Source organism: Monodon monoceros, unplaced genomic scaffold (genome assembly GCF_005190385.1).
Source record: "Monodon monoceros isolate NGI ecotype Baffin Bay Population unplaced genomic scaffold, NGI_Narwhal_1 Super_Scaffold_15, whole genome shotgun sequence".
In the NCBI taxonomy this organism is placed as follows: domain Eukaryota; kingdom Metazoa; phylum Chordata; class Mammalia; order Artiodactyla; family Monodontidae; genus Monodon; species Monodon monoceros.
In genome coordinates this window covers 50,437,030-50,581,208 of record NW_021703771.1, presented here as the reverse complement: position 1 = coordinate 50,581,208, position 144,179 = coordinate 50,437,030, and the positions used below count along the sequence as shown (strand labels likewise).

At 36.8% G+C, this 144,179-nt stretch overlaps 1 protein-coding gene across 1 annotated transcript; it reads right to left on the bottom strand.

Annotated features, from left to right (window-relative positions):
• Positions 1–35,671: 35,671 nt before the first annotated feature.
• On the bottom strand, positions 35,672–101,588 carry CLVS2 (clavesin 2). The gene is made up of 6 exons (XM_029224146.1): positions 101,296–101,588; positions 99,921–100,850; positions 88,090–88,264; positions 49,589–49,699; positions 43,540–43,760; positions 35,672–36,769 (listed from the first exon to the last, which is right to left on the bottom strand). Exons 2-6 carry the CDS (start codon positions 100,307–100,309, stop codon positions 36,682–36,684), a joined length of 984 nt encoding a protein of 327 aa, XP_029079979.1. The 5' UTR covers positions 100,310–100,850; positions 101,296–101,588; the 3' UTR covers positions 35,672–36,681.
• Positions 101,589–144,179: the final 42,591 nt, after the last annotated feature.

Genomic DNA, 144,179 nt, shown 5'->3' with positions numbered 1-144,179 from the left:
AGTTCAACTACCACTTATATGCATAAATCATTTCCCACTTGGTTCACATGCATCTATAGTTTTAGAAACACATTTACTATGTAAATAAGGTATACCTGTGTTAAGCTCTGAATCTCTTAATTCCAAATCAGCTCTATTTTATGTACTCAGAATCATCCTTCATGGCCTAGCTCTAGTGCAGTACTCCCAAGGGGTAAAAACTGAATTATCCTGACCTTGAGAAAAAAAACCCAGAAATTTGTTTAGCTCTATTTTTCAGCTAGATTTTTTCCTTTCTTTACACTTAAAATTTCACTTAAAAATTACACCAGATAGCCAAGTAACAATTTTAATGACTATGAAGATAATATCTTCTTAGTGATTTATAAAATAATTTCACCAGTTCTATAATAATGCAAATTGGAAAACTGTGGAAGTAATTTACTCTTCTAGGTTTTACCTTCTTCAGACATTAGGAGACATAAGCCCTGATGATATTAATACATTTAGAAGGAAGTTGCTTACCAAATGCATATTGTTAATTTTGTTACATGGTTCAGCTTCATTTGACTATATTTCTCCCCTAAGGATGGTTTTTTGAAATGATGCCTCACAGCTATGAGCAATTCAGATTGTAAAATCTTTAATCACAAAGTAAAAATTTTTACACTTTTGAACCTTTAGAGTACATGTGGTGTATAATCTATCTATTTCAACCCTACTCTTGAATTCATTTGGTGTATTCTTTACTAAAGGTCAGCAATGTAATACTAATTGGGTCAAATTCGCTTAAGCACATTCTCATCTCCTTCTGATGTACAATACAATAAAACAGCTTTCACTGTAGATACAATAAAATTTTTAAAAAATGAAATAAGGACCATAACATTGAATATATATAAATACTAGAATGTTCTTTCCGCTGGGATTCTTCTTGTGGCTTTTTTTTTTCCTTGCTACTGTGGGTTTATCTGATCATTTTAACAAGAACATTCATTATTTTAAAGGAGGACATAGGTTTTCTATTTTATCACCCTTTAATAATGAACTATCACCCTTTAATAATGAACTATAAACTATCTATAATTGTCCACTTACAAATAATGCTTAACTATTCCTGGAAAAAGCATAATACTAAAATCCAGAATTAATTCATTCACCATGAATAATAAGGATTTCCCTTCCTGTTAGCATTTGTGGAATAAAGCACTTAGAAACAAATTCGGTTTCATTTCCTTTTAAAATATTTATTGGTAATAGGGAGAAGCTCCTTTTCCACAGTTTTTATGTGGGAGGCAGAGAAGGGGCTCTGCATACAATATCATTTTACCTCATTCTCCATGTGGCAAAATACCTTTCCTTGCTCTCTGCTCTTCCTGCCAAGGACCCATGTAGTATACTTTTCCATTTCTCTTCCTTTAACCAAAACACATCAGCCTTTGACACACTCACACACACACACATACACATACATATACACATACACATACACATATATATACATACATTAGTCACATTCATATGTCTTCCAGGTATGTAGACTGAAATACATAAGCTTTCTATATAACATGTGAATTTGGTCAAATACATCCACCATGGTAAACATGGAAATTATACAAATGTAGATGGTACTCACATCCATGAGCCATCCCTAAGAAAAGAAATCATCTTGTCATGAGCAGCCTCTGTGCTAAACAATCTATATTTGTTATTCTAGTTAGTCCTCACAACTGTAGTTATGAAAACCCCATTTTATAAATGATGAAATTAAAGATCAGAAATGTTACACCATTTGTCAAGGTTTAAGTAGCCCAGTTGGTGAATCAAAATTTTAACCCAGGTCTACCTTACTGAGAGAGCTCACAATGTTCCCATTTATTAATCCATTCAACAAATATGTATTGATCATATATTATGTGTCATGCACTGTGCTAGGTGCTGAAGTGTGTGAATGAATGAGACAGACAGGATCCAGGACCTCAAACACTTATCACCTAGAGGGATCAAATGTATTAAAAAACAAAAAAACTAGCAGCACAAATAATCACTTAAGACAAAATTTGATAGTGATAGCACAAGGACAAATCCTGCCTGCAAATATATTAATTTGTTCTGCATGGTATTGGCCTGGAGAGTGTTTTTATTATTTGAATTAATTAGTTACATTTAAGATTTTATACTCAGACATACACAGGCATATACACATACACATACAGAAATCTAGATTCCCGGTTTATCTGAAAAAACTCAGGTATGACTCACTGGGCCAGCATTCCTGCAAGACAATCGTTGGTTAGGGCTGAGGAGAGTTTGGTTCTTTAGATGATCATAGGCTCTCTGAAAAATCACATTCTCTACCATTTCCTACTATCACCTTATTCCTTAACAAAAGCTTCCAGGCACTGTAGGTTTATGAGCTATGATCCCTGATTAGATTACAGTTTTGGTAAATGTTAGGATCAGGTAAGATTAACCCAAATGAAATTACATGTCTAAGTGAGGTGAGCAAAATTCTAAGATGACCTCCAAAGCATTACACCTCTTAAGTGTGGGTGGAGCCTGTGAATATGATAGGGTGTTACTCCTTTGATTAGGTTAGGCTACATGGCAAAGGTGAAGGGATCTTGCAGATTAATAAAGTCCCTGATCAGTTCACTTTAGTCAAAAGGGAGCTTTTCTTGAGCTGGCTTCTACTAATCAGGTCAGCACTTTCAGAGCAAGTCCAGAGTTCAGAGACTCAAAGCAGGAGAGCTACACTCCTGCTGGCCTTGAAGAAGCAAACAGCCATGCTTTGGATATAGTCATGTGGAAGGGAATGGTGGGCAACTTCTAGGAACAGAGGGTTTCAGTCTTATGGCCACAAAGAACGGAATTCTGCCAACAACCAGTGAGCATGGAAATGCACCCTGAGCCTTAGATGAAATCATATCCCAGACTTATAACCTCATTGCAACCTTGTGAGAGCCTAAGCAGAACACTCAGCCACTGGGCCCAGACTCCTGACCCTTGGAAACTGTGTGTTGTTTTCAGCTAAACGAGGTAAATTGTTACACAACAATAGAAAACCCACAGATATGTTTTAAGTATACAGGTGAAGAGAGCATTAAGGATGAGAAGCCACAGTTTATGGAAGACACTATGACAGAGAGGAGGGAGGGCAGTGGTAAAGGTGTGTGTACATGCAGGGAGGGTGGACCAGCAGCCGCTGGGGCCCAGAACATTGTCTAGGGCCACATAAATCCTGTTGAGTGGCATAGACAGAGCCTGACCTCAAAATATCATCAATCAAATCTTCAAGGGATTTGACATACATATCCTGAAAAATCTTCAAGGAACTTTGGTGTTTACGGGTAATGATGAGCTGTTGCTTAGACCCCTGGATTATTTAATCAAATAATAACAGCTACCTCAAATTTAGTAGCACATCAGAGCAATGGTAAAGTCAATATGAATTAATAAGAGAAAGCAGTTCAATAAATAATTTCCTGAAGAAGTTATTATCTTTTAGAGTTTTGAGAAAACAAAATCTTACTCCACTTCAAAAATAACAAAACAACTTAGTGTATTATGTTTACTTATTTCACAAATAAGTACTGAATTTTAATTTTATCATATGATCTGGGATGAAGAACAATAGCATTTTTCACATCAGAACATTTGATGAAAAATGGTAAATATATATTCAAGTATTTATGCTTCCTGAAGGCACATTATTTAGTTATACAGTCCCAAAAGTGACTAAACTTATATTTATTTCATAAAATGCCACTAATTGCTTTTCGATTGAGATTCAAGTTCCCAGTCCCCAAACTGATTAAGAGAAAGAAAATCAACTTTTTGATACACATTACCTAGATAAACCCCAAGTAGTATATTAGAAAGTATATATAGATATGAAATGTCATAAAGCAGGGAACCAGGAAACAATACTTGAACCATCTTTACACTCTCCTTTTCTTTTCTCTTTCCAACCAGTTATTTGGTATATGCTACAACCCAGACATTGTGCTAGGTCATGAGAAGAATCAGTAAAGCATGGTCTCTAGCTTTCAGAAGCTCACAGTGTGGTGGATTTATGGCCCAAAGGTCCTGGTTTCTGAATGGTTCATTACAGCTGAACAAATATTAGTTGATTTATTTCAGGGGAAGCTATCCAGCCTTCCTATTCCTGAATTTGGAGAAAAAAATAGATTCTATTCCAAAAGGAATACATTATTCTTTGAATTATTAGTATATATATATACATATCATGTATTTCATGTATTTCTTGTATGTGCACTTGTGCGTGTTTAAATCTGAAACTGCCCAGGAAACCTGCTTTCTTTATGCTCCACCCAAATTTATTGGCTTAGAAACATCCCAGCCTTGGTTATGGAGAAGTACTTTATCATATTTTTACGTTTCTTTGTATAAGAATCAAGTTAAAAGGAAGGAAAGAGACAGAGAGAAAGAGGAAGGAAGGAAAGAAGGAAGGAAGGAAGGAAGGAAAGGAGGGAGGGAGGGAGGAAGAAAGAAAGAAAGGAAGAAAGAAAGACAGTTAAGTAACATGAAAAAAAAGTTGAAATTGTTGTGTAGGTTTTATAAAAAAAATCAAGTTCAATTAATCTATCCATTTCTTCCATTCCATTCTGTTTCGTTAGATTTAGCAAATGTTTGGGGATTTTCTAAGTATCAATGTATGACATTAAGAATATAGAGGTAGGGCACAGTGCCTGGCTACCAAAAGCTTGCAGTTTCATATGGGAAAACGTTAAACAACGTCAATACAATTGAAAAAGTGGTAATATCAAAATATACACAGGATGACATTGAGGTACATAAGGGAAGGTCTAAATCAGATTCAAAACGTACAGGGAAGGCTGCCTGGAGCAGATTATATTTGAGCTGAATCTTGAAGAATAATTAAGAACTATTCAGTTAGAAAAAAGCATTGGAGGAGAGACAACTTTAGTGATTGGCATATTAAAAGGCACAGAAAGAAAGCATAGTGAATTCTAGGTCCTGCAATTCATTATGAAGGACTGAGTGAGGGGTGCATACACAGGAATGCCAAAGGAGGAGACTTGTCTCATGAGCAGCACAATGAGAGGCGTCCCGTGCTGTGAAAGAATCTCAATATTATTATCCTTAAGGCTCAATATTATTATCCTTAAGCCTATAAGAAATGTCAACTCTGATTCTTTGTGTCTAGATTTACTAGCCTCAAGAGGCAAACGACAGGACATGACCTTTCAACGTTCATTTTCATTCCTGGTTATATAAATTACTCTCCCATTTCCATTTTCCCACGTTTAGTCTTCTACTTTGAGAGTACTGCCACGTAATTGCTCTTCTGAGTAAAATATAGCCGTATGAAAAGCAGGTTTTCTCTAAGAAGAAAATGCAAAAGAATTCAATGAAAGGAAGAACAAACAGATTGAGATGATTTATTTGTATCTGAACTCAGATCCTATCTGCTTCTTGTTTAAAAGCCTCTGCTTGCTTTCCACCTTCCAGAGCAGGAAGGGTACCTCCACGGCTCCCCACCTCCCTAACCCCACCCACCATCTGACCCATTTACCCCTGCAAGCTCATTACAGTTTGCTTTTCCTGTCTTGCCTCCACACTGTCCCCACCAAACTTCATTTTATAACCATTCTTGGTGGGTCACTATTGCCCAGCAAGAAATATATCACACACAGGTCCTCTCTTCATGACTTTAACCATACTTTTCCCTGGGCATAGAATGTCTTTCTCCATTAGTCTACCTGGCAAATGATTTTCTCAGGCTTCAAGAGCTGGCACAAACATTACCTCATATCTGCAGCTTTCTGTAATTCTCTTTTAATTCCCAACCCTCTAATCTTATTCAGAAAAAATTGCTTCCTCATCAGTCCTCCCATTGTATGACTCTACCACTTTTCGTGCTGCATGACACTCACTGGTACTTGTGCTTCTGTCTCCCTCACGGATCATAAGGCCCTCAAAGATAAAAACTGTCTCTTATTCATATTCATATCCTAGCAACACCCACTAATTGTTAGATGCCCAATGAGTACCTGCTGAGTTGAACTGAAACGAAAGCTTGTCGCAAACAGTGAGTTCTCTATGCCCGTGGGTTTTATTTATTTTGATAACCTACGGAGAAATCAATCATGCAACAATTTGTAAGAATCACAAAGGGGGCTTCCCTGGTGGCGCAGTGGTTGAGAGTCCGCCTGCTGATGCAGGGGACACGGGTTCGTGCCCCGGTCCGGGAAGATCCCCCGTGCCGCGGAGCGACTGGGACCATGAGCCATGGCCGCTGAGCCTGCGCGTCCGGAGTCTGTGCTCCGCAACGGGAGAGGCCACAACAGTGAGAGGCCCGCGCACTGCAAAAAAAAATAAAAATAAAAAAAAGAAGAATCACAAAGGAAGCCAAAGGAGTTTAGCCCTACAGTAATCTTATTATTTTACAGAAATGAGCAGGAGTGGATATGCAAGTTACCTAGATTGGTTTTGTTGTATGTATTTAGTATTGTGATTTAGTATTGTGTTATTTGATAAAATAACTTTTTAAAAAGGTACTTACAATTAAAGAGCAAATTTTAAAATAATAATAATAATGTAATTGTTATTAAAACCTATTTTTTTATTTAATAAATATTTATTCAATACAGACTTAGCTGAGGCACTGGCCTTGAGCTCTTTAATTTCTCATGGACCAAATCATTTAAATCAGGGCAATAAATTATTTTAAATAACTTGATAGATATCAGCAAAGAACCAATTTTATTATAATGCTACATGCAAAAATTATTTAGAATTATTATATAAAATAAAAATTTTTTTTTAATCAAAACTTAGAATGACATCCTAAACTCCAGGAGAAATAAATACTTTCTTAGAGTGAGATGAAGAAATAAAAATTTCCTATTTTTCAAGGTCAAGGATTATAAACTCTAAAGATTCATATAGAAATGGATAAATCAACATATCCCTCTATGACATTCCTGAAAAATACCTATTTGGACAATGTAAATGAAAATTGAGCCATCATTAAATAATGCCCTGGATAAATCTCAACAAATTTTAATCAAAGCTTGGAGAGAATTCTTTTAAAGCTTTCCAATATTTCCAGGGATGATATAGATATATATTGTTTCCATACCTCAAATGCTATGGAGAACCACTTATTAATTCAGTCTAAATCTTAACATTGGATTCAATTTTCTAGGTATTTTTCCTTGGATATTTTAGGGTTTGGGAGAGAAGGAAGACCTGGATTTTTTTAAATTGCCTAAATTCCTTATTTTAACATATAACATAAATACAACATAATTCAATAACATTTCAATTTTTGAAAAAAGGACTATCTTCCTACCCTTTTCTTCTTAGTTTAATAACACATTAGTTTGACGGAACAAATGTTTAAATACTGACTCACACATCAAAAAAGTAAGTTGTTATAAAATGAAATAAGCATATTTGTAAGAGAGGTCTTAAGAAATTAAATGCTACCAACTCCTCAAAACACTGACCTCTCCAAAGCAGACATCAAGAAGCAATTGCTTTTAGCTATTACAGTCAGCTCTTTGCATCTGCGATTGTGAAACCTGTGGGTTTCACAGAGGGCCAATTGTACTAGCCATAAGGGACTTGAGCATCAGTGGATTTTCGTATCTGTTGGTGGTCCTGGTACCAATCCCCTATGGATATTGAGGGACACATGTACTTGTTTTCAGCAATTCTAACTTGTTAGTAGAAGGTGAAATACTGTTTCTACACTCATAAAGACTAGTTTAGAAATCTGTTTAAATACTACAATGAGATACATTTGAAATAATGACCCTAATTTTCAGTAGAGGAAACTGCTTGTTGCATTTTATGGTATTACTAATTCAGTGGGTAAAAATGAGAAGCTAGACCATTGTGAGTAACGTCGCAAGACCACGAGGCCATGATAGAATGGACTGCTGTCCAGCTGTTCTTGCTATTTCAATGTACTTAGCTTCAGAACCAATACTCATCATGGCATGCTTCATTGATCTAAAAAAAAACCAGACTGCCAGCCATTTCTCCAGCAAAAATAGGTTTATTACCGAATAAGCAAAGAATTGCATTGTGGGGTCTGCAACCATGGTGAGCCACGTGCAAGGGCCCCATGGTGAGGGAAGATGGGAAAAGGAAGTTGGGAGGGCTATAGTAAATGAAGAGTTCATGCTTTTCATTGGCTGAGCTGTTGCCAGGAAAGAAAAAGAGTCTTTCTTCTTCCTTTTGCGTTCTATCTTTTCAGGTGTGAAAGCTCTTCCTTCTAGCCTCCCAACTCTATTTAATTGAAGTTTCTGTTTATTAACTTTTTACAAGTTTGATACCACAAACTAGCCAAAATGCATTCTCATTAGTTAGGCAGCCTCTCTACCCCTGCCTCACTTATTGTTAAATAATTTGACTATCACCTCTGAATAACATCCTATTAAAATAAGGCATATTTGTTTCATATTTATCAGAAACTGTACAAGGCTATACATGCATATATATGTGTGTATATATATATGTACATGCATTTATATAAAATTTGTACATATACAAATAGTATATCCATGAAACAAATATAGGTATATATCTTGTATATGTTCAATATTTATATTTATTCCTTAGATCATTCCTACAGGTTAATTTTTTCCCATTTTAAGATAGGAAGCCTGAACCTGAGAAAAGATAGTGTCTCTGTGTCACTCTCTAAGTAAGTGATGCAACTACATTTCAAACTCAAAACTTATGCTCTAGGTATTAACAACAATATTTCTCCAATTTATGTTCGGTATATAACAAAAATCGTTTCGCACTATGTAAAATTAAATGGATATTTTATCATAGTGCTAAGCCTGTGTTTGCTGAAACCTTCCTCCCATGCTGCTGGAGATCCCAGGAGACAACCACTACAGGTGGTTGTGGTGGACCCCACAGGATGTCTCAAGAAGTATTTGGTCCCAGCCATTTGAAAGCCATGGAGAGTTCTGATCAATCCTTTGGGATGTCCACACAATGCAGAAATTTATCTGAACCCACTTACACTTGCTGCCAACATATAACCCCAAGCTGTCCCCCAGTAAGAATCACTTGACTCTCAGTAAAGCGCCATTGACAGCTGCTGCTGGCATTGTTATCCCCACCGCAGCGGGCAACACTCAGCCACTAGAACCCTGGTCCTACATTGCAATTGCTAGGCCTTGCTTCCAGATTGCAGCTGATTCCATCCGTTCATATCACCTGCCTTAAGGACGCAATCAGAACCAAGGATATGATATCTCTCTTCCCTGTTTATATAGTCACTGCCCAGAGTCCAAGCCTTTCAGATCATTCAATCAGCTCTTCAACTCTTATCCCCACAATGCTGTAAACACATTTTCTCTTGACCCAATGTCTCACTCTAATCTTCTCTCTCAAATCTTCCACAATGACCACTGATATTCCCCTAAATTATCTGTTATTCAAAAATGACCTTAACTGAAACCTAGACGTCCCCAAAAAACACAACTTCCCCTTTATCCTACTCAGGCAAGTTGTTTTTATTTTGTTGTCTGTTTGTTTGTTTTCCCTCCCACACCTCCAATGTTTAAGCATTGGGCTAGGCAGTGGGATTTGTTTCCTCCTGGTTTCCAATAGCTGTATGTGAATCCCCCTATTCTGGAACTTTCAGATTCATATCATCCAGCTTCAGCACTCTCCCCTCCTCCACCCAGCAAGTCCTCCTTGAAGACTTCAGCGCAATCTTCATCTTCACCTTGGCTGCTTTAATTATCCAGGTGAATACAATGGCCACATGGACAAACCATCCAACAATCTTGACTCTGTGTTCTCTGAACTTCCTAATGATCTCCTCCACTTCACCTAAGCCACCTGCCCCCTCAATCATAACTTGAACTCTGCCATCTCAGGAAACTCAACCACTCCCAAAGGACCCATTTCAGATATCCCACTCTGACCACGACATCCTAATCTTCCAGCCACTTGCCGGGTACCTCCCTCCGTCCCCGAAGCAGTTATTCATATAACTCATTGAGATCACCAGTCCATTATCACTATCATTTTTACTATATCTAGCAGACTTTCAGGCTTAAAGTCTTTCCCTACACAGGTTCAATTCTACAGAGATTTATTTCTGTTACCATGTTGCAGATGTAACTAATTTCCCTGTCCTGCCTTTATCATTATAGCCAAACGAGAAAATCACAGCTCTAGATGAAACTATAGAACCTCTCTTAAAAGAGCTTTCTACAGTTTTTTTCTTCACATTCACCTCACTCTGCAGTTTACTCCAATCTGCATTCTGACCCTAACACTCTGAAAAAATTGTTCTTGTAAATGAAATCAATGACACCCAGATAGTTAAGTTACAGGAAAACTTGTTTGATTTTTCAGGCAGATTCAACAAGCCAACCAAAATTTCCTATTCTTGAAACACCTCCTTTTCTTTTTTTCTTTAACAGAACATTTTCCTATTTTTCTTCTTGCTTCTCAGGCAGCCCCTTCTAGTGATACTTGCCAACTACCAGACCTTTAAATACTGGAATTTTGTAGAGCTCAGATCTAAGCTATCTACATATTTGAATTTATCGTCTTTCCTTAAGTGTTTATATTTTCTCCTATTCCTTTAAAATCATGAATATAAATCAGATTTATATTTCTATCACAACTTCTCTTCCAAGCCCTAGACCTATAGCCAAATGCCTAATGATATACCACTTGGATATTTCACAGTTAAATTGTGTATTTATTTAATTAACTTAATGATTTACCTTCAATCTGCCTGAAACTGTTAGATAACAAAAAAGGCAATTAGCTCATGCGTAATCATTTGAATTTCCTGTCACAAATTCTAAAAGTGAAAAACTCCATGAACAAAATATTTTTAACACTCAGTTTATTTCCCTGAACCACCATCAGCCCCTTGTAGTTCTTCAATTTATAACAGCGGTCCCCAAACTTTTTGGCACCAGGCACTGGTTTCATGGAAAACATTTTTTCCACGAAAGGGGTGGGGGTTGGTTCGGGCAGTAATACAAGCGATGGGGAGGGGCAGATGAAGCTTCCCTCGCTCTCCGATCACCTCCTACTGTGCGGCCCAGATCCTAACAGGCTGCGGACCGCTATCAGTCCGCGGCCCAGGGGTTGGGGACCCCTGATGTGTACTGTACTCTCTTCTTCTGAAAAACACTCTGCTTTTTCATTATTTTCAAATGTAACTGAACTCCTTTCAAATGCTCATTACCAGTTTCCCCTTTCAAACAGACTTTGGAAGTTTGTTTACTTGTGAGTACAAGGCTCTTTCTCCTCTGTGAATTATAAAGCAATTCTTTAAAGACTGGGGTGGTAGTGGTGGTGAACTTGGGTTGAACTAACACATAAAAGAGAAGCTGTAAAGTAAACTTGATGTTAATAACTGAGGTGCGGTAGTTTCCTTATGCCTACCTGGTAGCTATGTGTTTCATTTCTTTTTTTTTTTTTTTTTTTTTGCATGTTTCACGGATGAGCTTTTATTAAAATTGTACATAGATCTCATAGTTAATTTTTTTAAAAGAGAACTTCCTTTTTGTCCCCCAGTATCAAAATAGTTATCTTTTTAAAATACCTTGAAAAATGTTAATACAATTATTTTGTTATATATTAAATTCTCTCCTAAAATCTCAGTCATTTCTCTCCCACCTCATTACCCTAGAATCCTGCTTTAGTGTCACTATCACTTTTTTTTTTTTGGCATCCTTAATGCTTTATCCCAGAGAAGCATCAAGAGGAAAAGAAGATTTTCCTGTTAAGTCCGCTATTGCCCCCCCCCAAAAAAAAGTTTAAATAGGAGAAACCAATGACAATATTTGATTTGATACTGAAGATTCTTATTAACGAGCCTTCCTCACAGAGTTATGCTCTATGTTTTGTATTTCTTTCCACATGTAGATCCAGAGTAAACAATGCCAGACAGATTTTGAAATTCTGAGTCTTTCGTCCTTTTTATTTTCTCCCAGGATTGGGAACATATTGGTGACCATATCAATGAGTCAGTGAGCATTTCCAGCATGCCTATTGTCAGTGCGAGACCTGAATATGACACTGGGACTGCGTCACTATGTGAGCTATAAGAAAAGTAAGGCTAAAGACCCACCTCAAACTATGCTGTGTTAAACTGCTAGAGTTCCCTCTTGTCTGTATTTCATCGAAAGGAAAAACTGTGCCCCTAGCACTGATCCATCTCCGATATTATGGAGGCAGGGGCTGAGTGCCTTCTCTCTAGAAGCCTTTCAGTAATGAAGCCCTCCAAGCTGGAAACAGCATCCTGACTGCCTTTCACTTTGGAAAACATGTTTATCAACTCAGAGATGAATCATTGCTGCATTTATGCTAAATCGGCAATCCAGGGCTACATAGTTATTTTCCACAGCCACAGCAGACTTTCTCTTCTATTTCATGTGAATCCCAGCCCACTCCTGCTGAATATAAGGCCTGGCCTCCTTCCAGACTTCCCAAGTCTGATTATGGAGTCCTCCGAGGATAGGTCTGGCCTACGCTACCTTGAGGGTCAACTTCAGCTCCGAGAAAGCCCTGCTGCTCTGTTCTGATTGGTGTTTTATGGCGATGTCAGCCACCCTGAATCATCAGCAGACATGAGTTGGAGAACAAAGTGTCCTGAAATGATGCCGGGCAAAACTGAGTCAGTCTAGAGCTTTGTTGGCCTCTGATTGTTGACAATGTGCAAGAGATCATTCACATTGACTTTTATAATTCCTTAAAAGTAATGTCTGTCCTTGTACGTTGTGGTGGTTAAAGACATAGGTTAATGAATCAGACAGAACTGGATTCAGATCCTAACACTTACTAGCTATGTGTCCTTGGGTAGATTAATTGGTGCCCCTAAATCCCAGTTTACTCATCTGAGAATTTGGGCCAATCTTAGTATCTACCCCATAGGGTGGTTTTAATGATTAAATGGAATCTGGTATATAAAAGGCAGACCATAGAACAAGGTGCAGGATAATGGTTCAATAACTGGGACATATTAATAAGGATATTATATTCATTGTCTGTTTCCATAATAATCCAATGTTCTTTTAGCTGTCACTGCCATCATTCATTTCTTTTTATTTTAGTCATTCTATTGGCTTAACTCTCCTTAGGCTAACCCTTGATATCATATCTTAGCTTGCAGTTCAATACAATCTAATCATCCAAAAGAAATAAAGATAAAAATTTACTCATGTCTGAGAAAAGGCAGTAATTTTTTAATTGCTTTAATGTTACTTTAAAAACTCAAACACTAACTTATTTGAAATTGATTGAACTCAAGGCCTATTTACAACCTGGCTGTGGTATTTGTTTTTGTTTATTTGTCTGTCCTTTTTGTCATTGTGTGTGATTTCTAAAATTATGAATAGACATAAAATTAGGTATTTGGGAACTAAACCATAGAGTATTTACTAGTATGCTGGAGTCCATAGTGCATTGTGTTAGAATTATACAAATACAGTGCAAAACTCAAAGCAAAAAGAGCCCCCATTCATATAATAGCCAAAACAAAATTTATTTTTACATTCAAATGGGGTTTACACTTGAGTTTTCAGCCAGGTTGGCAATCACCTGATGTTTGAATAAGGCCATGGCACACTCTGAGTGATCTCTATCTTAACTAGCCCAATACTACTCACAACTTTGCCGGAGTGGCCATTTGCTGTTCTTTTGGCTCCTTTAGTAAATAGATGAACTAACTTTTCTGCTTCTGGTCTTCTATCTATTTCTGGGCTTCCAATCTCATGTCTTCCCATGCTACAACAGCTGTATTAGTTTGCAAGGGCTACCATGAAAAAATATCATAGGCTGGTTGACTTAACAGAAATGTATCTTCTCAGAGTTCTGGAGGCTGGCAGTCCAAGATCAAGGTGTTGGTAGGTTTGGTTTGTCCCAAGGCACCTCTCCTTGGCTTGCAAAAAAGACTCTTTCTTACCATGTCCTCACATGCTCTTTTCTCTGGCATCCTTTCCTCTTTGATAAGGACACCAGTCTTATTGGATCAGGGCCCGAGGTTATGACTTCATTTATTAACCTTAATTACTTCCTTAAATGTTCTACCTCCAAATAGTGTAATATTGGAGGTTAGGATTCAACATATGAAATTTGGGGGAACACAATTCAGTCCATAACAACAGCCTTGCAGACTAATCATTTGATGAGGCTTGACCTCCCTGACCCTGTTGAGTGGACACTGGAAGAGTGAACATTATTCTACAGGCAGCTTCCAAGAAGTATGATGTTCCCCATAGGTGGGGCCAGGGACTAATGTAATCAAATTTTACAGGGCCTGAAAAACACTGAGACGTATCAGCCATTTAGACAAGTAAACAAAATGGAAGTTTTTCATCAAAATTATTTAATTATCAGACCAATAATTGATTTAGTGAGTAGGATAAAACATTTTGTTTTCTTTTTTATAGTGAAATATTTCAAATATACAGGAAAATTTAATGAATAATAAAATGAATACTCAGGTATTAACCCAAATTAATTAAAACAAATTCTTTTAATATAATTCTTTTGAAAGAAATATTGTTCTTTTAAAAGAAGTATAATATTACAGATACATTTGAAGCCCCTGTCAATCTTTGCTTGATCATAGTGCCTTCTTTCCTTTCCCACAGGTAATTATTTTTTTTCGTTTTTTTTCACCACCACATATGATGTTTTTATACTTTTGCTTCATACAAATAGACTATTGCTTTTCTTATTATTAAATTCCACATAAGTGGCATTGTAATATAGCTATCAATTCCAAATTTCCTTTTATACATTTAGCTCCAGCTATTTTATTTTAACTGTTGTATAATATTCTAGGGTTGACTATATCAAATGTAAATATTCATTTTTCTCTTGATGGATGTTTAAATTGTTTTCAATTTGTTGACTAGTACAAACAACACTGATCGAGGATTTCTGTACCTATCTCACTGTGTGAATGTTCAAAATTTCTCTACCAAAGGTAGGGAAGGAAAAAGTTTTCCTCAATCCCCTTAGGGCTCCTGGAACAGTCTAAAAAGTAAACTGACCAAGACAGATTAACAAGAAAAAAAGCACACAAATTTATTTAATATAAGTTTTATGTGACACGAGAGCCTTCATAAGGAAATGAAGACCCAAAGAAATGGTTAAACCTGAGTATTTTATTCTAGGTGGACAGTGTGGAGAAATATGATAGGTCAGAGTATGAGGGAAGTGTAGTAAAATGGGGAAAACTTAGAAAGGACTGTATTAGGATTTTTCTTGGTGTTCCTTTGTCTTCAGAGATAAGGATGCTCCTTTCCTCTGGGTATAGGTCAGTCACCTCACACATGACGGCTTTTTGACCTGTTCCAGGAGAGAGCAGGGGGAAGATCACAGTGACCTCCCTTATTTTTCTGTTTTCTCAAACTCTTTCAGCTTAAAATAGTCAATATGCTAAGGTGCCATATTTTGGAGTAGCGTGTCCTGAACCCCATCAAGAATATGCCACTAAGAGTGAAGGTATCTCATTTCTCCAACTTTGTGAAACATTGCCCAATTGCCCTCCAAAATGGTGGCACTTATTATAGTTCCCCCAACAACCTCACCAAAATTTGTTATTATAAAATATTTTCAGTTTTTTCAATCTTTGGGTCGGTGATGTTAGCGTCATGTTATTTTAACTCACATTTCCTGCTCTCTGGTGAGCATCTTGTATGTGTTTATTGGCAATTCAGCTTTTTCTCTTAAATCCTTTGCTCATTTTTATATGGCATTATCTACCTTATTGATTTTTAGGAGTTATTTATATATTCTAGATTTAAATTCATTGCAAATAGGTTTTACTAATCTCTCGCTCATCATAAATAAATTTGTTTACAGTTTATAGTTAAATATGTCTATGTTTTGCTGTACAGAGAATTTTAATTTTAATATAATCAAATCTCTCTTTTCCTTTACAGTTTTTGGGAGAGGCGGTTTAGAAATTCTTCCCTATCCTGGCATCAAGATATTCATCTATATTTTATTCTGAAATTTTAAGTTTTATTTTCACATTCAAATTTTTAACACATTGAATGCCAAAAAAATAAAGGTGTTAATCTACTACGATTACTGAATAAATAAATTGGTAGGCATGCTTACTAATTTTATGATCTTTATCTGATAGTTCTAATACCTGAAATTGTAAGCGAATTGATATCTTTTCTACTGTTTATTGTATCTGATGATTCTTGCTCATGGTAAATTTTTTCCTTATGGATTTTCCTTATTAAATTTTGTATTATGAATTATCTTCAAGATTCCTTTGAAGTACTAGGAAATGTGAGTTTGGCTTATGAGTGGTTGTGCTTTTGCTTCTGCCAGGTACTCTTGGGGTACCCATATCTAAGACTACTATTTAAATGTTATTTCTGATTATGGTTTTCTGGACCACTCATATAGAATAAATTGGAACCACAAATCCACATAGTTATGAATTATCAGGGGAAACACTTATTTTTCCCCACCATGGCCCAGACTACTACCTATTAAGTTTCCTTATGAAGGTGGGTTTCCTGATGGAGTAGTTATTCCTTCTATTTTAATGAGAATATAGCCCTTTGGGAGGGGGTTAGCTTAGTGCAGGATCTTATTTCCGATTCACCGCCCTTTCCCTGGACCCAAATCTTCATTAAAATTTTACAACCCCAAGAAAAGTAGAATAGTAGCCTCCTCCACATTCTTCCCACACCTCCATTCCACAAACCCACCACCCAGTATAATTCAAGTATTTCAATACTTTTACTTTCTTATCTTGAGTATTTCCCTTATTTCCTTGCTTGCCCAGCTATGCACTTAAAAGAATTAAAAAATATTGTGATCATTCTAGTTATTTTGTTGCTTATAAATATTGCTATAAATGAATGACCTGCTTTTCTAAGTATTGTATATCAAATAGATTCACTTACTGATTCACTTTAATTGGATAAAGCAAGATTTACAGTCTAAAAAATTAATAAATAACTCTGTTTCATAGTTTCTATTTTTTTTCAGCATTATTATGCATTTATTTTTTATTCAGAAATCACTTGAGAGGTATAGCAAAGTCTTTAAAATTCAGATTAATTTCCCATAAACAACACTGCATCATGAATTATCTATTTTCAGAATTTCAACTTACTGTGACAGGCTGCCAAATTTCTGCTGTCATGTAAATTAAAACAAACAAACAAACAAAAAACCCAACAATTACCCAACTGAGATATTGTGCTACAAAGAAATGTTCCACATCTCCACCACTTGGGAGTGAGAACAGGAACAATTTAAATTTTTCCATTTTATGTCAATAATATTTTATGTCCCATATGGAACATCTTTCTAGGCAGTTTCCCAGCTGATCTACTCCTAATATCACTTATCTAGCTACAGACAGAATCAAATGATTCAGTCTATGTAATTTCTCACTTCTTATTCCAGAGAGACCATCCACGAAAATTTTTAAAAAATCAACCAAAATGTTTCTTATATATCCCATGTCTCTACTTTCATTTCTTTTTCTTTTCAAAATCTCTATTCTCATTTGCTCTTGGGGAACTGGTAGATGCCATATGGTTAATATAATCAACCAAGTAAAGGTTTGTTTCAATTGTTTGTGTTCCCAGAAATCTGTTAAACATCTTTTTTTTTTTTTTTTACTATGTCATCTCAAGGAAAAAGCAACATAACAGGATTAGATAAATGGAATCAGTGTAAGGGATTTTATAAAATTAGAAGAGGACTTCCCTGGCGGTCCAGTGGTTAAGACTCTGTGTTTCCACTGCAGGGGATGTGGGTTTGATCCTTGGTTGGGGAATGAAGGTCCTGGACGCTGCATGGTGAGGCCAAAGAATAAATAAATATAAAATAAAATAAAATAAAAGAGATAAGGATAAGAGTAAGCACTTGATTATGACTTTCTTTTCATTCAACAAACCTATCATGTGAAAGAAGACAGCCAGAGACCCTTCCAGTGTCCCCATTCTCTACTCTATGGAGATCATATGTATCTTAAGTAAACTCACACATTCATGAATAGTGAGTCATCAGAGCATAGGTTTCTCACATTTTTCTTCTTTTATAAAATACTTTTTCTTAAAACCCAATCTTCAAAAAGCTCTAACACATCTAACACATGCCACATTTCTTCTCAGTTATCAGGAACATTGGAAGTCATTTCCTGATTATCATTTCCAAGTAGCTTGAGATAATATGCATACATGTTGAGATAATATACATGAATCTCCTTTATGAGAATGTCCACTCCTATTTTTCACTTAGCTTTGCCTTTGACATAGAAATAGTGACATACGTCCACCAGAACTTTCACACCATTAGTCACTACCTTGAACTAAGAGTATGTCAACTTTGCAGATAGTTCTGTTTTATGAGATCTTCTGTGTCTTCTATCTTCCTTTTACTGACACATTTTGCAAATGTGTCAATGCTGAAGACCACATTGCACTAAATAAACATAATAGAGAGGGTTTTTTTATTACTATAAATGACAAAATCTATTTCAATAGCACTTAAACAATCTAACTGTTTGGATTACACAATACATGTTATATATGACATGACTGATATGCTTCACTTTATAACATATGTTAAGTTACAACATTTTTATTAATGAGAACTCTAAAAAGCAGAATATCCTGATAAAATTAATTTGGGGTAATGTCAAGATATTTTTAAGTAGCAGGCAGTTGTAGTAGAAATAACCTGAGCATTAGATACCCAAGTTTTAAAATCCTGCTTCTTCCATTTATTACTCTGAACTCATCTTCACAAAGTCTTTACTTTCATCAAACTGAAGTATGAGTTAAAATAGCTTCTTTACATTAAAAAAGTACTTGGTACATAATATGTTCTCTCTTCTTCCATGTTTATTAAGAACATTTAAAAAGTAGAATAAGCTATGTATTAAGTAATAAATAAGGTAAAGTAATATAATTCAGTGTCTTTAGTAATTTTAGCAATCAATCAATAATCATTTTACTGTCTGTACTACTGACAATATTGACAGCAAACATAATGACCAATATTATTTCAATATTCATCAATATTTTGAGACTCTTCTTTGTCATAATTTTCAGTTTTGCTTAATAACAATCAACGCACACTGAGAAGCCTTGGTCTCCTTTGGCTTCTAGTTCAGTTTCATGATACTTGCTATTTTCCAATTCCTCATTTGCCTTGGTAAGCTGCATCCTCAATTGACGGGCATGAGTTATTAATGGCAAGAGCACATAAGGATGGATGTAGCAGGAGACATTGGTCAAAGCACCATAGTAGTTTTCTCTCTCTTCAAATGGGGCTCCAAGTTCAGGAAAAGGCTACTACACATATAAATATAAAAGATGAAGAAATCTGGAGCAAAAGAGGCAAATAATGTTTGACTTTCAGTTATAGATGTTTTCCTTAACACTAAGATCAGTTTATAATGATAAAAGGGTCAACCCATTGACAACGTACCAGTTATAAACCTTCAGGTACGTAATAGTAGAGGCCCAAAATACATGAAAGAAAAACTGACAGAATTGAAGGAAGAAATAGACAATTCAACAGTAGTAGTTGGTGTTTTCAAAATTCCATTTTCAATAATGGATAGAATGACTAGACAGAAGATCAACAAGGAAATAGAATACATGTACACTGTAAACCCACTAGACGTACTTGATATCTTCAGAGCAGTTTGTATTTCATAATTTTTTACCTAAATGTAAAAGTTATAGTTTCCATTCTGTAACAATTAACACTAATAGTTAACATTTGCTATTTACCAGGCATTATCCTAAGTGTTTTGCAGGTTTCTTACTCTTTAATAATCACAACAATCCTAATGGTACAAAGAAGATGTAAAAAAAAAAAAAAAAACTGGCCTGATGTCTCACAGCTGGTGAACGACAAACAAGGGTACTATGGTCTAAATTGTATCCCCCCCTGCTCTCTACCCTGCCAAATTCATATACTGAAGCCCTAAACCCCAGTACCTGAGAACGTGATTGCATTTGGAGATAGGGCCTTTAATAAAGAAGTAATTAAATTAAAATGAGGCTGTTAGGGTAGGTTTGAATCCATTCTAACTGGTACTCTGATAAGAAGAAGAAATTTGGACATGGAGAAACACCAGGGGTGCAGGTGCATAGAGGAAAGACCATGTAAGGACACACTGAGAAGGCAGCCACCTCCAAGTCAAGGAGAGAAGCTTCAGAAGAAACCAAACATGCAGACACCTTGATTTTGGACTTGTAGCCTCCGTGAGGGTGAGAAATACATTTCTGCTGGTTAAGCCACCCAGTCTCTGGTATTTTGGTAAGGCAGTTCTAGAAAACTTACATTAAAGACTTAAACTCAGTGTCTGACCTGAGGGGCTACAGTGCCAACCATTATTCTAGGGCATGATGGCAGACATGGTTATTTTTGTTTGTCCCTGATTTTTTAATATGTATGAGTTGTTTTAATCTATCTATGTTATTAATACCCACTTTGAACCTTTTTATCCAGGCAATTGTAGAGAGCTATTTAATAATCTAAAAGTTACTTTAGGTTCTGAGTAAATTGTGATGGATTTCTTGTTGGTCCACAAATGACAAATCTTATAAGAGATCACCTCTGACTCTGGAACACCCATTCTAAAAGGTATAAAACGATTTTACTAAGAAACTATTTTAGAAACAACCTGGAGGTTCTGAACCCTAGAAGAATTAGAGGCAAAAGAATCCCACTAGAGTATTTTGCTTTCCATAACATTGCCTCCTATAATCCAGAGAGGATTTCATCTTTGCTAGGTGATTATTTAAACAGAAGGAATCCATGGGAAATGACAGACTCCTTGTTGAATACTTTCTGTATATACATGACCTCAGAAAATCCTGTCTAAACTTATGGAAAAGTGCATAGGCAGCAGGTAAAGTCTGAGAGATTTTTGCCTAGACCAAAACATAAATTATATGCAAGAGAAGAATAAATGACTAAGCAATTGTGATTCCAAGGAAAGTTACAATTCCAAGGAAAGTTGTCAATTCCAACCAAAATAGAATACCTGACTTAATGTTCATCTACAATGTCTAGACATTTATTCTTAAATCAGTGAGTTTTCAGCCTCTTACACTGATATTTTCTTTTCTTTCTTTTAATGTACAATATTGAAACACATTGCATTGAGGCACATGCCGAGAGTATTGGTGATAAAAAACGCATCACAAAGGGAGTAGCAAAGTTCCTAGAATATATATTTCTTAAAAACTAAATTAGGTTTATTATTCCAGTGCTTTTATTCTGCTGGAGTTAAAAGTTCTTAAAATGGCAATCAATTTGAAAGACTTCTTGTACTATTGATATGTAGGTACTGTGACAATTCCTCCCTTTGTAAAATAAAAAGAAATGCTATATTTTAAAAAATTATTTAAATAATGCTAAACTGACAAGAAAATAAGGGAAATCCTCATATGATAAATACAAGACAGGTGTGAGAATCTGAGGAAGGATTTCAAAGGCTGAAGACGGCCATTGACTTGGGATCTTTTGCCATTCCCGTTTCATCTGAAGTTTTGGCTTGAATAGTTACTGAAAGTATAGGCGATAAAGCAGGGGCCCTGTACGAGGCTGGAACATTTGAAACACACAACAGTAAATGAAGTCAGGGCCATTTAAGACTAAGGTTAGATGCTTGATGGGGACAGGGCAATATTTGATCTCCATCATTCACTGTGTACAAATATCAGTTCCACAGAGGTCAAGGATTAAATGTGAGAGGCAAAAATGCAAAATGTTTTGGAAAAAAAGAGAAAATATATATTTTTTAAAGAAAAAAATGCATAGCCTTCAAAAATTTTAATATTAGAAAATAAGAAAGACTTAATAGTTTAGAACCCAAATTAAGAATTCATGTTTTAAAAAAAGATCCACAAAATTTAACACAAAGAAAAAGGCAAATAAAATATAATACAGTGGAGTTAGTGAAATAAGAAGCAAAAGTACAATACAGTTTCAACTAAACTATTGATATACAAAGGCCTATGGCAATGCTAATAAAGAAGACATATATTAATAATATGAGGAGTAGGAAGGGGAGGTGAATACAAATACAGCATAGGTACTTAAAATAACAGAGATTAATATAAAATTTATGCAAAAAAATTTGAAAAGTTTATTGAAAATGATCAAATTTCTAGAAAAAGAAATACAGGTAGGCATGCCTCGGAGATATTGTGGGTTGGGTTCCAGACCACTGAGGTAAAGTGAATATTGCCATACAGCCAGTCATACAAATTTTCTGCTTTCTCAGTGCATATAAAAGTTATGTTCACACTATACTATAGTCTATGAAGTATGCAATAGCATTATGTCTAAAAAACAATGTATGTACCTTAATTAAAAATATTTTATTGCTAAAAAATGCTAACCATCATCTGAGCCTTCAGTGAGTCACAGTAGTAACATCAAAGATCACTGATCACAGATCACTATAACACATATAATAATAATATGTTTGAAATATTGCAAGAATTACCAAAATGTGACACAGAGATACAAAGTAAGACAATGTTGTTGGAAAAATGCAGCCAATAGACTTGCTCCAGGCACAACTGACACAAACCTTCAATTTGTAAGAAAACCCAATATCTGCAAAGCATAATAAAGAAAAGCACAATAAGAGGAGGTATGCCTGTACAATAGCCTAAACCAGCTCAACGAGAAACTGGAAATTGAATTAGTCCTGAAACCATTGAGGATGTGCTATTAAGGGTATAAATGTTTACATAAGGAAAATACCAGTCCCAGATAACTTTGAGCTTGCCATTCAAAGAAGAGAAAATCCAATCTTGCTCTTTGCGATGTTATATTTTTCAGAGATCTACTCATAAGTGGGAAAACTATAGAGAAAATAAAATTAATCATCAACATAATTTGGGATAGTTATCTTTAAGTGGAATCAGATGGCATCATGTAGAGACGTGAAGGAGGATTTAAAACTATTGGTAATGGTCTATATCTTAAGCCGAGGTATGGATATATGGGTACTCCTTCTGTTATTCCGTATATATTACAAACTTTAGCAATGTCAGAATGGCTTAAGACAATAACAATTTCTTAAGTTTTTATTTGATTTTTCAATAAATAATACATGCACAAAGTTCAATTAAAAAAACATGGAAAGGTGAAAAGTGCAAATTTCCTTCCCACCCTTACTCAATCTACCCAATTTCCAACTCCCCCTAACAGACAACAAATGTTATTAATTCCTTTGTATTTTTCTGCATTTCCTTAATATACAAGCATATATGTATATTTATTTTATTCCCTTCCCCACTTTTTTACATTAACTATAACATATTCTGTACAATATTCTGTACCTTGCTGTTTTTCTGAACAATGTATCTTAGAGATCTCTCTATTTTAGTACATAAAGTGTTTCCTCATTTTTTTTAGGTTTGTATAGTATTCTGGTTTATTTAAGCAGATTATATCAGATCTGTATAGTATCTTTTCTATGGATATAGCATATATTTTAAAACATTTTTTCTTCCAATTTTTTGTTCTTGCAAACAATTATCCTATGAATATCCTTGGAAATACATTTGAATATATCCTATGAAATATTTCTCATGTATGCAAGTATATTTGAAGGATAAATTCCCAAAAGTGGAATGGCTGAGTCAAAGTACACTTCTTTTTGTAGTTTTGATAGATATTGCCAAACTGTCATCCATCATAAAAGCAATGTGAGGAAGAACTTATTTCCCCATAGCCTCCTCAAAAAAGAGTGTGCCCTGAAACTGCTCCACTGAATTTTTATTTCTCTCATTTTGAGCATGGTACAGCATCTTTTCATATTTTTAGAGATGCTATGTTTTCTTTTCTGTGAACCATATGTTTATATCAGCTGCCCATGTTTCTACTGGGTTTTTCTTTTTCTCATCAATTTCTAGAAACCTTTTAATACATGAGAACTTAGCTCTATATCTGTGATATGAGTTGAAAAATGTTCCCAATTTGTCCTTTGTCTTTTGACTTTTAAAGGGCTTGCATTTGAAATTTATCATAATATATAGTATGAAGTATGAAGCTATGATGTTTTTAATTATAATTCTGTTTCCCAAAGAGAAATATATTTAAATTAGATTACTCCCGACTTAGAATACAATAGTATTATAAGTAATATGGGTTTTTTTAAGTGCATTATTTTAAGATAGTTGACTCTGTAACATTATGTTCTCAGTATGGGTCTAATACCATATTTTCACACATTATTTAAAAAAACATAAAAATGCAGTTTAAAAGTCAGATAAAATGATAATGGCCAAGTAACTCCAAAGCCACCATTTTCCAAACTCAACAATAGCAATGCTGAGATAATCTCTGATAAAATCTGATACAGAACCTTTTTACTCCTTTTTAGTGAACTGAATTAAATATTTCTGTACACTTAGATTAACCAATTTATTAAGATCTATAGTTCTCTCCAATTTTTTTCTTAAGATTTGAGAAAATCCAATCTGTGAAAGATATCAGCCCATAAAATTCCTATATATAGCAAATCCTATGAGAAAAGCTCACAATAAGGTACCACAGTAGGGGAAATGCTTGTGGGAAGCTCTCTCCCAAACAGTACCACAGCTCTCCCACGGAACACATAGTTGATTGGCAGCCATCATGATAGAAAAAGTCACCAACCTCCTGGCCTTTGATTTGCCTTTAATCGTTGACAAATGTAGAGACGATAGTCAAGAGTTAAGTTGAGTAGTTGTGCTGAGCTGCTCCCCATCCCATTTTCTTCTTGAAATCAAGGAACACATGCTTCTAAACACAAGATAGTTGGCTTCATTCGGTGACTATTGTTTTCTTAGTCATAGGCCTGATAAAGTTTCATCTTCCTGCAGGACTGGGCTTATGCCACATCTACTGATTGTTAAGATCCTTTCAAAGGCTGGGCATAGTGGATATGTACAGTCTGTTTCTAATTTTAATATCCCTGAATATTGTGCTCTTAGTGTTAGTAGATGTTTACCTAATATAATACTGGAGGAGAATTCCAAGCACAGTAAATGGTATGGGGAAAAAAATGAAATGGGGACATATGCAGGAGAAGAGAGTTTAATAGAAAAGGGTTAGGAGAGCAAGGAAGAAGTTATTAAAAGCAACAAAAGTATCACCAAATTGGTTGAATCTTCATTCTAGTACCAGCATTTCCCTTAATTAGTTGTGTGACTTCTAGCAAGACAGACTTTATAGGTTTCCATTTATATACTAATAAAATGAGCAATTTGGATTACTTAATCTCTGAAGGATCTTCTAGCAGTAGCATCAATTATTCTCAAGGAAAACAAAAAGAGAGGTAGTTTTTGATTGTGGTGAGGAAGGCCATGCCTGAGGGATAATAAGAAAGCTTTTTTTGCTTTTTTCCTTAGGTGTTAACAACTGTCTGTTTGGCAGTCTTCATTAATCAAATATATTGAATAATTACCAAATATCCTCATAATCGTTCCAAGTTAAAAATATGTATGCTACAGATTCTTAGATTTTTTTAAAGTCTTGAATTATATCCATAATTTGTTTTACTATTTTTGAGAAAACTTTGTTAAAACATGTTTATAATATCCATTAAATGACAAAAGAGCAACTGTGGCAAAATAAGGTTTAAAATTCTTTGCGCTAGAAAAACTGCTTTCAAATACCTTTTAGTATGTAAGTTGTATAAAAACCACTATTTGGGCTTCCCTGGTGGCGCAGTGGTTAAGAGTCTGCCTGCCGATGCAGGGGACACGGGCTCGTGACCCGATCCAGGAGGATCCCCCATGCCGCGGAGCGGCTGGGCCCGTGAGCCATGGCCGCTGAGCCTGCGCTCTGCAACGGGAGAGGCCACAACAGTGAGAGGCCCGCGTACCGCAAAAAAAAAAAAAAAAAACCCACTATTTTTTTCTAGAGACTGACTAAAATCTTTAGTATATAATCAATGAAGGAAATAAATTTATAAAGACTTCAGAAACACATCAGCTCACAAAAATAGGTAATACTTTCCTGCTCTCAAAAACAGGATGTTTTATTATGATCATAATAGATTATCTGGGTTTTTTTTCCCATAAATTTAATGAATCAATTGTTGGTGGTCTGAAATATTCCTTTATGAAAGTCAGTATGTGAAAGAAGACTCAATTTTTCTATTAGTTAACTACCATGGCATCTAGCCTGCCCTAATATAGGCACTTTCTTTTAGTGATTTTTCTGTATGAACAGGAATAGAGAAGCCCTATGTTTCCCTAAGATGGAAGTCATTTGCTGTTTTTCTCTCTATTTCATAAGTGAAAATTTTATTTGCTCACGGCTCCTCCTAGATGAGTTATAATCTATATTCATGGTGTCTTGTAGTTTGTCCAAACTTTCTCACAAGTTTCTCTGAGTATTTTATAATATGACTAATTTATAAAAAGCAAAACTTCTAAGTTTCACGTACCAGCAGGAAGTAATCCTTTTAATTCTACCTAAATTAACACCTCTGGATCTACAATGGTCGGAGCTCCCTTTAACTGTGATTCTGATACATAGAATACACCCAAACCTTTTCAGGAAAACCATGGGTTTGTGGTTCTCCCTGTGGATGAGAGAAAATAACAGATTAAATGGAAAGATTAAATTGTGCAGTCTATCAGGGCTCATTTATCTTTCATTCTTTGTCTTCTTTTCTGATGAAAATTGATGTTTTTCACATATAATGAATTAAAGCAGTATGGAATTTATCTTAAAAGGGACAAAACTGGGCAGGAGCTGGCACCTCTGGATGACCCTGAAACGCAGCTTGTAAGATTCATTTTCTGTGAGCATCTGCAGCCCTGGCAACCACTGGCAGTGCTGAGCAGAAATGAAGGAACTGAAGAATCCTGATAGCCATCCCCAAAATAGCAAGGAGAATGATAGATTATATTGTATTTTTCCATGAAAGGTAAGGGGCCAGATTAACAAGAGGATTTATAACAAGATCTAGCTCATGTTTTTGGTACAAGTATTGTCCCATTTCACAGGTGAGGAAACAGAGTGCCAGAGGTCACACAAATTAAACTAATAAGTCTTCATTGTACTTACACTACTACCTGACAGTATATAATTTTTCTTATCTACTTTTTGCATGTCTTCTCCACCAGAATAAGACTTTCATAAAGACAAAGGCTTGGTTTTGTTTACTCCCGTTCCTCTGGAGCTTAGAACAGTACCTGGGACAGATAAAGTGCTCAATTAATGTCTGTTAATGTTAAAAATGAAATAAACTGAAATCATCATCCAGTCCATTCCACTGCTTCAAGGGGAGGACTTTACAGCTGACACTGGTTTGGATCACCATTCTGTCATTCCAGAAGTCACTAAGTTCTTTCCAGTGATTTGCTGTTTATAACAATCTCATCAAATATATTGTATCAAGTCAACAATAAATTCAAAATAACATTACAATATGCCCACAAATGTTTACAGTCCCTTTAAAAATATTTTATACTTCTAAATACTAACACCATTTTCATATGTCTCCATTTTTAATGACAAAGTTACTCATAGCTATTTGACACGATGTCTTCTAAATTTACAGGAATTTAGCTTATGACAAAAAGATTGAAAGGGCATATACGCACATCCACATTTTAGAATCTGAAATTTCATTTAGCGACACTTTATTGAACAGAAATCCATTTGTCCTCAGAAATCAACAGACTTGAATAATCTAGACATTAAATGAAACATGAATACTATGGGTTTAAGGATATAATAAAGTGACCTATTTTGTAAAATTTCTAAGTCCATTAAAAAGTGGATATAATGAATAAATTTATCAAAGAACATATTGTTAGGATTCAATCATAAAAATAATTCATGAAAAAAATTCAGTAAAAGATAACATGAATTACAGTATCTTCCATGTACTGTGCATACTTGAGCTTGAATCCTTTATTTCTGAAGTGATGCTAAACACATTCTTGAAGATTGGCAAAAAATGTTGCCACAGAGGCAAATGGCTTCTACTGTACATACTGTCAAGGATAGAAATACAAGAAAATCCTGCCTTGTTTCTGAGCAAGAGCCATTTAATCTCTTCTCTATAGAAGAAGGTTTTCCAAACTATCCATTAACCCTGATTGCAATATATTTATGTAACTGACAAGAAACATGATCATTGCTGAGTACCAATGTACATACTATACATCACAAAGTCACTAAAGACTGGTTGTCTCCTGAAAACACTTTCAAACATCTATCCTTATTTTTCAAGTTATAGTTCCTTCTTCAGTACCACCTGTCAATCCTTTATTTTCAGTGTGTTCTTAATAGAAGTCCTGGTAGGAAATTATAAAACTGGAGGATTGAATTATTACAATGTAAGGAAAGGCACAAAAGTGTAGTGGGGGAAAAGGAATAGCATGGGTTTAGCAAGAACAAAAGGATAAACTGCAAAGGATAAAAATCAGAAACTTGTCACACCAAGAATCAATATCTAAGATATTCAGTTACTAAAATTATGGGTGTGTCCAAATTGTAAAAAAAATAATATGGGGATAGTTAAGGACAAAAAAAAAATGTGATTGTAAAGTTCAGAAAATGATACCTGCAAGTAAAGTACAGAGAAGGGAGAAAGTTGGAAAGCCAGTTAGACTATATGAGTTTGATCAATTCCTGTCATGTGGTGTCAGGACTATAAGAAAGATGTAAAGATATCAAATATAAAACTCATTTGATATAAGACTTCTGTTAAGAGGGCTCATGGACTAAGTAGTTGTAATATATAGATTTCTAGATCATGGGAAGCTCTTAGAGACACCAAAAAACTTCGTCATTTATAATTGTTTCAGAGAAAGGGTGATCATAATCTCTTTCCTTCTTCCTGCTCTTTTCCCTCTCCTTTCCAGTAAAAGTAAGTATATAGGCATATTCTCTTGATCTGTCTTCCATAGTGGAAGAACTATGGTCTTTTAACTTCCTGCAATTTTTAAAAATTGGAATTAACTAGGATAATCAACAAAGAACAATTTACTATGGTTTTGAGCTCGAAATGACTTTTCATCTGAGGTATCTTGTAGTCTCTCTAGGTATAAATATAAGCCATGAATACATAGACACATCTAATGATCTTAGGGTGACTTCCAAAGATAAAACTCAAACAGTTATGTAAAATTTAGGCCCTGGAGTAGAGACCAGATTTGGGAGAAAAGGGAAGAGAATTCTCGGCTCATGATAAATTCCCACTTTGATGATGTTTTAAAAAAATATTTCTTATTAAGAAAAAAAGGACTCTCCTTAAATGTATACTACTGGTTAATACATAACTTGCTGAAACAACTTAAGATATTCATGCAGTCTTTTTGGATTTGCCACTAAATTCCAGTCACTATTCAAGGCACTGGTAATACAACAGTAAACAAGACAGACACAAATATCTGCCTGTGTGGAGTTCATATTCCATTAGGGGAAAATGCAAAGTGAACAAAATAAATAAGCTTTATGCTGTGTTAGAAGGTGATAAAAGCTATGGAGAAGAAATAGAGCAGAAAAAAAATACGTGAAGAACCACAGGTCCATGTGATTTTAAATAGGGAAATCCAGAGAGTTCTAAGAAGGTGTCATTTAAGCAAAGGTCTGAAGGAGATGAGGGAATAAGCTACGGGGATATCTGGGGGGAAGAGGCAGAAGGAACAGAGAGTAAAAGTTCTGAGGTGGAGGAATGTTTGGCAATTTCCTGGGAGTGCAAGGATGACCGTTTAGCAAGACAATTAAAGAGTAGATGAAAACTTAAGAGATGATCTAAGAAAAGTCAAGGTCAGGGGTGAGAGGGTATAGTGTCTAGAACTTTAGAAGCAAGAAATTACTTAACAATTACATTTGCATCGAACAGGTAAAGATGCCAGCCCAATCAGAAAATATGCTCTTCTTCTATACTGGTGCTTACAAACCTCGTATCAATCCTCCTCAAACATCGTTATAAGGACTGTGGTTTTTACTCTTGCAGAGAGTTTTGAGAAGAATGAAATCATCTGAGCTCACTAACATGTTGTGTTATAAATTGATTCTAGGGGGCAAGGGCAGAAGCAAGGACACTAGTTTTCAGATTATTAAACTATTCCAGGTGGAAAATGAAATCTTGGAGCAAGGTACTGATGATGAAGGTTAGAGAAGTGGTCAGAGTGTGGATACTATACTTTGAAAAGGAGCTAAAAGTATGAGCTAGCAGATTGGATGTGGTTTTGAGATCAAGAGAGGAGGGATAGGATGACTATAAAGTTTTAAGCCCTAGAAACTAGAAGGTTAGGGTTGACTCTTAGTGAGATGGTAAGGTTATAAAGAGGAAACAGGTTCAGGATAGAGAAGTTTGGTTTTGTAAATGTTAAATGTGAGATGTCCGTTAAACATCCAAATAAAATGTTTAGATATATGAATTCAACAGAAAGGATATTACCAGTCTTCCCCACGAATCCCAGGTACAAAGAACATTTAATAATTTTCTAGCAATAAAGTCTTATTATATATGTTTTTAAATTTTTAGGAAGGATTTATAAATCAGGATGCAAATATTTCAGTCCTATGCAACTGAGTGAGTTGTGTTTATATGGGTATAACGTAGCATTTTTTTCTTAAAAGACAACTAAGCATTTACGGTTTCCAACTGATACTTTTATGCTTCCAGTTAGAAAAAAGGGAATAAGAGCATATTTTATTTTTAGAGAAAAGTGATACTTAGAGATAAGGGTTTTGGTGGTGCTGCTGTGTGCAGACAGACTACACACCACAGCCCTGCCCATCATGTCCCCATGGCCTCTGCTCTTGGGCTAAGAATGTTTAACACTTGATATCAGAAAGTCTTGACATTTTGAAATCATTTTCTGTATTTAGAATTAGTAATACAGTTTAATGCACTTTTAAGTGACAAGGAGTGCAGACCATATCTCTGGCTTTTTGTGTATTGTCTGGTTGCCCTTGTTTTATTCCTACTCAGGATGCTTCTGCAGTAGCTGCTAGAAACTTGGGCTCCTCCTAACAGAGCTTTAGAAAGAGGCGGCAATAACGAGACTTGATAACCTCAAAAGCTGTGCACAGGAAAATCATCTGCGTTTGAGCTAAAGAAAGTCATGAAATCAATTATAGAGGATTCTAGTTAGGTGTCTCTTGCCCCTCCATAGATGGTTTTTCATCCACAGGTAAGATAAACGAGGAAAACTCGCAGAAGATACAAATGTGTATTTATTAAGTAAGCATTTTTTTCAAGTCAGAATGAATTTTTTTTAAATTTTACTTAATTATTTTTATAGAATTTAAATCAATGTTTTTTATAATTCAAATTTCTGAATTTAGTTCCTTGTCTAATCCAATAACATTACATGAAAATGTGAAAATGTTAGTTATTTTACTTATTGATCATTCCCATTGCTCCATGCAACTTAAAAGTTAACTTACTTCTTCATTCAAGCTCTCCTTTGAAGTCTTGTCTAGAAGTTATAGACTATTGAAAATGTAATTTTAATGAAATGAATTGTGTTTTTCCCTTTAGCCCCAAACCTACAAGTATCAGAAAATTTCAGGTGTCCTAAGCAAAATAGCTAACTACAATTTCTCTCAAAATAAAGTTACTGTTGCCCATTTTTAGATGACATTTTAGAAATCTCCATTTCACAGATGCAGAGATACATACTACAAAATTCAACATCTACTATATGCAAAATAAAGGCTTTTTTAAAGCAAAAATGTATATTTATTCAAAATTACATTACACCATTTGTAATATTGTATTGGAATAAACAATTCCCTCAAAAGGTCAAAGGTAGTTGAGCCAAATAGTAAACAGTGTGCTCAGTATTCTTATAATTACCTCTTAGACATCTTATTTAATCTGTTTTGAAAACAAACACTACTTAGTTTGGGGAGTTTTATTTATCTTTTACACAAGTATGAAAACTGAAAAACTGAATTAAGAACAAGACAGAGCTTTGAACCTCTGTTATATATAACCAATTATAATGCATTGCAATTTTTTAATATGGTTTAGGGTTTGTTCACTTCTTATCTAGGTCCCTCTCATTCACCACAAGAACTAATTTTGACAGAATAAATGCATTGATATCATTAAGGAAAAAAATATTTGCATGAAATTTGAAACTAAGTCAAATACTGACTGACCAAACACCTTCTGAATTGTAACAATGTCCACTATTTACTATAAAAGTGCATTTATTGTATTTAAGACCTATGCTTATTTATTTTCTAATTTTTTTTATTTCAACAGTATCATTTGCACTCCTTTAAAAAAAATAGCACAACTTGAGTGTCTCAGTCCAGTGCATTGCTATTTCATGTTTTTCTCCTACAGTATAGGGGAATAAATTCCCACGCTTAGCGCAGAATAGGTTCCATAGTATTATGGCCATGTGCCGGGCTAATCTATGGATATTTACTAAATAAAAACTTCAATTCATGAAAAAAATGATATGCTTTAAGCCATTAAAGCGATATAATAATGTTTCAAAGCCAAGCCTCCTTATGTATTTATTATTTTCTCCCTTTCAAATAGTAATAGTGCTAACTAGTTCCAAGAGCATATCGGAAAACATTTTTTTCAACTAAAACAAAACAAAATCCTTTTCACTCCTAAAGATAATTACACACACACTGGATATTTAGCCAATCCTCCACGTTTGTTCCAATATATTTTAGATAATCTGCTGATTCTTACACGATCTAACAACCTCATAAATTTAAAATGTATCACTATTTCTTAGGCTATATAGCTATATAGCACATATAAAATGGAACATTTTCCTATTAGCCGATTGATGCAAAAAATGTAAATACCGTATCTGAAAGTTCACACATCGTGCCAGAGCTCTGCTCCTTTTATTTTGTGCTGAAAGTCATTCTGAAATGTCCTCATAACTGGAGGCAATTTTTCAAGTAATCATTAATAAATACACACCAAATAAGAAGCAAAAGAAATTATTAACCAACCAAACCAGCTAGACGCTTAGATAAAATAACATAAGATTGTACAACCTTTCAGCAGGATTTCTTGATATAACTTCTTTAAAGGACCATAAGCATGTCCATACGCTTTTGGGTTATTTGTAGATGAAAAGGAAGTCTGTTCCTGAAGACACACTGCCATAGCTCTAAAAGTTTCTTTTTGTGAAGAGTAGTAAACATGTTTCTTGATGTTTAAAACAATTCTGCATTATCTTGATGCATCAGAGGGACCTCTGTTCCCTCAGAAATATTACGGAAACTTCAAATGTTTAATTTAACAATGTGACCTAGTTAATATTAAAGAGAACCCAGCTGCTTGGCTTTCTTGCTTATGAATGTATGAATTTTCAGTACTGTAAAGTAAACAAGCATTTTATATGAAAACACTTAAGGAATGTCTCTGCCTACACTTATGCAAACTATTAATGAAATAAAAGTAATCATGCATGCACTTTAAAAACTTGCTTGCAACACTCAATTTAATATTTGTATATTGTTTTAGCACAGTGCCATGTTTGTCAGTAGCATGTTGAAGTTACTGTATTGAACTTACACAATAAAGACAATACTATACGAGAATACTCAAAGCAAGACCTCAAATATCCTTCTTCAAATTATAGCTATATTTCACCCTTATAATATAATAGATGCATGTATTTACTTTTTGGAAGAGAGAACAAATAGAATCCATATTCTAGTATCACTGCTTTATTCCATTTTTAAAGAGGCACTTCTTCATATTTCTTAGAATATATTTTTATGATAATCTCTTCCTTTTAAAATATCAGTCAAAAATGTGTGCAAATATCACGGACAACATAAGGAAGTTACTTATTTTTAAACCAGCTTTGGAAGCAGCTGCCCCTGAAACACTGGAGAAAAGAAATGATACAAGAAATAGAAGGTTAGGCAGGCTAAGTGAGGGAAGTAAATGAATTATGGGCCTATTCCAAATCAAACGTGGTAATTCTTTGATGCCTACAAATTTTAAGTAACAAGATAACTGAAAAAGAAAAGCAAGGCTCTCAAAATAGAGAGGCAAATCATTAGAGCAAACAGTCTAGTGTTCATGTGTATGTGTGAGTGGGGATGTACTATCTCAATGAAATCGAAAGAATATAAGGGTGCTTATTTACTATGTATGTAACAGTAGACATAGCAACATAACACATAAAATCACATGAGGAAAAAGAAAATTCCTGAACAGTGTTAGTTAGCTGGTGCTGAGGGGAAAATTCATAAAGTTGATCAAATGTTCTCTAAGCAGCTTCAGAAACATTACTGGAAATTTTTTTCCAGACTGAAAAGACATAGGCAGACCGAACTAGATACAGCAATTTCAAAACACATCATTGTTGTAATTTGTTCATTCATTTAAAAATATTTTACACAATCCAGCCAACTCTCAATTGCTCATTTGAAAAAGAGCCGTCAAGCAGCAATGCCAATGCAGTTTCCAAATGTGGGGTAGGGAGAGAGTGTGAATGATACTTATAAGTGGGTAGGTATACACATAAAATATGCCTTCCAAGTTATTTTTGTATATGACACTAGCCTATGACAGGGGGAAAAAAAAGCTGGCTATGCTGGTTGACATCTGAAGCTGGTAGAATTCTGAAAATTGGCAATAAATGGTGCATATCAAATGAAACTCATGAAAATGCAAGGTTGACTGGCCTCCTGTACTTACTTCCTTTCCATTTTATTCCAGTGCATCATATTGTCTAACACTTGCTTGTATAGTATATAAAGCCCAATGCTAAAAAATGTATGTCAAGTTGGCAAAAATGTAAGAACAACATTGGTTAGGTTCTTAGATTAAGAGTTGCTGTGGCTTTTTTTCCAATGCATTCCAATCTCTGTAATATTTATGGGTGGAGCAGAGGACCGACAGTCATTATTTTTCTGCATTTGATTGGAGGTCAGCATTTTTAAGGTATCTTGCATTCATATTTTTAATGTATATTTATGTATTTTTACAAATACTAGACAGTCCGTGACACTGCAGAATTGTGTACTGATCTTGATTTTAAGATTCTTAGCTATAGAATTAGAACTTGACTTTTTAAAGCTTTTGACTAAGAAGTATATGAAGGCTGCTACATGCCTTTATTTCTGTTGGTTTCCAAAAGTTCCTTGAGATATTTTTCTTTCAAAAGAATATTTTAACGTTAAATCCTCAGTCTCAAAAATTACCACTCTGAAAAGGTGGTAAAAATCTTGCTTTTTCACACTAGAATTTGAAATTTAAAGTTAAATTTTTAAAATGTGCTATCATTGCAGAATTTTTATGAAGTGAAAACTTTAACATAAGGATTCCAAATCTAGATTTATACTATAATATAGTATCTCAGATGCCCTCAGAAGATTTCATTATCTCTCCTGGATGCAATATGCTCTTAAAATCTTTTCTGAGAAGAAAATGTGTACTTACTGGATCATTAGGAAAATTAACTTGAATTTGGGGAAAACAATACTACTCTCCATCACCTGATACTGCCTACTGCCTTTGTTGATACCTGTTGTTTTTTTGAAGACAAAATATATTGCACTAAAATGGCAGAGTCAAGATTGCATTACAAATTAAATTGAATTCCCTTAAATAAGTTCACTGAAAGTCTGTTTTACTATACCTCATTTTCATTAACTTTAATGGAAGTGGTTTTCCAGAGTTAGCATTGCATACAATAATCTATAACATCTCTAAGACCATTGAATATGTGTGATTTACTTTGTAAGCCTGTCACATTGAGGATTTATTAGAGCTCAGTAAAAATATATACGTGTGTGAGAATATATATATTTTTTCAACCAGTGCACAAGAATTAGAAATTAGCCCCTTATTGGTACTTGGCAACTTTTATGTTCAAAATTAGCTGTCAAATACTATTCATGTATGAGTTCTCTTTCTCTTGATCAAAGAGTTTTGGGGGAAAAAGTTTCTTAAAGTACATCAGACAGGGATAAAATGGGGTCTGGAATAAAGGACACATTGTGAAGACAGCAGTTTAAAAAGAATCCACTCTCTTTCAGAATTCCACATCTTAATTTGGGGAACATATTTTTTCACAAGACTCCAGGAATTACACAACATAGAAGAGTTCAAGTGTTGAGTTTACCAGGTCATTTGCCATTTCTTGTCTCCCAAATGCAAGGCCAGTGATAGTCACCAGGGTACGTTTTCTGTGAACTGAAAATCACTAGACAGTTAATACATTTATCATAATAATTTCCTAGAATCATCTAGTTCCCTGTGCCCATTAAATGTACATTTGAGTACGACAGTTTCAGAGAAAAACAGCGAAACAATCACTATGATAGCTGAAATATGGCTTCATAGGAAACAGGGCTACATTTAATTAGCTTTAATTGCTTATGTGTCTTTTCTGTTCTTGTTATAGTTCATATCACTGGCATAGACTCATAAGCCAATCTTCCAATTTAAGTTACTACCAAAATTTACAAACTTGACGTGAAGAGTACATTGTATTTACAAAGAACTTGGCACTTACAGAATAAATTATTGACCTTTTAAAAAAAATTCAGACCAGGGCACCCATGGTTCAGGCAAACGGGAAAGCCTGATGTCTTATATATTATGCTACATTAACGTGAATAAATAAATTTCCAGCTGGTAATTCCTCCGCAGCGCTGGCCCTGGTGCTGAAAACAAGTACCTTCCATTTCTAATCCATGGGGAGGGTAGAGAAGTTATCAGTCCAGAGAGAGCAAAGGTTGCATGTTTTCTTCCTCATTTTTATCCATGCGTTTTAACACTGTAGGATCCACAACCGATTGGGATCTAGAAATGATAAAGCCAATGTCAGTGCGTTACTGCCAAACAATCACCTTCTGTTCTCTGTCTTTTCTCCTTTATTACTTCTCTCATGGATGCGGATTAACTTTTTCTACAACAAGAGACTTATGAACTGAGAATGCTGCACATTTAAAGAGATACATTTATGGTGATGTTTTGCATCAAAGGAAACAATCCCCTCTGGCCTCTGAATAGAATAATGCACAGCAGAGGATTCTAAATACATAATAATAGGCTTAAGTTCTCTTCTTTACAGTCAAGCAAGAGACTTTTCTTTGAGTCTGAGAATTTCTAGTACAGGACTGATGTATTCCAAGAGATCACCAAATGGGGGAATTATTACAGTGAACTTATTGTTATAAGAAAAGAAGTAGAAATAAAAGGAGCCTTGATTCCTGCCTGAAAGGGCTCTATGAAACGACTTCAACAGGAATGTGCATTTTTAACCATCTTTTTTTATATTTAATGAGAACTTTAGGAAAAAAATCAATATTTCAATATGAGTTTTGTTCAATTTTCCACTAGGGCATCAGAATAAAATCAATCTTACTCTTGAAAACTTTAAGAAAAGTAGAAACCCCTCTTGTTTAGTCAGCAGCACTTTATGATTAGGAAAGGAAATAACGTGAAAACCCCTTGCACATGCCTTTGATAGCAGGTGGGAATTATATCTCAGTTCCTCACTAGGAAACAACATAAAACTGGGAAGGAGGAAAGTCAATGAAAAGTGCTACTGTGGTGGCAGGAAGCTGTCATCTTAATGGCTATGGCATTAAAGAAGCAGCTGCCCTTTTAAATTCTCCTCCATAATGAATTTTTCCCCTGCTGCTGCATTCCAACCATTTGGCTATTGCTGTGGCAATATGCCTCTTCACAGACCTCATTAATTTTCAAAAAGAAAGACTATAAGCTAAAATACAACCACACACGCTAATGAAAAAGAACAGCAATGGAACTAATTATCAAAGCAAAAATAATTACAGAAATAACTGATAAATTGACTCCTTCATTTAAATAAACTTAAATTCATTTCTAAAGAGAGAATGAAAAGGAAGGTGAGAACTTTAAAATAAGGAGGTTTATTTCCTAAGTCACTTTCACTATTTTACCTCAATAATAGGTATTAGATGCATATGTCAGAATGGGGACTGGCTGCAGTTGAATGTGGGGTGTGTGTGTGTGTGTGTGTGTGTGTGTGTGTGTGTGTGTGTATCTGTGTGTGTGCAGGAGAGAGAAAGAGACAGAGAGAGAGAGAAGGAGAAGGAGAAATGATAATTTATCTTAGAAAAAAGTACATGAATAAAATACATTTTAACACAATTGACAATTGCACAAAGCACTTAATAATTAGACTTGCAACATTGTTTTTCTTAGACTCAACTGAAATAATTGGTTTCCCAAGATGAATCCACTCTAAAATATACAGGGGTTCATTTAATGTCCTGCACTAGAGGGTTACTTGACAACGAGTACCCACTAGACTATAAATTCCATGAGCAGGGACTTTATCAGTTTCTCTCCTTGCTGTGAACACAATGCATGTCACAGAGTCTGTTACACAGTAGGATTTCGATGTCTTAACTTTTATCCAATAAATAGTTTCCATACTGAAAGAAGATGGCTATCAAGCATTCAAAGCGAAGAGTGATGAAGATAAAGCAATTTATCCTGTGGAGAAAGAAATTCTTAACAAAAACATTTATTTTAAAATTCTCACAAAGTTAAATATATAAATGTTGAGGCATATCCTAATAATATTCATTAAGTACACACCACAGCTCTTCAGACAGCACAGAGTCTACAATATAATCATTTGCCATAATGTTCTATTAAAACACACATCATACAAATACACATACACATGCACACACATCTTTTAAATCCTTACGTTCCAATAAATATGTTAAAAAAATTTTTAAATAAAAAAAATATTAGAGGATATGGCAATTTTAATAAAATAGTTTAAATTACAGTGCACTATCCAACCTGGGATTAAGTTCCTAGTTTGCTTTTTTAAAAAACAGCTTTATTGGAGTATAATTGCTTTACAATGGTGTGTTAGTTTCTGCTTTATAACAAAGTGAATCAGTTATGCATATACATATGTCCCCATATCTCTTCCCTCTTGTGTCTCCCTCCCTCCCACCCTCCCTATCCCACCCCTCTAGTGTGGTCACAAAGCACCGAGCTGATCTCCCTCTGCTATGTGGCTGCTGCCCACTAGCTAGCTATTTTATGTTTGGTAGTGTATATATGTCCTAGTTTGCTTTTATCATGCACTACAGATGTCAGAATTGTTGGATGATGAACGCTGCTGGCTCAATACGCAGAACTATTCCTCAATAAAACAAGCCAGGCAGAAACAATTTCTGATTAAGCTTTTTTTGATATTTAATTGCCCCAAGTGTACTGTTGTTTTAGTCTAGATTTTCTTTTTGCTCTCTTATACAAAAAAACAGGGTTATTTGTGCAGGATCATAACTGTTAATAAATTGGTCTGTTTCAACTGCAATAGAGGAAGTTACCTAACATTAACTCACAGTACATCTTAGCAGTCTCCAGCCTCTACTGTCTTTCAATGAATAACTTTTTTTCCTCATGAAAACCTATAGTTTAACTTTAATTATCCAGGTATCATTTATTCATTTATTATGTATCTACAATATTGTGCTATACCTTAGTGTTTAAGAGACTAGATTTTAGACAGAAATGGATTCCAATTCCACCTTCTACTATTTATTAGTTCTGTGACCAAGGGAAGGCTATTTAAACTTCCTAAGATTTTGTTCCCTTATCTGTAAAATGGGGAAAATAATACCTACATCATACAGACGTATTGAAGATCAAGTGCAATGATGCATGCATAACCCCCGGCATTAATTCCGGCAGATAGCATATGGTAGTGGTTAAGGAAATAACTTAGAGAATACTATTTCCTGTGTTCCAGCATTAGCATTGTAGCTTTGGAGGTATGTGAAGTGTAGAAGTTTCTTACCTTCTCTGTATCTGGGTCTCCTCATCAATAAGATGGGTATAGTATTACCTTATTAGTTGTTTAGAAAAGCAAAGGAGTTGATGTATACAAAGCATTAGGTAGGGTTTGGCATGTAGTAACAATAGGTGTTGAATATTATTTAATCAAATGGAAGTGCATATTACCATAACAACATTAGTGTTGATGCTCACTGCAACTGTTGTGTGCCAGGCACTACCCTGGGTCCTAGAGGCATAAGGTAAAAGACATTCCCCGAGTTCAAGGAACCCATTCTCTAGTGAAGTTTGTATTCTTTCACATGATTATACTATCTCTCCACAAATTTACACGGAGGAACATAATCTTCTAGCTATACATGTAGCTAAATTCACCCAAAGGAACAGTTATCTACAACTCTTTGGTGAAGGAATGATTTTTCCCCTCTCAATCTAAGAATGATATAAAACTGGAAAAGGAGATGGAGGAAGGGTGGAACCTAGAAACAATTTTCTCCCGTCCTTGATGGGGAACTGCCATCCCCTGCCAGAGAGAAGATAAAAATAAAGTGAAACAACTTTCTTGATCTCATTCTTCAGGAGTTTTCAAATAGAACCATATAAGCTTCATATGATACAAAAGCTACACCAAACAAAGGATGTCTGAAATTCCAATCAGCCCATGTCAGAAGCAAGAAACTCAGGGTTGGGGAGGTCATCGTGCTGTAAGCCAAGTCTTCAGGGGACAAAATGTCCTAATTAATTGGAGAAGAAAATCAGGATCCAAAAAGACTTCAAAATGTGGATCGCCTGAACCAAATCTAACAAGATGATGTCAATTAAAATAATGTGCTTGGAGGAAAAAGCTAAACACAGAAATAAAGAATTATGAGGATAAGGATCTATAAGTAAAGAGACCAGTTTTAAGGGGTTCAGTATGAGTCAGCAATGTGTCTTGGCTGCCTGAACGGCAGCAACAGTGACAGCAACAGCAACTAAAGGAAGCCAATGAGGTCCTCACTGCAAAGCCAGAATTCTGGAACCTCTATGCAAGTAATGATAACGTCAGATGTCACCTCTACAATTCTAAACACTGCACCTAGAAGGGGCCACTGACAGACAGCAGAGGACTCCTTCATTCATTTAACTGGTGCCTGGTGAGCATGGTTTGTGTGCCAGGCTCCACTCCAGGCACTGAGGATTCAGAAGAGAACAGGACAGACAAAGCCACTGAAGTCTCCCTGAAGCTTACACTGCAGGACAGGGGGATAAATAACTAAATAAAATCAATCATTTCACTGACTAATAATGAACTATGAAGAAAATAAAGAAGGTGATTGATAGGAAGTGTCTAGAATGAGTAGGAAGTAGAGCTGATTAAGACCTGATGACTGAGAAAGACCAAAAGACCCTCTTGAGGAGATGACCTTTGATTGGGGCCAGCCATTGGAAGACAGAGGAAAAGAATATTCCAGCCAGAGATGACAAGAATAAAGACCCTTGGATAGGAACAAGCTGGGCAGGCTGAAGGAGAATAAAGAAGGATGTTGTGTCTGAAAGGTAGGGGAGGAGAGAAAAGGTAAATAAACTTAGAGGAGGGAGGTAGGCAGGATCAGATCATGCAGCATATTGTAAGTCTCGATATGGAGTCGATTGTATTCATTGTATAATCAGCAGTCGCTTAGAAATTCAAAGCAGAGAAGTGAAAGGGTCTGATTTACATTTTTAAAATATTATTTTGATTGCCACATGGATAATATAATAAATGGAAGGTAGGGGAGCAGGGTAAAGGTGGAGGCAGAGAGAGCAGGTAGGAAGTTTTGGAGGAAGTGTAGGTGATGGGGATGCAGCTAAGGCTGTAGAGGATATGGAGAGGGGTGTGCTCAGAGGAGGGGACCACATTAGTTAACAAGTCACAGAAGGAGGGGCTAAAGGAAATGAGCATTGCTGGCTGGCAAAGGAAAAGACTAAGGGACACCTATGAGAGCTGTCTCCAAATCCTCCTGTAGCTCAGTTCTACAGTGAGGGCACTCTGTGTCATGCTGTCACAGAAGAGTAGACAAGATTTATATCAACAACATGAAAGACTCTGTACCTCATGGCTTGGAACCTTGTTCCATTACATATAGACCATGTGACTTTGGGGATACGAATATCTGTTTAACAAGGTTGCTGTGAGAATTAAATAAGTGAATGTTACCAAAAAAGGTACCTAGTAAGGGCCTAACTCATGAGAAGTTTATTAAAAATGGTAGATTGTAACAATTATCACTGTTAGAATTTTAATTTTTATCAGCAGGAACCTATTCTTAGGCAATGGCTTTTAACCATTTTTGTCTTAGACAACTTTGAGAATTTGATGAAATATGCCTTCTCTCCAGAAAAAAAATGCACTATATATACATTTATATATCTATATATACATACTTACATTCAAACATATACACACACAGTTTTGAATACAACTTTTATCACTTTACATACCACTTTGAGAGTCCATCAATGAACCCCTTTGGTGAGAAGAGCATGTAACTCAAATTAGGAAGCCTTGTTTTAAGAGGAGGGACTTGAAAAGCCCAAACTTGATTTAAAGATAAGCTTGTCAATTAGTGGAGAAAGTAAAGCTGAAGATGTTCCTGGCCTTTCCGTTCTCTCCAAGGAGTTGTGGAGCAGCCTGGGGAGCAGCCTGGGGAGCAGCCCGCCCCCCAAGAACAGCAGCAGCTGCAGCAGCAAATAAAAGAGGCCAGCCTCAAAGATGCCACTGCATGAGTCAGTGGTGACCAAATGACCCTAAGGCTTTCCTCAGAGAAGGATGCAAGGTAGTGTTTGCAATGACATGGGAGATGCCCTTGTGTCCTCCCTGAATTAGGTGAAGAGAGACTTGTGGGAGCTGTGGTTCCTATATTTCTAGGATAGGAAATGAACCAAGAAATAATATTTGTGATCCAAATGAACCCTGGGCTGGTGTGGCCTGGGGTAGCATAAGAATTAGATGTCTTCATCTAATTGCTACAGAAGGCAAACTCAGAGGCAGTTATGCATTTGTGTGTGTCTGGCAACCCCCTTGCCCTCGATCACCAGTAGATTATGGCTGGACATATGTTTTACCCATATTGGATACCAAACGCCTAGGAAAGTTTTTATTACAGAGCATGTGTTGAATAAATACCCATTGACTGAAAGAAAACAGGCCTAATAACACTATGAGAGTCAAAGCAGGAAATCAGATTCTGACTCAACAATGAATTCTGTAAAGCTTAAAGCTGTAGGGAAAGACAGTGTTTTGCCCCAGGAATGGCTAGACAGAAACTTTTAAACAGAAACTTGGCAGAGATGCTGAAAAAAGAACGTAAGCTTTGAATGTTAGTGTTTGAAGTGTGTGTGTGTGTTCACTCTATGGATCCCTTCCTTCAAATGAAATCTTATACAGAAGTCCAAAAATTTGTTTAGATAGTCAGTCTCACCGCAGTGGAGATGGGCACTGTCCCCACCCCCTACCTGCTTGCTCTAAGGCACTCAACCAGAACCTTAAAGAACAGTTTGAAAAGCCACTGGATTGGCTGACTTCAAAGGGGCCAGCTGGATTGTGAATTTGGAGCAACATTGAGTTGAGGTTACCTTGAATGAATTTATCTTTGACTTGAAACTCCTTAGACATCCAATCATAGAAGCATGAAAGGCTTTAAAATGTCACCAAATATCTACTTCAGAAAAATATAAAATCTGGAGTTGTATCAGGTGTCCCCACCCTGGCCCAGCCCGCTTCCCAGCAACCTCCAGCATACCTCTTCATGGACTTGGGGGAGAGTTCCTTCTCTACCTCCTTCACAGGCATGCTGTAGGAGTCCACATTGTATTCACTGTCGTCATCATACTCGTGGTCTAGCAGTGTTCTTGCCCAGGTTCCCATATCATAAGGGGGGAGCATTCCTCCAAACTCAGAGGGCAAAATCTCAGGATGAATTAGTTGGTGTAGACTGTTCAGGTTGTTACCGTGCAAAAATATCTACAAATGCAAGAAGAGGGTGGGAGAAAACACACAGAGGAGAATAAATATCACCCAGATTTTGGGAACTGGGCGGGTGGCGGGGGGGGGGGGGATGGAAGATTGAGGGTAGGAATGCCAAAGCAAGAGTTTTCCATGTCTGTTAAAATATTTAAGCCCCTCATCTACTCTGAAACAGGAAGGCTGGTTCTGTAATCCTAATACTTCATATAAAAATCCTGAGGGTCAGGGATTTTAGATAGCTTCTAGATCAGATCGTTATTGGTTTAAAGAACTGGAACAAGAAATTTAGTTTCCTGCTTCATAGCTGGGAACATGAGCAGAATCTAATGTGCGCGTTGGTCTGCACATTATCCTGGTGTTAGCTGTACAAAGCTGATGATGTGCATAATGAATGCTGTTAAAAGACTTCTCATAAGGACTCAACAACTGCTGAGCCCATTCAAGTTATTAAACCCAAAAGCTGTCACCAGTATGGCTTTCTCTTTATCTTCGGTAAAAATAAGAATACTGTAACCACTAAATTACTGCTTTATAATACAAAGTATGTGATGTAAATAAAAGTAGATTAGCATCATCACAATGAAGGGTTGACTGAAGTTTCACATCCCAAAGGACCAATGTTCTATAATGTTGCCAGCATCTTCTCTGCTAGAGATTTCCATGGTTATCATTCAAATCAGAAATGGAATGAGTTGAAACTGTAAAGCTGTGTGCATCTGTTAATTATTCTTATCACTGTCTACATAGAGCTTTTTGTCAAACTGGAGAATTATTTAAGCTACATACTCAAGGTTTGTTTCTCCATAAATTGCTACCTCTTTCCTCTTCTTTCATTTCAGTCTCAGGACTTCAGATCAGTCTTCTCTGATAAAGTACTCTTGTCACCTCATATAAACTTATATATTTATTTAAAGATTATAATTTATAAGTGGCTTAGAAATCTCATACTTCAGGTTCAAGATGAACAGGCTAAGAGGTTTATCTTGCTTTCCATACTTTTAGAATCCACGGAAGTAAATATACTGGGAAACAAAGACTAGTCTATATCAAATAAAATGAGAGGAATGGGAGTCACCAGTCAACAAATAATTTCAACAAATTGTGGAAGAGTATAAAAGCACCTGAGATCAGGTCACTGGCCAAAATGATCACAGCAAGTGGCTGGTGGAGTACATAATGTGGGGCTTACAGAGGTGGAAGATACTGTCTGCCCCAAGTTAAATCAGGTTAATTGCAAATTTTACACCTTCCCCTTCCTACTTACAGAGCACAACAGGAAAACACACACACACACACACACACACACTCTGTCTCTCTGTCTCTGTCTCTGTCTCTCTCTCTCTCCTATAATTTTCCTGGGAAAATTAAGTTCTAGCACCTGAAATCCCTACTTTATTAGGTATACAACCTTTATTTCATCAGATGTACTACTTCATGTCAGAAACCTTATCTTTCAAGTCATGCAAGAGTTAGGTAATAAATCCTTAGAAAAGTAAATGTAATTCACACTACTTCTCTTTTCACTAACACTCTGTTCCCTCCTCCCTCAACATCACTTTCAGCTTTGGCCTTGTTTCCTCTTTCCCTGAAAAAATAGGGCAACCAGATGAGACCCACCCACTAGCATCTGTGTCCATATGCTTTGCCTTTGCTCCCAGCACAATGGAAGAATAAACTCTACAAAGGCCAACCCCTCCACCTGTGCACTAGAATTCATTCTCTCTTCCACTCAGTTATATTTCCCAAACAATTCTCTCTTGTCTCTCTCACATCATCAGATTTCCTCCTCTTCTGTATCTTTCCCATCAAAGAACAAACATGCCACCTCTACTCTTCCCTCCCCCCCATACAGATGCATAAAACCTCTCTTGACCTTACCTCCAGTTATTATCCTATTTTTCTCCTTCCTTTCATTGCAAAACTCATCAAAGGAGTCATCTATATTCATTGTCCAAGTACTTTTGTCCCATTTTTCCTGAATCGAATCCAAATAGGCTTTGCCTCCCACCATTGCATGAAAATAGCTCTTGTCAAGATCCTTCTCACTGCTAAATTCAGTGTCCAATAATTCTCTGTCCTTATTTTTCTTAAACTCTCAGCAGCACTGGATATAGTAGATGGCTCTCCTCATTGAAACACTTTCTCCCAGGATCTCTTGGTTTCCTTCTATTTGATAGATGCTTTTTTCAGACTCTTTTGCTGGTTATTCCTCACCTCCCCAGCATCTTAACATCAGAGAGCTCCAGGCTTCAGTTCTCAGATTTATTCTCTTCTCTAACTATACTCACTCCTTGGTGATGTCATTCAGTCTAGTGGCTTTAAGTATTGTCCATACACTGAAAATTTATATTTTGAATCCAGACTTCTCTTTTGAACTCCATATTGTATTTCTACTCCCTATGTCACACCTCCACTTAAATGGTAAATGGGCACCTGGAACTTAACATATCCAAGATTGAACTTATAATTCTCTCCCCCAAATCAACTCCTCCCTATTTTCAATGTCAGTTAATCGTACAAATATGCTTCTAGTTTCTCAGGCCAAAACATTTGACTCATCTTTTACTTCTCTCATAATCTAAGTTGTCAGTAAATTCTTTTGGTACTACCTCCAAAATCTATCCTGAATTCAAACATCTGAACAACTCCACCCTTACAACCCTAACTCAACTCCCATCATCCTTCACACTGTGTTACTGCCTCCTAACTGCCCTCCTGACTTCCACTCTCACCACCAATACTCTATTCTCAACACAGCAACAGAATGACCATGTTAAAACATCCGTCAGGTCACATTAGTCTGCTCATAATCCCCCACTGGCTTCTTCTTTCTCTTAGAGTAAGTCCTATAAGATCCTCTATGAACTCTTTCTGTGAGCACATCTCCTACTACTCACAGCCTGCTGGAATATGCCATGCACACATTTGTCTCATCATTTATTGAAGTTTTACTATATTCTCCCCCGTGTATATTTTTTCTTCCTCCATTTCATGCAAGAAGTCTGGTTCTTTGGGTCTCCTTTGCCTCAGATTACCTTACAATTATACTTAGGCTGAACTTTTAAATTTAAAAAACTTTTACATTTTATTTTCCTAAACCATGCCATTGAAGAGATTATGGTAGCTGACCATAATTATGGTAGAAAGAGGGTAGAATATTTTTAAGAATTAGCAAGGAATAGAATAGCAAGCCCACGATTGAGGAAGAAGTGGAAGTTTGTGACAACTAGCAGGAAAACCTGTTTCCTGTCAGCTCTTGGGGTGTGGCAGGACCACATCCGTAGACCAGCTGAAGAATGCACTAGGGTAGTGGATTGAAACCTCGCCATTGGGTTCTGGCTTCAGTAAAGATGCTGAAGCATCTCCTTCTGCTGGAGCAGAAGGGGACCTTAATTCAAGGAACTAATACTAGCTTGAACAGTGGGCATGTCAAAAGTGGCCAAGATGGATGGGAAGTTAGGCTCTACATGAAAGATTCTAGACACTGGTGAAATTTTGAGAAGAAGGGACCCCTGTCAACCCCTAAGGTTGACATTCCCATCAGCCCAGTGCGTTGGAAACCCAAAGTCTGATTTAATTTAAGAAAATGAAGAGCTAAATGTCTACTGTGAAAGAGGATTCACGACTCTTTCCTAGGTTTCCTTTTACCAGTTTTTCAGAACATAGATTTACAGCATCTGTGTTATAAGTTGTTTGAGTAATACTGTAATGCTGAATCACTTGGGATTCCAGTAAGGAAATATAATAACGTTGCATTGTGCATTGATTATATACTTAAAAATTAAAGGTGTTTCAATCTACAATTATTTTCTCATACAAAAATTTCCAAGTCATATAGTTTTAATTAAAATGGTAAAATTCAAATACCTCAATTCCATCTGGAATAGTGCTAGCAATGCATTCTTGTAGGCATTGTCAAAATCATCAAATTTCATCAAATAACCCCCAAACCTAGAACTTTCCTTGTTTTGTAGACTTGAAACTCTTCAGTCTTTTCAACAGAGCAAAATCATGTCAAAATCATGTCACAACAAGTCACTCCTGCACTCAAAGTCTTTCAAGTGCTTCTCATTTCACTCTGACTGAAAGCCCAGATCTTTACAACAGTGTACAAGACCCTCTATGAGCGGGCACACTATGTTCCTGCCCATCCAGTCCCCTAATATCCTCCCCAGTAGCTTATTTGTCTCCAGCTTTTCTGGCCTCCTTGCTGTTTGTCAAATATTCCAGGCCTGTTTCTACCTAAGGACCATTGCCTTTGCTAGTCCCTCTACCTGGAACAGTCTTCCCAATACATCCACATTTTCAGCTCTACTACCTCCTAGCTGTGATTTAGAGCAAATGGTTTCACCTTCTATGCCTCATTTTCCCATCTATAAAAGGAGGAAAATAACAATGCTTACCCTAAAGCTTTGTTGGAGGGACTAAATGAGTTAACATACCAAGAGTACTTAGAACAGCACGCAGCAAAGCGTGAACACTACAAAAGCATTCATTAGTACAATTTGTGCTAAAAGCCCCAGCAGGTATTTTGGATCACCTGATCAGCCCTTCATAAAACAATGCTGAAAGTGTTTTTTCTGAGGCACATCAATACATTTTTCCAAATTATAAAATGTAAATTAATATGAATCTTGGTGGTAGAAATAATTCCTAATATAAATTATAATTGTTTACAGAATTCTTCCTCCTAAATTGCTAAAACACATTCAACAAATTCATAAACAGAAAACTCTCTGTTCACAAATGTTTGACACCGACACATACTAACAATGATTTCACTTTCACACTCACAGTAAGGCTTCTATGGCACTGAGATACCTGAAGTGCCTTCTCATTCATGAGAAACATGGAAAATTATCTTCCCTATGGATTTAGAAGTAACTATATTTTCCTGTGGAACTAATCATTTGAAAATTGGTCACAGCACAGTGGTAAAAATATCTCTAAATGCAGAGCTATTTGTATTCAAATGTTAACTCTACAACTTTACAGCTGTGTAAATGAATAAGCAAGTTATTTATCCATCCTAAGACTTACTTTCCTCAGCTTTTCAATAGGAGATGATGCTTACTAAGCTTACTTTTCAGAGATGTTTGGAGGATAAAATGAAATAATGTACATTAAAATGCATTTTAAAATATTATCAATAGTGATAAATGTGTTCGGTATTTACAATGTGCCATGCACTGCATTAAATAATTTATATAAATATTCTTATTCTCAGAAAAATGATTATTTTGGAACCTACTTTGAATATCCTCATTGTTGGATAAAACTGAATCTTGGAATTCAAGTAACTTGTAATTTAAAGAGATATTAAAATTTCTACACATTAGTATTCTTTCTGAAATGTGTGATTGATCAAGACAATCACTACAAAATTATATTAGAGATCACAAAATTCACTATATTCAATGTAATACATATTGTGAAATAACTAACACCTATTTATAACATAAAAAATTATAACTTTTGCCTGTATATTACTTGAAATTAAGTGTACCAATAACAATATAGTAACATGGTATAATTTTTTTACTTTTAAACCGAGGCTTTAATGTATAATGAATGTGCTAAAATGTTCTCCCCATTTGTGGAAAAGCAAGAGAGCTAATTTTTAAGTATTTCTTTCACAGATACACTGTTCAGGATTAATCACAAGTTTTTACATTTTGTAAAATATCTTTTATGTTATCTTTTACAGTTATATTCAATACAGAAACACATTTTACCACAGCACATGTTATAAATACAGTATTCATCATAATTTATTGAATGGGGGAGCAGAAAGGAAATAAAAAAACAAAGAAGCAAACAAATACCCTTTTCCGAGTCTTCTCCTTCAGGAAAGGCCGGATCACGGTATACAGGGCATGGATATACCATGGTTGGTTGACAAAATGAATTCCTCCAAATCGTGCTGGGAAACTATCCTAGAGTAACATGGCGGGGAAAAAAAATCAAGACACGCTTTAAAACACTGAGAAGGTTTAGGGAAGGCCATATGGTATACAAATTTGTTATTCCGTACACTTAAATGATTATGTGTATAGCGAAGGAGAAGAAAGAAGGAAGAACCTTAGGAAGAACCTTACTGCAATTAATCATTGTAACTTTCATACAGAAACTGAAGCAATATGTAATAAAGCACATCTTTCTCAAGAATAGGTTGTTGATAGGAATTTCAGCATTTTTAGGAGTGCCACGTTTTAAGCCTGCAAACTGCTAACAGTCATTATAGACCAAGAAATATAAGTAAAAGACTATAGAAATTTGTCAAATAATGAATCTATGTTAGATAAGTGTCTATTAAAATGTATTTAAATTGAAATGTTTTATTAAATTTCAATGTAGTTATCTATAATGTGAGGACGGTCAGATATCAAAACTCACTTTATTCTCTTTATTTTATTACCAACTTTACTTTTACTTTACTCCTTTCCTTATTCCAACTACAAAAAAAGGAAACACGCTTAAGCAAAATAAAAACCTGGATTTATAGTGTAAGAAATTTGCACATGCATTTTGCCAAGTTAAATGAAAGTTAAACCCTCTGAGCTCACTCAACAGGAGGAAAACGGGGCTATCACAAAGCCAGCCTCTCCTTCAGCAAGAACTCAACCATGTAAGGTTTGCATCTGAAGTGATGTAGAGTTGTTTTCCTCCTTTCTGTGACTAAATAGGTGCATTTCAAGTCCACCCCCAAATCTGAAGAGAATCCTTAAGCCAAATAAGTTACAACATTTGACAGAGCTACGGATTCTACATAAATGGACATAGATTTTGCTACTGGTTCACCATTCCACACTGAACTGACTACAAAAGTCTCCTTTAAAAAACTGTACCACTAGAAGTGTCTCTTGAGTGGCATTATAATAATTGGCATACATCTAGATTCTACTGAGAACATAAACAGGAACAAAAGAGAAGAAACTGAAATAATTGTAGATCTATTTTCTTAATTTAAATTTTCTCTCGAACAAGATTCAAAAGATTTAAAAACATGCATGGTGTAACATCATTAAATTATTTTGTTTTTAGGGGACACTTATGAGAATTAGAAATTAATTAGTGATTTTATATATTGATTTTTAGAGTCAACAAACATTTTTTCTGCAACGAAATTTCTATCTTTGAGAATAACACACTACGAAAAAACCACAGTACTTCAAATAATAAATACATTCGTAAGCTGTGTCTTATTTTATGTCAATGTCTTACTTCTTTTATAAATTTGTAGCTTTCATTCATCAAGAGTATTACAAAACAGAAATGAATCAGGTAGAAATGCAGACATAGTGTCTTTTAATTTTTTTATTTTTTCAGCTAAATATGCTTTTATTTTCATATGAAAAAATACATCTGACTTCCACATAGCAGGTTACTTTTTAAAAAATTTTTATTGGAGTATAGTTGCTTTACAATGTTGTGTTAGTTTCTACTGTACACAGGCATAGAGAAAAAACATATGGATACCAAGGGGAAATGGGGGGGGATGAATTGGGACATTGAGGTTGACATACATACACTATTGATACTACGTATAAAATAGATAACAAATGAGAACCTACTGTATAGCACAGGAAACTCTACTCAGTGCTCTGTGGTGACCTACATGGGAAGGAAATCCAGAAAAGAGGGGATATATGAATCATATATGTATATATGATTCATAGTGTCTTTTAAAATTATGACATTTTTATACATAAAATGAAGATAAATAATGTATATATAATAAAGAGAATACTAATATGTGCCCTCCACTCAGCTTAAGAAATAGAATATAATTGGTAACCTTGAAGATCACTGTATTTATATATTCTTTCATTTCTCCCACATTTTAAAATTTCACATTGTATTTCAAATATAAGGATTTCTCTTGCTTATATCAATATTTTATATTTTATTTTATAAATGTTATAAATATATAAATATTATATTTTTATTTTGCATATTTTATATTTTTGCTATATATATATATATATATATATATATATATATATATATATATATCTCCCTTAAAACATACTGTTAAGTTTTTTAAGTACTTAAGCTTTATAAAAATGTCATAGTCAATGTGGTCGGGTAACAGTGTTTTTGCGGTTCGTTGTATTTGAAATTTAAACACGTTGTGCATAGCTATAGTTCATTGTCACTGTTGTATAGCATACCATTGTATGGAACACCACAGTTTATTTTCTTCTGTCCCTGCACATTGTTTTCCAAATTTTCGGTTTGTTTTGCTATCACCAACACAGCTGCTCTGCAGACTTCATTCTCAGAAGTGTCTCTTGTGCATGTTCAGGTGTATGTGCAGGGTATTTATCTAAAAGTGTTAACGTTGAGTCATAGAGTGTATACAGTTCAACTTTACAAAATTGTTAGGAGCAAACTGCACCAATTTATACTCCTCTTTCCCCCAGTAATGCAGGAAAGTTCTGGCTGCTCCACATACTACACTTGGTATTATCCATCTTTCTAACTTCTGCCAATCTAGTGGGTGTAAAATAGATTCTCGTGACACTTTAATTTGTTAGTTGCTTCGTCTATGCTTATTTTAATTCCATCATTAATAACATTGTTTGATAACATAACCATTTTACACAGAGGTGTTTTGTTTCTGGGTCCTTGAGGGCCTGAATTTGTTATCTCTGCTGGTCTTGTTCATGATATCTTGTTTATGGTGGATCATATTTGGCTAATATTAATCCTTGGGAATCCTGAAAGAGCTAGTTTGAGGATGCTTTTCTCCCGACAAGACCTATATTAGCTCCCACTAGGTTCTATCCCTGGATATGGGAGAGGCAGAGAGGTTCCTTAAATGTTTCCTGGGCAGCAGGGATTTCCCCAGCACAACGTTTCCCTAAGGATGCAGCACCTGGAGGAATGCAGGTTCTCACATCCAGTCCCCAACTTGCCCTCAGTGTGTGCAGGCCTCACGTCTTCTCCTGCCCACCGCGCACCCCCAGCAATCATTACTCTCCAAAACTCTAGGTTCCTACAGTCAACATTGGCCTCCAGAACCACTCAAGCTTCCCTTATTCTGTTTCTTTCCAATAGACTCCATGTGTTTGTCTCTGTTGGGACTTGTTTTATGTTCACCAGAGTTCAGTAGAGCACCTAGACATATTTTCATTGTGATTTATTCAATACCTTGGTGCTTCATGGCAGGGAGATCTTTAAGAATTTTTAACCTACAGCACTGCCTAAAGCAGAACTACTTAGTACGCTTTTAAAATATACTCCTGAGTGAGCATTTGATCTCTAGAACAGAACTGAATGAACACCACCTATCAGGTTTTTAAGCCAGAAGTCTTAGCTCAGTGATTTTTAAACTTTGAGAACCACTTGAGGTCATGCCTTCTACTGTGAACAAAGAATATACACATGTAAACACATAACTTACACATGATGCCATGGATTCCTTGGACACATCTTTCAATACAGAATGACTTGGTCAGTACCAAATCACAGTTAAGGCAGTGTGAAAGAGAAAGGAAAGCACTGACTTTGCAATCAAGTAGACCTAGGTTAAAATTCTGACTTAACAGTACCTCTGTGTTAAAAAGGTATCAAAGTATCAAAGTCCAAAGCAAGGACATAATACTTGATTCCTTCCTTTCCTCAGTGTGATATTACTCATTTCCTTTCTCTTTTTCTTCTCCTTGTGGTATTACCATTATACACATGGTACACCTTTTGTAGTTGCCCTGCAGTCCTTGGATATTCTGTTCTGTTTTTTTTTTCCCTTTGTTCTCTTTGCATTTCAGTTTTTGAGGTTTCTATTGATATATCCTCAAGCTCAGAGATTCTTTCCTTAGCTGTGCCCAGTCTACTGAAAAGCCTATCAAAAGCAGTCTTCATTTCTGTCACAGTTTTTGATCGTTAGCATTTCTTTTTGGTTCTTTTTTAGGATTTCCTCCTCTCTGCTTACATTGTCCAGCTGTATTAGCATGCTGTCTAGTTATTCATTAAAGCCCTTAGCATATTAATCATAGTTTAAAATTCCCAGTCTAATAATTCCAATATCCCTGCCATGTCTCATTCAGATGCTTACCCTGTCTCTTCAAATTTTGTTTTCCACCTTTTTTCCGTTATGACTTATAATTTTTTCTTGATAGCCAGGCATGATGTACCAGGTAAAAGGAACTATTGTAAAAGGTCTTCAGTAATAAAATGGTAAGAGGTGGGGGAAGGTAAAGCATTCTATAGTCCAATGGATTAGCTCTTGGGCTTTTAATGATCATGTGCCTATGGACTGTTAACTCACAAGTGTTTCTTGATTTTTTTTCCTCCCCGCTTGGGTGGAGCAGGATGGCTAAAGTACCTGGAGTTGGGTATTTGCCTTTTCCCATGTGGAAGACTAAAGTTGGGAGTTTCCCTCCCCCACAGGTCAGTTAAGCTCTAATAATACCCCAGCAGGTTAGGTTCTGGTTACCTGGTTTCTCCTGAGAGCAAGCCTTGATGAGTAGAGCAGAGTGCTCTGGCATATGTAAAAATGGTCCCTTTTCCCCTCCTCCTGATGCAAACACAAGGAGATTTTTCTCAAATATTTACAGTGAGAACTTGGTCAAGGTCCTGGAGGTAAATCTCACAAAAGTGTGGAAGGCCCCCCCATACCTGCTCCTCTCCCTGGAGCTTTTAACTCTCAGCATTTTATACAATGAGCCTCCAGCAATTCGTCATTAACAATTCAGGCTGTCCTTCCCCAGATTGGTTCCCACGTAGGTTTCTGATCATGACTTTCTGCCCCAATAAGCCAAGACTCCCTGTATTCACCTGTTTCTCTAATCCTGGGGGGTAGGGGATTGCCCTGTGTCCTCACACCACTTTTATAGATCTAAGAATAGTTGTTGATTTTTCAGTCTGTTCAGTTTTTTCCTTGTTAGGACAGTGGTGACTTCCAAGCTGTTTATATTAGGAACTGGAAACCAGAAGTCTGATCCCCTTTATTTCTGATCACACCTCAGGTCTTGCAGTATTTATACCCCTACCTCTGTGTAGCTTCATATTTTCATATTCACCTTCCATATGATGCTAGTGTGATCACAGTAAAATCCGAAACTCACTACCTCCATTCCACTCTTTAGTACAATGTCACTTTCCCCCATCCCCTTCATGTCTGTTCATGTTCACGTGTTGTTTTATCACTTGTTGATTCTGTTCCTTCCCATACGCATCCCTCCCTTTTTGTATCATCTGCTTTTACTAATCCCTTAAGAATTAGCTCAGGCAACATCATTTCCAGGAAGCTCTTTTGATCCTTTTCCTGACTTATCCCACTGCTCTCACATCAAAGCCCATCTCTACCATCACAGTGTCTAAGTCCATCACTGCACTTGCCATGAGATACTAAAATTGTCTCTTTATTTACCTGCCTCCACTACTAAATTGTGAACTCTCTGAGTGCAGAGGTTGTGTGTTCCATATGGTCTGTTGGTGCTGGGCCTGGCATCCATTTCCACCTACTTCATGCCTCACCTAACAGAGCAGGGGATGGAAGGCTAAAACAGGAATCTATGTTAGCTAGGGTTCTGACCAGGTGAGATCTGTCAATGAGATGCACTTGAATAAGATTTAAAGGACTAAAGGGAGGCAGCAGTCACCTTCCTGTGCAATGACAGCTGCTAAGCAAGCTCTAGAAGAGCAATTGTTTACAGTAGTGTCTGCACACCACCTTCCACTTTCTAGTTACCACCTCTGGAAGGTAAAAGTCTGCTGGGACATTAGCAGTAAGAGGGTGAAGACATCAGTTTCTTGACCTCTGAATCACATCTGCAGGGTTGGGACCTCAAAACCAAGAGAGCAGTCACAGTCCTCCGTAATTTTCATTCCTCCTGCTCTTCCAGTGAGGTTTTAAGCACTCACTCACTGCATTTAAATCCATTTTTCCTTGAACTATCCAGAGAGATTTCTGTTTTGCGCACTGAATGCTGATCCAGACTGTGCCTGATTCATCCTTCTACTCGCAGCATTTTGAAAACCTGTGTATGTGAATGTGTGTGTAAGCTAGATGAATATTTATTAAATGAAATACATTCTGATATTTATTATTTAAGTAAACTATTTACATTCTCTGAGCTACAATTTCTTTATCTGCAACATGGGAACAATATTTAACAGGACTGCTAATGGCTCACCATTGGTGCCACTCATTGAGCCCACCTTCTTGGTGCTGAGCTACCATATTAACTCCCACTTTACACACGTGGAAATGACCGCGGTGGTAATTTTATAATATAGTTTATTGGGCAATTGTTTGGCCCTAAATAACACTACATAGTACAAAATAATAATCAAAATATTAAGAATATACAGTATGTTGATCATTGGCTCTGGCCACACTGCTCTTCACTGGAGACAAGGAAATAAGTGCTTTGCAATTAGTGAGAATATAGCCAAAATGGGCTGAAAAGAGTTAATAGAATTTCTACCTTCCAAAAGCTTTTGCCAATTCACCTACTTCCATTCGTTTTTCCTTGAGCAGAACACTTTGTGCTTGAGGTACAGATTGTCTGGCCTGAATTCTTCAGTTAATGGAAACTTGACCCGCCAAAGCTCTAGTGGAACTCGGCATGTCTCCAAGCCTCTGCTGACCACAAACTCAAATAAATATCCTTCTTTGGGAGAAGATGGATTTGGAAGTACTTCCAGCATGTAATATGTGGGCTTTCTTAAGAGTTGACTGCCATGGCAAACAACTGCAAAATGAGCTCAGTCAAAGCAAAGCCTTGATCTTCTCCTCATTGGCATAAAAACACTATGAACACAAGAGACTTTGGCATCATGGGCACCATATAGAGGGGTAAACATATTTATATCTACCAAATATACATAAGAGAATTATTCACATATTTCTAGCAAAAAAAAAATATATGTTTGCCCTAAATATCTAGCTATTCAAGAAAAAAAAATTAGAGAATCTGAACTATTAGCATGTAACTCAAATTTTTAACTGATTTTGATGAAATATAAAAATTGTGTATTAAGATTAACACTACTATGAGTAAATTGTCAGATTTGAGAACATAAATCAATATAGTTTCTGGTGTAATTAAAGGTTGAGGTAATAAATATGAGGAAAATGAACTTTTCTATTATTACATCACAACTCTGGTCTTGTTTCACAAGTAAGACTGTCTAGGACTCCTAAACCAGACTGTCTACGGTTCCTCAACTTCTTCTTAAACTTATCAACTGGGTTTAAGAATTGTCCTCAATGTGAACATAGGCAAAAATTGTAACTCACCCATTCAGAATTAAATCTATTCGGCCTTTTTTAATGTTTGTTTTTCTTTTCCTCTTTTCTTGCACTTTTTGTAGCACTTAGTTTCAACTACTATATGCACTATGGCAAAATGCATTTAGTAATAAATTGTAGCACCAGCACCTAGAAATTACACCTTTAATTCCACAACTCTACCTCTGAAGTTATACTAGGATCAAAAATATTGGACTGTTCTTTTATGAAGCTTTTAGAATAAATATAAAACACGCTTGTTGTAGAAATTTTGAACACAAAATAAAATATAATTTTGTTTTGCGGTACGCGGGCCTCTCATTGTTGTGGCCTCTCCTCTTGTGGAGCACAGGCTCTGGACGCGCAGGCTCAGTGGCCATGGCTCACGGACCTAGCCACTCCATGGCATGTGGGATCTTCCCAGACTGGGGCGCGAACCCGCGTCCCCTGCATCGGCAGGCGGACTCTCAACTACTGCGCCACCAGGGAAGCCCAAAATATGATTTTTAAAAAGTCACTCATAACTTTACCACCTAGAGACAAAAGCAATACTCTAACCATCTTGGGGTATGCCTCCATTTCTTTTCAGTTATGTTTTATATAGATGACATGAAACTCTAACAGTCTGAAATTATGATAATAGTTTTTTTATAATGGCTCATATGTGTGCAACATACACGATATCACTTTCTCTAAAAGTATGAGTAGGTATAGAAAGTAGGTGATTATTGTAGCAGTTGGTACTACTGGTTCCTTAGGTAGGATCAACATTAGCTTCCTTCAGATATGTTCAAACTTCTTAAGATCGGTCTGCTTTGATAGCTAGGGGGAAGCAGCCACATAGCACAGGGAGCTCAGCTCGGTGCTTCGTGTCCACCTAAAGCGGTGGGCTAGGGAGGGTGGGAGGGAAACACAAGAGGGAGGAGATATGGGGATATATGTATACATATAGCCGATTTGCTTTGTTATACAGCAGCAACTAACACAACATTGTAAAGCAATTATACTCCAATAAAGATGTTAAAAAAATAAAAACTTTGAAAAGAAAGCATAAAAAATATGCAATCAAAAGGTGAAGAGAAAAAAGATATAAAAGATGGTGTTCAGTAGTTATTAAGAATATTATGTTATTTGTATAGATTTTATATTTGTGGTATGTGTCAGCTTCTTAAAATGTCTAGTTTATAGTGATTCATTTCATTATGAGTAAAATTTCATCTTGTATCTGAAAAAAAAAAAAAAAAAACGATTGGTCTACTTTGACGTGCTAACCGTAGAATGTTTTGCTAAATATGTATATTGAGGGTATTCTTTCTAGATGGTAAAATAGTATTTTAATCTCATATCCGTCTTTTATTTATTTATTTATTTATTTATTTGCGGTACACGGGCCTCTCACAGTTGCGGCCTCTCCCGTTGCGGAGCACAGGCTCCGGACGCGCAGGCTCAGCGGCCACGGCTCACGGGCCCAGCCGCTCCGCGGCATGTGGGATCCTCCCGGACCGGGGCACGAAACCGTGTCCCCTGCATCGGGAGGCAGACTCCCAACCACTGCGCCACCAGGGAAGTCCTCACATCCGTCTTCTAGAATGTTGTACTAGCTATTTGTCTACATGTTGTACCCATCTTCAGAAGCTTAAGATTCCTGAATGAAATCACGTTTGTTCTAGTTCCAAAGCCCTGCTCCCATTCCCTACCACTAGCACCCTGCGCAGAGTCTGCAACTGAAAAGAATGGAACTATAGTTGTGATCCCATATATTTAGTGCCATCAATAGTGGACAGACAGATCCAGGCAAGTCATTCAACTGCTTTCACAAGGGAAACAAAAATTTTTACCAAAACATTCTAACTAGTGCCTTCTGCCAAACTGCAAGAAGACAGGCAGGGAAGTATTTAATTATCAGCTAATTGGTATGTCTTTTTCTGTGCCTGTCTCATGACTGGTAATAAGCCATATGTAAATGAATGTAAGTGACATTGAAAACAAAGGATCTTGACCCTGGTATGGAGATAAGAGAGTTTACATTGAAATCGTACACATGCAGGAGGATGCTTCATCTCCATCCTCTTAACTTGTAACTGTCCATTAAAACCTCATGCTATCCAGGTAGGCATCAAATAAAGGAACTTAGATGAAAAAAATTGTGTAGAAACAAAATTTCACCAAAAGGAAGTAATTGCTCTGACATGTAGGGAAACAATAATGATTAACATTTTCTACAACCAGTTTGTTTAACATTTAGAGTTTGTCATCAGAGAAAAGAGAAGACAATAAGCGAATGGTTGGAAAATGACTAGTGAATTCCTGTTTCAGGAAACAAGTCAGCCTTCAAAGATATATCACATTGTATTCCAAAATAAGCACTTAGCAAAGCTTTTTGTCTGATGAGCAATCTCTGAAACAAAATGCATGTAAATTACAGACTTAAATTTTTGATTCCTCAGAAAACAGTGTCTTAATTTTAATAAGTGTTTTAAGAAACATGGATTAACTATGATGGATCATTTAAAAGAGTGATGAATAGGATCATTAATTTCCCATTAATAAGTGATATTCTTTTTAGAATTAAAAATTCTTGAGATATGAATACATTTTGAAATGATTTTACCCTTATAAAGGTTAAAATCTTAAATCCAAATACACACTAAAATATAACTTTTTATGTTAAATTTTTAAATTTGAAAATTGATGTTCTTAGATTTGCATTTGCAAACTTTACAGTATCTGTTTGTTTTAAGACCTCTGGCAAAATGTCAGCTATTGTTTAAAGTGTCTATCATGAATACAAGTGTGTCAACATGAATTTCTATTAAGGGTGATCAACAGAATGTGCTCTACCCAAAGGCAAATGCATACCATTTACAACATTTCTATTTTAAAAAATAGCCACTTTCCTTCATCCTATATGCATAGATACTTGGCTAAAGAAGATTTTATGGCACCACGACTCCTAATAACGTCTCTTTTGCCCTGTCACTCTCCTTTTATAAAATTCAGTTCCCATTATAGAGATATGCTAGCTTTGTTCTTTTTCAGTTTTGTCTGAGGGTGTTCTCTGTTTTTGTTTTTGTTTTTAAGTTAATTTGAAATGATGCCCAAGTGCAAGTGCAATGATGTTGCCTGATATTCTCCTTTCTGGGGAACATAAAAGAAAACTTAGAGGGGCTCAATGGAGGGCTCTATCTTCTCAATGCAAATAACTAGGAAAACTGCTATAGGATCCTAAGGTATTAAATTATCATGTCCTTTGAACTGTGAGTGGACATGTGCTGTAGGGAGAGCAGGTCTCACACCAACATTTTGAAGGCAGAGGCGTTTGACTGCATTGCTTCGGTGATTGCTTGGACTGAGAGAGTCTTCCAACTTCCACTCCAGAGGTCTAGGAGGAAACTTCTCTGGGTCACTCAGAACCCAGTGGTGGCCAAGGACTGCTCCAGCTCACAAAGCTACAGGCATAGAGAAAGGGAAGGAGTGATCCTTTCCTCATCCAGTACGGCACATGATTACCATCTGCTCACATGAAAATGAGAATTGTGTAATGTTCTTACTGTTGTCATTTTAACGTAGACCATCATTTCCCAATTTTTAATTTTGTTATAAAAATCTTAAATACAGTATAGTTCGCTTGCCTAAATCTACAAAGAATAACCTCACTTCCTCTCTCACCAGTAAATTATCACTTGTAAATAATGGTTATACACTAATTCCACAGGAAAAAACACAAATGTTATTCCATGTTTTCCTATTCCTGCTATGTTTCGAACACATGTACTGAGGTAATCCATAACACACTTGGCTTCTAGGTTCCAGGGATAAATCCACATACCTATTAGGTAAATGTCTCTGTCAGCAAAAGTATTCCTGTCCCTTCCTCTTAGCCACATAATCAGAATTATTAAATAGACCAGAGGGATTACTATGGAGAGAAGGCCTACGAGAGTACATTATGACTATATGATCAGGGTCTCTGAAATTTGTGGGCTGGAACTGACTAATTGTTCTCAAAATCTCAGGTATATTCTAATTCCAGACAAATCACTGTTTTATTATTGTGTTCTTGTGCCTATAGTTGATCATCTGGTGTTGGTTAACTTTGGTTCAAGTACAACCCTTCCCATCCTGTGAGGAACCCTGGAACACAATGTTGGTACATAACAGTGGATAAATCCCTATACCTAGATAAAACTCTCAAATTACACTGGTGACACAGTGACATCAACTTTGCACATGGAAGGGTATGTCTGAGTCTTGAGTACAGTAAAATACAGACAACTTAAAGTGGGATATTATATAAAATATTCCTCCTCGAAAGAGCACTACCTTGATAAAAAAGTTTCTTAAAGTATAACCAACACTGAAAATTAATTTGTAGCATGTTTAGTCATCACATAACTGAATGAACAAGAAGATTTCTCTTTCATGAGCAAAATAAGTTGGTATTCTCCCCAGCTATTTTTTCTGTCAGAGAAGCTTGAAAACAGATTGAAACAAATCACAGCAACAGAGCCTTGACACGAAGACACAAGACTTACTTAAGTTAGTCTCTGCTGGTGTGTGCCTGGTACATGCGGGAGGTGAGACAGCCAAGAGGACAGGACACAAAGCCATTCTCACACCTCTTCACCCTCCATGATGTACCAATTTCAATCAACTATAACAGCAGGAGAGAACCCAAAGTCAAAACCACCACCTTGGGCTTCCCTGGTGGCGCAGTGGTTGAGAGTCCGCCTGCCGATGCAGGGGACACGGGTTCGTGCCCCGGTCCGGGAAGATCCCACATGCCGTGGAGCGGCTGGGCCCGTGAGCCATGGCCGCTGAGCCTGCGCGTCCGGAGCCTGTGCTCCGCAACGGGAGAGGCCACAACAGTGACAGGCCCGCATACCGCAAAAAAACAAACAAAAAACCACCTTATAAAAACACTAGGTTCTTTTATTAAAACTGAACACAAAGCAAAGGTCACAGTTAATTGTGCCATTTCTAATCAAAATAGAATATATAGTAATTTTCTATGACCTGTACCTTGAGTCTTGTGGCTTCAAACTATGTGTTAGCTGTAGCAAGACAGCCTTACTTTTACCCCCAGCCAGTATATCAATAATGAATTAGGTCTCCCACTTGACTTTTAAACTACTTTAGTAACACACATTCAGAAATGCTAACGTTCTCATATTCAAAATTGCCAAAGGGGAATGAAGCAGCAGAACTTCAGCCAGAGGAATTCAGAAGACCAAATTACAAAAGTAATTAGGCAGAAATCCTTAAGTGAATATTTCAGGACACTCCTGCCTACATCAGGCAGGTGAAACTGGCCAAGATTGTTTGTAATGGTGAAGCTCAGTGCTGCAAGGGTTTGGCAAGACAGGATCTGTCATATTCTGTTAAGGAAATAGAAATTGGTGAAACATTCCTGAAAGAAACCTCAAAGCATATACTTTATTTCTCCTAATACCATTTCTAGAAATAAATTATAAAGAAATTATCATTAATTGGGGCAAAATTTTCTGTACTTGAATGTTTTGTACATATTTTGTAATGAGGAAAACACTGGAAACAATTTAAATTTATTTAACGAAAGAGTGAATAAATGAATAGTGTATTTATAATATATAATACTAAAGAGCCATTGAAATGGCATTTTCAAAGAATTCTTAATAACGGAAAACAATCAAAATATAATATTAGGCAATAAACCAGGAAAAAACTTTATTTTAACAAAGAATATAAAAGAAAAGAATTAGAAATATACATCAAATATTGGCCTGGTTAACTCTGTGTAATAGAATACTAGGTGACTTTTATTTTATTCTTTGTATATTTTATATTTTTCAAATGTTCCAAAATGACCATACACCACACACACACACACACACACACACACACACACACACACTTAGAGAAATATTTTTAAAAAATCAATACGAAGACAACACAGAACTCTAAGCATTGATTAACGCTAACAAATATTTACTGAAAACTGCTCAAGCCTAGGAAACATAAGGGGAATATGAATGAAGCAGAGTCCTTACTTTGAAGGAATTTATATTCTGGTAAAGAGAATAAGTAATGTAATCCAAGGAAAGTTAATGTTCACAAAATGTTATAAGGTTTAAAGGAGAGAAAGGATGACAGATTGAACAGAAGTTGGAATGATGAGGAAAGAACTCCCAAAAGAGGTAGTATTTGGAATAAATCTTAGGGTGTCAATGAGAATCTGGTCGCTGTAGATGAGGCAACAGAGTGAGTGGAAGAGAGCATCTCAGAGAGAAGGAGGAGTGGGACTAGACACGGGGAGACTGGGCCACCTTTAGGATCCAGTTGCCAGGACTGTTTGTCTGGAGTTGAAGGTAAGTGTGAAGAAGTGTTGACAGCATGGCTGTCAGCAAGATGGTTTTGCAGTCCACTGAACCATCCAAGCTGTCTCACAAAAGAGTTCGTGTGTACCTTGCACTAGGTCTCCTTGAGAAGAGTGGCATGTTGCAGTCGTGCTGTGGGAACATTAATCTAGCAGGGTTGTGTAGTTTGTTATGGAAATTTGACATTTTAATATTTATGTTTTAGTGCAACCATTGTAATGTAGAGACATTCTGTCTCAGGTTAAAAATAAAAAACAACTATTTTGTATTAGTATTAGTTTTGTAGTTTTGTTTTTTAATGACCAAGTGATGTGTGACACACACATCCATCCACCAGGTCCACCCGCAGCAGGGATAAGGTGGTGAGGGTAAGGGATGGGACGGGGCTGGAGTAAGACTTGGGAACTAATGGAGATAAGGATGGAATAAGAGTCCTGGGTGTCTCTGGTGCACATTTCTTGGAATATGAAACTGATTTTTATGTTTTCACCTGCCCAATCGTTTGGTGAAGCCTTGCAAAATGTCCTACTTTACTTGATTTCAAGTAGGGAGACAGGGAGGATGGACGCATGAGGTCAAGCCTATTAGCACTATGCAGGTAACAAAGGCGAATGCGAGTCATATTAAGGTGTTAACTATAAAAGGAAAACAAGATACACTCGTTGGAAATATGGTGAAGACAGAAGAGGGAGCCTACAAGAGAATGGCTGAAAGTAGGCTGCTACATTTTAATCTTGGTTAGTTGAGAGACCACTACTTGTACTAGAAACTGAAAGAGGAAAAGGATTATATTTGAGAGGAAGTGTGATCTGTCGAATTTCAAGTGGCAGTAGGCCATGTGGAGATGTCCCCAAGTTTGGATAGCTCAGACTGGAGTAGAGATATAGAAAAGCAGAAACAGAGCAAAAAATGGAGATTCATGAATACACTGAAAAACATTTTAAAAGGCTACAGACACCTGTAAATTTAAAAATGATAATAATACACATTTGTCCCCCTAATTGAAGTTCTTGACCAATATCATGTTGCCAGCATTGGAGAGAAGAGGTCACTGAAGCCAGTGTGATGTTTTCCAATCATTTGCCAGGACATTTTTAGCTCTACCAACTCCTTCCAAGACTATGTGGTGTCCATATGGATTGTGAGGCAGTGGATTATAAAGATAGCTTGAGAGGTTCTAAAGATGTTCAGGCACGTGTCCTTCAAAGAAGCACATATGAAAAACAGCACGGCCGAGGCTCACGGTGTAGGCAGCCCCTCTGCCTGACACTGCTAATGAGGAGCTCCCATTTGGTCTCTGAATGTCTCCTGCAAGGCCAGGGGTAAGGAGGATGATTCCTCAGTTTAGCTAATCTGGGAATATTTACGTTCTCTTACCTGTTAATTTTACAACAGGAAGAAAGCAAGGGTATAGCTTGGGATGGTCACGCCCCCCACCGCCTCCAAAATCTGAAAACTCGTAATGAATGTACCTCTAAAAAAAAGAACTTCTAATTCAATGCTTCAAATATTTTACTGTGCTTTCCTTGTGTTTATTACAAAATCAAAGATACTTATCAATTTTGGTTACTTTGAGAAGATTCTAATTAAAGCTACAGGAAATTCATGTGCGCTGTATAGGATTCTTCTTCCTTTTGCTTTACCTTCTGTGACTTTATTGGCAGTAATGATCATCCAAAGCTATTCCCTGGAAGTTTGCCTTCACATTGCTGCAAACTCCTCCTACAAATAAAGCTCCTTGGGAAGTTGTATTTAACAAGCTGTTGCACCATGGTGCATTTCATCGGAGTGGAGATGTCAAAGATTGGCACTTACTGTCCCCCCATAGCATTCCTATGCACTCAGGGCCTCCTTGAGTGCACAGAACTGGAGAGTTCATATTAGTCTTTGGTCTGCCAATTTGCATGAACAAGATATGGAAGCATCTTTATTTGTCCAAGCATTCATATCAGGGCAACCACACACATCTGTGGTCTTTCTTTCCATAATCTCAGTCATGGTATATATATAAAAAATAAAAAAAAATTCTAGCCCAGCCACACAAAGTTGCAGAAAATCCTCAAGAAAGCACAGATTTCCTGAACAAAGAACTGTTATTTCCAATGATTGCTGTATGCATGGATGTATGTGTTTAAGAAAGTTCCGTAGCTTCAACGTCTTCTTCGCAATTCATGAGTAGAAGAGATTGCATGCCTTGCCCTTCACCTGCCCTTGAAGGGAACACAACAATTCTGAACTAGTGACAAAGCTGGTTTTATCCGTTTTATATAACGTGTAAATCTGACTGGGGCAACGCATGTCATTTAAAAAGTTGAAGTATGTGACATATTTAGGCTGATATTTTGTTCAGTGTAATTTTTAAAAACTCACTCTCTAATCTTTAGAATAGTCCATGGCTCAACCGTGAGTTACAATCTAGGTGGATTCCAGAGATTTTGGAGACAAAACACAGACAGCTACACCTTTTCTCCAACTTCAACACTCTCCCCACCCCATCCATGTAGTTTGTCATTGGATCAGGTTTTGATCATATTCCTTTTTTTCTATCATCTACTTATAATTCCTTTAACATGGGTCTTATCTGTGTTCATGTATGTACATATGTATGTATTTGATGGAAAGCTCCACATGAAGTTCTATGTATTAACTCTAAAAAAATAACCCCCACCTTTAGGTAAAGTCATCAAAAAATTGCTTTACAAGTAAATATTACCAAAGGAGTAGATTTTACTTTAAAAAGTGTTGCTTTTATCTCTCCAATAGTCTCTGCCATATAGATCTGATCAAAGACAAAACAAAACAGGAAAAACTATTCTACTTCTTTCAATGATGCAAAATAAAAATGTTATTCTGAATGTTATTCTATGGTCTTCTTCAAAAGAGGTAATAAAAGTTTATTTCTCATTCAACAAGGATTTATTGTTTTAAGTATGATGCTGGTGGTGAGATCCAGACTCTATAATATTTTCACTTTTTTAACCATTCAGAAGGTACTTATATTTATCTATTTACTCGCTGATTTTTAAATTTTTAATTATAGACTCACAGGAAGCTGCAAAACTGAAAGAGACCCCCTGCACCACTCCCCCTTCCTCGCCCAATGGAATATTTGTACAATCCACAAAGTTTACTCAGATGACATCAGTTTTACAAGTACTCATTTGTGAGTGTGTTTGTATGTATTTCTATGCAATTTGTATCATCTGTGTAGCTCACCACATTCAAGATGCCGAAATGATCTATCACCACAGGGCTCCCTCCTGCTACCCCTCCAGAGTCACACCCAACCTGACCCCAATCCCTCACCTCTGGTAACCATTAATCTGTCTTCCATCTCTATAATTTTGTTATTTTGAGAATTTTATATACAAGTAGAATCATACAGTATATAACCTTTTGAGACTGGCTTTTCTCATTTACATAATGCCCTTGATATACTTCAAAATTGTTGTATGTAGCAATAGTCATTTTTTCCCCTTTTTATTACTAAGTAGTATGCCATGGTATGGATGTACCACCGTTCACTCATTTTAGGACATTTGGGTTGTTTCCAGTTTGGGGCTATTATTAAGAATATTTGTGTGTAGCGTTTTGTGTGAACATAAGTTTTCATTTATCTGTGATAAGTGCTCCAGAGTGAAATTGCTGGGTGATATGGTTGCATATTTAGTTTTATAGAAAACTGCCAATTGATCTTCAGAATTGCTGCAGCATTTTACATTCCCACAAGCAATGTATGAGACATCTGGTTTCTCTGCATCTTTACCATCATTTAGTATTTTCACTGTTTTTAATTTTGTTTTTATTTTAGCTATTCTGGTAGGTATATACTGATATCTCATTGTGGTATTAATTGCATTTCCCTAAAGGCAAAAATGTTGAACATCTTTTCATGTGCTTACTTGTCATCTGTATATCCTCCTCAGTGAAATATTTGTTCATTTACTTTGCTCATTTTATTATTGGAGGTTTTTTTCAAATGTTGACTTTTTAAGAGTTGTTTGTTTCCTAGATAAAAGTTCTTTCTTGGTTATGTGGTTTGCAAATATTTTCTCCTTGCTTGTAGCTTGTCTTTTCATCCTCTAAACAGGGTGTTTCACAGAGTAAATATTTCTTTAATTTTGATGAGGTTCAATTTATTTTTTTTTCTTTTATAGATTGTGCTTTCAACATCAAGTCTAAGAAACCTTTTCCTAGCCTTAGATCCTAAAGATTTTCTTTGATTTTTTAGAAGTTATAGTTTTGTGTCTTACATTTAATTCCATAATCCATTTTGAGTTAATTTTTGCATAAAGTTTGAGGTTTAAGTCGGGATTCATTTTTTTGCCTATGGATGTCCAGTTACTTCCTGCATCATTTGTTGAAAAAGCTATACTTCCTCCACTGAATAGCTCTCACATTTCTGTAAAAAACCAGGGCATATTTGTGTAAGTCTATTTCTAGGTTCTCTATTTTGCTCCATTTTTCTATGTGTTTATCCCTCTACCAGTTCAACGTTCTAATATTTATATCTAATATTACTGTAGCTATATAAATTTGACACAAAAAGAACAAAATCTACTTCTTCTCAAGATGTAAATTAAAACTATTTTCCAAATATATCACTATGTTGTTCTCTGAAACATAAATAAAAGTTGATTTTTAAGGAAACAATTCCATCCCTAGAAAAAGCTGAAAATTTACCTGCCATTTTATACCTTTCAATTTCATGAGCCAAATAATGTTAGTTTGAAATGTTTCTGTTAAAGCAAAAAAAGATTAATATGCCAACATCAAAAAAATAAACCCCAAACCTAAATAAAAAATACGTATCTAAAGGTTGAGAAAAATTACTAGGAAAAAATATACAACTAAGAAAAAATTAATTTTTTTAAAAAACTCTGACATAGATACAGAAACAACAGACAACAAATAAACCTTTGGTGTTTATGATATACAGAACGCCCATAGCCTCTTGGACAAGTCTGTCATTACATGATCTTAATTTTATAACTGAGAAAACTGAGACACAGAAAGTTTAAAATTTAAAGGATTAAAGTTCTAATCAAACTGTTGTTAGTTAAGGTGAGCATGGACTCTACCATAGTTTCAAATCTACTTCTTAGTCCATTCTGCTATAATTTTTTGTCTATTAGTGAGAAAGAGACCAAATTTTGAATATTAGAGTTAAGTATCATACTAAGAAAATATTGCACATACTCCTGTAGCAGTGACACTGCTTCAGTCACTCTACAGCCAACACACACCTTTATCATTTTCTTAGTTTAAGCAAAAAAGAGCTTCACATTTTATTGATGATATATGTATTGAAGGAACATCCATTAAGCCCCACTTTTTGCCATTCCCTTAGTGATGGTGAGTAAGATACCATCTCTTCCACCCATGGATTTTGCCATTTAGTTGAAATAAAAATGTTATATTCTATGTTTTACCAGAGAGCATTTTGGTGGCTTACAATGATACAAAACTTTATTTTAAAGTAAATGAGTAGTTTCTGATTTAAAATGACAGACTGAGCATGTGCATTTGTCTCCCTTACTCCTGAGACTTCATTACAATGATGGGAAAGGAATATTTTTGAGGAAATGAAACCATAAATAGTGAGCAGAGTGGAGAAAAAAACATGATCACATAAATTATTTCAAAGCATTTTTAGAATAGTTGAAGGATTTAAAAGTCTAATGAATAAAACAGAGGCAATACAGACGGGTATGAGAACAAGAAGAAAGAGATTTTAAACAAGAAACAGTAGATTTAAACCAGGAGTTCACTGAAAAACAATACAGAATGATAGTCATGCAGAAAAACTAGAAAGCAATTAGACGAATTAGAAGAGAAAATGACTGGGCTAAAAGAAAAATGATTTTTAAAGTAATAAAAAGAATTTCATGAGTAAATATTATGAAAAGATGACTATAAGATACTGGCAGTGAATCGTGGGAAAAGGTCTTCTACTTTTAGTTATAAGCTCTTTTATTTTTTATGAAGAAGTAAATATCTTGATATAATATTTTTAAATGGAGTTAAGTATAAAAGAAGGAAAAATAAGACCAAGATTCTCAATAATGAGACTAATGCAGTAAGGTATATGTAGTACTAGTTAGTACAGATATATCCCTGAGTGTTTTAGCAGCAGAATTTGAAGTTATAATCCCTGAAAATCTTCTGGAAATAGTCACTTAGAAGTTCGTCAGGTTTGTGAGTAGACATGTGAGCTGGAATTAGAATTGGCATTTGCTTGTGAAAACAAGCAACTTTTAGAGGTGGCCTAATAGAGACACCTAACACAACAGAAATTCACCCTTCCTCTACTCTGTGATAAGCTGAATGATAGATAACCTTTCAGACAGGATTAAGATTCTCCTTAGAAAATGATTTCAACCCCGTCCTAATGCGTAGCAAGCAAAGTAGCAGTTAAGGCCCTAGGATTTACTCCACCTAGCTTGGCAGAGCGAGTTTTAGTCTCAGATATTAATGTGAAGAAGAAAGCATGTGCTGTCATTTGGATCTTCCCACCTTGGTTCCACTCCAACACTACCTGGACAGCAAAGTCCAGTTTGGAGCTATGAAAAAAAGACAAAGGGAAGGAGATCTAAAGAAAATGTTACTGAAGATAGGGCTGACCATTATGCTTAGCTAGTGGGGAGTGAGCAATTCTCTGAGCAGTCATATATGAGTCTGAAGAACATATAGTTTAGGTGGCATAAAGCTTGACTTCAACATGACTCATTCCTGCTTCTCTCTCCCATAGTGCTGAGAACATTAAAACAGAACCTGAGATAAGGTTCTTGGATAACTGGGACTCCACTGGAGATTAAATATTATGCAAAGAATTCAAGAATCCAGTCTCTTATCCGTCTCTTATAATAGCTCCATAAGACCAGAGATGAGATCAAACACCAGAGAGAGATCAAAGATCAGACACAGATAGAATTGAACAAGAAAAGAACAAAATGTACACACTTTTATTAACAGCCTATTTAAAAGACTATTTCAAAGAAATAAGAAAAAAATGACATAAAAGGAGACATTGGGATATTATAAGGCAACAGTGTGATGGTGATAAACTGTAACTTCCTGCCTTTTTCCAGTCGGTATTGCAGAGCTGTGATAGAGCTTTGACTCGGCTCTCTGTGCAGCTCGCTAAAGGCCTGGTGTACAGAGGTTATGAGCATTTCGCTAAGTGAGGATGATGCATCTCCAAGTCCAATAGCCTTCTCCATGTAAGATGATTCATGAGAACTATTCTCACAGTAGTTTTAACAAAAACTGCCTCATCAATCTGTGTTTTAATACACAGGTTCCTTGCTACCTGTGAATTCCATCATCAGACAGTATTTGCTATAAGTACAGTTGATGATATGCTTAAGTGAACCAACAGCATGTTGTAACTGTTACAGTGTTTCCCTCTGTTTAACCCATCCTTTATAACAGGTCCACCAGATTTTCTATTAAAATACACTTTCCCTGTCAAGTTAAAAACTTGACTGATCATCCACAGAAAAAAATTTGAACTCTAGCGTTGCATTCATGACCTTATACTATTGGTATCAATTAACTTTTGCAACCTTATTTCCTACTTTACTTTTTCATGAATGCTAATATACAACTAAATTAATCTACTTGCTAATACCCATCGTGTACATCATGTACATATTCATCTCTGTTTTTTCCCCTAACTGTCCCTCAGCATGTAATGCTTTTAACGATGCATTTCCCTTCTCTCAAAATCCTTCCAGGGCCTTCTATGGCTATCTTTTTTCTTAATCCTTTCCTTAAGTAAAATAAACTGCCCTTTCCTTTCTCCCTCTTTAGTATGTTATTTGCACTTTTACAGAGCATTTGCGATTTTAAGTTAACATCATCTTTGGCTATTTAATAATATACTTTACTAATGGTGGCAAATATTTGCCACACTGATCCAAACACATGTGGAGTAATTATTTTTTTACTTGGGGATAAACTGGAAAAAAAAGTTTTGAATTTAGAAGAAGGAAACTAGAATGATACACTATTTAGAAACTTTGTCATGAGAGAAAGGATGGAGGAAGAGGCCATTGGTATTTGGAGAAGAAAATCATAAAATAAAAAATATCAGATAGCTCCAAATGTTCAAAGGAACAACACTCTATGTTTTTGAAATATTGTTATGTAAAGGGCCAGGTACTAGGTGCAGTAGCATTGATCCCGTCTTCATGAGTTGGTATAAGGACCAATGGGTGCAAGATTCAGAAGCAGATTTTAGCTGAATTTAAGAAAGAGCTTTGTTGCCAAACTCAGAGATGGAAAGGACTGCCTTTTGAGGTGTTGCACTAGCAGGCTCAGATTGTGTATAAACGGAAGCTGCAGAATCATCTCTTAAGACTACCACAGAAGTAATTCTTACATAAGATGGCCTGTGTGACTTCTACATTTCCTTCAAATGCTAAGATTCTAAAGATTCTAGCCACGTCTACGCTAAGCTTTTCATGACAGCATCTGACATAGAATGTGCTCCTGTGTTGTGTACCTGCTGAAATTAATTTAGATCTATATAGAATGGTCAAGATCCCAATACAGAATGACATAAAATGCCAAGAAATAGCATCCTAATTAGATAAGAAAGACCACATTAGTTCGCTCTCTGTTACTTGGTTTTTACTTGGTTTTCCATTCACTTGTACTTAGTATTAGTCTAGAAAGTCAACAGGAAAAAGAAGAATCTAGTCATGAATCTGTAACCCTTAAATACTTAAAATATGTGAATAGTTGTTTATAATTTACCAACATTTGATCCGATTTTAGAAGAAAATTAATTCATTAAAAAGTCTTACAAAACAGAATGCACTTTTTTGTACATTCAATATCATAAATTCAAATTATCATCAGATCTTGAGCAAATGAAAGTATAAATCTTTTCAAGAAAATCTTTTCCACAAAAGGCTTTACCATGAGTAACAACTAATTTAATTTTTTAAGAGCATCTTTTTTTTGAATTTTATTTTATTTATTTTTTATACAGCAGGTTCTTATTAGTTATCCATTTTATACATATTAGTGTATACATGTCAATCCCAGTCTCCCAGTTCATCCCCCCACCCCCCCACCCCTGCCACTTTCCCCCCTTGGTGTCCATACGTTTGTTCTCTACATCTGTGTCTCTATTTCTGCCTTGCAAATCGGATGGCATTCTAATTTGGGTCCCAAACCGCTGCCTCGCCAAAACTTCTGGTTTGTTTCATTTAAGGAAAGCCTGACAAGCTCCGGGTCTATGGAGCATGCCAGAACCCTTACTTCTCGTCTGTTCAAAGAGACCAATGTGAGCAAAGACATGGGCTGGGGGAGAGTGTCTGGTGACTAGATCATGTTTTAGAAAGACAACTGTGATTACCACGTCCATGTTGAGGAGGAACTGGACAGGGTCCAGTTGGAGGCAGGGCCACTGATTTATCTTTGGAGATAACAAAGGTGAGAGGTAACAAAGATTTAAAGGAGGATAGGGAAAAAATGTGAATTGGAAAGGACACAGACAAAAAGTACCCTCCTCTTCTTTTTCATATCACTTGGCCTGAACTAATGCAGACATTCAGCATCTCTGGGCTGGATTGCTATAAAATTGTCTCCTAAATTCCCACTTTTCCAACTTCTTTCTTTAAGATTATCCCACTCCATAGATATTGGTGGGCTGAAGTCATGAACAAATGAATTATATCACATTAGTTTTTCAGTTGGCCATTTTCCATGATTTGTTTTCTCACTTAAAATACTCGTTGATTCTCCAGTCTTCATAAAATACAGTTTAAATTCAAAGTCCATCCCACTTTGACCCCAACCTATCAGATTTCTCCAGTGTATCTTTCTTGCCTACCTTACATCAACTCGTCACATGAGACTGCCTAGACTTATAACATATCCAAAATGCAATGTATGAATTTTCACTCTATACTTAGCTGCACTGTTTCCCTCCCTATGCATCTCTATATACCAAATCATGTCATCCTTGAAGATATGCTCAATCTTTAACTCTTACATAAAACATTTATAGCATTTTAGTCCACGCACCACAACTCCCTCTTCTGAACTATTAAACAATTTCTGTCTGTAACAATTTATTTTGCCATTTATAGAACCAATTTTAATAATATAAGGATATGACTGGTAGGCAGAAATAAGATGTACTGTTTAAAAGCATGATTGTCTTTATAAGGTGTAATTTATGTCCACTTTTTGTCTTTTACTTAATTCCTCGATGGCTATCTTATTCAGATTTGCATAAAAATGTTTTTAAATGGTGCTTATTGATGGCTGTTTAAAAATTCAACTTCCTTCTTTTCTCCTACCAAACACTGGTTAGTTCATATCAGGTATATTAGCATAATATTTTGGTTTATATATCAGCCTGGTAGCTTCATAAAACATGCTTTTTTAAGCTTGTCTGATCTTTAACTCTGAAGCATATTTACATTTCCACTGACTCTGTTTTCCTAGGTCTTGCTGTAAATTTCCTTTGTGGTTCCCAAATGTGACCCATCACAGCTATATGACTTAGCGCTGCATAATTTTCTTAAGATGAGCAGCTGCAGCTGCCTGATTCTATTAATTTTCTCATCAGACTATGTTAATATCACTTTAAAATAGGAGCTAACCTTTTTAACACAGCACATTGTATACTTATTTGTTAAATAATTTGCTTTATTTTCTACTGTATATCATGACTACTTGAAATAAATTTTTTATGAGAAAAATACTATGTTCCCAATGGTAAAATGTGTAAAATGCAGAAAGTAGGAAAAAGAAAATTTCTCCACAGTCCTACCACTCTCATATAGTCACTGCTTACATTCCAATGCATTTTCTTCTCCTCTTTGTTTAACATATTATTAACATAAATGTGATCATATTTTCATACATTCATTTCTATCACACACACTTAAGATTATTAATAATCATTGCCCATATTATCACAAACTCTTTGCAAACATTACTCCTAGCAGTTGAAAGATCATCCATCATAGAAACATCTTGGTGCTGCAGGGTTCTTCCTCACAAGGATCTATATTCTCCTTCAGCTCATGGATTCTGAGTCTGAGAACTATCTCAGGTCAGGAAACTAGGCATAATATTCTAATTTTATATTCGGATAGCTGCCTTCATTCCTTTTCTCTTTTTTCTCGTTTAAGATTTTAAGCAACATTTATTGTCTTCCTATCTTTCTTTCCCATAGGAACACCATGTTTAATAACCATATCCATAGCTCCCTTAGGGCCAGGCCCTTATGATTGCCACTCCAACCTTGCCACTCATTATAATAACTGCACCCAACATACTTCTGGTGTTTAAATGCCATCACCTAGCCAGCAGTATTTCTGAATCCTGTCATCCCCATTGTTCAGGAAACCCTTTCACTGAGTTTCTTTACCATAGTCCTTTTGATTACTAATTCCCCTGCAGCTTTCACATGTCTTAGATGTTGCACTCTCCAGTGTACGTTCTCCCATGAGTATCCTACCCTATTTCACCACTATGAAAGTTTTAAGAATTGCAGGTCTATAACATGCTTTTAGTCCACCCAGAACCAATGATATGATCCTCCTTGCCAGCCAACTGGTGAGTTATTTAGCGGAACTGTTATCTTGCCATTGAGGAAGTCTTCATCTAGTTGAAAACAGTGAGGAGAGATATGTATATTAATCATGTAAATACAAGTCTCTTCATGTATTTCAACAGAAAATATTTGTGATATTCCCAAGAGTGAAAATCCCCAAAGTCTTACATCCTAAGAACAAACCAACGAGTTCCACATGTTATAAATCACAATACTTTTTATTATCACATTTAACCATTATCTTATAACTTGGAAGAACAAATGTAGTGACTATAAACTTCAAAGAGAAAATTACCCACTTAATTTCTTAAAAGATGCATTATTTTCAGAAAAAGGGGGTGGGAGACTTTCTTCCCACCTAATTTTAGTTGGTGAGTTTTGCATGATCTGCCAAGTTAGGTTGATTAATTATATTATATAACCACTGTATTTTGTTCTAAAGACATAATCTTCTTGTTACATAGTTTATTTATATTATCTTCTCCAGCAAGGGGCAGGGAAGAAGTGCATGGTCAGGACTGACTGTAACCAAGTGACTTCTCTGACTAGGTATCATGCCAACCTCTTTCATATATGTTATCTTGTTTAATCATCAAAATAACACCAGGTGGAAGGTATCACTCCCATTTTATATGTGGTAACAATGACCGCGATCAGTTAAGTAGTCTTTCTAAAGTTGAAATCTGGATGTGGCTGAGACAAGACTTAAGCCCAGGAATGCTTGCTTCTAAAGTCTGACCTATTCTAGCACTTGTCAGGGGAGAGACAATTCTGCTTTCAACTATATCCTATATAATTTTTGTCCAAATACCTCTTTATGAAGACAGCATATAATCAAACCATGACTTTCCTAGCAGTTTTCGTGGGTGAAAGAAGACAATCTCTTTCTTCCTTACATGGCCTTATGATGAAACACAAATCACAGTGTCATTTCTCTTACCCTATATCCAACTTAGGAATGTTTTTGTGTTTTTAAAATTAGGACATAAATAACTTATGGGAAGATTCCAAGAATAGAGGAAAGAGAGGCGATAGATCTAATTCCAATGCCGATACATGAGTTTCCAGTAAACAATTCCAAAAAAACAGGAGCTAAATAATAAAGGGAAAGCCTTAAAAGGAAAACCTTGGACGACGTGAAAAATGTAGCCTTTACCCAAACATAGAAAGTATGAGACTCAGGGAAAATGAAGGAAACCTCTACTTCCGTGAGTACTGTGACCTGTTCTAAGAGGTAGAGGGGCTAACTTTAAGGGCAGTGATGACAAGAGAAAACCAGAACTGCAAAGCGGAAAAGACAAACCGCAGCAATGGAATTTCTAGGAGCTCTCCGTGGTGCTGCCTAAGGCTGCACCTTACTTAATCACCTGCACTTAGGCTGATTTCAATTCAGCCTAAGCCTACTTTGATGGTTTCTATGCAGCATTGAGGTCACATTAGCTCTTTTCTGAGTTAAGGCACTTTCCAGACCCAAATATCTATGAAACTAGAAAACAGCCTGTTATGATTTAGAGCAGAGTGCGTTTACCCTCCTTTCACTGACTAAATTATAGCTCTAAGTTTAGCATAGAGTAGTAACCCATTATGATGCTGATTATCTACCCCCTGTTGAGACAGTAGGCCTCAAACACCACTAAATGTAGCTTGTTTACCAGTTCTGTTGTGGCCCATCGTGGTCTTGCGTGGGGTAGAATGTGCTTTTCTTAGCCATCTTAGGAGAGACAATGCTCTGACTGGTAGCATCTTTTGGAGGTTTTCTTTTAAAACCAAGTGATAAAATTGCCTATCTGCCTGAATTTCATCTTACTTGAAAATAAACCTGGTTTTCTAAGCTTTAACGTCTTAGTTCATAATAATTTGCAAATAATTATGGGTATATCTCTTGGAATATTTTTGGGTTTTTGGAAATAAATTTACCCCATATTTAATCCTAGAAAAATATCTCTGGGGATTTAAAGAACATAATAATAAAAGCTATTACTACATAGAAGAATTTCTCCCTTAGATCATTATCTATAGATAAAAATGATGGCTCATGACCTTCATTTCTATCGTCTTGTGGTCCTAAACTAGAAAATGGTTGCTTTGGGCTTCCCTGGTGGCACAGTGGTTGAGAGTCTGCCTGCCGATGCAAGGGACACGGGTTCGTGCCCCGGTCCGGGAAGATCCCACATGCCGCGGAGCGGCTGGGCCCGTGAGCCATGGCCGCTGAGCCTGTGCGTCCGGAGCCTGTGCTCCGCAACGGGAGAGGCCACAACAGTAAGAGTCTCGCGTACCACAAAAAAAAAAAAAAAAAAGAAAGAAAAAGAAAAGAAAATGGTTGCTTTAAGGAGTTAAGAAGCTTCCAAGTCAATAAGGCTGACTGAATAAGCACACTTTCCTCACCTCCTTCCACAAATTTAAATGACAGTAAACGGTACAAACTATAATAAATTTACAACACTGAAAACTAAATAAGGCAAAGTAACTTTATTAAATCAGATATTTGATAAAATTTTAGAAGATGAAAAATACATGTGGTTCTAACTTCCACTTCCAGAAAGACAGAATAATCAAATCATACTTTTCCCTATTCTTCTCATTAAGTATAACTAAAAAACCTGGGCAGTATCCATAAAACAAACATAAGAAGACTATAAATGGTGAAAAGAAAAAGGCAGACCAGCTAGAGACTTTGGGACCCAAAGAATGAAATACTAGCACATTCCCCGGGCTTGATTTTGCCTCAGATACCCCAGATTTATAGCTCAGGAAACTGGCAACTGGAAACAGGCACAGACAAAAAAGCTCTAACTTAAGCTTGCTCTCACTGGCCAAAGGACCAGGAAAGACGCATACTAGCAACACACAAAATTTTTAGGCAATAACTACTCTACTCCAGCCAAGCACTAGAGGAAAAGAAAAAAACAAAAACAGAAACATGTGACCTCACTCCCACCCACACCAGCAAAGGATGAAAGCACCCTCATCAAGCTGTGATGAGGTATCTCAGCTCCCACCAGGGTCATGTAAGAGAAGACTGAGTACGTAGCCAGGACTTTCATCCCTATTATATCGATGTTAATATCCTGGTTGTGAGATTGCACAATATTTTTGCAAGATGTTACCATTGGGGAAAACATATATGAGATCTCTCTGCACTATTTCTTACAACTGCATGTGAATCTACATTAATTTCAAAATAAAAATGAAAAGTTTAATTAAAAAACATGTGATCCAGAAACATTATGATACACAGAGGATTAAGACCACAGATATAATGTCCACGCAATAGTAATACCAGAAAAGGGATCAGAGAAAAATTGAAAGGAAAGAATAACAAAAATGTTTCTGTTTCTATCTGAAGGATTCATTAAGGTGTGGTAGACACAAGAAGATCTGTTCCCAAATGCATGCTTGTAAATGCCAAAGATGGAAAAAAGATCCTAAAATCTTTTACAGGTACCTACAAAGTATCAAAAATTTGTCTGAATCCAGGCTTCTTATCAGAAATAATGGATGCCTAACAACTATAAAATAATGATTTCAAAGTACTTGAGGGAAATTATTTTGAATCTATATATCTAGACAAAACTATTAACCAATGTGAAAAAATAAACACACTTTAGAGAATGCAAGTGTTCTTCAACTTTACCTCCCTCGTACTCCTTCAGGTGGAAAAAAATATATATATATATATGTAAACAAAACAAAAAAGGGAGAAAAGAATTCAAGGACTTGAGGAAAGGAAATCTAAGACACAGCGAATATTAAACAAGAATGAAATTTGAAAGTCTTCTAGAATGACAGCTCTAATACATACCTAATAAACAAGAGGAAAAAGTCATAACAGGAAATAAAGAGCTCCTAGAATACCTTCAAGAGGAAAGTGGATTCCTTATGGTACACAATGTGATTGAAAAGCTAGGTACTGATAGTATAACTTTTACTTTATCAATTTATGTACTAAAATTATATTGACTTTTTGCATGTTTTCACTAGAAGACTAAACAATAAGTAAAGCTTCAACTGGTTTTTAAAGCACTTGATAGATATTGACAGAATGGTGAAAGCTGGTGGACTCTGAGTCCTAAAATTTGACATTGATTCAGTTTTTAAGCCTATGCAACAAGACGCTGCAGTGAAATCCTTTCAGTGTTTCAGCAGCTAGTATTCTTTTTGGGGAGTTTCTCAAGGTAGGTAATCTCGAATTTTTTAAAAAGTCATATTCTCATTTTATGAAAATTAAATCCCCAATTCAGAGGATTTCTAACTTTCAAGGTAAAGCAACAAAAATATCACTATAGCTGTCTTACATGTAGTCTTAAGACGCTAGAAGAATGATTTACTATTTTTCTCCTTTTAAATTCGGGATCTTAGGAGCGCTGAACTGACTGAATCGCAGCTGTGTTACCTTTGTTATGGGGATATAGCTATAGGGACCCACGTACACAGAAATGGCCAGTACCCCTACCTACGCAAAGCTAGTCGGGTACAGAGATTGCAGTAAGTACACAGAATGGATTGTAGGAAAACTGCATTTATTTCTTTGTGCTTAAATGTTGGAATAAAACTTTCTTGAAACACTGTCTAATTATCACCTCTTCCTTTCAGAGAACATAAGCAAACATGCTATAAAGAGCTGATAGAAGAGTCATCATAGGTATTTTAGGGAATCAGCATTGTGAAGGAGAGGACGAGGTGTCCACCATTCCTTTTCTTCCTAGAATCACAGACTACATTTCTTCATCTCCTTTATAGTTATGGGTGTCGACTTGACTGAGTTTTCTAGCCAACAGAATTCAAATTCAAATAAACAATGTACACTGTTTTCAGGTTTGGCCCATAGACATGTATCATATGTGATCTTCCATGCTTTTTCACCTTATAGGGAAATGCAATGAAACTGACCAAAGTGACCCAGGAAACCACACATAGAAAACGGCAGGGCAACAAAGTGGAAGGAACATGGGTTACTGACTCACTAGGAGAAGCACCATACCTTGATCAAAGCACCCTATTTGATTTCACCGTGAGATGGTTGAGCAAATGCACACATTTTCGTTTGTTTGTTACAGCAGCTATCATTACCTTATATAACTACCTCACACTCCCCCACATCTTAAAATTCCAACTGATTGAGGCCTTTCAAAATGCAGTTGACCTCAAGCCATAGAAACACACTATTTTTAATTGTGCATCAAATAGAAGCCCAGGATTAATACAAGGAGGCATTCCTCTTATGAGTTTATTGTGACTTCTCCAATTGCTGATATGAAGAAAATGAAGCCCATTAAAAACAAATCCTCAGAATAGTTAAAATGAAGAATAAAGAGTATTTTAATTTCCAGATCAATCTTAAGAGAATATAACAAGAGTGCTACTCATGGATGGGACAGAAGAATCACTTACCTCCAAGATTCTGGCAATATGGTACCAGAATTTTAAAACTTAAGAAAACAAAAATGACACCTTAATTTGAGATTTCAAAAGATTTTGATTTAGATGTCCAGGAGGGTACATTTATGAAGGTGAAATGACTAAACATTTGAAAGATAAGCATGTCAGTTTTATCAACATCTGTAGGAAAATCTGACAGCACTGGGGTCTTAAACTAATTTTTTCCAGTTTTATCAAGGCATGATTGACAAAAATTGGATATATTTAAGGTATACAGACAGCATGATATTTTGGTATACACATACACTGTAAAATAATTGCCACAATCAGGCAATATCTATCACCTCACATAATTACCTTTTTTTATGTGTGTGTGTGTGTGGTAAAAACGGTTGAGATCTACTCTCTTAGCAAATTTCAAGTATACAACACATTATTATTAACTATAGTCACCATTCTGTCCATTAGGTCTCCAGGATTTATTCATCTTATAACTGAAATGTTGTACACTTTGACCAGCATCTCCCCATTTTCCCAACCTCCCAACCCCTGGTAACCACCATTCTCTTCCTTGTTACTATGAATCTGACTTTGTAGATCCCATGTGTAAGTGAGATCATGCAGTACTTGTCTTTCAGTGCCTGGCTTACTTCACTTAGCATAATGTCCTCAAGGTTCACCGGTATTGTTGCAAACAGCAGGATTCCTTTCTTTTTTAAGGTTGTATCTAAACTAATTTTTTTAAGATAAATGAATGTTCACATTTTGCCATTTTGATTTGAAGAGAGTGAAAAAAATGAAGTTCTACTGGGAGAGAAGAATATATCAAGATGCATTTACATTGATAATAAAAAGAATAAGAGAGAACTTGCAGTTACTCATCTTTTTTGTTCTCCAGTTAAGGACTTGTCTTAACAGAGCCAATAAAATGAAATGTAGAATAGCTCATATGGTTTGTTCAGTTTTTCATTATAGGTGGTTACTTTCTATCCATTTATCATTATCTCAATGACTCAAACAGAAAGATTATTTGCTCCCTTCCCTTTTTTTTTTTGCGGTACGCGGGCCTCTCACTGTTGTGGCCTCTCCCGTTGCGGAGCACAGGCTCCGGACGTGCAGGCTCAGCGGCCATGGCTCACGGGCCCAGCCACTCCGCGGCATGTGGGATCTTCCCGGACCGGGGGCACGAACCCGTGTCCCCTGCATCGGCAGGCGGACTCTCAACCACTGTGCCACCAGGGAAGCCCCTTCCTTCCCTTTTGTTGCTTAAATTATTTGGCTATTAGAAGAAAAATGATAGCTAGTCTCCTTTTCAGTGGTTGAAAGTGTACAGGTATTAAATTTTATGGATAGTTACTGATACTCCTTACTTTAATTCAGTAAGTGTATGTTAAGTAAGTCTAGAGCACTCATCTCTTTATTTTTTTTTCAAGGTTGACAGCTACTTCCTATAACTAGACATTTTAAATGGATTTAGCTGCTAATCAAAAAACAAAACCAGCAATTTTAATGCAAGAAAAAGTAGTGAGATATATGCATATACACATGTATGTAGGTACATGTGTGTGTTATGTTTATGTGTATATATGTACATATATATGCAGAATTAACCTGGCCTGTTAGCAAAGTTTATATAATCCTCAGCCTGCTTGCTGAACTGAATATTATATATAGCTTTTACATGTCTATTGTCAGATTTTAAAAAGACTTCCAACGTCCTACTTCTGGGGACTAAACCTCTCAGCCAAGCCACATTCTCATACCATGAAATCAAGCAACTTTAGGGTTTTCACTCATTTTGTTTTAGGTTAAGAAACGACTGAAAGGAAGCACACTTAGTTCAGACAGCTATGCATGTGATGAACAAAATGTCACTTTTTTTTTTATACACTGTCCTTGTCACTGTTTCTCAACCTGGTTCTGACGGTGCATACAAAATGTGGAAATAAATGCTCCCACTCTCCAGGCTGTCTGAATAAATACAGTTCATGAGTCCGTGTGTTCATTTTCAAAAGGACAGGTATTGTTTCAGACCTCTACCATCAATGCACCATCATGCTGCCTTAAATTTACAAGGCAGCTTGCATGCAAGAGGTTTCTGCTATTGTCAGAAGTATTATAAGCCTGAAAACTATTAGCAGGTTAAAAACCATTGCAAAAAACACTGTTGCAATGCAGAGTCTTTTTGTCTTATTATGAAAGCCTAATTTACTCAATATCTCACTGACTTCCTTTTTAATATTCTCCCATAACTGTCCTACATACACACACACACACACACACACGCACGCACACACACATGTGCAGTTTCAAAGCTAGCAGGAGCTGTGGGTAAGATCGGGAAGACTGAATAAGCTAACGCTAGACTGAAGTTAATGGCACTCCTCACCCGCTAGCCCTGGACAGGGATGTTCCAAGTCATTAGCATAGCCTCTCTTTTTGGCAAGATCCCCTAGGTAGGACTGGGCTTCCAAACAGTCAGAGCCAGAATTTGTAGCTGGCAGCAGTTTCTGCCTTCCACATGAATGACCAGAGCTCTCAGAGCTAGCAGATTGGTGGCTGCTAGTAACACTGGACCCTTGAGTCAAAAGAAACGGCCAGCATTAAGTACTGTGAATTGATTACATATTCTTGATTCTTTCACAAGTCCTATTTATTAAGGGCTCTTACAATATCTGGCACTGATTTAGGTACTTTGTGATGGCCCTACATCTGAGTCTTAGGTAGCAATTCAAAGAGCTATTCAATTCTTTGTTACAGCCAAACCCCTTGTCAGCAAGCAACCTCTTGACTACATTATGTACTTTTCAGCAGATGGAGTTTGGGGATTCCTGTGAAATTGTGAAAGCAACAGCACAGAGACTCAGCAGAACAGAGCTAAGGGGGAATAACAGGTAAATACATCCAAAGGGCAACAAACAACAAAGGTAGGGTCAGGATATGTTTAAAAACATCACAAATAAGAGATTCTGGATTCATAAGAGAGTTTGAATTTTTCACTACCAAAGAGTTTTAAGAATGGTAATATTTTATAAGAAAAATATTAAAATAGAGCAACAGAAACCAAAAAATATTAAAAGCATACTGCTTCATTATAAATTCAGTCTAAGCTGTTCTAGGTATTTCCAAACATTTCATGTTTTAATTGGCTTCCCCGGCAGATATCTTAGAGTCAACAAGTCACATCCACTTAATCTTGTATTGATTTTCTAAGATGCTTCCTGTTACTATGACTACCCTAATCAATTAAATTCTTGTAAGATGCAAGACAATTTTCTCTTTCTCTTTTCCTTCCGGCTAAGAATGAATACTTTATTTCCACAAAATATATCTGATGTTGCCTCTTATCTATCAAGGGCCGCACTGTGTTGGTAAAAAAATCTTTTATGCCTTTCATTTAAAAAAAAATGTTTGAAGATTCTGCAAAGAGAAAGCGTACAGAATTGCCTTGGATTGGTATAATGAGTGGCTTACCAATTTGTGGTTGTGAGGATAAAAGTTCTCTTTGGCTAGCAGAAAAGTGCCTTGCCCTTGCCCTTCATCACAGGGAACTGGGAGGTTGGTAGTCACTCAAAGAGACCACTCACTGGGAAGAAGAAAATGGTTCTGCCACTTGGTGTCCAAAAAAGTGCAAGGTCAGCCATTTGTGACTATTTTAGTACTGTACTATCCCAACAAAGAAATTTCACCTGTACTGAAATGTGAGGATTTTTGGCATGGGGGAGGAAAGTTACTTTAACCTGAGGCTACCCATTTTTTCTTAGGCACAGCCCTGGAAACAAGAGAAACAAGGGGGCATGGGAGGCACAAACTATTGGATGTAAAATAAGCTCAAGGATGTATTGTACAACATGAGGAGTATAGCCAATATTTTGTAATAACTGTAAATGGAAAGTAACCTTTAAAATTGTATCATTTTTTTAATTAACAGGAAACCAGAAAAAACAAGATTCAGGAAAGACATTCGTTCTTTGGAATCAGACAACCTGGACTCAAGCCTTGAGGTCAGCTGAGAAAATTCAGGTAAGCATCTTAAACTCCCTGAAGTTTCATTATCTGTCCTACAAAATGGGATCAATATAAGTACCTCTAGGGTAGTCTGGGTGTTCTCTATATCTAAGCCCTCTCCTATGATCCAAGTCAATTCTTCTACCCAACAGATCTTTCCAAAGAAGAAGAGTGACCAGGTCACTTTCCTGCCCCAAAGGTCCCCATGTCTGGAGTACACAGGTCAAACCACACAGCATGCCTTCCTCCAGCCCATAGGGCCAGGTCTCAGCCTGCCCTTCCCAGATCACCTCTGGTCATTTGTTTCAATTCATTTCTCACTCTAGCCATATTGAAACTGATTTATCACATACTTTCAATGCTTTGTAGCTGTCTGTTCAAGGCACCTCCCCCAAAGTTTCCCTGCCCCAAATGCTCTTCCTGTCCTTATTCCCTTAGCAAACTCTTGCTCCTCCCTCAAGGCCAAAGCTATCTCCACAATCACCACCTTTCCAACTGTGCCTGGAGTTTCTCCCAAGAGAAACAAAGATTAATTTTCACCAGGTAAAAAAAAATCTCATGTTTTGTTTGGCTTCCAACGAGAAAAAAATATATTATTTGGCATCTAACATGAAAATATCTAGATGCTATTTAACCACAAAATAAGTGATTTTTAAAAAATGGAATCTGTCTATCTATAATCTGAGCACTAAAAGCAAAATACGATATTTTTCAGATTCCCAAAGTCAATCATCTTTAAGTCTTCACAGCCTAGGTAGTCACTGAATTGTGAGAAAAACAGCACACATCCAGGAAAATTTGCCACTTGAAAAATGAGCTTACCCACATCAATTACTTTGATCATTAGTATCACCTGCGAGGTGTATTATTTCTAATGTAATACTTTAAAATTGGTATAAATGAACAGACTGACATCCAAACAAGTTAAGTAATTTGCCCAAACAAGTTAAGTAATTTGCCCAAATATTTGATATGTGGCAGGGCTGCCATCCAAACCCAGGTCTGTCTGCCCCTATAGCCTGTTTCCATCCTTCAACAGTGTCTCTCTATTGGCCTTCCACTGTGATCACAGGTGGATCTTACAGCAATGGTCTCTGTGTTTTTATCCAAAGTATAAGGTGCTATCTCTAGCTGGAGCAAAATACCTGAGGAAAAAGGGGATTGGTGTATGCAGGTAGAGAGGTTATACAGTCACCTCTGTATAAAGGAAGAGAGATGGGCCCTCTTCAAAACACAGTTACATCCCTTAATAATACACATCATTAAATGTTTCCTCCTTGGCACTAGACCCACTGGTAGCTTTTCTTACTTTTAGTTTAATTCCCTAGGATATTTTTTTGTTTGCCTAAATAAAAGTAACATATTATAGCAGAATGATAGCATGATACAAATTATCACTGAGTTATTAAAAATATTCTCACCTCTTAATTTCCCTGACTGGGTTAATTGGAAGGGGTTTATTATTGTGGTTTTGGTGGTGGTCTTAGTGATGGCGGTAGTTGTGTTTAACAATCTAAAATTGTGCATATGTGTCTTTACTTCAAACACTTTACAGTTTCACGCTAATCTCAAAAAAAAACAGTTTATTCATGCTCTGCGTGAAACATATCAATACACAATAATATTTCTCACATAGTAAGTACAAAATAAAACAGAGTCTTAATTAGAAAAGTCAGAAAACGTTACTTCAGTATGAAAGTAAATATGAAATCACACATGTCACAATGGAACATTTTTAGCACATCTTATATTCTTATTCAGAATCACCATTGTTTATAGATATCGATATAGACATAGACACAGACATAGACATAGATATAGAGCATTTAAAAATTAATTTGAAGTAGAGAAAAAATAGTTTAAAAGTTAGTAACATGTCAAATTTATTCCCAGGAGGATCTCCCTCCTTTTAAGTGGCTTCCCAATTGGCAACCAGGAGGAATCAACCCTGCTTACTCAGTCTGGGTCCTGGGAGCAAGGAAAGGGGATGGGGACAGTGATGGGGAATAGAGATAAGGCAGTTCAGCAGAGGTCCCTGCAGAGAGGGGGACCATTTCCCTGTCTAACACAAGCACAGAGGTTTAATCTGACTGTAGCTCCTGTTGGGCTGACCCTCAGCACTTAAAAAGTCTTGATCGGAGCCAGGGGTAATGGGGAAGTTACCAAACGTGTCCAAGTGGTCAGTTTTTTCCTCCACCGAGGACTTATCATATTACTATTAAATGACTCCATAAAGTGTGTAAATTAGCAAACAGCAAGATATTGAGTCTATCTTTGAGTTCTTTGTTTTTTTCAATTTTTTGGAAATAATATGAGTTCTCCAGTTCTACATATGCTGAAGGCCTAGACTACCCCTCATGCCAGTTAAATTGGGATCACGATTATAAAAGGCTAGGTTACCATTCTGTGTTATGTAATATGGTTGGTGGTGACCAATTTTCTCTATAAAGTGAGGAACACTTTACACGCTGATGGCAGGAGGGCAGAATTAGGACTGATTCTACATGATACACACATTTCCAAGCACTGTGTTTCCCCATGCCCTCCCAACTCTTATTAACTGTCTCTATGGAGTTAAAAAGAAAGTGTAGTTCAAGATAAGGCAGGAGCAAGGCTGACTCAGCAAGAGCAACTCAGGAAACCTGCATCAGGGAAAACCTATCAGAGAAAAGGATCAGTGTGTCTTATTCACTCCAGGGGCAAAACCCAAACTGTGAATTCAATTTGGTTAAGATGTCCTGCTGCTTGGAGAAGTGACCTTTTTTTAGAGGGCCATCATCCTTCAATTTAGGTGCCTATAGACACAGTCAGAAATTACTGTGAAGCAGAGATCTAGATAATTTTGGTTGTTCTACTTAAAAAAAAAAAAAATCTAGCATCCTGAACTAATGAATGACAACGATAAAATTAGTTATTTTGTGATATTTTCAGTGATAAACGTTATAAAAACTAACTGCTGCAAACTTCTAAAAAGCATGTTGAACATACTGAGAATAAATACTGAATAACCTCACTTAAGAATTAAGTTGCAAATCTTTTTAAGAATTTAAATTTTATTCCCTAAATAGTATATATAAAGTAGCATAAAGCCAAGCAGAGAGCAGAAAAAAGACACCTTAAAACTTAAAAAGAAATCGTCGATATTAGGTTTATAACATGCCACTAAATAATAACTGATTTTCCATTTTATAATTCCCAACCAGTTAAATGTCATTCATTGGAAGATGCACCATTCCTCTGTCAACTCCACATCACGGCCCTTCCACAATTAAAAAAAAAAAAAAAAAAGACAAAAAAAAAAAAACCCAATTAATATCTTAGATACCAAAAAACATTGATTGATTGGCTTTCCAACAGTTGTTGGGCAACTAAATGGAACAATGAAGCAAACATTTAGCTAATTAACAACTATACACAGAAAAGGAAAGAAAAACAAACAAACAAAAGCCTAGATAGCTAATAATTAAAATCCAGAAGATGTTGCTTGTTCTGATTATCAAGCTAAAAATCCCAGATCATCACTGGCACTTATAGACATAGTGAGGGCTTAGTGCCAAGTGTCACAAGCTTCCATTCATTAAAAGGCCCACATCTTCTAGCTTTTCTTCTATGATCCTTTGTCCAGTTAGTGTTTGTGCTTGAAAACTAGTTTTTTAAATGTGCTTTTATTATTCCTTAAGTAAGATCTTCTGTTGTTCTACCACAGATAAGCCAAACATGGGAGACTGAGAAACTGGGTAATTTGTAAATCATTACCTGAAGGCCTTCGATAGCCAAGCGCAGCATGCTTGGTGTAAGTTTAGAGGCTTGCTTGAAGGTGAAGTTACTCCAGTCTATGATCAAAACAAATCCATTCACTTGAAGCTCGGGATCTTCAATCATGGCTTCTAAAGAAAGTAAGATGGCACGCAAAATATCCACCAGTGTGTACCTATCGGCAACAGAAAAGGGCTGCATTAAATCTGACAACCACTTGTGTAGAAGCTATAGAAAGTTGTGAAGCATACTAAAAATTCCCTTTTAAACTACATCAGGAATCTTAAGGAAATGATTTTGTTTAAAAATCCTCTTTTAAGATGAAGTTTACTTTATTCGCTATACTCAGGGGACATAGTAGAATTTAACATGCATTCTACCAAAACAAATTCCAATGCTTTTGAAAATACTACAATTTGTTTCCTTTTCCTTTCCTTCCAGGCCTTGCTATGAGTTTGTAAAATCTCATTTCAACAACCCTAAAACTACGCATGGTACTTTTAAATAGCTCAAAGAATGCTCTCAGTAGTACTGACATTTCATATCTCCACATGTGGAAAATTTGAGAATGAGATTTGAAGGAGTTTCATCAATAAACAACACTATACATAAACAGTTATAATTGAAAGGGTCAACAGATTTTAATTGTACTGAGTTTATATCATAAAGATAAAAGAAAATAAAAGACAAAAAGGAAAGGTGGGATGGACAGAAAGAAAGGGAGATCAATGAAAATAAAAGGGAAAATGTACCTGTCTGTTATTACATAGGCCATCCAAATTTAGGGGTCAAGACTTTATCTTTTTCTACCTTGCAACTTAGAACAGTGCCTGGCACACTGTAAAAACCCCATAAATGTTCTTTACTTTCTTCTAAAATGGAACTAGACTAGAGTGCAAAGACACTAATTGTGCATTAAGACACTGCCTCAACGAAGGCAGCGGAAGTAAGAAGAAAAGAAGCCAAATTTGAGAAGTATTTTAGAGGTAAACTTTTTAAAATTTAATAATTAAATGTGAGGGCTAAGATTGAGGGAAGAGTATAAGATGACACACAGATTCTAGCTTCAGTCTGATTAGATGGTAAAAATCTTTCATCAAAATCAATAGTGCAAAAAGAGGATACAGTTGAGGATGGCTGGAAATGTGGAATTTGGAATAGTATCCGTTGTACTTGAGAAACACGTAGTATACCCAGAAAGATATATCAAGTAAACATCTGAAAAAGTAAATTCCAAATTCAGGAGAGAGCTCAAGATTGAAAATTCCAGAATCAAAAGCACACCAATCCTACGTTCAAGGAAGTGGATGAGGTAATGCAATCTGAGCTGAGAAGAAAATGAGATAATTACTCTAAGAGGGAATCCCAGCATTTCAAGAGGGATTAGTAAATTTATGGAAGATGTTAACAATTTTCCGTTTTTAGCAGCCTGCATTTCAAGTTTACTTTTCTGCTCAGACATTCAGATGGAGTTATCTGGGAAAAGCGAGAGAAAGAAATCCTGACCTCAGGGGAGAGGTGGTGTGGGGAGGGGGGTGGATTAGGAGTGGAAATCATTGGGATTCAGTGGAAGCGATGGGCTCACCAGGAAGATGCATGAGACAGTGAGCACATGTGAGGGAGTAGTTCTATTTTGACTTCTAAAAACATTTGGAGGCGAATGGAGAAAGTGTAGTAGTTCAGAAAGGAAGGAATAATTAACAGTGAAACCTCAGGCAATTTCTCACTTTCTCTGGGCCTCATTTCCTCATCTGTAAAATCAGTAGTTTGGAATAGAATCTCTTTAGGGTCCCAGCATTAATCAAGCAAAGGGCGTGGTGTCAGAAGACTTCAAGACGGAATCTCTTCCTGTCCCTCATTAGCTGTATGGCCCTGGACATGTCAATGATTTATCATTCTGAGGTTTAGTTCCCTTAAATGAGAGTATCTATGATTATCTCACTGCATCTCACTGGCAGTGGCAAGGTGGGAGGAGGGGGTATGGGAAGGGAAGTCAAAGACATGATTCAGGTGAAACCATTTGCACAATGCTAGGTATGTAGCATGTGTTCAGTAAACGTTGGTTGGAATACACACATAGCACGCTTTTCACTGTAATGGTAACCACAGACATAGGCAGGGCATGATCAGAACTAAAGAATATTTGCTTGTAAATTTTACTTAAAAATTAACAATAATCTTTAGATAGCTTATTACTACTGTGAAAGGCAAGGATCAAGAGATTATTTTTAAATCTCTGGAAAGTATACAGGGTATTTATAGGCCTAAGGCTACGGCATCCCAAAATACTACAAAAGCACATGAGATAAATTTTTTTGTAGAGCTCTGTTAGCTGTCTTTAAATCTGTGAAATATGAATGACTGAATACCTTTATCTGTCACTTCATGGCTGGCTCATCTCCTTTTTAAACATAATGGCCTAACACAGTATTGTGACCGAAAGCCTATAAGCCTACACAGACTGGAAAGTTGGAGCAGGAAGGCTTTAGTTCTGGTTAAAATTTAGAGCTACCCCCTCTAAAAAAGTATTCACTTTAATTTCTGAAGTTCATAATAATATCACAGTTAAGAAAATTAAAAATTAGAACAATCCAGTTTAGAACTTCCCCCCATTATGATCATTCTTACATTTCCTATAAGAATGACAAATAGCATTAATACCAAACAGCCTTAAGTAAAAGTGGAATCTGAAATCGGCTTTGGAAGAACGTTGCACTGTATGTATGAAGAATAAACCATGGCACCAGTAGGGCTGAAAACAAGAGGCAATTTGTTTTAAGTAACACATTTTAAGTTTGGTTTTTCCAAAACTGTGTCAAATCAAGAGAGAAACTTATATACATATCATTATTCCAAAGGAAAGGAAATAAGGCAAATCCCAGCATCATCAATAGAGAAAAGCAGGTTTGCAAAGTTTTCAAGGGTAAATCTAACAATGGTTTTTTTAATTTAATATCTTCTTCCAAAAAGAGAATTAAGTGATTTTTATATAAATTATACTAATGTATAAGTTTAATAAAAGAAACATAAAAACATCCTAGCTAACTGAATTCAAAGGGCAGGTCAAAACCACTCTTGAGGGCTTCCCTGGTGGCGCAGTGGTTGGGATTCCACCTGCCGGTGTGGAGGACACGGGTTCGAGCCCTGGTCTGGGAGGATCCCACGTGCCGCGGAGCGGCTGAGCCCGTGCGCCGCAAGTACTGAGCCTGCACTCTAGAGCCCACAAGCCACAACTGCTGAAGCCCGCGCACCTGGAGCCTGTGCTCTGCAGCGGAGAAGCCACCGCAACGAGAAACCCGCGCACTGCAGCGAAAAGTGGCCCCCGCTCGCCGCGGCTAGAGAAAGCCCGCATGCAGCAGCGAAGACCCAAGCCAGCCAAAAATTAATTAATTAATTAATTTTTTTAAAAAAATCGCTTCCCTGGTGGCTCAGTGGTTGAGAGTCCGCCTGCCGATGCAGGGGACGCGGGTTCGTGCCCCGGTCCGGGAAGATCCCACATGCCGCGGAGCGGCTAGGCCCGTGAGCCATGGCCGCTGAGCCTGCGCGTCCGGAGCCTGTTGCTCCGCAACGGGAGAGGCCACAACAGTGAGAGGCCCGCGTACCGCAAAAAACAAACAAACAAAAAAAAAAACCACTCTTGACACTCCAATCCTCTTACTACCATTAGCAGCTCAGCAGGTTATTCCTAAGCAGAACATTATTACATGAGACCTTGCCAAAGTCTGCAAAGTATCTTCCAAAGAAATGGAGCATTTTATGAATTTTCTGTCTTCAGGAATCCTGCTTTCATTATTCTCTTTGAAACTATTTCTGAACTGTTGTATTTTACAAATTAGACGTCACTACAATAAGTATTTCACAAGCTCATGTTTGGGGTTTACACCCCAATTATAGTAGCTCTACCATTGCTATTCTTCCCTTCTATGTTGAAAGAAAGCCATAAACAATAAACTAGCCCATTAATGGAGCTCTTGGCTCCTGACTGTGCTTCCCAAAGCAGCATTAGGTAAAGCCTGAACCTGAAATCAACTTGGAGAGGATGAAATAATGACACCAGTACACCTGGGACTATGTAGACCACTGCTCTTGAAGGAAGTCAAAGCTGCTATAATATGTAAAAAAAAAAAAAAAAAAAAATTCTCCTATTTAGTACCAGTGTGATCAAGAGCAGGGAAGCTTCTTCTCCTGCCTCTGGCCTTACAAGGTTTTGGGGAGCTACCTAGCCTATGCTTCTCTCCTGGGGTTCACAACGTCTTATCCCCTACTAGAGCTTACAATCAGTGCAAAGAGCAACTTAAATCACAAACAGGCCATTTCCTTCCTACTCTCCAGCCCTTTCTTTTAGCCTGACAAGGAAAAACTGGCATCTTGGCATCACACTGAGCAGCACAAGAGCAAGCAGCTTCCCCTCTGTCACTAAATCAATCAGCCATTATTAAATTCTTCATTAAGGCTGCCCCCAACCCTCAGTTTTCATTATGCCACATTTTCTAATGTCTGAAGCACTTTGTGTTAGAAAGGTGCCAGGGGAAGAGACAAAGGAGAAGAATTACTTTTATTAATGCCTCAGAGTATCATTAGTGCTAAAGTCAATGAATTCACCAAGGTATTTTATATTACTGAGTGGTAATAATAATATCTCTATCTGTGTAATCGTTTAAGATTTCCAAAGCAATTTCAAACACATTATCTTAATCTCAAAATAAGCCCAAAGTCTCTGTGCCTGACTTAGTTCCTATTATTTTGGAGATGAGGACACAGATGAGGTCTCAGAGAATTTAGACAGTTTGTCCAAAATCACTATGGGAGTAAAACTGGAAGCCTAGATGAGAAGCTGGGTCTTTCTGACACCCCAGTGCTCTCCACTCCTTATGGTGCCTAGACCTAGAACCGAGTTTGATGAATAGCTGTTCTGCTTTCTCATGTCTCAGTGGCATACTGTGTGTCAGAAGATGGATCAGAAAGTCGATACCAACATGGCGCCAGGCCAGTTACCAGGTTAGCTCCAACCTGGTCCCAGCAAGGGGCTTTGGCGGAAGAAAAGTAACAAGACATTTGTAAAAGTCAGGATGGGAACAGGCTAAGTCTACAAACCTTGGAGGAAATATGAAATCCAAAATAATTAAGTGTCTGGTTTGTATCCCTAGGCACAGATTAGTTGTCTCAGTCTTGCTTTAATTTTACTGCTGTGGAAATGTAGGTGCGTAAGGACAAAAGAATTCTTGTAAATGAAACATCTAGAAGAAAAATGTAATTCTTTGGGGGAAAAAAAGGTTAAAAAGTGTGCACGGGCTGCCGCCAAAATAAAATGAAATGAAATAAAACAAAGTTGTGCTGGAAAAATGCAAACATTGAAAAGGCAACTCTTCCTCAGAGCAGAATAAGTGTCTGCTTAGCTGCTTAATGCAATCTTTGCCTTCCGAATATTTATTCTACCAACTTAAATTTCTGTGCCTAATGGTCTACGTTCTGATGTTTAATCAAGATTTCCTAAAACATAGATGGATTTTTTAATTATCAGAGCTTGCTTTTTATGTAATTATATTTAATTGTCTTTTCCCAGATTTATGTTGGTTAACTACCTGTACACACAAAACAAGTTTGAACAATTCACTTACTAGCTGTGAGGTTATGGGTGGAATAATTGCTCTGTGCCTCAGTTTCCGCATCTGCAAAATGTGGGTATTAACAGAACCTATCTTGTATGTATGTGATAAAGATTTAATAAATTAATGTTTATAAAGTGCTTAGAATAGTGCCTGACACATAGCATATGCTATAAAAGTGTTTCAACATGAATGAATGAATTAAATAATTAATTAAAATGAAAAAATAAAAGGTTGAATTACATTACCCGAGCAGGTGATTTTCTTTCTATACAACACTGAGCAGCCTGCTGCCCCTGCCCTGAACTTCCAGCACTGACAAGCAATACCCTCATTTAGCACTTAATGACCTCTCTGGAGTTATTTAGCTTTTTGTGTTTTTTCTTCCCGGAGAGGTTGTATGTTCCTTGATGGTACAAAGAATGTGTCATGTGTCTTTTTTTGCACCTAGCACCTATTAAATGTCCACGTATGTAGCAAATGCTGGAAAAAAGTATACTTTTTAAAACATTGATTTGAATCAAGTACTATTCTATTCACTCATTTTACTCGATGTTGTAAGGACCCAACCAACATACGGGGACATCTTTTCCCTCATGTCAATAGTGCCACTTACTATGTTAATGAAATGTACGTACCTGCATTCAATGATGTAAAAGAATTCAATCTTTTTCCCAGAATGGAGGAAATATAGTAATTTACTAAGTATAATTTAATAATTTATTAATTGTTGGCTCATGTTTTAAAATATCTTTACACATTTTTTGAGACATCCTTTTAGAGCACTTTAGTAACATCAAATCTGTTGCTTCTTTTCAACTTTGTTTAAAGTTGCATATTTGAAACATGAAAATAGCCTGGTTTGGGCCAGACCCAATCAACATCCTGCTGAAGTTTGGAACTCTTGGTCACTGCTGTTATTTCAGGATTATTTCACTAATTACTGCATAATTACCCTAATTTTTAGAGACTGTCCTATTTTTTTTAAGAGATTTGTCCCAATATTTCGCTAACATTTCTCAGGACAATTTTTTTTCTCTCCCATTTTCCATGGTATGAACCAAGGGCATATTTTGAAGTAAGCTGCAGTTCCCAGAGTATTTGTTTAAAGAGCAGCCCTATAAGGAAGCAATACAGAAGCCCTGCTGGGACAGAAACCCCATGGAACCCACACCTGCATTCCTAGTATTGACCTAATCTCAAAATCAGCCGTAATACAGCATAGCAGTGCCTCTAGGCTTTCGAAGGTAAGGATTCCCGACCCTGCCAGGATATATGACACCAAGAAAAAAAAGTTGAGAAAAATTTAAATATTTTAATAAACAGAGCCAAGAAGACTTGAAAAATCAGTCCAAAAAATTAAGCCTCTTTTTTGGCTTGTTTTTTGTTTTTAAAATTATCAAGTAAGAGTGTTTCTCCCTAATTAACTAGTTAATTGCCCTTGTCTGTTTTACTCTATTTCTAATCATTTTATTTTATTTTATATTTTATTTTATTTTATTTTAGTGCACTTCCACAGAAGAGTAAAGCTTTGTGGCTGAGAATAAAGCAAATATGTATAGTCTATGGCTATTATTTAAAAATTTTAAGCTACCATCATCATAACCTTCTTTCATTTGAAGGTTGGCCACATTATTTTAATAAATGAGAGCATAGTCATAATTAAAACTGAAGCTTCAAGTAGCTGGCCATTTGTATAATATTTTCCTTTGTATGAAAAAGCCACACGATAGGAACGAACAAACTGACAACAGTACATTTTTTAGGCAAATTCCAGGATAAGTTAGAGGATCATAGCATTGTCTCACCAATCAGTCTTTGAGCCGTTTCAGAGTTTCAGTACTATAAGTGATAATCAATATCCATTATGACAAGCCAAACATGGTACAAGACGGTCAGTACTTTCTGAATTGCCACTATATTAGAATCATTTTAACTTGGCTGTATTTAATTGTTTTCTAATGGCTGTTAATCAGATTCCAGATAAATTGTTCGTTTACAATTGGTTGTTTGTGGTACTAAGTATAGAGAAGTCATATATAAGTCTAAGAAGGTAAAATATCACTTGCAGGCTAACTGACAAATTACAGGCCACATATCAGAATACATGTCATCGTTATGTTTCAGGTAACACAGTTTACTCATGAATATTCCCAATAATTACATGACAGTGAATTTCGACTTCTCACATACCTGCTCTCACGCGGTAGGGTCTAGACCACAATCTACTTTCGTTCCAAACTTCCTTTTCTTAAGGTAGTATAATCTATTCTAGCTTCTTGGTACATTATCATCACACTCTGTTGATGAAATCAGGTGAGCAATTTGAAGGTATTTCCTGAGTCCTAAGCAGGGCACTGTCACTCAGGAAAGCAAGATAGCATGTAATATATGGAGGACTACTGCATCACAGTGCTGCAGGGTAACAATCCGTTTGTTTTTAATTTTGTGGAATTTACTTTTGTTTTCAGAAATTATGTTAGACGATTTGAAAAAAAAAAAAGATAAAATTGTGTGAATCTTTGCCAAGGATAGCCTGCTCAATAAACGTAACAAATCATCTGAAACCTGTTCTATGTTTTTTTATAAAAGAACCACAGACCACACTGAAAGTCATTTTGACATTTCAGTATTTCAAATATTTTTTTAGCTGTATTACAAGGTGGGTACACTGTAAATATTATACCTCAGTCTCCTGAAGATTCCATATTTCTTGTAAAGGCTTTGGAAACGGTCAGGTTACTTGCAATAACCTGAAACTGACCTGCACTATACTGCAATAGGAAGAGACACGATTTTATTTATAGTCACCATCTCACACACATTTACTGTTTCCAGTCTCCTGAGAAGCACAGAAAACTGTCCTAAAAATTCAATATAGGAGAAAGTATATATAGATAACTTCCTGCTTAGAATTCTTTTTTAAAAAAATGCATAACTCAATTCAACTCAACAAACATTTACCGAACATTAACTCTAGTTCAGGTGCTGTTATAATAACATGAGGCTTAGTATTTTTTTGTTATACAAAACTCTTTACAAAGTTTTTCAAAATTCACAAAAAATCTTGATATTCCCTTTGGGAAGTTGGAAATAACCTGTTATCCAAATAAAGGGGGACATTTTCTTCTACCTCATTTCTGGAATTTCCCTGTGCAATCCTGGACAATTCCCACCTATTCTTTCTTAAAACAATGCTATTGTGTCTCTTTAGTTATTTATTTTTTTTTGTGGTACGCGGGCCTCTCACCGTTGTGGCCTCTCCCGTTGTGGAGCACAGGCTCCGGACACGCAGACTCAGTGGCCATGGCTCACGGGCCCAGCCGCTCCGCGGCAGGTGGGATCTTCCCGGACCGGGGCACAAACCCATGTCCCCTGCATCGGCAGGCGGACTCTCAACCACTGCACCACCAGGGAAGCCCTATTTTGTCTCTTTTAATAGTGTTTTTTTTGGTTTTGTTTTTGTTTTTTTAGTTGTTGAAAGCCAGGTAATTCACTGAACAGCTCTAGAAGGTGGTTAGAATTATGTTCAGATGTGCAGTCTTCTGCAGGGACCCAGATTGTTTGGACTGGTGGGATCAGAGCAGGAAGGTGAGAACACCTCACTCACAGAACAGGGGAGGGATGAGGAGTAAAAGAATTTGGCACATGGCATATCCAGCTAACAGAGCAATCGTAAGGTAAACACCTAGGGAAGGTGGCAGAGACTTCTGTAGGAGTCAAGTCAGATAAGCCTTGAAAATGTACAGTGGAGGAAGGAAGGGGATTCAGGCCAAAGGCAGGAAAAGAGCTGGTGACACTCTGGGCACTGTCAGAAAGGCAGTTGTCCTGCTGGTTTCCGAGCAGGGTAGAGACAGTTCTTAGGCACATCTCCCAAGGATAAAGGTTTACAGAGGATGCCAAGAGGGGGGACCTGCTTATCCACTAGTCCTTGTATATGTACATGTAGATATGGGATAGGGGGTCACAGGCAGGGAAAAGGAGGGAGGGACTTTTTAAAAAAAATATAGGAGGAGGAAACTCAACTGAATTTTAGTTAAGCTCCAAATAAATTGTATACCTTTTGATCTTGAAGTACTAAAACTTCTTGATCATACCTGTTCATTTCAAACCACAGAAATTGAATTCACAATTATTAGTCTATAGGCCCTGTAAGGTATTTTTACAGGACATGGCTTTTCATTTTTAATGTCACATGTACAAAGTTTTAATATTTAAGATTTTGTGTAGATTTAAAGAAATAGTTCTACATATCAATTAATAAGTCCCCTCCCATTGTAAATTTCCAGGGAGATATATTTTGATTACTAGTAACTTAGCCTTTACATGAAAACATGAGATAGACAACTAAAACATAGTTTCTTTAGTAAGTCCAAAATAATCACCTTTCCACATACGTGAGAACTACAAGTGGCTTTCATCTTAATTAGGTTTATAAATCAATGTCAATATTAGCTCACTTATAGAAATAAATGAAAATAGGTTTGATGTATGTTCATGTCTCCCTAAGGGCAATCTGCTTCCCTAATGATATCTTTAACAGACTTTGAGACATATTTAAATATACAATTTCCATAGCACCCATTTCATGGCAACTCAATAAACTAAGTTCCAGTCTAACTCATGAAATACTAGGTTCTTTCTTGAATAAAATTTTTCTGCTTCGATATACACAATAATTGGTTTGCATAACCCTACAATGTACTTCTTAGATGAAACAAAAACTTTTTAAAGAGAAATTGTGGTCAAAGGATGGCATTTCATGAGCCTTTAAACTTTGCTACCTGATAAAGAGTACAGTAAAATCTCTATAATTAACCAAAATAAGAGACAGAAAGAGAGCTCCATTCCCCTCAATGGCTAACTCTATGAGTTTCTTAGCTTTATGATTCTTCAGGTAGTAGTTTACCTTTATATTTACCTAAAAAATAATTGTAGTTCTCAACGTAGAATTACAGGGAAAAGGAGACCAACTGAAGGGTTAAACGCCTGTTAAAAATATTAATTTGCATTCTAAAATCCCAAGACTCTGAGAAGACTATCTTGAGACCTATAAGATCCATAAGATTTCTCAGTAACTGTAAAAGTCTTTTAAAGTTGCTCCAGAGATGGTTTAAACTAACCAGATGCATCAGAAATCACCATTCACCACACTAAAAATACAACAATGTTTTAACAACAAGCTTCTTATGATTCATAATTCTGGTAACGCTTTTAAGTTCCATGACATTTATTTAACTTCAAACTTAATTGAAACTACCTTACACAAAGGTCTTTTATAATTTCTTATATCTTTCAATCTGAGAAAATAATTCCTCCAACTGAGGAAGTAGAAGAGTCATTGTCTGTTTTTTTTCTATTGTAATGTTGATGAAGTAAGAATATTAGTTCTCCTCCATTAAAAAGCCAGAGAGCTCAGAAAGTCTACCAACTGACAGATCTGAACATTTTTCACTTCCTTCCAAATGATGAAAAATCACATCAGACAGGAAACACATTCTTTAGATTAGTGACAGGTGTAGAACAAGCACACAAGTCAGCCTTTATTTTCAGGGTCGGCAGCATGCTCAGCAACAGAGGGGACAACTCTTCCTTTTTATTGAAGTGACACACATTATTTTATTCCTTCATCTACACATCACCAAGCAGAAAAGTTTCCAAGCAATAAAACTACTTGATCTTGGTTGAATGCCAGGGTAGTCTTAAAAAAATAAAACCGCAGTACTAAAGAGAGAGAGGAGGGGGAAGTGGTGGAGGACGATGATGGTGATGAATCCAGTTTAAGAATTTCTTTAGGAAAAAAAAAAAAAAGAATTTCTTTAGGAGGAAGGAGGGAAAGTTGTCTCCATTCTCATACTCATTTCTCCACAGAACAGTAAACTTATTTAGGAGTTGAAAAAATTAGCAGCTTTATTTAGAAGCTGAATGACTGAGATTATACAGCACAATAATATGGTTCATGAAGCACCTAACACTGCAGTAGAAAACGGGTGCTAGTGAAGTAAGAGTTTCAAAGGTAAAGATAAAAGTCCCACCCCCCTCCCAGGGTGCCCACCAAAAACGCATTTCTTCGTTCCAGTTTCTCTTCCCACCCACCCCACCCACCCACCCCGAGCCAAATAAACAGTAACGTCAAAGCTGTAAAGCTATGACACTACTCAAGATAAATTCTGGAAAATGGGAGAGTAAACGAAGCCCTAATACAAGTTTGGATTTAGGACTTACCTGCTCTGATCCCAGTTGGCAGCGAAAAGGACTAGAATCTTCCTGCCATAGTGGTCCAGATTAGCTAGGCCCCCAGGGAAGCCATCCTTCAGTGCCTGCTTGATGCCCGGATCAGTGGCCTTGAAGCTTTTGAACATGTCCAGGTTCTGCTGCCGGTACTCAAAGTACTGGGCCAGGAGGCGGAAAGCCTCGAAGTGATGAAACTTCCTGGCCCGTAAGAAGCGTAAGATGAAGGCATCATCTGTGCGGAGAAAGCCAATGTCCGGCCTAGTGATGACCATATCCCTCACCTCCTGGATGTCCTGGTGCAGTGTGTCTGGGTTCTCATTGAGCTCCAGGCGGGCTTTCTCCAGGGTCTCAGGAGAGAGACCAGCCTGTAAATGAGTCATTGTTCTGCTTGTTCCTGAGCCCTGCCTTTCTCTTGCTGGCTGTCCCACTGCACCGCTGGCCCTGGTCACTACCACACACCGGCCTCCAGACCTCGCTGCTGCCTGCTTCCTCTTCTTTACAGGAAACGATTTGTCTTGGTGTCCAGTCAAGTACCCTGTTGCTACTGCTTCCCCACACCTTTTCTATGAAGGATATAAACTTCTTTGCCCACCCCCTAAAAACAATGTCCCACTTTAGTTCCCTTGTCCCTTTCCTTTAAAGAGATGTGGACCTCTGGCGGCCCAGCACTCCTCTTCTTGTCCTTTCTCTCTCCTAACAAAACACCCCTAACTGCACCCCGCACAGGTGGTGCTGATCTTGGTGCTGTCCTCTTCTCTTCCGAGATGTAACAGAAACAGCCCCCATGCACATCTCAGCCCCAGCACTGTGATGCTTCTGCGGTCCCTACTGAAGGATGCTCCTGCCAGGGATAACGATGGAAATTCTGATTAATAATAAGGCGGCTCTTCAGCGCGGAGCTCAGGGCGGGGGAGAGAGCGTCTTTGCCAGAAGGAAAAAGAGAGAAAGAAAAAGAGGGGGGAAGGAGCTTATTCCTCCTTCTACTTATTCAAAGATGCTATTTCTAAGACATTTGTGGGATTCCATTTAAAATGACTGTGATCCAGTTAGGCGGAGGCTCTGCAGATAGCGCACCTTCCCTCCTCCCCTCCTGGATGCACCGTGATCTCATAAGGCACCAGAAGGGGTTTTGGTGGCGTTGGCACCAGCGTGGGCTCCCCCCTCAAGCCCACCCCCAACTTCTGCCTTCCTCTAGCCCTTTATTTCAACGGACTTGCTGCGGAGAGGTTGGGGGGAGGGATCTCGCCGGGAAGGTACATTGCAAAGGCAGGGTTGGGGGAGGAGAGGGTGGGAAAAAGGAGTGGAGGATAAAACCTTTTCTATAATACCCCAAAGCGAGAGAGAAGAAAGAGCAGCGGGCTCCTACCAGCAAACCCGGAGGCGGGGACGCTAAGCAAGGCGGCCCTCCCTGGCATCCATCGGCCGCGGCTTCGGAGGCGGCGGCGGCGATAGCAGCATCAGCCCCTCTCGGTGGGTTGGAGCGAGCAGAGAAGAGGGACGGCAGCTGGGACCCGGGCAGAAGACGCTCTGGGGAGCAGCCCTGACCACATCGTCCTCTCCCCGCAGGAGGGGTGGGGGGAGCAGAGTTAGGGCCACCGGTGCCCCAGGTTCTCGCCCGGCCCTGCCATTCTCGCCTTCGGGAGAGGAGAAGGAAGGGAGCGAGAATCGAACGCCTGGATGGAGAAGGCCACGCGGGTAGCCGCCGCCTTTGTGCGCCCGGAGCCGCCGGGACCGTGGGCGCGGCGGGGCGGCGGCTGCGGGGCGCGGGCCTCACCCTGGGCGCTGCCCAGCGGCCGCAGTCGGGCGCGCCCCTCCGGGCTGCTGCTGCTGCGGCGGCGGCGGCTGCGGCTGCCGCTGCTCAAAGAGGACGCGGCTCAGCCTAACTCCTCTCTAATTATCCCAGCACAGATCTCGCTGCGACGTAAGCACTCACTCAGCTCGCGCACGCCCTCGGCTGCTCTCTCCCTGACTCGTTTGGGTAGGATCGCAGTTTCCGTGGCATTCAGATATCCCGAGCCCCAAGTTGAGCCGGCTCCTAGTCCCCACTGCCGGGATGGCCGCTCGGGCGGACATGGCCTGGCCGGGCGGAGCAGCGACGCCTTGCAGCCTCCCCACGCCCCGCTCTCACCCTTTGTGTGCGAGACCCCGGCGCTGCCCGGCGGCGAGGAGCTGTAGCAGATGGTAATTCACAGTGACACACATTTTCTAGTTCCGGTAGGAGGTAATTTTTTGATGTGGAAGGAGTACGGAAACATTGTGTCCTTTCCACATTTTGTTGTTGACAGAAAGGTTGAATTTGGTAAAGAAGACCAGAGTGGTTCCAAAGCATTGTGCTGATGATTCAGTCCCCGGAGGAACTTATATGGATAGAATTTCGACCATAAACTCTGGCTGCTAAATTCCTGTTGAAGAGGATGGAAATGAGCACGGGGTGGGGTGGGGGCGTGGGTGGGACCAGTTCTCAGAGGAAGGAAAAACAGGCGCTCCTTGACTTCCTTCTCATCTCATAATAAAACACACATTTCTGGAGATGCATATGATGGTTCCCTCCGTTTTATACATCTGTACACAAGAATCATCATAAATGAGCAGAAGTCTTTGAGCTTGAGATGACTGTCTACGGGTTTGAGAAAAAGCAATGTTTTCTATTTTCAAAGGACAGCATGTTACTGAGCAAGCATGTCACCAAGAGCAACTTTTGGCTTACAGACCGTCGAATGGGGTCCTGAGTTCAGGTTAACTCAATGCAACAACAAATATTTACTGAGCTCCACTGTGTGTGAGCCATTGTCCTAGATTCTATGGATAGGTGGTCTTGAACATAAAAAAACATTGTCATATTTGATGACTATTAGTACCTTCAGATTACAGGCACACACTTTTTGTTATTGTTCTTAAGGTGATGGTGTTGACAAAGAGAAAGAAGAGGGATGGCAGACCTATACCACTTTATTAATTAAAGTAGTGCCAAGTAATGTAGGAACCAGAATAAGAAAATAAATTATACACACACACGAAGTCATTATCCTCAGGGAATTTACATTTTAAATGGGGGAGGTGGAAAACAAACCATATAGATGTATGTGTATTACATATATATGCACTATATGTATTCAAGGTCCTTCTAGGACTTCATGTGATTATGACTCTCAAAAGCATTCTGAATGCAATATGAACTGTTAAAAATTTTTGGTTCCCATTTCAAAAAAAAAAAAAAAGGAAAAATTCAGTTTAGACCAGTATTCACAGTTTCTAACTGAAGAAAAGGTCTTATATCAACTGTATAAAGAGGTTTTAGCCATCACCAATATGGAGAGACAGTTCTCCCGGGGTCTTGCGCTTCTGCATGTCTTATGAGCAAGGCACTAGCTATCCTTTTTTCGAGACTATCCTTTCAAGGCTGTATGCATAGTGAACAGCCTTGGAAGAGCCTTGGCAGCTGGAGATAGTACCTCCATCTGAACGAAGGGTAGGTTTGCTTAGAGCTTTAGAAGATAGTATCTCTCTCTCTCTCTCTCTTTCCTGAGCAAAGGGCAAGCAGGCTTATTTGGTTTCCTTCAACTCAGAGCTACTCTCCTGTAACGCCACCCACGGTGTATGCAAATATAACCTGACTTCTCTTAGGCTTGTGGGAAATGGGGCTCAGGAAACCAGCCCCAAGTAAGCTGATGCTCAGAGTGCTTTTCTGCATCTGACTCTTTCATCTCTAACTCAGGAGTTGTGCATCCATGAAACTGTGGCCAGCTAACTTGTTAGCTTACAAATAGGGTTAAATCGCAAATCCTTCAAGGTGCTTAAAATGCAGTCGCTTGATTTTGTTCTCTGAGATGGAAATACTAGACTATATCTTTAGAAAGGAGCTTATAAAATAAAATTAAACTTGTTGGTCATTGGTATGGTGTGACCTATATTTAGTGATGATATTTTCATTATATATCAATAATAGAATTGCCTCAAATAAGGTTCATTTTAACATATCAGTATATGATCTAAATAGCTTCTGTTATGCAGTAGCATCGTTGGAGTTGGTCAGTTATATTTACAAACTATTCAGTCCTGCAATGATCCTACTTTTATTCTGTCTCCCTTGTACATTTGAAATCAAATTAAATATGTAAAGCCGTCTAAGAATTAAACAAGGTGTTTATCCAGATGACACCAGAGCATTTGATTCTCATTCAATATTAACTCACTTTGCCAAATTAATACAAAGTAATGTAGAAACTAGAATATGAAAATAAGTTAGTTAAACAAAAAGATTAATTAAATTGTAATCAGAAAATAATTAAATCAAGGACTTCAGCTGTTTTCAAGCAACCTGAAAGGACAATTTGTTTTACTGCGGTATTTAAAAATGGATAGAGTGAGTGATTTATGCTTTAAAGCATTTTATCCCATTTGCTGTTCAATACAGTATACATACGAAAAGGGGCAAAAAACAAGATGTACAGTTCAATGATATATTACAAAACAAACACCTGTGTAAATACCCACCCAGGTAAAGGAACAGAACATTGCAGGTACCCAAAAAAACCCCATCTCCTCCCCTCATAACTACTGGCCTCTCTTCCCAACAAAGAAAGCCATTCTGTCTTCATTTTGAAAGTAATGACTTCCTAGTTTTTCTTTAAAAATTTACAAACTAAGGAGCGATGCACTACAAATTAGTTTTTTGTTCTTTAAGTTAAATAAATGTAATCATTCATATGTAATTATGTGACTGGCCACTTTCATTCAATATTATGTTTGTGTTTCATTCAATAGTATGATTCACCTATCTTGTTGCATGTAGTTAGTTCATCCATAGTCAGTGATGATGCATGGAATTTCATTTTATAAACAACACACTTATCGATTCTCCTGTTGATGATTTTTTGGGTTGTTTTGTACTTGGGGCTCTTAGGACTCATGATGTATAAACATGTTGGTACAAGTCTCTTAGTGCACATGGACATACCTAGGAATGAAATTGCTGGGTCTTGTGGGATATGCATCTTCAAATTCAGTAAACAATGCCAAATTATTTATATCCAAATGATTGCGCTATTTCACCTTCCCCCCAGCAGTGTATGAGGTTTCTCACTGTGCCACGGTTCTCATAAGTTCTTACTAGTGTCTATCATTTTAACTGTATTTTGATTGCATCCATGATCTGATTTTGAACAGGGGAATTGCATGGTGACTTTCAAATGCATTTCTATGATTACTACTGAGGTTAGCTAGTTTTTATATATTTGGCCATTTGTATAACATTTTTTGTGACGTGTCATTTTAAGAATTTTGCCCATTTTTATAGTGGATTGTTTATTATTGTTGGAGTTCTTTATAGATTCGGAATATGAGCTCCTTGTCAGTTACACATGTTGCAACTATCTTCTTCCAGTCTGCAGCTTGCATTTTTACTTTCTTAATAGTGTCTTTTGATTACATAATTAAAAATTTTATTGTAATTTAAATTTTCCCCTATGAATAGTGTTTTTTGTGTCCTGTTCAAGAATATCTTAAACAGGTCACCGAGATATTCTCTCATACTACCTTCTAGAAGTTTTGCTGCTTTTGCCTTTCACATTTAGACCTGCAATCACTTGAGACTGGGTTTAGTGCACAGTGTAAGAAAGGGATCAACCATTGTTTTTTTCCTATATGAATATCCAGTTGACTCAGCACCATTTACTGAGACTGTTTATTGAAAAGACTATCTGTTTTTCCTGCTGAGCAGAAGGGCTACCATTGTCACAAAATAACTGTCCATATATGCATGGATTTTAACTCTATATAAATTATAAGCCCCACAAGACATCATTGTTTTATACAACTAATATTTCTCAGTGGTTCTCAAAGTGTGGGCCCCAGACCAGTAGCATTAGCATCACCTGGGAACTTGTTAGAAATGTAAATTCCCACCCCTGACATACTGAATCAGAAATCCTGGTGAGGGAGCTCAAAATGTCATCTGGCCAGCCTTTCAGGCATTCATAATTTACACTAAAGCTTGACAATTGTTGCTTTATATTTACAGACATATTTATTCTTTTTGTTGTTCTTCATTCCAATGTCATTGTCACAATGATCTCTATTGCGGTAGTTAATAGGCAAGATTCTTTCCTCCAGAGGTTTATCTTGTTTTGTTTTCTCTCTCTCTCTTTTTCTCACATATAGGTAGTACTACAGATAAGAGTATGGCCTTTAATAGCATTGCATAGACTAGGTGTTGCAGATGCGGTTGACAAATTCTCATTTCATCTTAGTGTTGTATTACCAGTGATATCACACCTTCACAGAAACCAGTAATGGGAAATTGATCCAGCTATCCTCCTGATGATACAAATGCTTCCCAGAGACCCCATTTGATACAGTGAGGGAGATTGTACTGCTCTCCCTTCTTTCAGAGAAGTAAATGTACTCAAGGAGGTGATTACATTAAATCTTATTAGCCTGACAGGTTTTATTAAATTTATAATACATATTATATATAACTATTTAAATTATTTCATATCACAGATCTATATTAAATTAATTGTTAGTTATTTTATTTTATTTTGCAAAGTTGCTCTCTACTTTTAAATAAGGCTTTCATAAAGGGATTTGCCTGGATCACTTAATTCTATGTGTCAATAGTTCCAATATAGCTGGGCAGGTGAAACTAGATTAAAATAATCATTAAGGACCACCTCAAGGAAAAACACTCCATAAAAGGTTTAAGAGGGTGTGTGTGTGTGTGAGTGTGTGTGTGTGTGTGAAGGTCTGATTGGATGTATATGAACCTCAGCTATTTTTAATACAATCAGCAGCTGGGCGCTCACTCCCTGGGCAGCAGCTTACTGTAAGCAACATTAACACCCCTAAAATGAGTCCCCCGAATATGAATACTAAAGAGTCTATCAGGGTGAAGATACTTCAATTAAAAAAATGTGGAAAACTACTATTTTGCTGAACTTCCCAGAGTTGTCACTTCTTAAATAAAGGCAGTGTATCCAGGCTTGTCAATGGCAGTGAACGTGCCTGTGACTCAATGTCCTCCTGCTGCTAGTGTCTCGTCAGTGGATAAGAACAAATTCAGTTCTGCTTCATTGCTCTTATTTTGAGGCATGTAATTTCAGTTCTAACATATTTTCATACCAACTGCTCAAACTTGGATTTCTTTCATTTTTGTTCTCCAAAATATTGAGAATGCTGTTATTGCACCGTATCTGTTAATAATCATCTAATAGGACCTGGGTTTGTTCTAATGGAACATAATTAGCTAAACTTCATGAAAGTTTGAAGTAAATTTTATACATTTTATACAACAAGCACATGGAAACCATATGTATGTTTGCCCTGCCTATAGTCCCAGTACTCAGCACACATCAAATGCTCCAAAGGCCCCAAGTGGAAGAAAAGTAAAACTTGTGGAGTTAAAAAAATCCCTACATGTTCCAACTGTAGGCGAATTTTTTGAAGTGGAAATAGTGCACATAATATACAAGTCAAATATTTTAGACTTTTGAAACCAGTTGTCTTTGACATTTGACTGAATGTCATAAAGTGGTTTTCTAGGATTTCTTCTGCAGTCCGGTTAAATCATCCTTTGAAAGTACTTTCCTTAGATTTCCATTGGTTCAATTCCTCTCAGGCTACAGTTACAAACATTCCTGGGACTTTTCCAAACTCTTTATCTTCTGGCTTACTAAAGAGGATTTATATAGTAGAAGAAAGTCTTGAAACTGTCCAGCTGGATACATGTCGATGGCTTATTAAGATGACACTCTTACTGATACAAAGAGTGCTTTAAAATATCATTCTAGTAAGTCATGGACCGATCCTCACATGAAGTTCGAAAAAAAAAATATTTAAAGATGGGAGTGGAGTTTCAGTTCTTTGCAAATTCATTTATTCTTCACTAAATATTTATTGAGAACCAATGTAGACCCTGTGCTAGGCAACTTTCTGCTTCCTTTTTAGCTCACCACTGTAGAATATACTGGAGCTAAATTATCTGAACTATTAGAGGATTATTTTGCAAAAGCGTCATTTTTAGGGTTATATTGCAAAGGTCATTTTTCTAGTTTCAGATGGACACAGGTCTGTAAATTCAAACAGAATCCTTTGGGATAATGACCACTATCGGGGATACTGTGGATTTTCAAATTGGTGCCTTAACCTAAAAAGCATCCTTTTAGCATCTCTTTAGGAGCAGCTAAATTTTTCTCAACCATCCAAAACAGGTTTTCTCAAGCTATTTTAGATATTGTCCCATGAACCAATAAATAAGATAGAACTTTGGGTATTGTGCAATCCCTGGAAAGCTTGCTTATCTAGCATACTGCCACTCAAATAAGTATATTATAAAAGAGGAGTGAGTTATAAGAATACAACCTGGGATCCTTACAAAGTGTGGCTGTTGGCTCCCTGTAATTAAGAGTGACTAGTCTTGGCTTCATCAATTGAAGTGAAGTTTAGCTAGTTTCTGTATCTGAATAATTAGACGTCTTTGATAGTACTTTTGATGACAGTTTTCTCTTTAGCGATGTCAGCAGCTACCTTACTTTCTCTGTCTCTTGTTGACCCAGCTTCTCACAGCTGAATCCAGTGTTAGCTGCTTCTGAAGTTTCTGGTCTCAGCCTCCCAGATCAATCAGAACAAAAGTAAAGTGTCAGCCAGAGTTTCCAAATTCAAATGGCATTAGGGACCCAGCAGCCGGTATCTTAAACTGTGAAGCAGCCTGTGTAAGGCCACAGGGAGTGTTGGTAACTGTGGCAAATTTTGAAAGCATACTCAACGTTCAGACCTTCTGGTTTGTTTCCACACTATGCAAGCCACCAGAACATCTGCTGGGCTGCCAGTTTGCATCCCTTGACATAAGCTAATATTTTCTGCCTAAGCTATTCCTCCGTCATGCTTCAAACCTGAGATTCTGTGGACCATTCACTGCAACTCCCAGACCCTCAAGTTGTGCTGCCCCACTGACCTTCCCTGTGCTTCGGCTTTAGCAGCCAAACTCCCTGGGACATGGTGTGCCGGAAGCTCACTGCCATACATTCCCTAAGTCACAGCACCTCAGAACTCCCTCATATTTGACCCACAGGTGGACCCAGTCCATGGGATTGAACTGCAAAGCATGCCCCAGACACCTCCACGCTGACTAGCCATCTGTTATTCCGCTTTGCTGGTTGCTGTCCTTGTGGCTAGAACATTGCCTTGTATTTGAAACCAAGCATCAGTCCTCAATAAAAAAACTTCTCCAGAAGTTGACCAGGAACTCTCTGACTTCTGAATGTTCTCCCACCAGTCTAAGCACTGGAGGCTGCACCGTGACTGCCTGGACATGCAGCCAGGCGCCAGGACCTAAGGGCATGTCTCTCCGCCAACACTGTGTGGAAAAGATATAGGCCCTTCTGGAGAAGCAGCTGGAGCCCAGCAGCATCTCAGAGAACAGATTTTCTGACTCCATCTTTCTTCTTTATCCAGCCAACATTGTTCCGGAGTCTACCAAAATTACAATTCAAGGCAAAATATACCCTGAATAGGCCAGAATAGGCCTTCTGTTTTCCACTCACTGGATTATGCAAGTTTCTCCTCATATTTCAAGAAACTGATGGGGAGCTTGGTGTTGGCCACCAGATAGAAAACCATCTGTAATACACAGGCCAAGACGTGCTGCCCTGTAAAACTGGGATTTGGCCCAGTCAACCTGCTAGCTGTCCATTTTCATACTACCTGGTTGCAAAGGTTAAAAGACATGTTTACTATAAATACTTCCCCACACCTCAGCAACTTTGCTGCATGTGCCCGTCAAGTTACTATGCAAAAAGATTTGAACAACTCTCACAATGAGGCAAAACATAAGAAAATAACATCACAATGAGAAAAAAAACTGTTAGTAGCAATTTTCTCCAATTAGAATTTTCAAATTGTCTTGCTAGAACACTAATCACTGAAAATAATATCCTACTTCTATCTTCTGATCCCGTAACCCTCCAGAAGCTACAAGACAGGGCTCTAAAGATAGTTGCAAGTTTTCTGGGATCCAAGTTACAAAGGAATATTAAAATAGTTTGATGTATATTTATTGTGGAACAGAAGAAATAAAACACTGATGTCATGATTTCAAAATTAAACAATAAGTGACTTCATATGGTTGTAAGAATTCCTAAAATATGAAACAATTGAGGGGAAAAATGTATGGCTCAAATCTTCAAGATACCCCCTGTTTCAAATGAACAGATTTACTCACCATCCCCCATAATCGTTTTATAGTTTCTTCCATTGCCATCCATTATTTCCTGCTCACAACTTCATAGTGGAGCTCAAGTCAAAGATGTGGTCTGGCTTGCCAGCAGAGGGAGCTATAAACTCGCTAGAGCTTGACTAACATCCAGGGACCAAAAGCACAGTGGTCACGTGGGGTCTGGGCTATTTAAAGCCAGTTGAAAGTAGGGTTGCCTGACTAAGAAAAAGACAAAACAAAATATACTCAGATAAATTTGATTTTCAGATAAATAACAAATAACATTTTTAGCATAAATATGTCCCATGAAATAATTGATATATATTTATACTAAAAAAAAGTAAATCCAGATCTAACCAGATAGCCTATATTTTATCTGGCAGGCTTAGTTGAAAAGTCTGTTGCCTACAGAGGGGAAGAAAGAAACTTTAACAGTAAAAGACAGGGCCTATTTTATCAATACCAGAAATGGAAGCAGGGAAGAATTAAGGGAAGGAGCTGGTAAGACCAGGCTCATACTGATGGCACTGCACCCGTCAGGTCATGTGATCCAATGTCTGCAGGAGAGTGGGCTGCAGGACTGTGGGGTAGCTGTGTGGGTAATAGGAGCAGTGGATTCAGGAGGCATTTTCCATTGGAATTCACTATGCATGTCTGCAGCCTGGGAAGCCCGTCGTTTGATTTATCTGGTCTATCTTTTGTGATTGCCTTGACTCTTGTAGGGAAGGCAGAGGCTCTAGGATATTACTCTGTCTCATGCAAGGGAATCGAGAGGTTGGAGAATTAGAAATTCAGAGAGGGCTTCCCTGGTGGCGCAGTGGTTGAGAGTCCGCCTGCCGATGCGGGGGACACGGGTTCGTGTCCCTGTCCGGGAAGATTCCACATGCAGTGGAGCGGCTGGGCCCGTGAGCCATGGCCGCTGAGCCTGCGCGTCCGGAGCCTGTACTCTGCAACGGGAGAGGCCACAACAGTGAGAGGCCCGCGTACAGCAAAAAAAAAAAAAAAAAAGAAGTTAAGAGAAACTCAGTGGATGTTTGAGTTAAATGTGTTTTTGAGTATAATCCCAGCCTTTGAAGTGTGCTGTGGTTTAAAGGACCTGGAAACAGCAGGCACAGCTGTGTCCACTTGCATCCACCTGAGATGTTTGGGCTTCCTGAAGAAAAGGATTAAATCTTATTTGTATTGACGTCCCAACCTCTGATACAATCATGTCTCAAAGGAGCTGCCGTGGATGTTTATGTTGATTTGATGTTTTGTGATTGTGAGACTGAAAATTATTTTTCTCCAAAGACAAGAAATGGGACTTTCAGAGCTTCAAGAACTGTATATTTGTCTCAAAAACAATCAATGAATCAAAATGTAATTGAGACTTTTAAAAAGAAGGGGGAAAGTAAACTGGTAAAAATAATTGCATCTGTTTATTAATATAAAGCTGAAATATTTCACTTTGAACACTAAAAACTATTGAAGCTAAATCTTTGCAAGACCAAATACTCCTGTCCTATAGGAAATGGTTAGCTATACTCTGGTGACAGTGATTTTAACGTGACCAGGATTTAAGTCATTGGATGCGTAAGGAGTGCCATGTGGAGAAGCAATGAACTTTATTACCATCTGGTGATGTGCTTCTGGAATTATGTACCATCCTGTCCCCTTCTCATCTCACACCACTACCCAGTGCCTTGACTTGTACTACTGAGAGACTCACCTGTATAAACAGCACTGCCTTTCCACCAAATGAACTGCAGTATTCACAAGGAAGACTGGTGTTTCAGCCTACGACGCTTAACCCTGGAAAAAAATCATTTTGAGCATAAAATACCATATTAGACACCATGAGAATAAGGAAATGGCATGAAATTAGGAACATCAGTCAAAGCAAGAACCTTAGGTTAGCTCATAAGCTTTATCTTTTATGATAATGCTCAGGCTGTCTGGTTTACATGAAAACTTACTTAGCTTGTATGCCTTAAACCACCTTCTAAAATTCACTTTACTGTTTGTATAAAAGTATATTTTAAACTTCTTCAAACTTGAGAATTTCTCATAGTGTCAAATAATAGATCAACATTATACTAATCCCTATTAGCCATCATTTTCCATGAAAATGACACAATGAGAATGTATTCTTAGTTTATCTCCTGCAGGGGAGTCACCAAATTCATGACATTGGTAACTGTTCAGGTGAAGGCAGGGAGTTAAATCAAAGAGGGGCATCATGGGGCTTTAAGTAATTTGGCACTATTTTATTTTTTAGTATATCAGTGGATATAAGGGTTACCTCCTAATGTGCTTTCTATTTCTATGTCTTAAATGTTTCACAATAAGCTTTTAAGATAGAAGAAATCAGTCGCTTCAATCATGCACATACTTTGGTGACTCGTATATACAGGTCAAGGTATGTGATGCACATTTGTTTAGTATGATTTTTGCTTTTAGGCACGTAATCACGCATCTTCTCTGATGTTTCCATATTCATCCAACTACAAATCAAAGAAAAATATTTTGATGAGCTATCAAAATGGCTTTATATTTTTTTAAAACATGTTATTGTTGGGCTTCCCTGGTGGTGCAGTGGTTGAGAGTCCGCCTGCCGATGCAGGGGACACGGGTTCGTGCCCCGTTCCGGGAAGATCCCACATGTAGCGGAGCGGCTGGGCCCGTGAGCCATGGCCGCTGAGCCTGCGCGTCCGGAGCCTGTGCTCCGCAACGGGAGAGGCCACAACAGTGAGAGACCCGCGTACCGCAAAAAAAAAAAAAAAAAAAAAAAAGTATTGTTTATGGGGTTCTTCAACCTCATAAACCTCTGACTACCACCCTATCTCCTCTCCTTTAAACTTGTTGACAAGGCTGTTTAAAGTCACCATCTCCTCTTGGTCATCCTCCACTCACCCTCAACCCTGCCCTCTGACTTGCTCCATTAAAGTTGTGCTCACCATGCATTAGTGGTTGTCACGAACAAATTCTTGCTAAATATTACTTAATCTCTGTAACATTTGCACTGTTAATATCCTCACATTTCTTTTTTTTTTTTTTTTTTTTTTTTGCGGTACGCGGTGGCTTCATTGTGGTGGCTTCTCATGTTGTGAAGCACAGGCTCTAGGCATGTGGGCTCAGTAATTGTGGCACACGGGCTTAGTTGCTCCACGGCATGTGGGATCTTCCCGTACCAGGGATAGAACCCATGTGCCCTGCATTGGCAGGCAGATTCTTAACTACTTTGCCATCAGGGAGTCCCCCCCCTCCCCATATCTCTTTAGTATCTCTAGGGATCATCCACTTCCTTCCAATGCCATCCTCATTCCCTTGGTTACATCACATATGTAACCACCTCATGTTAGTCTCATTGTCCCAGCTTTATACCAATTTATTTATTCAACAAGCATTTACTGAGCAGAGGTTATAGCCAGTGAGGAAAAAGATAAGAAAATTTGCAGTCACAACTTCTGTTTCCAGCAATGTCAGCTTTATTATTCTTATTTCGTATGATATCACACACATATTATTCACATTTGATGTTTTTTTAAGAACACAAGCCTTTTCATGCAATCATATTATGGATGACAATGATATGACAGTGATAGTATGGTTGGTCTTGAAGACACAGAGTAGATGAAAACCAGCTTAGAGTAGGACTGTGTGATTTCAGGAAAGGCTTCCTGGAGGAAGTAACAGTTGGGCTGAAATTTAAATTATGAGTAGATGCTGCCTGCACAAAGAAGAAGAGGAGAAGTGTCCCAGGTAAGAAGCCACATTGTAACATACTGACATACTGAGAATTTTCAATGTCGCAGAAGCCAGACTTCTTAGCATGAGTCATTCTGTTCCAGTGCAGCTGAAATTTGGAACCAAGGTAGAAGAAACAGAAGCAAATCCCTGTAAACTGTGTAAGGAGATTAGACTCTGTCCTAAGGAAATGGAAGCCATCACACAATTGAAAGCAGGATGTCACATAGCAAGATGACTGCCCTAACCACGGTGGTGCCAGTCTCTGCCCTTCAATCAGAGTGAACTTTGTATCTCCTCCTGAAGCCCCTTAAACAGATCTCTTTTTCCCTCAGTTTAAAGTCCAAATATTATCTGACCCTTTCATACTTCTCATTTCTGTTGTCATTCACTCAGCTTCAGTAAAATCAATCTCCTAGCACATCCTTGAAAGTAAAAGTACTGCACAGTCTCGCTTCTGAGCCTTTCCACACTCTGCTCCCTAATCCTGGTACACGCTTTTTCTATTCTTCTTCACTGCGGGGGTAACAACCACTAATCATTCAGGGCTCAGTTTGAAATCAACCTCATTATACGACCCATCCACCTCTGTCCACCATTGAACTGTGCTCCTACTCTGTACTCATAACAATGTATGATAACCTTACTGTATCATATATCATGCTCCAGGGTAATTGCCTGCCTTTTCCTTGTTTATCCTGTTCCCTAGTACGCATAAGTTCTGTAAAGTTAGGGCTTTGTCTTGTAGGGATGTGATAAATACATGTTGAACTAATGAAACACCATTTGGTTTTCTGGTTTAAAGAATATACCAGGTTTCTCAATGAATTAAAAAACTCAAATAAATATATCAAAGAAAATAATATAATCACAGTAATTTAAAACAGATAAGAAAAAGAGTTGTGAATTATATGGTAGAAATTAGATGAGTAATGTCTGAGTCAAGAAACCAGATATCAATTATGTCTTTCTTACTTGCTATGTTATTAGGTTAGGTTATTTAAGACCTCTTAACCACTTTTTCTTCACTTGTAAAGTAAAGGTGTTCACTTAGATGATTTCTTACACTTCTTTCAAATTTAAAATCCTCTACTCAGATAATAACAAATGGAGGTAGCATCTATGTAAAGTACAAATGTTTCCCAGATTATTTAACTAGGAATATGGTTTGTTTACTTCTTTTCAGTTGTGTAAAATGAGAGTAAATGAAATAATGTATATATTATTAGCTATAATATATAATGGCTATATTATTAGTCACTATGATTTGATTAAATATCTTTCATACTCTCTTTATAAAGTGGATTGTTTTTGCTACTGAATGAAAAATTTAATTCTTAAATAAAATTGAAGTGGAAAACAAGTTTGTCTCAACTCTAAATGATGTCTTGAAACCCACTCTTAAATCAGCCTTTAGTAATTTAGTTTTAATCACCAGAATTCAATCTTAGATAGAAATTCACTTTTCAGTTGAACGGCCTTTTTTCTCTGACTCTGTATCTTTTATTAGTAACTTTTTATACACTAGCTTCTTTGATTAGAGCAATATAGAAGCTGGCATGGAGAATTCAAAAAGTTAGTATTATACTCTTTCAAATGAGTATGATTTAATGTCAGTATGTTGTTATGTGGCTATAGATATAGAATTTCCAGTTTTAAATGAAAAGGTAATAATCACCTTTGAGAATCTACCACAAACTGTCAGAGCAAAATTAAAAGCAGTTCATCAAAGAGCATACTGACTGTCTTAGTAGAATGGACATTGATTATGTCCCAATTAAAGCAAACATGACTCACACTGAATGGAAATCAATTGACTATCTGTATGATAAGCATGATCCTCCCTTTGCTGTCTAGGACAATGGAGCTATGAAGATGGCTGGGAGAGAGATGTGCTTCATCTGTATGTCACACAGCACTGTAGTGAAGTTCCAGAAAGCTGAGGATGGTCCCAAAGAATGTGTGGCCAAGGAAAAAACAGACACAGCACACCATTCATGCCTCACTCCACTTAGGTACCAGCTGGCCTGAGGAGGGTACTGTAGAGGAAACTCTCTAACGTGCTGGCCCCAGGGAGATCCAGGGCTTCTCTATGGAAGAAGCCTGCGCTTAGGGGAGCATCTGAGTGAAGGGCGAAGGAGGCCCCTTCTCCCATTATAGCCAGGGGGTGTGCATTACAAGGACAGAAGCATAAAGTACGCGCCTTTAAAGTGTTGGGTGCAGATGTATCTCTCACTAGCCCTCACAGCAATGGGAATTCCACAACACATCCTCCCTATGCTGCTGTGATACACTCAAAGATTCCCCAAAAGCATTTTTACAATGGAAAAAATAAATTCTGAGGTTCTTCACAGTTTGTTACATAGCACTAGAGTGTGAGAGCAATGGCATTAAATCTGATCAGCTCCATTTATTAGTTGCTGTAGACCTTCTATGGTTTGTACAGACAATTGAACATTGCAGTGTGATGAGACAAGAGCGACCACTGTCGTGCCAGTGTAAGCTCTCCGGGTTGTGTGAATTCAGGAACCCTCACAACAAACCACGGGAGCAGCTGCTTTGACTAAAAAGCTTACTGTAATTCTATACCATTTTTTCCCCACAAAAACTTTAATTCTACGATGTTATATAGTGCCTTTAGCAAAACTGCTGATTAAAACCCTCTTTTTTCTTTTTATTTGTAGATTTTTTTCTATTGTCAATTGCAAATATGCTACATATTATCAACCTCCTTTTGAGGTTGTAGATAAAAAGAAGAAAGGAAAAACCTATATTGATTTTTTTTAGACTTCATACTTATTTCGTGCATTTTTTTAGTGGTATCTCGGGTCAAGGGTATGATATTTGATTTTTTTTAAGCTCTTGATACAAACTGCCACCTACTAGCCTAACATTTTGTTTCTCTCCCACTCTTCTTTTCCTCTGGTCTTAATAGCTCCTTCCTCTGTCCTTGCTTATTTGTTTGTCTATTAAAGTATGTATTTTATTCTGTCTAGCAGCAGATCTTTTTTTTTTTTTTGCATGTTTTTCTCTCTGACGGAATTTCAAGCTTGTAAAGGGCAGTGCCCATGGCTTTTTCATCTTTGCATCCCTCACAGCCACAAGATACAGTACCCTCCAAAGACAAAATTCAGTTTTTTGTGTGTCTAATTGAACCAAGTTTAACTTAACCAGTCCAAAATATTCTTACTTTAAAAAAATTATTTAGGGAAAAATATAATTTCTTGCAAACAGTAAATCACTGCAGTCACCATGAACGACAAGTGATCAACAAAAGTTCATGTGAGGAGATCCATTTAGTCACCATGTTAGGCAGCAAAAATGCTCTAAGCACACAGGTTGCAGATGAGAGGCAAAGATCTGACATTTAGGGCTTCCCTGGTGGCGCAGTGGTTGAGAGTCCGACTGTCGATGCAGGGGACACGGGTTCGTGTCCCGGTCCGGGAAGATCCCACATGCAGTGGAGCGGCTGGGCCAGTGAGCCATGGCCGCTGAGCCTGCGCGTCCAGAGCCTGTGCTCCGCAACGGGAGAGGCCACGACAGTGAGAGGCCCGCATACCGCAAAAAAAACATCTGACCTTTAACCTAAGCAGTAGTGTGAAAATAGAGTATTTTTCTTACTATTACTACATAATGATAAAGCCTCTAAATGAAGAAAGAAAATGTCTGTCAATTATATGGTGCTTTATTGGCAAAATACTAAAATGTCAAATGGTCTAAATGTATACTTTATGTACACTATATATTCAATTGCTATCGCTAAATAGCTACCTGCTCAACATTAGTTGAGCAAAACACTTGGTGAAGTGACTCAACTCTATACATTTCATACAACAATCTGACATTGTACAGATAATGTCTTTAATTCATGTTTTACAGACTGTTTCTTCCATGTGACACATATTTATTCAGTGCTTTTATGCTAACTTTCTATAAAAGGTGCCATTCTATTTGAGGTCTACGAAGTCAGTTTGCATTCTCTGTATGTTGCATCCTTATAACAACCCAGTATTTGTCTCTGAGGTAAAAGACATTTTAAAATTTCCACTTTAGAAATGAGAACTAAGGGACTTCCATGGTGGCGCAGTGGTTAAGAATCCGCCTACCAATGCAGGGGACACGGGTTCGAACCCTTGTCCAGGAAGATCCCACGTGCTGCAGAGCAACTAATCCCATGCGCCACACTACTGAGCCTGCGCTCTAGAGCCCGTGCACCGCAACTACTGAAGCCCATGAGCCTAGAGCCCGAGCTCTGCCACAAGAGAAGCCACCGCAAATGAGAAGCCCATGCACTGCAACGAAGAGTAGCCTCCATTCGCGGCAACTAGGGAAAGCCCGCAGGCAGCAAAGAAGACCCAATGCAGCCAAAAATAAAATTAATTAATTTTTTAAAAAAAGAAATGAGAACTGAGGACACAGAGGTGAAGGTGCATGACTGAAATCCCATTGTTAATATGTGTCTGAGTCAGGATTGTAACTCAAGGGAACTAGAAGTTTGCCAAGGCTCCTTTTCACTCTCTACTACTCGAGCATATCTAGAGGGATAACTGTGATTTTATTTTAATTTTTATTTATTTTTGGTTGTGTTGGGTCTTTGTTGCTGCGCTCGGGCTTTCTCTAGTTGCTGCGAACGGGGGCTACTCTTCGTTGCGGTGCGCGGGCTTCTCATAGCGGTGGCTTCTCTTGTTGCGTAGCACGGGCTCTAGGCGTGCGGGTTTCAGTAGTTGTGGCACGTGGGCTCAGTAGTTGTGGCGCCCGGGCTTAGTTGCTCCGCGGCATGTGGGATCTTCCCGGACCAGGGATCGAACCTTTGTTCCCTGCGTTGGAGGATTCTTAACCACTGAGCCACCAGGGAAGTTCCAGCTGTGATTTTCATATTCATTTGAATGTTTTTCTTGCACAATTCTTACTTTTTAGCAAGAGCTTTATGTAAATGAAATTATTTACAGGCGAAATGACAGAATGTCTGGGATCTACTTTAAAGCATGTGCTAGGAAAAAAATGGAGATTAGTGGAAAGTTTAAAAACATTTGGGATAATGTTGATAATTGTTGAAAATGGGTAATGGATATAAGGGACTTTGTTTTGCTATTCTCTTTAATTTTGTATATGTTTGAAAATCCCCATAATGAAAAGTTAAAGAAAATAAAGAGGATTTTGAAACTCACACTTGGGAGCATAGATTGGAAATTAGTCAAGTAAATGGTTCCTTGCGATGCTGACAAGAGGATAATTTTGGAGAAAGTCCAAGATTACAGTTCTTAGAGTTTTAGACCTGGATAGTCCATTTAAATTCATCCCCTTTCAATAGACAAAACTTTCACTTTTCAGAATGCTCACTGATTATTCAAATTATTCCAAGGACTAACAGAAAAAACAGCCTAAGGGAAAATTATGCATAAAAAAGCAAACATTAAAATTTCTTCTCAGGACAATGGGTAAGAAGAACTATGTGGAAAAGGGAAATGATAAGAAAATACAATTTGAATATATTATTTTCAAATTCTTTGACACCATGACTTGGCACACTCGAAATTTAAGACTTTAATGGAACTTAGAATATATTGTTTTAAATAATTCAAGAATAAAACCAAGAATATGTAAAAATTTAATATAGTGTTGAGGAGAAAAATGAAGAGTTTGACCTTGAAAATCATGATGTTGCACAACTACTTTACTCTGAGACCCTTACCTGATAATACAGGTGAAGGGTGACACAAGAAAATGACTACAGATTCTTTATGATTGCACCACAGTGTAGGTGTGACAGCCCTTAGCATGTCACATGTGAAGGAAAGGAATATAAAGTAAAAATATACAAGTAAAAATGGAGATGAAAAACATCAGGCTTGCTGCTACTCATAGTGCACAAAAGAAATATTTAACCCAAGAGATTAAATGTCCCCTGGAGAATCTGCTAGTACTAGTCAATCAAGACAATTTTCCCAGTTTCTTCTAAAAAGATACAGAGCTGAACTTTCTGTGGAGAGTAGCTAATTACCTTAAATGATTTATGGCCACCTCTTCAAGTATTTAATAATACTTTGTGTCTGTCAAAGTAGGCAGACGTTAAAAGAAAAGAGTGCAAACATTAGGTGTCTAATTGTTTCTGCATTAACTAAGGACAATAGAATTCACATTTTTCTGTCAGGAAGTCAAGAGTATACCACACAAACAGTTAAGAAGAAGAGCGTATGTTTGAGTCACATCAGGAGAGACAAAATATGAACATTATTGGGCTTCCCTGGTGGCGCCGTGGTTGAGAGTCCGCCTACCGATGCAGGGTTCGTGCCCCGGTCCGGGAAGATCCCACGTGCCGCGGAGCGGCTGGGCCCTTGAACCATGGCTGCTGAGCCTATGCGTCCAGAGCCTGTGCTCTGAAACGGGAGAGGCCACGGCGGTGAGAGGCAAGCGTACAGAAAAAAAAAAAAAAGATTATTAACGATTCTAGCTGCTCCCTTTATCTTCAAGCAATAGCACAAGATGCTGTGAATCAATGTTAATATTTTTATTGCTTTTGAGATGCTATAGTGATTTTGTCAATCATGTAAGGCAGGCTAACTCTAACATAGATTTTTCTCATAGTGGAGCCCTCTTTGGATTTTTCTCTCACGTGTTTTTAGAGAGCGGACTCTGCAATTATGCTGCTGTGTTTGGATTCTTCCACACCCTAGCTGGAGCAAGTTGCTTAAATTTTCTGCTCTTAATTTTCATATCAGTAAATGAACATAATTGTACCTGCTTTAATAAGATTGTTGTGAGGGTCATTTTAGGTAACACATAAAGAGCTTAGATAAGTATCTGACATGTACTTAAGAAATGCTAGTTAATAATATTATGCTCTATATAACATACATTCCTTTTTCCTAAAGTAAGTTTTCTATTTTAAATGAAAACTAGTTTTCAAAGGCCAACACATCCCAGCCTCTGATGCTGAAATAGTCTTGTTTCCTCAGGAGTCAAAGCTCCTGTTTTAACAGAGTAGATTGTTTAACTTACCCAGAATCTAACTCTGTTCTTCCTTTTAACAGAACTCAATTGTTTTTTTATTTGTGTTTATTGTGGTAAAAAACATATAACATGAAATCTACCCTCTTAACAAATTTTTAAGTGTACAGTACAGTATTAGCTATATACACATTGTTGTACAGCAAATTCCTAGAACTTTTTCATCTTGCATGAATGAAACTATACCCATCAAACCCGCAATTCCCCATCTCCCCTTCCCCTTAGCCCCAGGCAACCATCAATCTACTTCCTGCTTCTATGAGTTTGACTACTTTAGATACCTCATACAACTGGAATAACACAGTGTTTATCCTTTGACTGGCTTATTTCGCTTAGCATAATGTCCTCAAGTTTCATCTATATTGTAGCATATGACAGGATTCTCTTATTTTTGAGGATCAGTAATATTCTGTTGCATGTGCATACCACATTTTCTTTATCCACTCATCTATCAATGAATATTTAATTTGTTTCCACATCTTGGCTATTGTGAATAATGCTGCAATGAACATGAGAAGGCAAATATCTCTTTCAGTTTCTTTGGGAATATACCCAGAAATGAGATATGGGGCTGGATCATATGGTAATTTTATTTTTAATTTTTTGAAGAAACTTCACACAGTTTGCCATAGTGGCTATACCATTTTATGTTGCCACTAGGAGTGCACAAGAGTTCCAGCTTCCCCACATCGTGGCTTGTTATTTTGCTTTTATTTATAATGGCCAGCCTACCAGCTATGAGGTGGTATCTCCGTATGGTTTTGATTTTCATTTACCTGATAATTAGTGTTATTGAGCATCTTTTTATATACCTTTTGGCCATTTGTATGTCCTCTTTGGAGAAATGTCTATCCAAGTCCTTTACCTAATTTTTAATTGGGTTATTTGTTTTTACACTATTAAGTTGTAGGAGTTTCTTATATATTTTGGATGTTAACCTCTTATCATATATATATGATATTCAGTATGTTACCTTTTCACTTTGTTCATTGTTTCCTTTGCTGTGCAAAACATTTTAGTTTGAAGTAGTCCTACTTATATATTTTTGCTTTTGTTGCCTGCACTTTTGGTGTCATATCTAATAAATCATTGCCAAGACCAATGTTGTGAAGCTTTGCCACAGTGTTTTCTTTTAGGATTTTTATAGTTTCAGGCCTGACTTTTAAGTCTTTAATCCATGCTGAGTTGATTTTGTGTGTGGTATAAGATAAGAGTTCAGTTTTATTCTTTTGCATGTGGATATCCAGCTTTCCCAGCACAATTTGTTGAAGAGATTGTCTTTTCCCCATTGTGTAGCCTTGGCACTTGTTGACTATTATTTGATTGTATATACCTAAATTTATTTCTAGTCTCTCTATTCTATTACATTAGTTTATATGTCTGTCTTTATGCCAGTACTACACTGTTTTGAATACTACGGTATTGTCATATGTTTTGAAGTCAGAAAGTGTGAGGTCTCCAGCTTTATTCTTTATCAAGATTCTTTTGGCTATTCAGGATCCTTTTTCCTTCCATATGAATTTTAGGCTTATTTTTTCTCTTTCTATGAAATATGCCATTAGAATTTTGATAGGGATTGCATTGAATATGTAGATCACTTTGGGTAGCATGGAAATTTTAGCAATATTAATTCTTCCAATCTGTGAACACGGGATGTCTTTCCATTTATTTGTCTTTAATTTCTTTTATAATTTTTGAAGTTTTCAGTGTACAAATCTTTCACCTCCTGGTTAAGTCTATACCTAACTATTTTGTGCTTTTAGATGCTATTATAAATAGGACTGTTTTCTTAATTTCCTTTGGGGATTATTCATTTCTATTATATAGAAATGCAATTGATTTTTATGTGTTGATTTTATATCTTGCAGTTTTACTGAATTAACTTATTGGATCTAACAGGTTTTTGTTGTTGTTGCTAGTCTTTAGGGTTTTCTACATATAAAATCATGTTATCTGTGAACAGAAATAATCTGAATTCTTACTTTCCAATTTTGATGATTTTATTTCTTTTTCTTCCCTAATTGCTCTAACTAGGACTTTCAGTACTATGTTGAATAGAAGTGGTAACAGTGGGCATCATTGCCTTATTCCTGATCTTAGAGGGAAAGCTTTCACGTTTTCACCATTGAGATTATGCTAGCTGTGGGTTCTTCATATTATGGCCTTTACTATACTGACATAAATTTTTCTATTCACAGTTTGTTGAGTGTCTTTAAGAAAGTGTGTTGAATTTCGTCAAATGCTTTTTCTTCCTCTATTGACCATGTGACTTTATCCTTTGTTCTGTTAATGTTGTGTCTCTGTGGGGGAAGGAAGTTTTGGGGCTTCCTATTCTGCCATCTGGCTCTAACAGAACTTAACTTTATGCACTCCATCCCATTCAGTCCCTGACTTTCAAGAGAGCTGACTGTACCACCAGCTCCTGGAGGTGGGCCTGACCCCACTAAAGATCATCTCATCTCTTTGGCTAGTGATGAGATTTATTGGGTTCCATGATGATGAGATTTTACTGGAGTTAATGTAATTCAAGGAAAGGACTGTTGTCCCGTTGGAAGGTTCTGGGAAAGTCTGCCTTCCTCTTCTGGGAGAGCCTCCAAAAACGATGTTCTCTGTCACTCCCCTTGTATGTGAACAAGGAAGTATGCTCAATTGCTATTGGCAGGCATCTTATGACCATGAGAGAACTGGCCTTAGCTTGAAACCCAAACTGTGTGTGGCTGCACAGAGAGACCAAAGAAGCCTGAGTGCTTGATAACATATTTGGTTCAGTGAATCTGTCAACACTGAAGCCCACCCTTAGCTTTGAATTTCATGCAATGTGAATTTTTATTGTGTAAGTTTGAATCATAAATTCTAATAGTTGCAGACCAAAGCATAATGGGATGAATTGGAGAATGTCATTAATATAGCTAAAGCTCAGTTCTTGGATCTGTAAAGTCCTTGTAATGATTAAATATGATAATGTTTTATATATACTGCTATGTATAAAATAGATAACTAGTGAGAACCTACTATATAGCACAGGGAACTCTACTCAATGATCTGTGGTGGCCTAAATGGGAAGGAAATCTAAAAAGGAGTGGATATATGTATACATATGATTGATTCACTTTGTTGTACAGCAGAAACTAACACCACATTGTAAAGCAACTGTACTCAATAAAAAAAAATTTTAAGGTATGATAATGTGTTTAAAGCTTCTATCAGTGTCATGCACATTCACTTCTCAATACGTATTAGTTCCCTCTTCTTTCTTGTATACTGAGGCTCAGCTTTTCTTTCCCCACATACCCCTAGACTTATTAAGGAAAGTGCTTTCTATTTTTTGTTTCATAAGGTAAAAAAAAATAAATCTCACATCTGTTTCCAGAAGAAAAGGGTACAATTCCTCAACAAGAAAAATGGTTTTTGTCTTTTGTTCCCAGTAACAAGATTATTACAAATCCCTTGTCAATTCCCACCCTCCCAGCCCCAATTTTTCTACAAAATTTTAAATTTACATGCCTGACAGCACTGTTAATAAAAATTGGAATATAGGAACATAGTATCCAGAGCTGACAGCTCATGTTTGAAGTCTAAGACCAGAAAGAGTGTTCTCTCACTAAACTGTACAGACTATGTTCATGCAGTATTTTTTACATAAAAGCAAAGGAGAAAATGTACCAGTACTGTAGGCACTGGAGGAGACCACTGGGTTTTACTCAACCCAAAATACATAAATGCATATGCCAAAGGAGTGGGAGACCTAAGGTCCTGCATATAACTATTTGTAGTTCAAGGAAACAATTGGATCAGTAACTTCTAACCTATAAGTTGTGATTTAAACTTCCATCTTTTTTCGTAGCGACCTTGGAGTATCAATCAGGTGGACACCATGCCACATAATAAGCTAGAACAGATTTAAACTGATACAATAAAAATTTAGTATTTCATGTTCCCTTGTGAAATATTTGTGCATTTATGAACTATATCATTTATATGGTTTGTGGAGTCATTGGATAAGTGACACTGATACAAATAGTGTCCATTGTGTAACGTAGAGATTTTAAATTTTGTGTGTTGTCAGGCAATGTTTATGATACCTTAAAATGTCCACACAGCTATTGACAAATTATAATTGAAGAGACAGCTAGCTCTAAAATAACTCTACTATAGATTTTTGCTCTCAGAACACATTATCAAAGACATTTTTCCAAACAACACACATCACTGCCCTTCACTTGTGGATTTAGCTTCCTCCAAGTTGTTTTCACTTCTCTCACTTACATTTTCTTTTTAAACAAGAGTTACACTTCCTTAAGCAGCTTCAGTGAAGCATATAGTTTGGGACTACATGGTTTCATGCAATATTGGCCATGGTACTTTTTAATCCATTAATGTCCATAGCTTTTAAAATGGACCAAAACCCCTGTGGAAAAGAAGCATACAAATCAAACACAGAAAGTTCTGACTCAATAGTACATCAAGCTAGATACTTCCTATGTGTAACTTTGTTGCTAACAAGGCACTTTAAGAAGTTCATTAACTCTGTGAGACTGCTTAATCACACCTCATAAAGGATAGTTTATTTATCCTGCAAACATATAATTCCAGCAATAATTTACTGATTTATATTTGAATCACTGTTACTCCATTTCATATCTTTCTTCTAGATCTCTGACATAAGCCTCCAATTTAAGAGCAAATGGTTATAATAGGTCAGTAGGTTAAGAATTACTATAACTAAAACAATTTTATGCCAACTCAAGTATTTATTAAACACTTTAGCTCCAGGCTAAACTGGGAACAAAGTAATAAAGCAATTATAAGGCACAGTTCCTATTTTAGAATTTAGATGAAAAAGGAGAATAAAAGTTGTACAGACATATATATTTTTAATATACACACATATATGCATGTATTATATAAAAGCTATACAGAGCTATAATTATATATTGTTAAACAGTTATATATAATTATATAGTGTAGATAGTTATGCTATTATATATTATTTATATATTATACATGATTTTAATACGCATCTAATATACATGAAATGAATATTATATTTACAATATACATTTTTATGTGTGTATATATATATTACATTTATGTATTTAATATACATACAGTATATATTATATAATATACATTACATGGTCTATAACAATATAATTTTATGATAAAGTATCAAAATTGAGCTTTTTTTTGCATTCATTCAATCATTTTTGGAGTAGAACAGAGGTTGGCAAACTTTTCTGTAAGAAGCCAGATAGTACATATTTTAGGCCTTGCAATCCATATAGCCTCGGTTGGAACCATTCTATTCTGCAGTTCTATGATGCACAAATGAATGGTGTGCCTGTGTTCCAATAAAACAAAAGCTTCTCCTATAACCTACAAGGCTCTACATGACCTAGCCTCTTGTTTGCTTGCTGTCATCATTCAACACTCGTTTGCTCACAGACACAAGGACACCTGCTTTGTGGCTGCCACCACGGGGCTTAGTATTCGTTTCTACCTGGAATTCTCTTTCTTCAGATATCTGTATAAATTGTTTCTCCTCCCCCTTCAAGCCTTTGCTCAAATACCACCTTACAATAAAGCCTTTCTTAGTATGTTATTTACTACCATGGTATGTAGTATTGTCACAAAATATCCTGTAGCCTTGTCCAAAACTCTGTATTTTGCTCCATGGCTCTGATTTAGCCCAGTGGTTGGGAAAAGCATAGACTCTGGAGCAAAAATGTTTGAGTTGAATTCTGGTTCTTTTACTTACTGACTGTGTAACTTTAGTCTAATTATTTTATCTCTCTAGGGCTCATTTTCCTTTACCCATAAAATTAACATACTAACAGTATATAATTCATGGAGCTGTTTGAATTAGTTAATATATAATTCATTTAATATACATAAAATGCCAAATTAATACTGAGCTGAATAAAATTTCTAAAATAACAGAGGAATAAAAAGATACTATCCAGCAGAAGGCAGGGAAGGAGAAAAATAAGAAAAGAAAAAAAAAATAAAAAGCAGAAAACACAAGATAAGTTGCAAAAATAAAGCCATTGTATTAATCATTAACTATAATCATTAGCTCCAATATAGGTAAATGGATTAAATCCAGCTATTCAAAAAACAGATTGTTGGGTTAGATTTTTTTAACGAAATCCAGCTCTACACTGCTGACAAGGAAAACATCCAAAACACTCACACGCATACACAAACATATGTACACATACACACATACACATATTGAACTTAAAATGATGGGAGAAGATATATTTTGCAAAAACTAATCAAAAGAAAGCCAAGGTAGCATGTTAATTTTAGACAAAATATGTTATGGAAAAATTCATTATAAGATAAAGAGACACATAAAAATACACCTGTATCAGAGAGATATATACAAATGATGAACTTGTATGTACCTATCTTAATCTGTTCAGGTTGTTATAAGAGAATATCATAGCCTGGGTGGTTTATGAACACCAAACATTTATTTATCACAGTTCTGGAAGCTAGAAGTCTGAGATCAGAGTGCCAGTGTGATTGGATGAGAGCCCTCTTCCAGGTTGCAGATTTCTTGTATCTTCACATGGCAGATGGAGCTAGGGAGCTTAGTAGAACCTCTTTCATAAGGGCACAAATTCCATTCATGAGGGCTCCACTCTCATGACTAAAGCACCTCCCAAAGGTGCCACCTCCTAATACCGTCACATCGGGTGTTAGGATTTCAAAATATGAATCTGTTGGTGTGGGGAATTTGACATAAACATTCAGATCATAGCAGTACCTAAGATAAATGTGCAAGGATTTTTATTGTGACACTTTTATAGTAACAAAAAAATTATGACATTCTCTTATTAAAAAATCATTTGATTAAAAAAATTCAAATTAAAAATATATTTTATATGCCATGTTTATAAAATATATATATATATTTATATTTGCATAGAAAAAGAAACTAAAAACACATCAAACATTTATCAATAATTATTATTTCTAAATGGTAGAATTTCAGGGTTTTTAAATTTTTTTCTTAAAAATGTTTTCTAATTTAATATAATGTACATCATTATGTATAATTTTTAAAAGCAGAAAAATAAATAGTTTTAATTCAAAGTTTTACCAATAAACAGCAAAAGTTTAAATATATTTGCATCATGACATCAACATTAACCTTTTTTTTTAACATTAAGATTTTTCTAAAGGAACTGCTCATAGAGTGCTTGTAAAACAGTTATTTCCAACTGAATGTTGAACATATTCAGATGTTTCAATTCCTTTTTGCCTCTAACTTGAGTTCAGTACTGCAATTTTAGCTATATATCCATAGTAGAAATCCTTCGCGTATTTATTGAGAACATCAATATTCATTAGCATATCTTATTTCCCTCCAGGGTAACATGAATCTATATCAACACTCCAACCTCTCAGTTTCCACACTTCAATTTTGCAGGGATGAGGGTATATTATTTATGTTTTCACACATACATTCTAAACATCTGGGATGAAAACCCCCTGCTCTCATTATCACTCATTTAAATCATTTTGCACAATGCCACAGGAGAAATGGTTTGAGAATAAGTAAAATGCACTTTGGTTGTTACATTTTATGATTTAACCAGAAAATGTCTGGACATTTTTTTTTAAGTATGCTGTAAATTCCAGTCTATTGTCATTCTAAATGAAGATTTTCTGCATTAATCTGTGATTCTTTCTTAAATAGTCACCTCACCTCAGGTGCTTGCCTAGGCGTTTTCTGTCTCTCTCTCTCTCTTTCCCTCTCTCTCTCTCTCTTTCTCTCTGGTTCTCCTTTCCATCCCTGTTCTTAAGCCTTGGGTTAGGCTTGAGTTAAGAAAAGGAGATAAACCTTAAATCGTAGGTAAAATTAGAATTTTGATTTACATTAGATTTCATTTTGAAATGAAAATGACTGAAAACTATGAAATCTCTCCAAAATATCAAGAAGGAGTAGGAAAGATTGATCCTGGAGACTATGTTTGCATGGTGGTGTTAGGAGAAAATCCCTGTTTCCTGGTCATAACCTACTGAATTCAATCTACGTAATGAATCAATTAAAATTCATTCCTAATTATCAGTCCACTCCATGTCGTGCTCACTGTGCTCCACGCAGGTTTTTGTTTCACCAGTGCTTCTAAGTGGACATGAGCTTTAAAGGTCTGTCCTTTCCAGTCTTAAGGTATCTAATCTCCACTTTGTCTCCACCAAAGGAGCTGCACTGCAGTCTTCAAAATGCCAACTTTCCATAGTAATCTGCTGTTACACAAAGAAGAATTCACCCTCACTTTAAGTTTTCTTACTAAGTCAAATATTTTATGCACTATTCTATCTTCTTAGGATGAATTACTATCCATAAAAATAGATTTTCATATGATTGTCCCACCAGTTCTCCAGAGATGTCCATATATGTCTGATTCCCAGATATGAGTATTGTTTGAACTTAAGCTGGAATTCCCACTATGTCAGTCAAAATCAATACCTCATTAAGTTACTTAATCTGTTTTTTTTAATAAAAGAGTTACCAGAAAATAGTTCCACACACACATTATGGATAAAATTATAACTGGAAATAATTAAGTATTTAAATACACACATACATGTAAAATTATAAATATCATACCGCTAAACACTAGACTATATACCATATATAATTATAATTTTTAGATTTATATCTTTCTGGAAGTGATATTAAGACAACCTTTTCAAAAAACATCAATAACACTGATATTATTTCAATAACACTAACAACAAATACTCTTTCCACCTTTTGTTGATATTTCCTGGCTCTTGTAACTAAAAACCAACAGATTTCTTCATCAAAACCTCCCATGCTATAGTTGTATGACAGGCATTTAAAAGCCGTTACAGGCAATGGGCTGTCCCAGGTTATACAGAGAGGGACTAAAGCATGAAATTAACATCTAACTACAAATGGGTTATGTATGGAAATAGAGTGCAAGGTTAAAAACTATTCCAAGACAAAAACCTAGATATTTTTGCAAAGCACAAACCTGTGACATCTGTATTGTAATAGAAAAGCTTGGTTTTTTATTTAATATTCAGCCTTGATTTTACTGCTTGTCACTGATTCTAACATTTTAAAGAAAATTTTCTTTTTCTGTCTTCTTACCTATTCAGGCATCATTATTTATACTCACCAACCCCCCTCAATAAATGTAAGTGCATAATTGGGTATGTGCATAATTGCATACATTTATGTATACATGCATGTGCAGCAGTGTAACAGCTATGCCAGAAAAGACTTCCAAGCGGGACCTGTGAGAAACGAAGAGAAGGAGAAAATTAGGTATTTTAAGACTCACTATCTGACAAGACTAAAGTATCATCAATAAATTATCTCATTTAATTGCCATAGTCTATTAAGATTACTAATATACCCTCTTCTTGCTAATGAGGAAACTGAAGTTCAGAGAGGTAAGAAACTTGCTAAAATGTACACACTGGTTAATTACAAAAATGAAATATTCAAGCCTACGTCCAACTCCAAAGTCCTTATTCTTTAAATTATACAATAGCTCCTTTTCTGTGCTTGTATTCAAATAGAGTATGGGATGTGTGTGTTTGCCTGAACATATTTTTCTTCAAAAGACATCATGAATAGTAGATGTTTGTACCTAAACAGACAGCATGATCACAAAGGCTGAGAACATTAAATAGATATCCCAAAACACAAGTCTTATCCAGTACTAGGCTCTACTGATGATTAGCAAAAGATATGACAAGTTAAGCAGCATGTCCAGCATAAACATAGCAGAGGCCTTGAACTGATAGACACAGATTGCAGCTGTGGCTCATATATTGCAAATTTGTTTACAATAATCAGACTGAAAAACCAGGTATATGCTTCTAAGTGCATTCTTAAATCAGTAATCAATATATAACAAGTACAACACCCTCATTTGTGTGTAGCTAATTTCTTTAGTCAGTATGAGAAAGGACTTCAAGTTGCAGTCAAAATGACATTAGATGTTTCTGAGAAGGAAGGAACATATGAGGTATAACAATTCTGTTAACTTTTTGTCTCTGAAGACTTTATTGTGCAGAGATTGGCTAAAATTTGTACCTGGATCTTGAAAAATATGGAAAGACAGAAATACTCTTCTGCCTAAAAACAGAGGATGGTTATGATTATCTATATAATGTATATGTAGATTTATATCAAGTGAATACATTTGCAAATCATTTTAGGTATAATAAAGCTCCTTCAGAATTAAGACATTAACTTGCTGATTACTGTTTTAATGTGCCTGGGATGGAGCTTCTGAGACTCTGCCTAGAGGAAACAAGAGGCCCTGGAAACACTCTCAAAAATATTCTTCCTTCTCAGTTATGCCAATTAAAGGTTATTGAGTTTTCAAGATCTCTCTTTGGACCATTAATCACTCACATCTAAACATGAATTAATCAGCTAATTTTGAAATGTTACAGATTTGCAGATTTAATAGATGAAGAGTATAAGTAAACTAGACATACTCTGAAGAAAGAAAGGCCGGAATAGAGTCTCAGTGTAGGCAATGTGAGAGCAGTGACCAGTTTGTGTTTGGATAAAATTGGGAAAATGTCAATACAGAATAGGAAAGAGAAAGAGAACTAGGTGAACACTCAACACAAATCCAGCATCTTTGCAATTTTGACAATGGCAAATCTTGATGGTGTCCCCAAGATCACACTGCTGAAATCAACATCCCAGCTGTCCTATGTTGTTGGTCCTTGTGTATATCATCCTCCACTCTGCCTGAATTAGTCTTGTCAGCTAAGGAGTAATGGCTTTATAAAGTCAATATCTCTGTATAGAAACAGAGCCATTAAAGTTTCCCCTTGATACTTTTGTCAATTCAGAAATGCAAAAAATACATTATCTGTCTGTTAATAGTAAATAATGAGACAAGTAGGTTTTAGTATAAATGCAGTTTAGCCTGGAGGAGATATTATGTCTATACCTGAAACAGAATACTCTGCAACAAGAAAGTAATAATATGAGTGAATTAAAAAGATCATGAAAATTAAGAATATGATTACTGAAATAAAAATTCAGCTGAGAATTAGATGATAAAATGAAGATAGCCTCCCAGAAATCATAACAATTAAAAAGAGGCAAAAATGAAAGAGCAAAGATAAAAAATAAAAAATCTTAGAAGACCAATTCATGCCATCAAACACGTAATTAATAGAAATTCCAGAAAGAGAAAATGAAGAAAAGAAGTGGGAGGAACTTGTCATTTAAGCAATAAAACCAAATATCCCAGAGTGGAAGTAGGTCATAAGACCCTAGATTCAAAGGTGAACAGCACTGAATGAAAAAACACAACACTACATTATGAAACTGTAGCACACCAAGAATAAAGAGCATATCTTAAAAACCTACAGAGGATTAAGCTGATCACTTACAAAGTTCTGTATGAAAAGTCTCATCACCGGAACCTGCTTGACATAGACCAATCCCTTCAAAGTCCTGAAGAAGCACTTTTTCATTCTAGGAGTCCAAAAGTAAGCAATTACCAATCTTTTTGAAGGTAAAATTAAGATTTTTCACACATGCAGGGACCCCAAAAATTTACCTCCACACACTTTTCCTTAGGGCACTCTTTAAGGCAATGTGGGCCCCATCATAAAAGGTCTCAGTCAAAAAAACCTGCAGCAGGACTTCCCTGGTGGCGCAGTGGTTGAGAGTACACCTGCCAATGCAGGGAACACGGGTTCGTGCCCCGGTCCGGGAAGATCCCACATGCCGCGGAGCGGCTGCGCCCGTGAGCCATGGCCGCTGAGCCTGCGCGTCCGGAGCCTGTGCTCCGCAATGGGAGAGGCCACAACAGTGAGAGGCCCGCGTACCGCAAAAAAAAAAAAAAAAACCAACGTGCAACAGACACATTTCAATAGCCAGTCTTTCCATTCTTCTTACTTTGAGGTTGGGGAAAGGAGTGGGTAGGTGCCTACCTTTCTCCCAAAAGATCTTGGAATGGTGATCCTAGCTCCTACCTAAGTAAATTTTGATTATTTAAACTAATCATACTAATTCCATTATCCTTGCCAATAATTTGTTTAGGAGTGAGACAAGAGCAGAAGTCTACGTAATGGCTTCTAAGGAAGTTTTCCTAAGCCTGAAATAGAGAAATAAAAAAGAGACTGCATATTTCTATGCCTATGTATGACACTTAGAATTGTGGCTTCCATGTTGCCATCCTGACAGCAGCAAGACAGTTAGACAAAAACGATGCACTGAGGCTGGTAGAGCAAAAAGATGGAAAGTAATTACATCCTTGTTTCCACTTAGTTACTGAATTAGACAACCCTAGAATCACTGCATCTGAGGCCTTCTTTTGTGTGAGGTGATTATTTTTGTAATTACTTAGGTCATCTGGGTATGGATTTGTTACTTGTAGTCCAAACTATTCTAGTGATACAAAGAAAAAGGCGTTGGATTCAGGAAATTTTGGGATAAAATATGAAAAATAGAGAAAGTCTCAAGATAATAGTTACATTGATATAAAAGGTCTAGATGGCAAACAAGGCCAGAAAAAATTCAGAAGAGAGCCTCAAGAGAAAAAGGGAAGTTAATATAATGCTTGACTGGTAGATTAAAAAATGAAAATATGATAAACTAAATAATACAAGGAAAAGAAAAAAGCAAGGGAAACTTGAGGAAAAGTAAAAAACTGTACACAAAAGGAAAAAAGCTCATGGCAAACCACTGGTTCTTTAAAGAGCAAGATTTTACTACTCACAATAATGTAAGCATTGTTTTCCTTATGAATTTTTAAAATGAACTTATGGAAAAATTGAACAACTAGTTTTGGTTATAGAGCATAATTTAGATATTATTAACATTACCAAATCAAAAATTTAGATGACAAAACCCTAAAATGGAAAAGATGAAAAGGAGATTTGAAAACAATGAAATCCTTATCTTACGTATTGAAAAATGAAGATATGCAGTCTAATATAAATGGAAAAAAACAATTGCTTAAGTATATAAATGTGTTAAAATTTATGTAGTAGGTAACTATAATCACGATAGAAAATTCCCACCTTAGGGCCTTTGTTTTTGCTTTTCTTACTATCTGGAATGTACTGCCCATTTCCATAAGGGGTATCCCTCTACCCAGGTCCCAACTCAAGATCTGTTCCCCAGAGAGCACTCCCTGACAGTCCATGTAAAGCGATACCGTGGTTCCAAGCACATTTTTTCCTAACATTACGATGCTTTATTGTCGCTTCACTCCATTAACATTTGAATGTTCTCATTAATTCATTTACATGCTGATCTCTCTCCTCACAAGACCATATGCTCTTTGAGAGCAGGGACCTTATCTGTCTCATTAATTGTTGTATCCCCACAACCTGGCTCACAGTATCCACACAGTGACTATTTCTTAAATGAATAAACGAAGAAGGGGATGAGATAGTGTAAATAAGCCAGCATAAAATGAAATCAAATTATGAGGCATAAAATTGATAACATAAAACAGGTCAATGTGAGGATATTATTTAGAGATATAAAGACAACCAGAGAAGAAATAGTTAAAATATTTAAAAGTGGTTAAGTTGCCTCTTGGAAAGCATTATTAATTGTCCAATAGGAACTTTCTATGTATACTGTTTCAGACTATATTTATAATATCTTATGTTTTCTTTGTGATGACATTTAATATCCTCAATGCATTTTTTTTTTTTTTGCGGTACGCGGGCCTCTCACTGTTGTGGCCTCTCCCATTGCGGAGCACAGGCTCCGGACACGCAGGCTCAGCGGCCATGTCTCACGGGCCCAGCAGCTCCGCGGCATGTGGGATCTTCCCGGACCGGGACACGAACCCGTGTCCCCTGCATCGGCAGGCGGACTCTCAACCACTGCACCACCAGGGAAGCCCCTCAATCCCTTTTTTTAACCTCTTACACTTGTCTTCCTAGTCCTCCCATGCTGAGGTTGAAGATCATAAATTGAGGAAGATGGTGCAGCAACTTCATTTCTTAGACAAACGAATATAATACTTGGATAAATCATCATCCTGCAGGCAATGCCCTTATAAAATGTTTTATGCCTTTAAAACATTTTCCAAGGGCTTAAGAACAGAAGTCTGAAACAGACTCATCTACTGAAACGTTGACCTACTGTTGATCTTGACTTTAAACATTACAGAAAACAAGAAATTTAAAGAAAAAGACATTTGTTTATAGGTATATCACTGTCCCTTACCTATCCATAGAGAATTTGTTTTGTAGATTTCATAATAAAAAGATAATGGTTTCATTTGAATTTAATATTTCTGGGAGAAGTAACAAGGATTCACTCAGTGTTTAAGGATAAGACCTGAAGGAAATATATATTTTTTTAATAAAAAAAGTAATTCTTGAAGGATATTGAAACCAAATTGAAATTCCCTAGGGTTTTAATTTCGTCCTAGGCCTAAAAGAAATATAATGGAATTTCTTTTTAATTCTGTATTATAGGCAGACTTAAGACATATTTCAGTATAACATTACTGTCTGTTTACTCCTAATGTCTTTTATATTGCAACTCCTGCTGTTATGAGGTCAATAGAGTCTCCTATCAAATTGGATAACCTGTGGCCTAACATTGAAGTGTTTGATATGGATTCTTTGATTTGACTTTGAATAGAGTACATGATTGGTGGAACAAAATTCCTTGATGAACTATGTGTACTCTGTGTGCCATTCTTAATAATGCTATTTACTTTCACCAACAATAGTGAGAAACAACTTTTATTGTATAAGACTAAAGTAGATTTCATGGAGAGAAGTGTGGGATATGACAGTAAACAAAGGAGAAACATAATGAAGTAATTTCAAGCTTTAAAATTTCCAGCAAAATCTATACAGAATAGTTAATTGCAAGTTGTCCGAGTTCTGTTTCCTTACTGATTTTCTGTCTAGATGTTCTATCCATTATTGAAAGTTTGGTATTGAAATCTTCTATTATTGTGTTGCTGTCTATTTTTCCCTTCAGTTCTGACAATGTGCTTCATATATTTGGGTACTTTGATGTTGGATGCATATGTGCTTATAATTGTTATATCTTCCTGGTAAATTGACCCCTTTATTATTATATAATAACCTTTGCCCTTTTTACAGTTTTGAGTCTTTTTTAAAATTTTTATTGGAGTATAGTTGATTTACAATGTTGTGTTAGTTTCAGGTGTACAGCAGAGTGAATCAGATATATAGTTATAGATATAGATATATCTCCACTCTTTTTAAGATTCTTTTCCCATATAGATCATTACAGAGAATTGAGTAGAGTTCCCTGTGCTATACAGTAGATCTTTATTAGTTATCTATTTTATATATAGTAGTGTGTATATGTCAGTACCAGTTTCCTAATTTATCCCTCTGCCCCTTCCCCCTTGGTAAGCATAGGATTGTTTTCTACATCTGTGACTCTGTTTTGTAAGTAAGTTCATTTATACCATTGTTTTAGATTCCACATATAAGCAATATCATACGATATTTGTCTTTCTCTGACTTACTTCACTGTTTTCAGTCATTTTCCCTGTTTTTTATTTCCTTTTTATTTTTTTATTGACGTATACTTTACATACAATATTATATTAGTTTCAGGAGTAAACCTAGTGATTTAAATTCATTATGAATTGATCACCGTGATAAGTCTATCAATCATCTGTCACCATACGAAATTATTAAAATATTACTGACTATACTCCCTATGATGTACATTACATCCTTGTGAATCATTTATTTAGAACTTGAAGTTTGTACCTCTTAACCTCTTCATCTATTTTGCCTAAGCCTCTGCCACCCTCCCCTCTGGTGACCACCAGGTTGTTCTCTGTATCTATGAATCTGTTTCTGTTTCATTTGTTTGTTTCTTTGTTTTTTCTTTCCAGTCTATATATTTTTATCCATTCATCTATCAATGGACACTTAGGTTGCTTCTATATCTTGACTATTGTAAATAATACTACAATGAACATAAGGGTATATGTACCTTTTTAGATTAGTGTTTTCATTTTTGTCAGGTAAATACCCAGAAGTAGAATTGGTAGATCATATTGTAGTTCAATTTTCAATTTTTTGAGGAACCTCCATACTGTTTTCCATAGTGGCTTCACCAATTTACAGGTCCTCTGCTCATATTTTAATCAGATTGTTTATTTTTTAGATTGAGCTGTGTCAGTTCTTTATATATTTTGGATATTAACCCCTTATCAGATACATCATTTGCAAATATCTTCTCCCATTCAATAGATTGTCTTTTCATTTTGTTGCTTGTTTCCCTCACTCTGCAAAAGCTTTTTAGTTTGATGTAGTACCATTTGTTTATTTTTGCTTTTGCTGCCAGTGCCTGAGGAGACAAATCAAAAACATTATTGTTAAGACAGATGTCAAAGATAATACTCTTTAGGTTTTCTTCCAGGAGTTTTATGGTTTCAGGCCTTACATTTGAGTCTTTATCCTTTTTGAGTTTATTTTTGTATATGGTATAAGAAAGTGGTCCAGTTTGATTCTTTTGCGTGTAGCTGTCCACTTTTCCCAACGGTTATTGAAAAGACTGTCTTTTCTCCCACTGTATATTCTTGGCTTTTATGTCATAAATTACTTGACCGTATTTATGAAGGTTCATTTCTGGGCTCTCTATCCTTTGCCATTGATATATGTGCCTGTTTTTGTGCCAGAACCATACTATTTTGATTAGTATAGATTTGTAGCATAGTTTGTAATCAGAGAGTGTAATACTTACAGCTTCTTTCTCAAGATTATTTTGACTATTTGGGGTCTTTCGTGTTTCCATACAAAATTTATGATTATTTGCTCTAGTTCTGTGAAAAATACCATTGGTATTTTGATAGGAACCGCATCAAATTGGTAGATTGCTTGGGGTAGTATGGACATTTTAACAATATTAATTCTTCCAATCCATGAACATGGTATAATTTTCCATATATTTGTGTCATCTTCAGTTTCTTTCATCAGTGTCTTATAGTTTTCAGAGTACAGGTCTTTCACCACCTTGGTTAAATTTATTCCTAAGTATTTAATTCTTTTTGATGCAATTGTAAATGGGATTTTTTTTTGTTTTAGTTTCTCTTTCTGATAGTTTGTTATTAGTGTACAAAAATAGAACAGATGTTTGTACATTGATGGTGTATCCTGCAATGTTACTGAATTCATTTATCAGTTCTAATAGTTTTTTGGTGGGGTCTTTAGGGTTTTACATATATAGTCATGTCATCTGCAAACAGTGACAGTTTTGCTTCTTCCTTTCCTATTTGGATGGTTTTATCTCTTTTTCTTGTCTGGTTACTGTGGCTAGGACTTCAAATATTATGTTGAGTCGAAGTGGTGATAGTGGGTATTCTTTGTTGTTCCTGATCTTGGGAACAAGTTTTCACAGTTGAGTGTGACATTAGCTGTGGGTTTGTCATATATGGCCTACATTAAGTTGAGCTATGCTTCATCTGTATCCGCTTTGTTGACAGTTTTTATCATAAATGGATGTTGAATTTTGTCAAATTTTTTTCTGCATCTGTTGAAATAATTATATGATTTTCATCTTTTGTTTTGTTAATGTGGTGTATCAGTTTTACTTGCACATATTAAACCACCCTTGCATTCCTGGAATAAATCCCATTTGATCATAGTGTATGATCCTTTTAATGTTATTGCTGAATTTAGTTGGCTAATATTTTGTTGAAGATTTTTAAATCTCTTGTTTATCAGGGATATTGGCCTGTAATTTTCTTTTTTTGTAGTTCTTTGTTTGGTATTGTTATCAGGGTTATGTTGGCCTTGTAGAATGAGTTGGAAACATTCCTTTCTTTTTGATTTTTTTGGAATAGTTTGAGAAGGATAAGTATTAACTCTTCTTTAAATTTTTGGTGGAATTCACTTGTAAAGCTGTCTGGTCCTGGACTTTTGTTTATTGGGAGGTTTTTTAATACTAATTTAATTTCATTACTAATGGTTGGTCTGTTTTTCTGAGGTTTTGCCTTGTTCTTTCATTTGGAAAGTATTCCTTTGTGTCCATATTATGCCTAACTCTCTGTATTTATTTCTATGTATTAGGCATATCAGCTATGTCTCCTGTCTTGAAAGAGTAGCCTTATGTAGAAGATGTCCTAAGGGACCCAGTGGCACAATCCTCCCAGTCACCAGTCTCCTGTCCCTTTCCCTTTGTTCTTAGCTGTCTCCACCAAACTATGCAGGGTCTGTCAGTGCTCTTGGTGAGGCAAGACAGAAGCGAGCCTCTCAGACAATGAAGTGAAATATTGGGATGGTGGAGACATGCTCCATGACTCTCCCTCTCTCCTGGGGAAGAAGCCTCAGGTTCTGTGCCTCACCTCCGTCTCATAGAGCCATGTCAGCCACAATAAGTCACCTGCTCTTTTTGCTTTGTTCTTAACTGAATCTAGGCCTCTGAACTATGTCAATTCCATCAGTCCTTCATGTGAAGTGAGACAGGAAACTGGCCCATAGGCAGTGCACCAAAAGACTTATTCCATTCTCTCTTTCCTCCCAGGTACTGTCTTGGGGAGGGGCTGATGGAGGTAAAGTGAGATTGCTGTTCTTACTCATTTCAATGTGGCTGTTCTTGGTTTTATGTTCATCTGAAGTATAACTTTTTTTTTTTTTTTTTTTTGTGGTACGCAGACCTCTCACTGTTGTGCCCTCTCCCGTGACACGCAGGCTCAGCGGCCATGGCTCACGGGCCCAGCCGCTCCGCAGCATGAGGGATCTTCCTGGACCGGGGCACAAACCCGTGTCCCCTGCATCGGCAGGCATACTCTCAACCACTGCGTCACCAGGGAAGCCCTGAAGTATAACAATTTTTAAACTAGATTCTAGACTTCTCATAAAGTTATTTTGATCCATATATTATTTTTAAATTGGCGCTTCTGTTGGGTAACGAGGGCCAGGGGTTCTTATTCTGCCATTTTTGTGGAACTCCTTCTATCAATGTGTATTTTGTAATTTTTTTTTTAACATTCCTAGCTAACTTCTTCAACTCTAAAGACAAATAGATAGAATTACTTCAATATATATTTTAAAACCTAGTAATTGTGGTCAAATGCCCTATGATGTGGGGGGTTCTCCCCCTTTATCTTCATTTAATTTAAATTTTGAGGCAAAAAGTTTTAATATGAATGTATCTAAAATTAAAATTTTTTGTTACAATAAAAGCTACTTAAAAGTGGGGGTGGATAATGCTAATATTTTGCTACTTAGATGCCTACTTTATTTAAGTTTATTTAATATAGTTGCTCTTATAGTATTTACTTGTATGAGTTATAATGATAAAATAGAAAGATTTACTTTTAAAAATTTAACTTACTGAACGGTATACATCCAAATGAGTGCTAACATCCAAACTATTCACTTGAAAGGCTAAACACATACTCCAATGCTGCTGCAACCATTTTTGAAAATCCTCCTTTGAAATGTCCTTCCAAGTCAACTTAGAAAACAGTATTCACTGTTTTATAGTTTCATATTTTATTGTAAATCAAAATTCCACATTGTACCAAACATAAAATGAGATGTAAAAAACTATTTTCACTGTGTTAAAGCGTAGAATCTATTGGCAGCACAGCTGAGGTGGATAAATGAACATCTGACAGATGGAGAGCACTAGGTGGTCACTGTACCTGGAACAGTTCAAGGAACAGATGGTATTTGTCTGTGTTTTTGAACAAGAATGAAGAGATGCTTATTTATTTTATTTGAAGTGATATCCAGAAAGATATGAAAGAACAGAAAACTGCCTTAAGAATCACACGATGAGCAAACAATGAGGATAAGTAGATTTCATGTGCTACGAAAGGAAAGAGCACATTTTCTTTCAATTAAAAACACTATAATCCAAAGAAGGTTGACTCATAGCCTAAATCAAAATATAAGAAATACATATTTTGAGATGCTACAGATCTTCATCTTTTTACTAGCCCAGCTACATAAATACATTTAAGTCAACTTTATGGTACAGCCTGTTATGTTTCAGAATACCTTTTGCTTAGTATTTGAATAGTCTTTGTTCTCTTATTCCCCGTGGGTTGTCTAAGTAACAGAAATTAATATGACAAAGTAATTGGCCTATGGTGGTAAATGGTGGATGTTGAAGGAAGTTATTTCTCCTTTAAAAGCCTTCCAGGGTACTTCCCTGGCAGTCCAGTGGTTAAGACTTGGCGCTTCCACTGCAGGGGGTGCAAGTTCAATTCCTGCTCAGGGAACCCGACAGGCTGGCGGCCAAAAAAAAAAAAGTAAATAAAAGCCTTCTAGGACTAGTGGTAAATTAATAGGATATCTTTTTTTTTTTTTTTTTTTTTGCGGTACGTGGGCCTCTCACCGTTGCGGCACACAGGCTCCGGACGCGCAGGCTCAGCGGCCATAGCTCACGGGCCCAACCGCTCCACGGCATGTGGGATTTTCCCGGACCGGGGCACGAACCCGTGTCCCCTGCATCGGCAGGCAGACGCTCAACCACTGCGCCACCAGGGAAGCCCATAGGATATCTTTTTTGAAACCTAAGAACATGTACATATAATTGAAAGTTATCCTTCAGAGTCTAACATATACTCGCTCATTCCAGGGAGGCTGTCAGTAGTCTAAGTATTTTGTGAACTTGTTTTACAATTAACTTTATTCAAGTTCTGAGACCAAAATATATATATATATATATATATATATATATAACTTTACATTCATATTGTGATTATCAAACATAACAATCTAGTAAAATACCTTTTTTATTACTTTTGGAAGCCTCCATTGAACGTAATTCTCCACCAAACAAAAGGGGTGGAGATCTGCCACCACTGAAGATTTCCACAAGAATCTGACACAGATTCTGAGGATTCAGACATGAGTTTGAATACTGCCTCTACATTTATACCCATGGACCTTGGGTAAACATTACTTAAGCTCTCCAAGTCTCAATGTTTCATTTATGAAATAAGAGCGATAATATTACTAACATTTGAGCCAAAAGTCATGATGCCAGAAGATGGAGGACTAGAAGTAAATTTTATGCATTCTACATACGCAGAGCCATACATATCATACAATACGTGGTATGCATTTAAAGATGTTTATTGACTATATAAATGATGGTTTCATTTTTAAAACTATGGTTCCTGGGTTAAGAGTTTATACATTTTATTAAGAAGATTATAGGAGGATTTTTTTTAAAAAAAAAAGACAATTTGAGAGTTGTTTAAAAATTATAGTGAAAAATATGTGATGGGTAAAGAAGAGGATGTTTTAGAGAAATGAAGAGCAGAACACCGGAAGAAATTGGAAAGGAAATAAGATAGCTTGTTCAAGGTCACAAAAACACCTGAATGCATTCATCAGCCAGGATACGGTATGATAATTTTAGAGCAGGAAGAAAAAGAGGGGCCAAGTGAAAAAGATTTCTAAATCCAGAGTAAAATACAAGTAAAACACTGATTTCAGACCTGAAAACAGTTCTTAACTAGGATGAATGGATGATACTAGGACTCGGGCAGTACTTCCTTGGAAACCATGAGATCTCTGAGAAATATTTCTAGTGTTGTATTGAGAACACTATCTACGTAGAATGTAAATCCAACGTCAGCTGTCTACGTGCACTGAGAAGCAGAAAAAGGCAATCCACTGGGGGCAAGGACAAAGCTGACCTGCTTGAAAAAACCACTGAGAGAGACCTCATGGCCCTGAAAGATGGAGCGAGGAGCACCAGGTCATCGCTGTTCAGCTCCTGGCTCCAGACCCTCCTGAGGACCACCTGCACTTCCAGCTGGGTCAATCCCACAAAGCAGCTCTGAATGCTTCCAATATTTTCCCAATTCTAGTAAAGCTAATTTCAATGAGTTCCTGTTCTTTGCAACCAGACTCTTTAGATTATGACAGAAAGATTAATAGAGTGCAACCTTATCAGAATCTATAACACTTTTGGATTCAAACATGCTTGAGTTTTAATTTTGGATCTACCAGATATCATTTTCCCAAGAACAAATCCAGTATAACAGTACTATTACCCATGGTCCCAGGTAATGAGGTTCAAGTAGGAAGAAGCCGTATCCTTAAGGACCTAGAGGATCCTTAAATAAGATAAGGTCAGAAAACGCTGCATTGAGAAAGGAGGGAAGGAAGGAAGGAAGGGAGGGAGGAAAAGAGAGCATAGGTAATAGAAACCTTTTAAAGAGCTGTTTTGGTGGAAAGTTAAGCCAGAAATCAAGGTTTCCTTTGAAGGGTAAAAGCAGTAGAACAGTTGCTGGTACAGAGTGGGTCTGGTTGTTCATACAATTGTTTACTTGATTTTTTATGTTTTAAATTAGTTTAATAAGGAGTTATATGAGTGTGTTTAAACCCTGATGGAAGGAGATAACCCCCCCACAAATTGTCTCATTTTATTAGGTAGAAAAAAAGAAAAATTTGGTGTCAATATATATAATTGGGCTTATAGGTTCATGAGCAACATTTTGAAAATGTTCTGTTTGATGGATTTATTTTCTTTGAGAAGTAACAGACAAGTCTATTTGCCCAAAATATGAGGGGGCCTAATAGAAAGGTAGAATGAGAGGTTTAAGAATAGAATAGAACATTTGAAATGTCACCTGTGGAGAAAGAGAACTGACAAGGGGAACATAGTAGAATTCTTGGACAACCTTATGGTCATGGATAGTATGTCCCCAGGTCCATTAATATATAGTGACAATTATTTGCGTGATTGTGTAATTACTTCCAACAATACTGCAGACATCAAAAAATTTAAATAGCTGCTTTTGTGCAACACGGGGTTAGTGTGTGTGACAAAATAGTGGGTCAAAGGAGCCCAGTATACCTGTAAGGGATGGATTGAAACTACACACCGTGAAGTCTAACCTAGGTTGGAGATGACATGAAAATGGAAAATGTATAAATAAGGTAGATGTAGTAGATGTAGATGTAGACTAGAATTCCTGATAAGGCAGAACCAATGGAAAATGAAGTAATTAATATAGTGGCTAGTTGTAATATTTTCTGGCTTCAAGGAACCTTTCAAACACCTGTATAATATTTGAGTACTTTCTGCCTTCTGAGTCCTGTTTAGCCAAAGTATAAACCGAGAATCTTCCCTAAACAAATTTTCTGCTAGAGTATAGCATGTGAACAACAACCAGGTTCGTGGTCCTAGAACATCAATTTTAAGGAGTGAGCATTGTGAGGAGGTGGGCAAGAGGGATTTAATTCCTAGCAACTATATCCGTAAAGATGCCTAGCTTGGGGCTTCCCTGGTGGCGCAGTGGTTGAGAGTCCACCTGCCGATGCAGGGGACACGGGTTCGT

What these genes read in the sequence shown, in the direction of transcription:
- CLVS2 (XM_029224146.1), bottom strand. Translation starts at nt 100,309, where the DNA reads ATGACTCATTTACAGGCTGGTCTCTCTCCTGAGACCCTGGAGAAAGCC. An exon ending in TGGCTATCGAAGGCCTTCAG is followed by an intron (nt 49,700 to 88,089) that starts GTAATGATTTAC and finishes ATGTTACTCTAG; the next exon opens with GATAGTTTCCCAGCACGATT. An exon ending in TCCCCCAAGTCCATGAAGAG is followed by an intron (nt 36,770 to 43,539) that starts GTATGCTGGAGG and finishes TATCATTTCTAG; the next exon opens with ATCCCAATCGGTTGTGGATC.